This window comes from Balaenoptera acutorostrata, chromosome 4 (assembly GCF_949987535.1).
Source record: "Balaenoptera acutorostrata chromosome 4, mBalAcu1.1, whole genome shotgun sequence".
Taxonomy (NCBI): domain Eukaryota; kingdom Metazoa; phylum Chordata; class Mammalia; order Artiodactyla; family Balaenopteridae; genus Balaenoptera; species Balaenoptera acutorostrata.
This window is the reverse complement of record NC_080067.1, coordinates 128,347,619-128,491,797: the sequence shown is the minus strand read 5'-3', so window position 1 is coordinate 128,491,797 and position 144,179 is coordinate 128,347,619.

The window sequence follows — 144,179 nt, the reverse complement described above, 5'->3', positions numbered from 1 at the left end:
CCATACAATCATCATGTATATTCCATAGTCACTAATCAAAGGGATGAGAGATTTTAGACATAACGTATGAGTCTGACTCTCTAAAATTACAAATAAAAAAAAATTGATGCTGAGAAAGATTAAATGACCTGCCCAAATTCACTGAGCTTAAAGAGCAAAATTATAACTTGAATCCAGAGTCATAATTTTTGTGCTACAGAAAGCTTAAAAATGGAAAAATGCAAGATCAATTTCCTAATCACTACATAATATAATTCTGTAATTTATTTCCTAAATGAAGTGTGAGAGTATTGCCTGTTAAGATATTCTTTAAAAGTTAAATTCTATTCTAGTGATTTCAGAAGAGCAGTTTTATTTATTGGTGACTCTAATGCCATTATTATATATGAATAGATTCCTATCTTCTTAATTCAGCTTTCGTCTCTAATTACCAAAGTAACTATAGCTACCAATGCCAAAAACTGAATTAAAAGTGCAAAACTGAGGCAAATCTTCACGGGCTGAAAACTTATTGGCTAAAACTCAAAAACAAAAGAGGTTTTATACATTTTTCTAAATGTGTCTGATTAACAAAATACTCAATAAATAAAAAGTAATTGGCTCTAATCAATTCTTTATTTCTTTATTTCTTTTTATACATCTTTATTGGAGTATAATTGCTTTAAAAAGTTGTGTTAGTTTCTGCTGTATAACAAAGTGAATCAACTATAGGTATACAAATATCTCCATATCCCCTCCCTCTTGCGTCTCCCTCCCACACTCCCTATCCCATCCCTCTAGGTGGTCACAAAGGACCGAACTGACCTTGCTGTGCTATGCGACTGCTTCCAGCTAGCTATCTATTTTACATTTAGTAGTGTATATATGTACATGCCACTCTCTCACTTCCCTCTCCCTGTGTCCTCAAGTCCATTCTGTATGTCTGTGTCTTTATTCCTGTCCTGCCCCTAGATTCTTCAGAACCATTTTTTTTTTTTAGATTACATATATATGTGTTAGCATATGGTATTTGTTTTTCTCTTTCTGACTTACTTCACTCTGTATGAAAGACTCTAGGTCCATCCACCTCACTACAAATAGCTCAATTTCATTTCTTTTTATGGTTGAGTAATATTCCATTGTATATATGTGCCACATCTTCTTTATCCATTCATCTGTCGATGGACATTTAGTTTGATTCCATGTCCTGGCTATTGTAAATAGTGCTGCAATGAACATTGTGGTACATGACTCTTTTTGAATTATGGTTTTCTCAGAGTATATGCCCAGTAGTGGGATTGTTGGGTCATATGGTAGTTCTATTTTTAGTTTTTTAAGGAACGTCCATACTATTCTCCATAGTGGCTGTATCAATTTACATTCCCACAAAGAGTGCAAGAGGGTTCCCGTTTCTCCGCACCCTCTCCAGCATTTATTGTTTGTAGATTTTTGATGATGGCCATTCTGACCAGTGTGAGGTGATACCTCACTGTGGTTTTGATTTGCATTTCTCTAATGATTAGTGATGTTGAGCATCCTTTTATGTGTTTGTTGGCAAACTGTATATCTTCTTTGGAGAAATGTCTATTTAGGTCTTCTGCCCATTTTTGGATTGGGTTTTATATATATATATGTTGAGCTGCATGAGGTGCTTGTATATTCTGGAGATAAATCCTTTGTCAGTTGCTTCATTTTCAAATATTTTCTCCCATTCTGAGGGTTGTCTTTTCGTCCTGCCTATGGTTTCCTTTGTTGTGCAAAAGTTTTTAAGTTTCATTAGGTCCCATTTGTTTATTTTTGTTTTTATTTCCATTTCTCTAGGAGGTGGGTTAAAAAGGATCTTGCTGTGATTCATGTCATAGAGTGTTCTTCCTATGTTTTCCTCTAAGAGTTTTATAATGTCTGGCCTTACATTTAGGTCTTTAATTCATTTTGAGTTTATTTTTGTGTCAGGTGTTAAGGATTGTTCTAATTTCATTCTTTTACATGTAGCTGTCCAGTTTCCCCAGCACCAATTATTGAAGAGGCTGTCTTTTCTCCATTGTATATCTTGCCTACTTTATCAAAGATAAGGTAACCATATGTTCATGGGTTTATCTCTGGGCTTTCTATCCTGTTCCATTGATCTATATTTCTGTTTTTGTGCCAGTACCATACTGTCTTGATTACTGTAGCTTTGTAGTATAGTCTGAAGTCCAGGAGCCTGATTCCTTTAGCTCCATTTTTCTTTCTCAAGATTGTTTTGGCTATTCGGGGTCATTTGTGCTTCCATAAAAATTGTGAAATTATTGTTCTAGTTCTGTGAAAAATGCCATTGGTAGGTTGTTAGGGATTGCATTGAATCTGTAGATTGCTTTGGGTAGTAGAGTCATTTTCACAATGTTGATTCTTCCAATCCAAGAACATGGCATACCTCTCCATCTGTTTGTATAATCTTTAATTTCTTTCATCAGTGCCTTATAGTTTTCTGCATACAGGTCTTTTGTCTCCTTAGGTAGGTTTATTCCTGGGTATTTTATTCATTTTGCTGCAATAGTAAATGGGAGTGTTTCCTTAATTTCTCTTTCAGATTTTTCATCATTAATGTGTAGGAATGCAAGAGATTTCTGTGCATTAATTTTGTATCCGGCTACTTTACCAAATTCATTGATTAGCTCTAGTAGTTTTCTGGTAGCATCTTTAGGATTCTCTATGTATAGTATCATGTCATCTGCAAACAGTGACAGTTTTACTGCTTTTTTTTCTGATTTGGATTCCTTTTATTTCTTTTTCTTCTCTTATTGCTGTGGCTAATAATTCCAAAACTATGTTGAATAATAGTGGGGAGAGTGGGCAGTCTTGTCTTGATCCTGATCTTAGTGGAATGGTTTCAATTTTTCACCATTGAGAACGACGTGGGCTGTGGGTTTGTCATATATGGTCTTTATTATGTTGGGGTAGGTTCCCTTTATGCCAACTTTCTGGAGAGATTTTATCGTAAATAGGTGTTGAATTTTGTTGAAAGCTTTTTCTGCACTTATTGAGATGACTAAATGGTTTTTATCCTTCAATTTGTTAATATGGTTTATCACATTGATTGATTCGTGTATATTGAAGAATCCTTGCATTCCTAGGATAAACCCCACTTGCTCGTGATCTATGATCCTTTTAATGTGCTGTTGGATTCTGTTTGCTAGTATTTTGTTGAGGATGTTTGCATCTATGTTCAACAGTGATATTGGCCAGTAGTTTTCTTTCTTTGTGACATCTTTGTCTGGTTATGGTATCAGGGTGATGGTGGCCTCATAGAATGAGTTTGGGAGTGTTCATCCCACTGATATATTTTGGAAGAGTTTCAGAAGGATAGGTGTTAGCGCTTCTCTAAATGTTTGATAGAATTCACTGTGAATCCATCTGGTCCTGGGCTTTTGTTTGTTGGAAGATTTTTAATCATTGTTTGAATTTCAGTGCTTCTGATTGGTCTGTTTATATTTGCTATTTCTTCCTGGTTCAGTCTCGGATGGTTGTGCTTTTCTAAGAATTTGTCCATTTCTTCCAGGTTGTCCATTTTATTGGCATATAGTTGCGTGTAGTAATCTCTCATGATCCTTTGTATTTCTGCAGTGTCAGTTGTTACTTCTTTTTCATTTCTAATTCTGTTGATTTGAGTCTTCTCCCTTTTTTTCTTGATGAGTCTGGCTAATGGTTTATCAATTTTGTTTGTCTTCTCAAAGAACCAGCTTTTGGTTTTATGCATCTTTGCTACTGTTTCCTTCATTTCTTTTTCATTTATTTCTGATCTGATCTTTAGATTTCTTTCCTTTAGGTTACTTTGGGGTTTTTTTTTATCTTCTTTGTCTAATTGCTTTTGGTGTAAGTTTAGGTTGTTTATCTGAAATTTTTCTTTTTTCTTGAGGTAGGATTGTATTGCTATTAATTTCCCTCTTAGAACTGTTTTTGCTGCATCCCATAGGTTTCGGGTGGTCATGTTTTCATTGTCACTTGTTTCTAAGTATTTTTTAATTTCCTCTTTGATTTCTTCAGTGATCTCTTGGTTATTAAGTAGTGTATTGTTTAGCCGCCATGTGTTTGTATTTTTTACAGTTTTTTTTTTTTCCTGTAATTGATATCTATTCTTATAGTGTTGTGGTCAGAAATGATACTTGATATAATTTCAATTTTCTTAAATTTACCAAGACTTGATTTGTGACCCAAGATATGATTTATTCTGGAGAATGTTCCATGAGCACTTGAGAAGACAGTGTATTCTGTTGTTTTTGGATGGAATGTCCTATAAATATCAATTAAGTCCACCTTGTTTAATATATCATTTAAAGCTTGTGTTTCCTTTTTTATTTTCATTTTGGATGATCTGTCCATTGGTAAAAGTGGGGTGTTAAAGTCCCCTGCTATGATTGTGTTACTGTCAATTTCCCCTTTTATGGCTGTTAGCATTTGTCTTATGTATTGAGGTGCTCCTATGTTGGGTGCATAAATATTTACAATTGTTATATCTTCTTCTTGGATTGATCCCTTGATCATTATGTAGTGTCCTTCTTTATCTCTTGTAATAGTCTTTATTTTACAGTCTATTTTGTCTGATATGAGAATTGCTTATCCAGCTTTCTTTTGGTTTCCATTTGCATGGAATATCTTTTTTCATCCCCTCACTTTCAGTCTGTATGTGTCCCTAGATCTGAAGTGGGTCTCTTGTAGACAGCATGTATATGGGTCTTGTTTTTGTATCCATTCAGCCAGTCTATGTCTTTTGGTTGGAGTATTTAATCTATTTACATTTAAGGTAATTATTGATATGTATGCTCCTATTACCATTTTCTTATTTGTTTTTAGTTTGTTATTGTAGGTCTTTTCCTTCTCTTGTGTTTCCTGTCTAGAGAAGTTCCTTTAGCATTTGTTTTAAAGCTCGTTTGGTGGTGTTGATTTCTCTTAGCTTTTGCTTGTCTGTAAGGGTTTTAATTTCTCCATCAAATCTGAATGAGATCCTTGCTGGGTAGAGTAATCTTTGTCGTAGGTTTTTCTCTTTTATCTCTTTTAATATGTCTTGCCACTCCCTTCTGGCTTGCAGAGTTTCTGCGGAAAGTTCAGTTGTTAACGTTATGGGGATTCCCCTGTATGTTATTTGTTGTTTTTCCCTTGCTGCTTTTAATACTTTTTCTTTGTATTTAATTTTTGATAATTTGATTAATATGTGTCTTGGCATGTTTCTCCTTGGATTTATCCTGTACAGGATTCTCAATCCTCTGGACTTGATTGACTATTTCCTTTCCCATAGTAGAAAAGTTTTCAACTATAATCTCTTCAAATATTTTCTCAGTCTCTTTCTTTTTCTCTTCTTCTTCTAGGACCCCTATAATTTGAATGTTGGTGCATTTAATGTTGTCCCAGAAGTCTCTGAGACTGTCCTCAATTCTTTTCATTCTTTTTACTTTATTCTGCTCCACGGTAGTTATTCCCACTATTTTATCTTCCAGGTCACTTATCCGTTCTTCTGCCTCAGTTATTCTGCTATTGATTCCTTCTAGAGAATTTTAAATTTCATTTATTGTGTTGTTCATCATTGTTTGTTTGCTCTTTAGTTCTTCTAGGTCCTTGTTAAATGTTTCCTATATTTTCTCCATTCTATTTCCAAGATTTTGGATCATCTTTACTATCATTATTCTGAATTCTTTTTCAGGTAGACTTCCTATTTCCTCTTCATTTGTTTGGTCAGGTGGGTTTTTACCTTGCTCCTTCATCTGCTGCATATTTCTCTCTCTTCTCATTTTGCTTAACTTACTGTGTTTGGGGTCTCCTTTTCACAGGTTGCAAGTTCGTAGTTCCCCTTGTTTTTGGTGTCTGCCCCCAGTTGGTAAGGTTGGATCAGTGGGTTGTATAGGCTTCCTGGTGGAGGGGACTGGTGCCCGTGTTCTGATGGATGAGGCTGGATCTTGTCTTTGTGGTGGTGAGGACCATGTCCGGTGGTGTGTTTTGGGGCATCTAGGAACTTATTATGATTTTAGGCAGCCTCTCTGCTAATGGGTGGGGTTGTGTTCCTGCCTTTCTAGTTGTTCGGCATGGGGTGTCCAGCACTGGAACTTGCTGGTCGTTGAGTGGAGCCGGGTCTTAGCGTTGAGATGGAGATCTCTGGGAGAGCTCTTGCAGATTGATATCAAAAGGGGCCAGGAGGTCTCTGATGGACCAATGTCCTGAACTCGGCTCTCCCACCTCAGAGTCTCAGGCCTGACACCCAGCCAGAGCACCAAGACCCTGTCAGCCACACGGCTCAGAAGAAAAGGAAGAAAAGAAGAAAAAAAGAAAGAATGGAAAATAAAATAAAATAAAGTTATTAAAATACAAATTTTAAAATATTATTAAAATAAAAATATAAAAAAGTAATTAAAAATAAAAAAAAGAAGAGAGCAACCAAACCAATAAACCAATCCACCAATGATAACAAGCACTAAAAACTATACTAAAAAAAATGGACAGACTGAACCCTAGGACAAATGGGAAAAGCAAAGCTGTACAGACAAAATCACCCAAAGACGCATATACATACATACTCACAAAAAGAGAAAAAGGAAAAAATATATATATATATATATTAAAAAAAAAGGAAGAGAGCAGCCAAATCAATAAACAAATCTACCAATGATCATAAGCTCTAAATACTAAACTAAGGTAAAAATAAAACTAGAAACAAATTAGACGCAGAAAGCAAACCCCAAGTCTACATTTGTTCCCAAAGTCCACTGCCTCAGTTTTGGGATGATTCGTTGTCTATTCAGGTATTCCACAGATGCAGTGTACATCAAGTTGATTGTGGAGATTTAATCCTCTGCTCCTGAGGTTGCTGGGAGAAATTTCCCTTTCTCTTCTTTGTTTGCACAGCTCCTGGGTTTCAGCTTTGGACTTGGCCCCGCCTCTGCATGTATGTTACCCTCTGGCATATGTTCTTCACCCAGACAGGACGGGGTTAATGGAGCGGCTGATTCGGGGCCTCTGGCTCACTCAGGCTTGGGGAGGGAGGGGTACGGTAGTTATAAGGCTGCTGCAGCAGAGGCCGGTGTGACATTGCAACAGCTTGAGACATGCCGTGTGTTCTTCCAGGGAAGTTGTCCCTGGATCATGGGACCCTGGCAATGGCACGCTGCACAGGCTCCCGGGAGGGGAGGTCTAGATAGTGACCTGTGCTTGCACACAGGTTTCTTGGTGGCTGCAGGAGCAGCCTTAGCATTTCATGCCAGACTCTGGTGCCTGTGCTGATAGCCACAGCTGACGCCCATCTCTGAAGCTAGTTTAGGCGGTTCTCTGAATCCCCTCTCCTCACGCACCCCGAAGCAATAGTCTCTTGCCTCTTAGGAAGGCCCAGACTTTTTCTTGGACTCCCTCCTGGCTAGCTGTGGTGCACTAGCCCCCTTCAGGCTGTGTTCACGCAGCCAACCCCAGTCCTATCCCTGGGATCTGACCTCCGAAGCCCAAGCCTCAGCTCCCAGCCCCCACCCACTCCGGCAGGTGAGCAGACAAACCTCTCAGGCTGGTGAGTGCTGGTCGGCACCAATCCTCTGTGTGGGAATCTCTCTGCTTTGCCCTCTGCACCCCTGTTGCTGCACTCTCTTCCATGGCTCCAAAGCTTCCCCACCCCCCGCCCAGCCCCCATCTCTGCCAGTGAAGGGGCTTCCTAGTGTGTGGGAACTTTTCCCCCTTCACAGCTCCCTCTCAGACATGCAGGTCCCATCCATATTCTTTTGTCTCTGTTTTTTTCTTTTTTCTTTTGCCCTACCCAGGTACGTGGGGAGTTTCTTGCCTTTTTGTAAGTCTGAGGTCTTCTGCCAGCTTTCAGTAGGTGTTCTGTAGGAGTTGTTCCACATGTAGATGTATTTTTGATGTATTTGTGGGGAGGAAGGTGATCTCCATGTCTTACTCCTCTGCCATCTTGAAGGTCCTCCTCTCTAATCAATTCTTTAAGCATAAGGCAAAGAGAGAAAATAGGAGTTAGATTCAGATTTAATACAGTTAGGTAGTTCAGAAAGCATTATATTAACAGTCCTTTATAATAGACTTTTTTCTGGTAACATATAGAATTACTTTCTTTATTATAGGTGCTTACTAGATTTCAATTGTAAAGGAAAATTAAATTTGGATAGTCTATAATTAAAATGACTATGCTCTTACCATGATGGCTATAACATAATGAATAAAAACAGCATGGGGTAAAAAATAATTATAGTATAATATAAAGTATGTGCCGTATCTAAAGGTAGAGAACATACTCATATTCACTTTTGTTGGTTTGAAAATTTGGGAGCTTCCTTGGTGAAAGGAGAGAAAATGGTCTGAAGAAAGTGGCAGACCACTCCAGATTGGTAAATGTCAGGTTTAATAAACAAGGAAACTTACATATAATGCTTGATTTGGGTGACCTGCAAGACGAGTAGATCTTTGCACCAACTCGCCAGAATATTAAACGTTTATATAAAGGCCATATCTGAGTTCAGTCATGTATACAGTACAGATGGTCTCAACAATACCTTGTTATCTCAAGGCTGTATCCTTGAAAATGGCTCCCCTGTGTGAAAGGTGGACGAATGTACATTTCAAGGACGGGGAGAGGTGAGCGGCCTCTGATTGCCTGAGTTCAGCTCCAGGGTCAGCCCAGCGGTATTGTCTTCTTGATTACCTCCTCCAACAACGTTCATTAACAACTTGGTAAATATCCAACAGCTAACACACGCTGAGTTAAGTCCTTTATACACATCATCCAATTTATTTCTCAAAGAAATTTTATGAGACCTGTTTTTATTCCCATGTCATAGATGAGAAACCTGAGGACAAAGAGCCCTAGCAGCTGGACAAGATCACAGAGTCATGAGCTGTGGTTTGGACCCAGACATCCCTGACCACAAAAACTGGTATGTCAATCAGTTTACAACATCTCCTTGACATATAATGCACTCACAAGCCACTTACTAAAGGCTCTTAAGAAAACAAAGAAGTTTTTAAAAAGGAAAAGGGAGAAAATTTTGAAGAACCTCCCCACAGATTACAATTTTTATATACTTAGTTGACCTAAATGAGAAAACCATCAATTAAATTAACAAAAATTCTAGATGGATAACTTAATATTAAAAAGGTTCACAATGTTAGTCTGTTGATCTCTGATAGTTATCAAGTTTTGAAACATTAATTATGACACAGACAATATATATCTTTATGTAAAATTTGTAATTTTAGAAACTATTATTTTATTGGTTGGCAACAATTCAAAATAATGTACAAATAAATAATAGTACCCGATGTGCTGTTAAATAAATATTAATGATGGTACATCTTTATATATAGAGCGATGACATTTAATACTTTTATTTTGTGCATGCTGGATTTATTTATTACTTATAAGTATCTTAGCATGTATTTAATTGCCCCTAAGTCATAATGTTTATATTTTTTTTAGTGTATGACATAATAAATTGTACACATAATAAAAGGAAAATAACTGGCTCCCTCGTTACCAAAAACAAGGCGTTCTTATGAACAACTTAAAAGCACAAAAATGCTTAGAAGAGTTTCTTAAAATACTCTGGTGGAAGGAGGATGAAAGAAGCACTTATTTATACTCTGTGGGTCTGAGTGTTTGTAGGAAATTCTCTTCTTGCAACATTTTGAGTAATTTTCTGAAGTGTTCGTGAGCCAAATTACTGATCTTCACGAAGATGAGTAATTATCCAAACAGAATGCTTCCTTGTGAATACTGCAAACACAATTAAAGAGGCACTAACATAAATTATGCTCCAGTGTACCACCATGTTCCTTTTCTTTTCAGTTGGTAAAGAAATTTTGAACACGGTCACAGAATGTATTACTGGTACTATTTTAGTTCTAACATCTTAGAAAAGCAGTTGCATTCAAGATAAATTTGGCCTGATAATCAAGTAGCAGAAGCCATGTTGCTACATAGTAGCACCTTAAGGCTTCAGTCACGCTGAGATGACCACTGCGTTTGGGAAAGCCGTCAGGGTTTGTGTTGGTTTGATTTACCCGTCTAATGTGGATCGCAATTATGCCCACGGGATGGGAAATGTGACGAACTTTGTGTTCTGACAGCACCTGGTGCACTGTTGGATTTTCACTACGTGTTGAATAATAATCTACAGAAATCAATTTAATAATAGCAAAATAGGGCTTTATGCAGTGAAATTATTATTATTATTATTTTTATCTCTAGGAATTACTGGAAAAAATTCTAGCTTAGCAAATAATGGGCTATACTTAGGGTCATTCTGTCCTACAGGAGAATGCCACGTGTCTCCAGAGGTCATTTTCTGCCTGTAATAGACAAGAACAAAGCAGTGAACTCTGAAACGAATGAAGTGCAAATAGAAGAGGGAAAAAGCATGGTCCACACGCCATTCTGCTTTGCTATGTTCTCTGAAAAGGCTGGCATGGATGTTCAGGAAGCAGATGCGGCCCTTTAGGCAATCTGTGTGCCATGAGCTGGCCTCTTATAACTTGCAGCCAATGAGAGTACGTAAAGAGCCCTCCCCAGGATCATAAGACTCTATAGCTCCAGGGCCTTTCAGCAGAACTGATCCAAGCCCTTAAGCTTAAAACTGCAGTCCAGAGATATTAAGTGGCGTGCTCAGAGTCATGCATATATTAAGTTGGGCCTTTTTCACTATGCTACCCTCTCCCAAACCTAACGAACAAACGTATATTTCTGTCACCGGCATAAAAAGAAAGCTCTGTGCTTAAAATGATATTTTACACACCACTCTTTTATCTCTGTCCGTATTTATATTTAGTTAGATAGACGATAGGTCAAACAAATACTGTTACACCACAGTTAAGTGTGGAAATTAATGTAATGGTATTATTGGTCACTGGATCCCATTCCATTATTTGTTAGAAAATCTGGTATTTTGCTGTGACTTCCATGCACTTGTTTTTTTCCCCTTTGCTATTTTGAACACTTGTTTGAAGCAGTTTCTATCCTGCGTTCTTCCCAGTGGGGTTTTGATTGCCCATCCAAGGCTTAGAATTGATTTGGTTCTCCAGACCCATTACTCTGATATATGAAATGTCAGAACGATAGTAGCATTGGATGCATTAACAATTGCATTTCAATACATCTATCTTTGGGTAATGGATTCAGAGCAGAGTACTTTGAGCTATACTATAATAGTATGATGGCCAATGGGTCTTTGTTTTGTTTTGTTTTTTCAAGAAAACCATGATGTAAATGAAATAATATGATTTTAAAACCTTCATGGTCATACACATTGAAAGCCTTTCCTTGTGTGTTATTTTCTATGTATGGTAAAGTCCTCTACAACTTGTGCTGATTGGTATATTATAGGTAACACTTTAGAACAATCTATTGAACATGATATTATAGTTTGGGATCACATACAAGTATGACTTTTTAGGATTGCATGGAGAAGAGGGTTTATCTACTTGGAAATAAAAATGCATTGTGGTTTACCACTCATTTGCCTTATACAACTTGCTGGACCTTTTCTTATGGCATTTTGAAATAAACATAATTAGAATAATTAGTGATGCATATATTATTGCCTCTATACTGTATCCATATGGAGTTATGCATATGCCCTCACTTTACTAATACCTGCAGGTTTATTAAACTTAAAAAAAACATTATTTTACCTTTATTTTGCATTTTTTTCTTGAACTTAGAGAAAATGCATTGACAGAGTTTATATAAATATTCTTACTTCTACCTTGAAATGTGTTTAAGTCTGATAAAAAGCAGTTAGTTTTTGGCTAAATAGAATTACAAAATACAAAAAAATTAAACTAGAAATACAAGGCAATATTATAATGACAGGCAAAATTACTAAATATCATACAACTAAATATAGTGCATTTTAAATTCATAATTTGGTTTTATTCAGAAAAGCAAAAACTAAGTGCCACGTTTATGTCAACATCTAGATGGACTACAGCATGATAAGGGCCTTTGCTTTCTGCCCAAATGGTGGTTTCTTGCTGATAGTCAGGGAAACCTATTTCTGTATTCCTGTTCCTGTCTCTCTCACCTGGACATGGGAGAAGTATTGTTAAGTTGATATCTTCCACTCTTGTCTCTCCTTTGGTGATTCAGTATGGTAACCTAGAAGAAAAGAAGAAATTATTTGTGGTCCATGAAAGATGAATAAATCACTTTTCCTTCCCTGAGAACCCAATGCCCTATATAACTTCTCTAGTCTAAAAACATGCAAAAATTGAGTCCAGGTACATAAAGTTGTTTACTGCAGTGTCAGACTTCAAATGAAGAAAAGAACATGTGGGAATTAGAGATTTAAGTTTGCAGCTCTAACAAGAAGTTTCCTTTACCATAAAGTGGTAAAGCTTTTAGAGCTGGGCTTTTAAAAAGATTGCTTCACCAACTAGGCTTTCCAAAGCTCTCTTTTCAAGTCTCTCAGTATAATCTCCCTGTCAACTGGAGTACCTCAGACTTCCTCCAGATGCTAAAAAGAACTCCTCTTTGTTCAATATGTGCTGCTATTCCTAGAGAGAGATGGTGGCTGAAGTCTTAGGAAGAGGAAGCACCGTAGTAGACATTCAACTCAAGTTTATTCTTCCCACTAGGATATCTGGAGATGATTTTCTCACTAGTTGACCTAAGAAGCAAACTTTTTTATTGAGAAAACTTGTATTTTTTCATAGATAATTACATATTCTTGAAGGAAGAAAAGACATATGTCTTGTTTTTGTTTGTTTGTTTTATTTTGTTTTGTTTTGTTTAAGCAGGGTGTCTTAAAGGCAACAAAGGACACAGTAATGGCATTGTTTTACTAAGGAACTTCAGATTTCTGTCTTGGCCAGGGATATTTTACAGGAGTTGACAAAAATTCATATGCTAATTTTTGTTTCTGAATTTTAAAAAAATTTTAAATTTCACCTAACCTTGATTAGAAGACTTGTGAATTATTTCTACTATATGAAATAGTTTTTGCATATTTTTAACCCTTTTAATATGGCAGTCAAGTAAGTTATCCAGCATCATGTGATACAATTACAAAATATTAGCAGAAGATACGCGCTTATCTATGGAGCACATGTATTTATTAAGGTCCATGTGGCGAGTGCTTTGGGGTTCCCAGGCTAAGATGGATTGGTCAATTCAAACCAAACTGAATTTGGATCAGTTTGGATCCAAATTTTGTTTGGATCCAAATTTTGTTGGATCATAACTGATCCAACAACATTAATATAACAAAGTCCAATAGATTTAAAAGTACTCATTCACAACACAGAGTTTAATGAAATAATCAAGGTAAGATATCAGGACATAGAGTGTCTTCCATCTAATTATAAGCTGTCACCTCTTCTCTTTGTTACCTTCCTTAAATCACATAACAGCCTCTTACAAAGTTTATAAAACTTGTAAAACTTGTGAAATTTTTTAGTTTCCTGAAATTTTCTTAATACTTAAATGAAGGATTTTTTTTGGGGGGGGCACAAATATGGTTAAACATAATGTGGGTTTTTTTGTACAAATAGTTTTGATTTAATATATTTGATACTGATACTAATAAGCTCACCTATTAAATACAAATTTTAGTGCTCTTTTAATGATAAGCAACCAGTTTTTACAGAGCTTAGGGATTTGAATGGCAAAATTTCTAAGGACCATTCCAAAATTACATTTGTCTTATGATCTCATTTCCAGCAAACAACAGTCTCTGGATATTAATTGTCTATCATAAGAATGCTCATTTCCTTGTTTCAAATTAATTTAAAAGTCGTGCTCACTTCTTATGGAAGGCTATATAAAAATACAAGTTATTCTTGCTATTTTATGATAGTTTTTATTATAGAAGTTGATATTTTAAAACTTTGATTTTTTTTTTTCTGTCCCTTTTAGCTACTGCAAAAGGGACTAGGCAGACACCAGAGGGAGCCCAAGTTACCTAACCCTTTTCTCAGAAGCTAAAGTACATCATTTGTTATCCTATTTAGAAGCAGTAGATTTAATATTCAGAGTCAACCCAACACAACTAAGAGTAAAAGAAAACACAAATAGCTTAACTTATTGAGGTTTATATATAAAAAATAAACTGCAACATAGCTATTCACCATTTAACACTAAGAGTTTTTTTTTTTTATTTTTAATTACTTTGTTTCTAGAATGCAAAAAAGCATGAGCAATTTTTAAACAACTTGGAATCTAGAGCAAGAGAATGAAGCATGAGGTCGGGGTAATGTAGAATCCCTTAGGATTCGAAGTTCACTGTGGTTGGGATGCCTGGTCTGTCTCCCAGTCCAGTTGTAAGACCATTCAAGTGTGTAGTATATACAGTGTAGCATTTTGCTTTATTATTTTGTAGGTGATGAAACTGCTCTCTAAGCTTCTTTTCCACTTCTGCCTCCTCACTCTTCAGACTTTATTTTTTCCCTAAAAAGAGTGCATGTAAAAAAAACAATACCTAGCACTAAGGCAATTCACTTTTTATTGAGGCCTTCAGCAATAACAAAATAGAGATTGCAACATTTCACCGTACTCATAATTTAGTGGTACAGAGGCTCTTTGAAACAAGCACACCAGGCGAAAGACAGGGAGAGCGTGTGTTTGGGTTGATGTTCGCTGGCTACGGTTCAGATATCTGGAGCTTCAGCCTCTGAACAACAAAAAGTATTTCTAAATTCCCTCTTATAGTTTCCCAAAAGTGGTTATTGAATTCATGTGTTTAAAATAATTCTAATGCCACATCATATGAAAATAATATTCTATTTGTCATGAATGTTTAATCCTCTCTGGTTTTGTTGTTTTTTTTATCTTTTTTGCTTTGCTTTTTTGGTATATTCTGTCAGAACAAATGGACAGTGTGTTTCATAGTGGTGGAGAAAAAAGAAAAGAAAAAAATTCCCCCTGGCTTACTTACAATTAATCCAGATATGAGAGTCTCAGAATCTTTTTTGGAAAACATTATTCTAAATTCCTAAGTTTTAATTACTGTTGTTAAATCCTCATTTAAAAATTATTTTGCAAGTGATTTTTAAACTTAATAGATTATTTGAATAGACCTTTCAAAATCAATATTATAATACTTATAATTCATGTATCTGATTCTTCTCATTAATCCATTTTCCATTCTGGTCTTTCTGTCCCTGATAAAATTTATCTTAATTACTGAAAGCCTCCTTTTACTGCCACCATTTTCCCCTTGTAATGTGGTGAGTTTCTTTCTAACTTTCGTCCTTAGCATCACTAGTCTTCCCTTCCTTCTCCTAAAATAACCTTCTGTAAGAAAAGGAATATATATCAGATATTGCACTGAATAGCACATTAAATCCGTGTGTTTACAATCTAGGGGATATTTTCATTTCTCTAACGGCCACATTTTAAAACTGATTAGGGCATTATCAAATAGGAAGAGGAGATTTTTATAGGTGAAGATGTTACTTCTTGACCCTACATAACATTTTATTGTGGACAAATATTTGTCCATCTGGAAGGAGCAATACTTTATTAACAAAATTTGTGCACTCACCCTCAATATGACTAGTATATAAGAATAATCTGTATGCTCCTCTCAGAATTAGTCATTTGGGAAATATTTACATGGGTATTTTCCAAAAAAATCAGCCTGGCCCTTTTTTTTTTTTGCGAACAAAATATGACAATATACAAATATTTTGAAGTTTTATTAGGCTCCTGACAAGTGGGATGGCATTTGTAAAAAAAAAAAAGAGATCATCATATATCCTGGCACCTCTCACTCTTAACCACGCCATCTCGATCCCATTTCTTAGATCCTCTTATTCTCAGTTTCCTTGTTTGTAAAGCTCTAAAAATGTTATCTATCTCATTAAAATGCTGTGAGAATGTAATGGGTAATCCATATGAAATACTTAGTATACTATATTTATGAGTAGTCCCTGAATAAATATGAGATACCTTTAAACTTTTTTCCAAATTAATACTGTAATTATATTGGAGGTAAGTTTTCACCTTCATAAGTTTTTCCTTTAGCATATGGTATTGAACTTTTACCAAGATAGGTGATAGATAGATAGATAGATAGATTGATAATAGATGGATAGATAGTTACCAGGTAGATAGATAGAGGTATTATATTGAAATCAGCAATATACAAAAGAAGATATTGCAATCAGTCAGAAATGTGTTTTACATGCCTCTTCCCCCCAAAGGATCTCTTGCATATTTTTGTTTTTCCTTGGTAGTCAGGGAATAGGGAACAGATGTCTTTGTAGGTTAGTAGAGATGTTAAACCCGTTTATACTCAGCGACATACATTTAGTGCTAACTTCAATCCTGCGTTTCTATTTAGTGTCTGTAACTACAGTCCACTTATCCTATCCCACCCTGCCCCATCTTGCCTCCTCACGTGGCTCTGCCTCACATACAACAGTCTTCCCTGCACTCTGGAGTTTCTCTCTGTGTTATACTGAAGACTTTTTTTTAAAAGCAGAAACAAAAACCAGAAGTGCCTCAGAAGTGCTTCGCTCTGTACTCCACTCCCTTTGAGTAGGAAAGAAAAGCCCTCATGTGGGACTTCAGACCCAGAAGCAACAGTGAAGTACTTGCTCCAAGTCCTGCTTTGAGCTTACACAGGTACCACACGGCCAGTGTGGCATCTGAACGTTCCTTCTCAGCTCAGAGCACTTTTCCCCAGAATATCCAGTCTAAATTCATAAGCATTTTTCTGATAACTTGTTTGGGATTTAAAACTGCATCCATAAAAATATTCAGCGGAATGCTCAAAAACTTATGTCACAGAACTGATAAAGAGGATTACTCGTTTCTGTTGGCAGCGTACATCTTAGTTTAATTTAAGTACATGATGAATAAATATGTCCCTTGAGTATCCAGAGTGTTGAATATATAACCTAAATGAAAAACATTGTCATCTTTTTAAATATTAGCTGGAAAAAAATCCTAAGCACATAGTGGGTAGGCAATAAATACAGAAAAGTCACTGAAATTAGTTGTAATACATTGAAAAATCATACTTATTCACCATAACTTGGATACAAGAAAGCGGTAACAAAAATATATCTTTAATTTTTAAAATCTTTTTAGCTTCCTCTTGCATTAATCATTGTACATACTTAGGAAAAGTTTCAAAGATTCTGAGTTGCTTACATCAAGCTAGCAGTTAGTGTCTCCATAATTTGAACATGATTTTTATAATACTCTATTTTTAAAATTCTGAGGAAAAATTATTTGTACATTCCAACTGTTTTTCAGAAGGTATGACAAACTCTGAGTGAAGAGGCATTTCTCTGTCTTCGTGACATTCAGATGGTGCGTTTGTTACATACTGATTTAGAGACAGGGCATTCAATTATAGTGAAGGGAGCTGTATATCCAATTCCCTCTGCATGGGCTGTGCTTGGGAGTTTCCTCTGCTCCTGTTCTCTGGATCATTCAGACAGAACAGGTGGTTTCCATGGGCAGCAAAACATTAGGGGAAGCAAGATCGTTTAGTGACTGCTGATTGTATGAGCCATAGCAGTCCTTGAGGACCTGAGTTTCTGTGTTTCCTTTCAGAATGAAAATTCTAGAACTATTTATACCTGAACTGGACAGGGCCTGCTTTCCAAAAGATGCTTTTTTTTTAATTTATTTTTTCTACCTTGGAAAAGTTTAGCCAGCTTCTGCTGTGTTAGTGAAAAAAAACAACTCATTTGGAAACTTGTCATTAGCACTGAATTAACTGATACATTAACACTGTGAAGTAATGATATAGAAACTAAATGGAGTTTTTCTTTCTCTTTAAGTTCTTCTGTGGGTTTTATTATGTTTTCCAATATACCTACATGGAATTGTTTGTCAAAAAATAGCTAATTTATTTCTCCATGTAAAAGTTTACATTTCTTTTCAATTGTTTTGACTGATGAACACTCCAAAAGTCAGTACTCAGTAAAATCTTGTTTATCCGAAGGAATGGAGCGCAGCCAGAACATAGATAATCCAAAGTGATGAATAATATAAAAATTTTTATTTCCAATTAAATTTAGCTTTGCATTTACAATTTGAAGAAATAACCTAACATACTTTAACTTTATTTATACATTATACAATGAAGCAATTTTTAATAACTTTTAAATTTTCTAAACATTATGAAATTTTATACCACATTTAATATTTTAGACACATATGAATACACATACACACATTTACTTGCATCTTCCTGAACATTTTCTAACAACATGACAGTCTTCTTCAATCACTTTTTGTCTCTCCTACCCCAGTAATAAAGCCTCACACAATAATATTTTTAAGATACTCTCTATGCCTCACTATGCAGCAACTCTAGTAGAAAATAATACATACGTATAGAAACAAAACTAAAAGAGGATGATGAAGGTATAGCAAATACAGCCTGGATCAACCATTAGTATTTGGTTTATATATTACATATATATTATTACTATATATTATATAATGTATTATATATTATATATGTTATATAATATTCTATATAGGATATATATTAGTAGTACTTTGATTATATAGTTGTTTAGTGGCTTTGATGGAAATTTGAAACCATATCAAATATTCACCTCCTGGTGCTCTCAGCCATAGACATATTTATAATTATTAGCTAATATTAAATTCCCAAATCTTCCAATACTAGTGATTGAATCTAATATGTTTCCCATTGAAGTGATTCTCACTTTGAAATGATGGGCCCGAACATAAATATGTGACATCTCTGGGGTTTCTTTTGAGGTTTTTCATCCTACAACCCAGTGATTGAAACTGATGATGAGTGGGCATTTGACATATCTGAAAAATGCATATCTGAAAAAAATACATATGTCACCAGAACATCAAAAAGCATGATAAAATACGTAAAGAATTAAAGAGTTTAATTAACAAAATTTGAGTTTACCTCATTATCTTTATAAATTAAATTCTGTACCAATGGAGCAATCTAAGCTTTAAATCTAAAATGGAGTTTATATATTTCTTGATATAATTTCTCTATCTTTTCATGATTATAGCCTGCATACTGAGAGCTTTAACTTGCTTGGTTTACAAACACACATGGAGATAATTATACATGTTTCTTAAATGTCTCCTTCTCATGGAAATAAGAAAAATTTAGTTTATTTTTAAGCTGCACAGATTTTAGAAGGAAAAAATTGTGGAGCAGATTTAAATGTATGAGGTCGTAATCCTTTATGATATGTTTGGATTAAGGGATAAATTAATAGCAAAACTAAGAATATAAAAATTAAACTTTATCAAAAACACATGGCAAATCCTAGGACAAAAATGAAGAGAATTTGCTGAAAAGAGAAAAGAGCATGTGGACGGTAAAAACAATGTAAAAATGAAAACATTTTATTAAGAACTAAGTATGTGGTATGAGTTATGACTGCCATCTAAGAAACAGACTATATTTGAAAAGCAACAGCATATAAGTAAACACAGGGCAAAAATTTTAAATGACTCAGACTATTATAAGAACAGTTGAGATTCATTAAAATATAAAAATTGAAAATGCAAAAGAAAGTGCATAAGATAATGAAAATTTTAATGGCAGAAATGAAAACATTTACAATAAAAGTCAACCAAGATGAAGGATTATGCAAAAGTATATTTCTCCCCTGTGTGAGAAAGTCTCTGTGTGAGGTTCAGATGGAAAACAGGATTACAAATTTAAAGACTGTTAGGTTTTGTGACGTTAAAGTCTACTTTCTAAAAATGTGTACCCAGATCTTATGGGAAAATGACATATACTGAATTATATTTGTCAAGGATGCAGTATTACACTGGGTACCAAATCTTATTTACTGTGACGGGTGTCTCTGTAGACCCTGGAGTCGTCCTCTGGTCATTAACTTTGTGTAGATCTCAGAGGTCCCATGCCTGTGGGATCTCTAGGACATATTACACTTTCATTCAGGTCATCACAGAGCTCAGAAATGTCATTAAAAATTAATCAGTGGTGAAACCAAGCACTTAATCATTTATTTGGAAAATGATTTCACACTGGGTAACACGGTGTAACCTCCTTTTCTATTCTAGCCTTTGGTCAAGAGCTTGGAGATCCTTCAATGCATCAAAGGGAGATGCTAAGGCAGGTGCTCTCCTGAAAATGTTCTCTGCCTGACACTCAAGCAGGTCCTTATTCACCTTGTAAAAGAATGGAGGATGAGAATTGGCCTGGGTGACTTAGAGGGTTCACCTTTCCATCATTGTTTTGGCATGAAGAATTTATGCGTTAAGACCCCATTTTGAAAAAAACTAGAAGTGAAGGGATTTCAGAAATTTGTCAATTCCCTGTTCATAAAGGCTTAGTAGCAATAGGAATTGATTACTCCCTCAGTCATTCGCTTTTTATTTATAAGAAACATTTTAGCACTTTATTCCAGAATGTCTTTTATAACCATAGTGAGTGCACTGCATATCTATGATTGTCAAATAAGTGCCCAAAGACTTTTGAATCTTAATTTTGTCAGAATGAACATCGACTATTCATATATGTAAAACAGGGTGCTATCAAGAGAGAGATTAAACACAGTGCCCTTTTATAAGAGTGTTTAAAATGCCAGCTTCTCCTTAAAGTGCCTGAAGCTGGCTAGATTTAGGAAACAAGGAATTGAAATGATACTAATTTATAGAGAAAAAGGTTTTTTTAAACTTAATTTTATGGCAGTTTTGTGCTTTATGTGGATTACTCACTCAATTGTCATAACAAATCTTTAAAGCAAGTGCTGTTTTAATTCCCATTTTACATATGAGGAATCTAAGTCTTACAAATATTAAATGCTTTGCTTGGAGTCACACAGATATTAAATTGTGGAAGCAAGATTCTATGGACGATATTCTTCACTACAATTCCATTGTGTATAATAGTAAAATTAATAGATGATTTTCAGGACAGGTGAATGTCCATATTGTACCCTCAGGCCAAGAATAAGATCCAACAGCTTCATGTTAAATGAACATCAATTATTGAAGTGACTTAATCCCCATTGATAAGAAACTTTATTTGAACAATCTAAAAAAGTTGAAGTTACACTTACGCAATCTATAGCTTTTCTTTTTCTCTTATATACCAAGGACGTTAAACTTTTTATGATAATGTGAACTGTTTTCAAGTCAAATCAAACTTTTACAAGTCAAGAATTTAAAATTCACAAAGAACAACATGCACATTGTATTAAAGAAATGATCATGGGGTTGAATTGTATACCACCTAAAAAATGTAATAGTTGCAGATAAAGTATTACAAACATGAAGGCACAGATTTGAGGACACCATTGGCTTTATCCCTACTGTCTTCCCACCTCATCTCCAACTCTTAAATCTCTGCACCTTCAGTTGCAGGCTGTGAACTTGGGTACCTGAACCCTAGAATCTCCCCAAAGCTCCAAAAATCTCTTGTTTGTAAAGGATAAATTCAAGTGTTGCAACTATCTGCCTAAAGAGATGCCAGGATTATAAATTGGGGGACTGGGATTGACATATACACCCTACTATGTATAAAATAAATAACTAATAAGAACCTACTGTATAGCACAGGGGACTCTACTCAATACTCTGTAATGGCCTATATGGGAAAAGAATCTAAAGAAAAAGAGTGGATATATGTATGTATACAGTAAGTCCCCTACATACGAACATTCAAGTTGCGAACGTTCAAAGATGAGAACATGCACTGCCATGTCCAATCACATAAGTTAGTTCTTGTGTCTGGCATACATTGTCACGTGCGTGCATCCTCTACAAGTGGTTGTGCTTTTGTGTACTCTACTGTACAGTACTGTATAGAGTACATTAGTACAATATCTTTATTTCAAGCCCAGGATGTCTGGAAACAAGCGTAAAAGTGGCGGTGTGTAGCTGGTACTACTGTACTTTACAAGGTACTGTACTGTAAGATTAAAAATGTTTTCTTTATTTTTTGTGTTTGTTTTTTATGTATTATTTGTGTGAAAACTATTATCAGCCTGTTACAGTATCGTACTATATAGCCGATTGTGTTAGTTGGGTACCTAGGCTAACTTTGTTGGACTTACAGACAAATTGGACTTACTCTTGGAATGGAACTCGTTCGTATGTAGGGGACTTACTGTACAACTGATTCACTTTGCTGTACACCTGAAACTAACACAACTATGTAAATCAACTATACTCCAATAAAAATTTAAAAAAAAAGAGATGCTGGGATTGAACGTGCTCTTAGCCACAGCTACACATAACATCAAGTTTTGGATTTTCCTACAGTTCATATTGTCTTCAGGGTCCAGAGGAGTGTGACCTCAGATTTTGCTCCTTCGGGACCATACTTTAAGACTCAAATGAGACTGCTTGTGACTAGCATGGATGAGCCCATTATCCCTGGCTGCACCAGGCTCCACCAGGATGCCCTGTAAGGTAAGAGAATAAATTCCTCATGGCCCGCCTCTTACTCAGTTGGGTCACATCAGGATGCCATAGCCTATCATTTAGAAAGCTCTTCCCTTGAGCATTTTCTGGAGTCCCATTGTTAGTCTGACTTCTCTTAATGAAAAAATAAAATACAATAAAAATACTGGCTAATTAATATCTGACTTGGACATAAAACAGGATAAAATTTAGTTTGTAATATATTAGCAGTTGTTTTGACTAACACATATGTGTGCTTAGTTGGGACTTACTATTATTATCAAGTATCACTATTTAATTTATGAAAACTATAGAAAAAATTTTTGTACTCCAGTTGAAAACTATGCACTGGCTATACTTCTGAGTTATTTGATTCTAGTCTTTTACTATCTTTGAGCTATTTTTATAACTGTAATTTGTAGGTTGCTGATTAACATGCAAATTCCAGCCTATGTAGTAAAAGTTCAATTGACTTTTCTCTCCCACCCTGTGGAAAAACCCAACTTTGCCTCCATGTACATATTTATTTGAATATTTCTAATCTATAAATATGTCTAATTTTGTATTCTCTTTTGAACCAAACATAACATTTGCCTGGCCTTTCATTAAATAATTAAATAAAATTCTTAACAATTGTTCATTTTTCCAAATTTTTTCCTGAAATTATTTTGCCTTTTTCTGAAATTATCTTTTAACAAAACTGACTGAAGGCCTCCTTTACTACTGTCTTGTAACCCAAATAAAAAGGGTAAATTTAAATGAGATAATGTGTGTGAAAATGCTTTGCCAACTCTGAAGCCCTTTAAAAACATAACATAGAGTTATTACAATAACAAATTAAAGAGATATAAGAAATATATTATTGGAGAAAAATCTAGTATTTTCACTAGAAAGGAAATGAAAGTTTGTTGTTTTTTTTTTTTCTGTCAGAATAAATTCAGATACACTGAAAAAAATAGGAAATGGTGATCAGAGTTGAGAAAACAGGGCATTCAGAGAGTGATGAATTGTTTAAAGAAAATCAGTCTGGATCACAGTAAGACAACCACAACTGACAAACCTGATAGTATTTGGCTTGATAAAATAATACAGTTGTCAGAGAAGATTGGGGACATAATTTTCCTACAGTACAAATCGTTCCCTAAATGACCAGATAGAAAACTAGATCTACAAGGTCAACTGTTTTGGAGAGACGTGGAAGACAGCTACTTGGATAAAGAACTGTCTTGAAGAATGAAGACAAATGATAACAAGAGAAGAAAAACCTCAGAATGGATAGAAGTGACAAGTGTGATGTATCAAAGACCCATGTTAGTTCCAATTGTAGAAAGTTAGACACCAGTGATGTGAAAGGCAGAATACTCAGCAAGGTAAACAGTGTTCATTTGAAAAAATCTTTGAGTCTAAAGTCAGGAATTTATTACAGGATTAGGGTCACCAACCTTTAAAGTTTTGGCAAGACTATGTTGGACAACATCACTGTAGTGAGTTAAATGTTATTCATTGTAATAAGACTAGGACAATTAAGCCACTGACGAGGAAGGGAAAGATAATTTCAAATTCTTCAAGGTTATAACATATTAAAAATAAAAGGAAAAATTGCTGTGTGTGTGTGTGTGTGTATGTGTGTGTGTCGAGTGCTTCTTTGAGCACGCATGCTCACGAACACATGCAAGGAAATAATCTTTATTCCTTTTCTAGTGTCCTTTACCTTTTCACCTAAACCAGAAAAGCTGAAAGCGTGTCATCATCTCAAATCTCAAGAAAAAGTTGCCTATTCATTTTAGCATATCAGACATATGAATAAAAACTAGTGCTGAAATCTTCATGAATGAGGCAATGAACAGCCAAATTGAAATTGCTGTGCAACCTCAGTGTCTGGGGTTTGAAGAGAGAATTTCTGAGTATGAAAATGGCTTTAGTTAGCTGATTAGCATGCTACTTCAGGCAGTTTGATAATTCAACAGTTGTAGAGATATGCTAAAATGAATAAAGAAAAATCTCTATTCTTCTATTCCGTAAGGAGGAGGAGGTCGTGAGGGAAAAAACTGTAGGGAGGATATTACACAATCCTTTCAAATTAACTTACATTATTTTGCTTTTCCAAGTCTAAGTTTAATATATGAATATTATGAAAATGTAGTGGCGCATAGATGAAAAGACTTTTAAAGAACGGATATTTGATATTTAACTGGCCATATATGTAATGTCAGTTTCATGAGTTTTTGTTGTTGTTGTTTGTTTTCTTTAAAATTAAAGAAAAGAAAATATTTATCGAGTGACAGCATTGTATTAATCACTTCTCTATGCATTTATTTTTTACATAAACTATCTCAGTATTTAGAAAATGCTATTGGTGACCCGGATGTAAAATATATACTTTATTTCATGCACATAGAGAAGAATGGAACCTATGATTTTTATATGTAATAATATAAATATGTCCCACTTTTAACCTTTTTTTCTAGCACAAAGCACAATGTGCAGTATCAATAAATGAGTAGAAATTTAAATGATTAAGATTTTAAAACTAAGACTGTATGACAATATTACAGTTTTATCACCTGATAACTGGATGGAAATGATGTATATTGTGTGTTCGTTTACCTCTTTTTTTCTAACCAGACCAGCACTTCCTATGAGAACTTCCTGCAGTGATAGAAATGTTCTGTAATTGGTGCTATCCAATACTGTAGCCACTAGCCACATGTAGTTATTAAGTACTTGAAATGTAGCCAGTGCAGCTGAGTAACTGACTTTTGCATTTCATTTACTTTTAAAAATTTTAAATTTAAATAACCACATGTAACTAGTGGCTACCATATTGGACAATGCATATCTAGACAATTGTATTTTTCCCCAAGTTAAGGATATATATTATTTGTGTTTTGATAAAGCTATCCACGTGGAGATAAGCACCCATGGATACTTTTATGACATCCAGGAAGTGGTCAGATCCTTAATATCTGGGTTCTGAAAAACAATTCTACTCCCTATATACAAATTGTCACACTTGTCTCATGTTAATTTCTTTAAAATGACAAAGCATCTATAAATGTTTATTAGTTTCTTTGACGAGATCTGTACAAATGGAAACAAAAATAGCTGACTTGAGCTTAAGTGAATGTAGAAAATATCAGAAAGGAAAGATCAAGTCACTAAAATTGCTGATATCACACTGTTTGCAAAGCTTGTTGTATGTTTTCCTACCACAGCTTAGTCCAACTTAAATTCATTGAGTATATTCTAATGGATATAATCGTGCTTGGTTCTAGGTAGAGATGCAAATATTAATGGGAGATACTTCCTTTCTAGTGTGTGTGTCCTGTGAAATGTACTTTAATCTTTCTTCTTGTTTTATTTCTAACTCATTTTTGTTGGTATTTTCAATAACCCTTCAGATTCTGGTGATGAAATATGCAATATGTGTTACTCAAAAAAAAACTTAGAACTTCTCTCAAGATATTTACAAGGCACAGATGGGTCATGTAAATACATAACAATAACTTAAGTTCGTAGAGTATTTTTGGATTTAGAAAAAACGTTTACATATTTGGCTTGTTTTGAGAATCATAACTTAGTGAGTCAGGTAAAGCCTTCACCAGTAAGAAAACTGAGACTCCAAGTAATTAACTGATGATTGACTAAGCAAGGACTTGAACTCCCTTGTCAAAATACAGTAACACCAAAAATAGTTAACCCAGAAGTAATAGCACTGTCTCTACACTAGAGGGCCTAAATATGAATGATGTTGAATTATTACACAGTGATCTAGAAGACACTTGAAAATATTGAGATAAACAATGCCACATGAAAATAAACTCTAAATATTAATAGTTCAGATGGAAAATACATTTTTAAAGTCAGTGAAGATTATCTTTATGGGCTGACCTTGGAGGTTCTACACGTTTGCAAGTCCCCATGGACTTGCTTTAACATGTTGTCTCTAAATACAACATATAAATCACCATACATGTGCTTTCAGGTTGACTTGTTAAATGATTTCAAGATGGTGTATCTTGTTCATAGTAAATCACATGAATATATGCAATAAAAGTATTTGAGTAAATAAAATTAAAAGTCTAGGGGCCCTAAGTCTCCTATTTACGGGTTCAAGGAAAACTCCAAATGTGTTAAGGAAATCATTACCAGGATCAGAAGTCAGAGAGATGGTAACTTTCTCTAAATCTGAGCTCTTGTTTCACTAGCAAAAATCATAAGGAATTTGCATAGAGAAGCACTTCTCAAAGCCTATTTTGTAATACAATAATGCCTAGGCTGTTAATTAGTTTTTGCATTAAAACAAAAAATAAGTTCATTAGAATAACCAAGGGGTTGTACCAATTTGAATGGTATTATTTACTTCAGGATATCTCTGATCCGTTAAAATACTAATGCAATCGATGGAGAGGGATTTCGAAGAAAACCACAGGATATGTGTTAATACGGAAAAAGCAGATATTACTCAGAAAAACTATTGCAATAGAGGAAAAGAGACCTCAGCATTGAAATGGGATCCAATACCAATACAGCATGGTCAAGTGGGAATTTATAGTCAAGAATCAGGGTATGGGCCAGTGGATGGAAAACTTACTAAGAGGAAACTTCAAGGGTAAGGAGGGATTCTGGCTATATTGACTTAATAGGAATCTTGCTGAAGACAGGCCAGACTAATCAGATATCAAGGGTGAAGTGTGAGAAATCTGATCAGATATTGAGATTCTTGTTAAATTGACTTAGCAGGATTCTTGCTAGAACTGGAATCTATAAGGAAGGACATTGAAGCCCAAGGTGGAGTGTAATCTAAAAAAGATCTCTGAAGAGCCTGACCAAAATTTAGCCAAGGAGAAAATCTTGTCAAGGATAACTTCTGTTTTCTGAACCTTTTAGATGCCAAAGATGTTGTCATTGTTGTTTTCTATTAAACCTCTCGTAGAATCTGCTGTCACTTGGAACATACTTTGAGAAATGATTGATGTAGCATCATTTCGGTCTATATTTCTTAGATTTGGGCTCTCTAGTTTTAGCACAAGGGCAATAATTGGATGGCTTAGTGGCTTTTGCTGTTAGTGTCATGATGCAGTAGGAAAGAAAAAGGACAACAATTAAGAGAATTGAGTTATAGATCTAACTATGATATTATCTACTATCATTACCCTGTGCAAACAATTTAAACACCTTAATCATCAGTATATTCATCTGTAAAATTCAGGATGGAAGTTGTTAATAGAAAATTTATTTCCTCCAGGTCCTCGTATTTGACTTTCTTTGCTCACTTTTAAAATTTTTATTTGACTCAGGCATTTCCCTGATGTGATTTTGAAAGCTATTTCTATTAACTTTCCTTACTTCTTATTCTTTATCTGTCTAGTCTTTCATTCAATGGTCTACACTTTACCAGGATAGAATAAAAGTAACTGAATCCTTTGAATTCTTCTTATATCACTGCTTCCATCTTTTTCAAAATTGTATTCTAGCCAACAATCTGATCTTTAATTTCCAAGTGCTGTTCTAAAGGGTTAAAGAATATCTCACAGCTAAGAGGCCTAAATTGCTTCTCATGAAATTAACTGAAAACTCAGTCAGTCATTCCAGAACAATCCTAGGAGCTAAGTCTCTGAGTGTAAAAAGTTTACCACAGAACAGGTATCCAAAATTTTAAAAATATCTGTCATTAACATATTTTGTATTTCATTACAGTTTTCACACCATGTAACGTATGAAGGAGATATAACTATATTTACATAGTTGAAATATAAAACAGGAAGGTAAAGGCTGAATATACCATTTGTTAAGAATTGCTCAATTTTAGGCAACGTGCTAGTGACAATGTACTGAAAAGTCTTGACATCTCGCCCTCAAAACAATCTTACAGGTCATATCTGTATCTTGCTTTTACTGATGAGAAAACAAAAGTTCAGATCTTATTCAAGAACACTATCTAGTAACTTGGAGAAACAGGATTCAAACAAGGTCTTCCCAGTGTCCACACACTTTAAATGCAGAATTTTATACCGCAATGAAAAAGAAGAACAAGCAGAGATAAATTTGAAAACAGGAGTGGTGGTGGGGGGACTGAGAGAGAGAGAGAGAGAGAAGATTTTAATGAATTTTACTAATCAGAAAAATAAAGTCAGGTCTGTAACTGACTAACACACATATGTGGGTGGGTCCCTCCAGGAATGAAATCAGAAATACATTTCTATTCCAGTGATTTCTTTGTGGAATAGGCCATCTCAGAAGGGAGGTAAATGACAACCCTAGGTTGGAGAATCTGAGGCCCAGTCCCCAGATTAAATCCTGACCTTCTATATCACTTCAAAATAAAAGCAGGAGATTAATGTGTGTTCTCATGTCATGGTTATACAAATTATATTTCTCTAAGTCAAGATAATAAAAAGCCCTGAATTATAAAATATACAGGGCAATACCCATCCTTCCTTGATTATTCCCTTGCCAAACAAACGAACAAAAGGATGGTAATATGATTAGGAAAATGCTACAATTCTAGACTCTTAAAGGTCTTTAAAAAATAACAAGTGTAATACCCTCAATAATTATATTCTATTCCTTTCTTCTTATCTCTATTGTATTAGGATAAAGATAGGAAGATAGAAAATGCATATATTTTCTTGGAAGGCTTTTCATTCTAGAACATAAGTGAAACCTAACTTTGTTGTAAACTGCAAATTTATAGGGGAAACATCCTACGTCTTCATCTATTATTAAACATATAGTGTCCTTGTGATAAATTTAAATGTCTCTAAAGGCTTCAGTAAAGGAAAATCCTTTGTGCCAAAAGATGCTAACTCACATATTTTGTTGTTTGTAAAAGTTTAAGCAGTTGGGTTTTTTGTTTGCTTCTTCAAAATAATAAAACATAAGTAATCTTATAGATTATGAAAAAGGCAAACTTCTATAAATGGATGCAAATCCTACTTTGAAATTCCAATCAGAGATTCCTTGAAACTGAGAAAATAAGACCTATACTGTGAGAGACGATTCTGTTATGTTTCAACATTTCATTTTTCTAGAGAGGATAAAAACTTCCTGTCCCAAGCTGGTTGAAATTTAGAACAAATTAGGAGAATTGATCTAGGTAAAAATATTAAGACAATTAGTGAAATGGTGCCTGGAGGTCCAAGTTAGTATAAAGCTACAGAATTTTCTAACATTTATTAGCAGTGTTTATGTCATTGATTCATGTGATGGGAATAATATCTCTTGCTAATATATGAGCTGACCAAATGTCTTTTTCATGGAATAAATAACAAAAAATCTATCTGTGTAGTTTTACCTAAAGCATTAAAACAGAAACTTTTTCTTGTCTTTTATGACATCTGTTAAATTTCACTTGCCATTCATTATATTGTGCACTACAGAAGAATAGTGTAGTAGGAAAAAATGAAAAAAAGGAGGGGTGTGTAACAATAAATCTTTACCAGGATATTATCCTAGTTATTTTATTTTTTAAAAACTCAGTGTAAGTTTTTGGTCTCACAAAATCGATTTTGTCACGTCAGTGATATGCTATGAATCTTAATTGCCATTTTGACTAATAATTAATGCTTTTGTCTTGGAGGAGTTATAAAAAGACTTGAGGCAATTCCTGCAGAGAGGAAATAAATTGAATTTTCGAAGCGTGATAATTTTTTAAAGTTGAGAGAAACTGAGGCTTTACATGTAAATGTGTAGGGAAATTTTTCATCATCTTTATAGTCTTTGTGGCCTTTTCGAATTTAACATAATAAGTGAATAAATGTCACTTGAAAGCAAATTGGATTCTCTTTCACAGTCAGTGTAACCTTCAATTCTTTCGCTATAAGATATTGTTTATCACTTTGCCATGCGAAGCCATTTATAATTTGTAAAGGAAAAAGGAAATGACTTTAACTAACCTGCTTGTAATTCCAATAACAGATACATGATCATACTTTCACCTTAACTTACTAAAGATTCAAAGTGCAAACTTATTTTTTAAAGAAAAGTTTTAAGGAGTATTATATTATCTGAATGTTTTAGGCAATTTTTTCAATATATTCATAATAAGAACAAGAGAGAGAATTGTCACAGTCAAGGACCAGAATGAGAGATAAAATTAGAACCTGATATTAGAACCTGATACAAATTAGAACCTGATACAAAATTAGAACCTGATACAAATCCAAATATACTCAAGTTTTAAGGTAAAAAAGAATTTGGAATATTGAATCATTTTTTTCTCAACTTGTTGGAAAAGTCAGCTTGAAACCTTACTGTAGCTGATATTGTGAGATCCTAAAATTATTAGTAATGAGTGTGTGGTCTCTAGCTACATTTTTTTTTTAAAGCCCTTTAGATTTTTAAAAATACAAGATAGATAGAACTATAATACAAGTAGTCAGTTTTTCAATATTAAATTATGGAAAACAAACATCTACCTCCACCACAACTATTAGAGAGAGTACCTTCTTTGCTACTTTTGTATTGCACAATTTTGGAATGTACATCACAGATAAGTTGAGGATGATCACTCAAGTAATTTAAACACAATAAGCTATACTGCTGATCAATAAGACATATGCACTTAGAAATTTACAATATTTGGTTGAAGTACATACTGTATATGAATTAATTATTTTAAAGGAATAGGAACATGGTTACTATTGAAAACACTATTGGCTAAATCAGTGGAAATGGCAAAGACTTCATTAAACAAGTAGTATTCAATCCTTGATGGATGTTAAGAAAGATAACTTGAACGAAGAAAAGTAAGAACCTGTTTTGGGGAGCTCAGAATTTATAAGAATACAAATAATGGATGTAAGAATTTTAAAATGTTTCTTATTTATCTGTCTAGATCTTCTTTGCTTCTTTTAAACTTGAGAAGCTAATTAGGCATTACTATATTTGGGTTTCAAAATAAATACATTTCTTGGGCCTTATCTTTTTGTCCCTTTGCTTCTTTCCCTGCCTTTTGTCTGACTACCATTTTCTAGTAAAATAGTTATTTCTCGTCTAAGCTTCTGGAAGAGGGAAATTCGATCTGTGGTCCTTGGTGATAATTGATTTTGGACAGTAATCATTAAATCTTAAAACACTTGTGAAGTGAAAAAAATGTTCTGGAAAACAAAATTGTATTAAAAGCAGAAATGATGAATTAATAAGGTGATTGGTTCATTTTCAGAAGAAAATTATCTTGTAGAAATAATAATAAATCAAAAATGCATGTTGTAATCATTAGATTCACCATTAAAAATTTAACTATCTATATAACTAGCTAGTTTGTAAAAAAAGTGAAAAAAATACTTTATTAGTGCAAAAGAATGAAGGAAGAATAATAAGAAAAATACAACAGAGACGAGTTCAAAAAATAGAAAAGAAGACATAAATGTCAAATAGGTCAGTAATTAATTATCTACATTTGAAATACTCAGAATAAAGGTCCAAGATGATCAGACTTGATTAAAAATAAATATACCTATATGCTTATAAGAGCTGCATATCAAGTGAAGGACATAGAAAGATTTAAATAACAGGGTGGAAAAGATATATTATACTCTAATCCAAAAAAAGTATCTGTATGTAAACAGGACACTATAAAGACCAAATGGGGCTTATTTCAGTTACAAACAACAACAACATAAAAACAGTTTAACATTTAAAGATCAACCCTCTCTCATTAACACAATGGTAGAAAAAATTATAACATCTCAATAGTTACAGAAAATCTATGACAAAATTCAACACACATTTATGATACAAATTCCCAGTAAACTGGGGATAGAAGGAACCTCCCTTAATTTGTTAAGGAGTACACTCACAGACACACTCACACACACACACACACTCACACACAGAACTAGAAAAAATAATATATAATTAATGAAAAGTTATGGCAAGTATTCGTTGGAAATTAGGAATATGACAAAAAGTACTTGCTATCACCACTTCTGTTCAAGAATTTACTAGTATTCACCCTATAAAACATTAACAATAAATAAAAAGCAAATAATTAGAAAGAATAAATTAGCACAGCAATTATTGTATATCAAAAAATTTTGTTCATAGAAAATTCAGATTTTACAAACAAAAATTTAGAATTAATAAGAGTTTACCAAGATCAACAGGTACCAGGAAATTTACACAAATTAAATGAATTAATTGTATTTCCATCTGCTGGCAGCAAAAACACTATATAATTTTAAAAAGTGATTTTCACTTACTGTGTCATCAAAAACCATCAGATGTCCAGAGGTGGCCAAAAGGGCAGGGTAAGAAGACCCTGAACTCACCTCCTCTCAGGGACACACCAAAATTACAACTCCTTACAGAGAAGCTGTCTATGAGAAGGACCTGAAAACTAGCAGAAAAGATTTTCCACAACTAAAGACATATGAAGAAACCACAATGAGATGGGTAAGAGGGGCAATAATGTGGTATAGTCAGGACCTCCACCCCCAATAGGTTTATTAGCAACCCATAAACAGAAGGAGTATCACAATTGTAAAGGTCCTCCCTAAGGAGTGAGAGGTCCAAGCCTCACATTGCTCTCCCCAGCCCAGGTCCTGCACTGGGAATGTGAGCCCCCAGAATGTCTGTCGTTGAAAACCAGTATGGCTTACATTCAGGAGACCTGGAGGGCTACAGCCAACAGAAAATCCACTGTTAAAGGGCGTACACAAAACCTCACGTATTCCAAGTCCCAGCACAGAGGCAGTAGTTTGAGAGGAACCTGGGTCAGACCCACTTGCTGATCTTGGAGAGTCTCCTGGAGAGGCAGGAGGTAACTAAGGATATTCCTGGAGACAGAGACACTGGTGGCAGCCATTTTGGGGAGCTCATTTTACCACTATAATACTGGTACTGATGTGAAGTTTTGGAATCTTCCTTCTAGCCTGTTAGCACTGGGAGCCTGGCCCCATCAACCAGCAAGTTGGCAACATCATCAAAAAGACAAGAGATAACAAATGGGACATGGATGTGGAGAAAAGGGAAACCTCGTGCACTGTTGGTGGGAATGTAAATTGGTACAACCACTATGGAAAAAAGTATGGAGGTTCTCAAAAATTTTTAAATTGAACTGTCACATGATCCAGTAATTTTACTTCTCGCTATTTACCCTAAGAAAACACAAACACTAATTTGGAAAGATATATGAACACTAATGTTCATTGGAACATTATTTCCAATAGCCAAGATATGGAATCAAACTAAGTGTCCATTGCTAGATGAATGGATAAAGACGTGATATATATACATGACGGAATATTACTCAGCTTTAAAAAAAGAGAAATCTATCCATTTGTAACACCATGGATGGATCTAGAAGGTATTATGCTAAGTGAAATGAGACAGAAAAAAACAAATATTTGAGCTCACTAATGTGTGGAATCTAAAAAACAAAGCAAACAAACGAAACCAAAGGAAAATAGATGAAAAGGCACAAAGAACAAATGGGTGGTTGCCAAATGGGAATGGGAATGGTTGCGTAAAATAGGTGAAAGGTGTTAAGAGGTATAAAGCTCCAGATATAAAAAAAATAAGCCATGATGATATATTATATCTCATAAGGAATATGATCAATAATATTGTGGTAACTTTTAATGGGGAAAGATGGTTACTAGACTTACTGTGGTCATCATTTCACAATGTATGCAAATGCCAAATCACTATGTAGTATACTTGTAACTAACATAATATTGTACATCAACTCTATTTCTATAAAGAAACAAAATAAAAACAAAAAAACCCAAATGTCCAGGAATAATGAAAGATGTGTAGGACATATACAATAAATACAACAAAATACCATTTGAGTAAAGTCAAAATAATAAAATGGAGGCAGAGAGAGAGATGAATAGAGGAAGCACAGAGGATTTTTACCGCAGTGAAACTACTCTGTGTGATACTATAATATGGATATATATCACATTTGCCCATATCCATAGAATATACAACATCATGAGTGAATCATAAGATAAAGGATGAACTTTGTGATTATGATGTGTGAATGCAGGTTCATCAGTTTTAACAAATGGACTGTCTGATGGGGATATTGATGATGGGGGAGACTATGCATGTGTGGGAGCAAGAGGAATATGTCTCAATTTTACTGTGAACCTAAAAGTGCTCTAAAAAATCTCTAAATTAAAAAATGAATAAATAAATAATAAAAGAGGGATTAGAAAGCTCAATAATGTAAACATGTTCTTTTTCCATACATTGATAGATTCAGTGATAGCTCGATTAATATTCCAGACAGTTTTGTATTGTATGTGTGTATGTGTGTATCCATAAGCAAGTTGAATCTAAATGTACATGGGTCTGTTAGGGCCAAGGAAAGACAAGACAATCTTGAAGAAGAAATAAACAGAGAAATTACTTATTATAATATTCTAGTTATTGAAACAGCATGGTAGATGCTATGGTTTAATGGACTAAGTGAACGAGAGTAGAACACAGGAGCAGAGCCCTAAGCGCCATCTGACACTGACAGTGGTGACATTGTCGTGTAGTGGGTCAGGTGTGCTGTCTCAGTAAATGGGAAAATGATATCTTGGATATTTACACAGAAAATAAAATTTTTCTGAGCTCTACTTCCCACTATACTATTTCCTTTTTCCTAAAAATACTTGCTGGATTTTAGATCCAAACGTAAACAAAATTTTTGAGAATGTAGAAAAAATCTTGTATGGGAATATTTTTTCTGACATTCAATAGGCAGAGGACATTTAAATAAGACACAAAAAGTGCTAAATTTGAAAGAAACAGGGAAAGTGCTTGCATTAAAATTAAGAATTTTTATTTCTCAAAAGTCAACTTTAAAAGAGTGAAAATGAAAGCCACTTTGTGAGAGAAAGTATTTGCAGTAAATATATACAATAAAGGGTGCATATCCAAAATGTATAAAGAACTCTGACAATTCAATGAGAAAAAAATGCTTTAAGAGTATAAATTAGTATTCCCTTTTAGAAAATTGTTTGCCGTCACCTACTAAAGCTACATAAAAATGTGTAAATTTTCTGATCCAGCAGTTTCAATCCTAGATATACACCAGAAATGCACACATGTTCACCAAAAAAGACATGTAAAATAATGTTATTGCCTAACAACCCTATATTGGAGAGAACCAAAAATTCTCCTCAATTGTCAAATGGATAAACTGTGGTGTAGTCATAAAATGAAATATCATAAAGCAGTGAGAATGCATGAACTTTTGCCACGTGGAACCGAATGAGTTTCCTCAACATAACGTTGAGTGAAAGAAGCTTAACATAAAAAGTATACAGTGAATGACTGTGATCGTATAAAGTTTGAAAATATGCAAAATTCCTGTCTAGTATTAGTCAGGATCATTATGGTGCTGTGTCAGGGGGTAGTGGCTGGAAGGGGACATGGAAGGGGTTATTGTAATGCTGGAACTGTTGTGCTGTTTAATGTGACAGATTGTTACACAGGTGTTGGATTAGTCTTCTCTTTCTGTGTAATCAGTTCCCACAAACTTACTGGTTTAGAACAAGATAGATTTGTTATCACAGTATCTGTGGGTCAGGAGTCCAGGCATGGCTTATCAGGGTGAACAGGTCTCACAAGGCTACAGACTAAGTGCTGGAGAGGATGTGCTCCTTTCTGGAGCTCGGGGTCCCCTTCACAGGTAATGTAGATGTTGGTGACATTCAGTTCCTTGGAGAAAGAGCACTGAGTCTGTCTTCTTGTTGCTGTTATCTGGGGCTGCCTCTTAGCTCCTAGAGGCTGCCCACAGATCCCCCATAGGCCCTGTCACAAGGGGATTATTTGACTTTTAAAGCAGTAGGAAAATCTCTCTGACTTCAAGTCTCTCCCTTCAGGGGAGGTCTGGACCCTCTTTAAAGGGTCACTTGTTTAGGTAATCCTACCCAGATAATCTTTTGGATGAACTCAAAGTCAACTTATTTTGGTTTTAGTAATATCAGTTCTGCCACATTATGGTGACTTAATCAAAGGAGTGGATCCCATCAAATTCACAAGCCTTGCTCACACTCACACAAGACCTGTTCACTAGAGGGGGGGATCTTCGGAGCCAACTTACATTCTGTCTGCCATGGGTGTGTTCACTGAAAATTCATTAAGCTGTATGTTTATGATATATGCATGATATATATCTTTCTATATGTTTTACCTTAAGAAAGCAAAAATAAGATAAAATGGGAAATAAGCTAGTCCTGCAAGGCAGAAGATGAAGATAAAGAATATAACAGATGCCATAAGATAACTGTGATTATATATTCATAAGAGATACTACATAGTAGAGATACTACATAGTAGAGATACTAGAATGTAGGGAATATGGGGAAACGGATGATTAGGAAAGAAGTAGTTCTAAGGTGACAAAATTTTGAGGCAATATTTTATTACAGTCAGAATTATATTGTTTGCTTCCTTTTATAATAGAGAAGCAGCCTCAGAGTTTAAGAGGTAAAAAAAGGTACATGATTGCATATACATATACTTAAATGAGCTATGCATACTTAGATCAAATATTAACCTCTGAGTACTCTCAAAGAAACCAAAAGGGTAGGAAGATTCAAAAAGGAGAATTGAGTGGAAACACTTCTCCAGAGAAGCCAGTTAAATTGGGGTTTCAAAAAAAGACATTTAATTTGTCTGAAATAATTCATTGGTAATCTTTGCAATGACAGATTCAATGAAATGTTGAAAAACTAAACTGATTTAAAAGAACTTTTATAGGTAATGTTTGGAAAGGCAAATGAAGATTTAGACAGTAGTTCATAATTCTACTATTTTAAAACGCAAAAGTTAAAAAAAAAAAGGGAAAAAACCTCCAACAACTGAAAAGTGATAGCTTAAACTATGGTACACCTGTAGAATGAAATATTATATGGTAAATTTTAGAAATATTATTTTTGCAGTCATATATTATCATTGAAACAGAGATAGTGGAAATCCAAAGATTTAAGAATTTTAATCATGAAGAAATTGCATAAAACATAAGGGAAATATTTTTATTTTGTATTTTTATTATTTTAAAAATGTTTTAAAATCATCAGTGAGTGTCATTTAAGGGAGAAATAAATAACTGTATAAAACATAAAACGTCAGGCATCAGAGGATAAATTATACAATCCTTAGAAATCGAGAGAAGAGTAACAACAAAAAGCAAATCAGAGAACAGGCTGAACACAAATTGTCAATACCCAACAAGGGCATTTCTCAGGTCTTCAGAAAAGAAAAGGGGAAGAATAGGTCTCCCACTCCATCATTTAGTTATTGAGAATATGCCTGTTAACATTTGGAAATAGTTAGATGTCGAATAAGAAAAATTCCTTCAATTTCTAGCTATTTTTAAATTTGAAAGTGCTTCCTTCACAAACATCTGAACTCTGTCTCTCAACAGCCCTAAAAATGCACAAAGTGAAGCAGCCTTTTGAACACCTCATGTTTTTAGATGACATTTTCCAAATTACACAAATTAAGGAAAAAAAAAAACTTTAACATGGCTTTAAGCCATTTTATACTGCACATGTTTCCTGCCTTGTAACAATTTAGACCATATTTCTATTTCTTGAAAGTGATCTTGTCTTTAATATTTTAATGGAAGAATGGACAATTGTTGCCCTAATTTTCAACTTTGATCTTTCTTGCTTATATTAGGGTCACATTCCCACACATTCTGTTATCTCAGTAACCTGCACATATGATTCACAAAGGGATTTCTCACAATGTGTAAAGGATGGCTTAACAATTCCTTTGAAGAAAATTGCAGTCACGGATTATTTTTCAATTTTCCTGAGCTTTATTTTATTCTCCTTCCTCTTGCTATGAAGTATTGAGGATGAACTGAATCTGCATATGAAAAATATGTCAGATGCAGAATTTTGTTTAAATTAGTAGTGATATCTTGGACTGAGGGAGAAGTGTGGTACTCAGTGTATGGATAAAAGTGATTAATTATCTAGCTAATCAAGGAATATATTAAAGAATGCATGGGCTTAAATCTGCCTGGGGGATTGCTGTAGCTTTGGATACTTTTGCACACATAAGTATTAAAAATAAGGAACTTTTATCAAATGCCTATCATTTAATAGGCATCAGGAAATAGAAATCTGAATAAAGACCCATCAGGAAATAGAATTCAGACTCAGACTAAAACAGCTTAAGTCAGCATAATCATCAATATTTTCTCAATTTGCTAAAAATAATAATGATTTTAATTGAGCCAATTATTTATGCAGGAAGAAACAGTTCGAAGAGAAAACTAGGTTTTCTTCATTTTGTAGCTCAAATCAACTCAGGAATTAAGTAGGAATTGACCAAAAACCGAAAGCATGCTTCTTTTCTCAAATCAGAATCACTTGATTGATTAAGGACATGCAACATGTTATAAAATCTTTCATCTCTATGTCACTATCCCAAGCACCATCAAGACTAATCAAGACTAAAAGTTGTTATAATGTGATGGATATTAAGTGACTCATGAGAACTTGCTAGTGGTCTGATTTCAAGTCCTGGAAGGCAGACTGCCATATCTCAAACCTGTGCTCAGGACAGTTATTAATTTAATGCATCAGACTTTACTAGATAGTTCTTTGGAGTGAACTGTCTGCCCTCAATAAGGTAAATCCTACAAAAATTAATATTAGGAATTTATGCCCCTGCACATCTTCTTGCATGAATAAACACATTATTCTATGATTTGCCTTCATTTGAATAGTATATTTAAAAAGTGTTTTTTGTTTAAAAAACCAATCAAATAACATGGAGTCGATGCATTATTAAAAGCAATAGATGAATGTTTCCATTAACATTTTTTTCCATGCTAGGGTTATAAAATAGCCTAGTGGGAAGTTTGCCACCATTTATTCTTCAGCTAAAAGTATCAGGGCAGGCTAAGCATCTTGACATATCCATTTAACCCCTGCTTTGTATCTAAAAGCTGAACATTTATCAACCTCCACAGCCTTGGCTCTTTGAATTGCTTAGAATGAGCATCTGTATTCAAACATATGTTGTGGGTAACTACTAAGATATTTTAGTCAGTTTGGCTTAGTAGCTGTTCTGTAAAAGTGAGATGAGTAATTTAATAAGCAGCTCTCCTTGACTCTAATACTCTTCCCTCAGTGTATGCCAACCTCAACCAGAAATGCAACCTAAAAAGAGTTCACTGCTTGTGAGACTTGAAAACGGAATAATGATTTATGCAGAGGACCATCTTCCAGGCGCTGACAAGTGCTCACTGCCCCACGCAAGTCATCGCTGCCACTCTAAAGAGAACAGATGGCTTTGCACACACCACTAACAAAGAAGGAATTCTGCACAGATAGCATGAAACTTTACCACTTCTATGAACACATCTTGTTATAACAAAGTAATAAAAAGAACTTGCCAAAATGCAACAAATATGAACTTTGGTCTCGCTCCTTGGAAAACGGAACTGAGGTTAAAAAATCTTTTAAGAAATGGGTGAGGGTAAACTACATCATTTGTTATTTCCTGTATTAAAACAAATAGATATTCTCACAATATGAAACCAAAGCAAATGCCTTGATGTATTTGAAAATTCAGACCGTGAAGCTATCAATACAAGAAAAAATTCTGGGTTAAATAATACTATGTCCAATATTTGTTCATAGAACTATATCAAATGCTTCAGAATTTTAAATTCAGTTCAAAATGAATGCTAGTTATGTATTTTAGAAAATATTTTTTAAAGAGAACACAATAGACAACATCCTGGTTAGTAGTATTTTTTTGATGTTTCATGTAAAGATTCCATGTAATGATTATTCAAGGCATGTATTCCCCAACAGTCCCGCAAAAGACGGTACTTTTGTTATGATGTATCAATCAATTTCCATTATATTATTACCATACAGCATATTCAGTATTTTGGGTTTATAATACATTCCAAAATTTATAGGTGGACATTTTTATTCCAAAAGCATATTCATTCACCATTGAATCCTAGAAAAATGAGTACAGATAACATAATCGTGGACCTATTTGACAAAGCATCTTAAACCTCCTTTGGAAAAACAGCAACAAAAAATTTGCAAAAAAAAATAGAAAATTTTCGATTGCAATGTTTCCTTTTTACATGGTTCAAAAGAAGATTGGACATTATAGTCATGGTTAAAACTGTGGCATTTTGCTTAGTTTGCAGTCTTGGCTGCCATATCTTCTGGACCGGCTACACAGCATGCAGTACATGCAACATCAACATCAGCATCCTCTAGGAATTTTATAGAAATACATACTTTCAGGGTCAACCTGTACCTACAAAATCAGAATCTGCATTTTAGCAAGATATCCAGGTGATTTACATGTGCATTATACTTTTGGAAACACTGCTCTAGCCCTATGGTTCTCAAACTTGACTCTACACTAGAAAAATCTGAGGAGCTTTGAAAAATTAGCCATAACTGGGAAGCATGCCCGGACCAATTACATCAATCTGTCAAATAAGTGTGAACAATACAGTTCAGGGCCCTGATCCTTTTGAGAATACATTCTAGTATTTTTCCCTCTAGGTGCACATAAGTCCATATGCAGAGCATAGCCAAAAAATATAATCACTGAACAACACCAATAAATGTAGTTAATGCTAATGTTTCAAAAGCCAAATGGCTTTGTTGAAAATATGAGGCATTGTTTGATTTGGGTCATGATCTCTTTTTATTGAACAAAGCACTCTCAAAATCTCTCTATTATCTGAGTTCATAACAATAAAAAGAAACCCAATTTCAGATTTCTGAGGCACACATTGATCTGCATGGCATTGTTTCTCCAGTCCGTATCTTTATCAATATATGAAAACATGCTTTTTCTTCTCTTTTTGCCATTGCTCAGCTGTAGGTCACTATAGGGTAAACACAGAGAAGGCTTCATGAAACTGGATAAGAAAGCCAACCAGAAACCTAGAACAAAACAAAGATAAAACCTAATAAACAGCAAGGGAACTGAAGAGGAGTCCTGAAATATATTTGACAAAATCTGAAATAACTTGATCTTTAACTCAAGGTACATTGTACAGATTCATAGCAGTCTGACCTGGGGTGCTTAATAAAATGAAAATGCCATCTGCTATGAAAACATGTCTTCTATTTGAAATCCAACGACAATTGTTCATGTAGAATTAGGTAAATTATAGATCAATTTTGTGGTATTCTGGGATGTTGGTGCAGGTAACATTTAAAATATGGGAGTAGCCACATATGAATCCATATATATGTGTAAATATATATATGCACATATATGTGTGTGTGTGTATATATATATATATATATATATATATATATATATATATGTATATGAATATATATAACAACAAAGCAGGGGCAACATTTTACCTGTAACTTGGAACAGAAATTATGTAATGGAAGCAATTGTCTATACATTAGCCCTTAATCTTTTCTCACTTCAGTCACTGGCATTTATAACCTAAAAGCCATTTTAGACAGTTGTTTATGCTAGTTGGAACTCTTTCTATGAAAAACAAACAAACAAACTGATTTTAAGCATCTCCTGTGCTGCTGAAATCTTCCAGATCACGGCTTATTTTCAATGCTGACAACTTCAAGAGTCCTGACGTCACCTCTTCAAGGTAGTAATGGAGCGCCTCGTCACCTGGAGCCTTCGCTGACCTGCTCTTCGTTTTAGACTACACCACTAGGCCACGAATGCCATTTCTCCTTTCCTGGGTCCTAGGCAATATGTGGTGGTTTAATTTCTGGTTGTAAATATAACCCTACCTGGTATGAATGTTCCCTCTTTGTAGATAAACTGAGGAAGTATAGTCACATCGGAGTGGGCTAGGTCAGACAAGTTGCTGACAAGGCTCTCCTAGACCCTGCTACAGCACAAGTTGGGTAGGAGCTGACAAAGCTTTCCAACCCCAGAATTTACTTATTCCCTTGTCAGGAAATGTTGATTTAGCACAGGGCCAGACTTTCTCATGTATCGTTAAATCGGTTTGAGTCACAAGATGGAAAGATGATGGACACTGAACTCTCAGCGCCAGGTTTGGATGATGTATTTGTGACAGAAAAGGCCCTTGGTGTTTAGCATCAAGTAACTTTTAAGTGGTTAGACGAAAGTATAGTGATCAAGTTCAAAGGCCTAGAAAGTGCCTGTGATTTACTGCTTCTCCCACATTAAAAAGAGAAGACTAGTTGACTTTGGATTATTCTAAAATCTGATATTGTAAATGATAGTATTTGTCAAAACAATGAATGTCTGTGTGACTAATGCTGAATTGCTAACTCAACGGAAATACGATGATGGTTGTGGTCTTTGTCTATACAGTTAAATTTATTACGTTAGAGAAAATTTGTGGCAAGATGCCAAACTCCTCAAAGCCATCTCTTTCTAGGTCACCCTACATCTAGATCCTAGCATTGTTTCTGGAGCAAAATGGGCACTCACTGAATATTTATTGAATAATCTTTTCCCAGGTGTTACTATTATGGATTCTATATCAGCTTTGGACAGTTCCTTCGAATAAAATTATAATGTTTATTATCTCCCAGACTTTAAGAGAGCATAGGGAATGAAAATCTTTGGACTTCTGTAAGAGCTGCAGAGTTCAGTTGTACTGACTGTGTCAATATCATACTTGATCTCATAAACGATGCTAGTTCTCAGTTTACCCACCAAAAGGAGAACAAGGTGCCTGAGTTCACAAACAACATTTAATCTGCTGCCAGCCTGGCAGGCTGTCCTTGACAACTTGGATTTTAATATTCAGTGTTCTTTCAGACAAATGCAAGCCTTTTATATGGGTAACCATAGATAAATCCCAACACTTTCACAAAGGACTGGCCCACAAAGAAAAGAAAGGACAAACTGGTGGTAAATTGTGGAAGCTAAAACCAAACAGAAGAAACTAGTAAAATGAGAAGACAAAACAAGAGAGCATACAGTACTTAGAAACATTTTTTGGTCATTTACTCTACTGTTAAAAGTGTAGTTGCAAAGAATACATATTATTTTAACTCATAATATTTGTTATTCTGCATACACATTGTTACAAAATATAGCTCTTGGCCAAAACGTTTAAGATCTGTCAGAATCAATTTTTTTCAATCCCAGTTATGTCTGTGGTGAATAAAATAGGGTAACAGTAGCCCAAGAAAAAATCATATTTTTCCTTGAAAGTTCATTGCACATTCTTTGAAGAAGTGGTACTATTAGAATCTTGGGTGAAATCTAAGTCCTTACACCAATCTGAAAAGAGCAATAAATAATATGTTACACTTGGCTTCATACTTGCGAACTCAAGATTCTTGGTTTAATATTGTGATTAACAGAATACAAATGTTCTAGCTTTCAGGGCAATCGCTTTGAAAAATCTGGATGTCTCAATTCCTAAATGCCACGTGGGCTGTGTGTGTGTGCATGTGTGTGTGTGTGTGTGTGTGTGTAAAACAAACACTTTGTAATTGCACTCTGATGTGTGTGAGTAGTTTCTTAGCATACCCCTAGCGATCCAGTTAATGAATTGTGCGCCGTACTAAATTGTAAGATGCCCCTTTGCTATGTTGATTGTTACTTCAGTGCTCCAAGAAGAATATCTGCTATGTGCTGTTAGTCTAGAGAGAGTCACCCTGTCACACACACAGTGGAATGAAGAGGCAAGCTTTCATGTCATTTTCTGCTAAGGGTTTTATTGCCTCTTACTTGAGATCCTTTCTGAGGAATTTGATGAGTAGAAGAAATGTCAGAAGAAGATGAGTTAAGGTCTGTTACAATGCCCCCTTCTTTATCATATCTCAGATGTGAAAGCCATCAGTGTGATAATGTATTTTCTCTAAAGGTCACTTTTACTAGAAAATAAATAAGGGTTTTGATGATAGGTTAATCAGTGTACATGTTTTTGGAAAACAATTACTTAACATCATCATCAGTTATGCTTCTGAACACCATACTTTCACAGTTTCCTTGAACTCAATTCTATATTCTTTCATATCACAACATGACATTATTTTTACAGGTGTTTTTTGCTTGTTCATATATTTATTTGAGATTTCATATATTTCTGAGATGATTATAAATTTTTCATTACTACTACCACTTCTAAGAATATTTTCTACTTTATCTTTGGTGAGTTCTAGCAATGGAAATCATTTGACATCTCTGTGTAGGAATGTCTGTTGTTAAGTAAGCACCTTTCCCAACCTCTTCTACGCTTTTCCCTGGGGACCCAGGGTAATCCCTTTAGGAAGGTTCTAGGTTAGATTTTACTGATGAAAAGCATTGAAAATCCATTGTTCTTCAGTGGGTTCTGCAAACTGGCACATGGAAATGTGCACACTTTAGATGTGAGGTTTTGCTGTCTTCAGATGAGCAGATTATTCATTTTAGTTCTACAGAAAGTTGAGATAATAAGCCAGAGTGCTTTTCAGATCTTGGGACCCCCAGCTTTTCTAAAATATTATGTAGATTAAAGATTTCCTGCATTATATTCCCTCCTGTTAAATATAGCCAAAGTATGCTTTCTTCACTGACCTACACGGTTTTAATATTACATGTGATATTGAGATCTATTATCTAATATTCCTTAACATTAATATGAATATGTTTGCCACCTGCTTTTCCAATTTACCACCCAAGTTTCTAAGGCTGGCTGTGGTATCTTTACAAATGGGGAAATCATCACATGCTGGTAATACAGTGCTTAAATTCAATCCTTCCAGCCTGAGTTTTAACTGAGGAGCCAATATCTGTATGAGACTACAAAATGAGTAAATAAACATGTAAAGCTTTAAAAAAAATGTCTAAAAAAACTTATTTCATGACTCTTGAACACCCCTCTCTCATTCAAGTAATATTTTAAAAATCAGAGGGTTAAGTGTTTTGAGGAGAATTTTTGCAGTTAGTTTGCTGTTAGTTCATTTGCCATTAGTACTGTTCCATCTTTCCTCAAAGAGAAGTGAGTGCTACTCCTTTTTTCAGCTCAAGGTTAAAGGGCAGAGGGCTTTTCCAGAACTCTAGCTGTTCTACCTGTATGGGGGTCACTCTGGCCCATGGGCTTCTGCAGGGCAGAACCAAGAGAGTACTAAAACCCTAGGACTGACCTGATACTCCAGAATACTGGAGCAAAGGATATGTGTTTCCCATGATTCAGATGTGTGCCGTGTTGGGAAGAACATTCTGGTGAGCAACTGCTTTGTGTCATGTCCAAGAAAGCTGTCCAGATGGGTGAGGAAATCTCAGCTAAAGGAAGCTGCAGTTAACTACCAGATGCCTAGAGCAAAGGAACTGTTGCAAGCAAGCGACCACCTTTATTAAAGATGTGGAGATGTCTCCATCCAAAATGACATACCCGTATAAAAATCTGGCATGAGATAGTTTATTTCTGTTAAACAAAGTTTGTTTGTTGTTGTTGTTTTTAATTAGGGAGTTGTGTCATATTAGTATTTCTCAACAATAGGTACACATTAGAATCACCAGAAAAGCTTAAAACAAAACAAAACAAGACAAAACAACAAACAAACACCAAAACAACAAAACAATGAAGTCAAGGCCCCAGCTCCATGAAAACAAAAAACAAAAGACAACAACAAAAAAATGAGAAACCTTCAGGACAGAGAATCCAAAGCAGGAAACTTTTAAAAAACTTTTGCCAGATCCAGAGAAAGTGAAGTCAATGACAGGTGAACTAGCCAGTTCGTTTCTGTGAAGGAGGAAGCAGAGAGGAAGATCAATGCAAAGAAGCTGAATGTAAAATGATGTCAAATTTGCCTACGTCACTCAGCAGTCTCCTGCCATCAATCGAGTTCCAGTCTCAAAGGGAGAAAGATTTTATACTAAATCTAGTTCAGAGTACTGATTATTATCTTGGAGTGAACATTCCATTTCCTGAACTAAGATGTGCTAAGGCAATGAGAAGCCACATGTTTACCTATTATGAAAGAACAGAAAAGCCATGGAATCTATAGGAATTTCCATGCAGGAGCAAGTCAGATTATACCCACTGAATACTGCTGAAAGAAATGATGGGAGACAAGGTTGAGTTAGTCACTATTCATGTCTCATGGAGGTACAACTTTGTTACATATTGTATATCCATGATGACAAATAGCAGCATATTGACAAAAGATTGGACAAGTAAAAAAAAAATCCAGTCAATTATCATAATTCTCTGTTGCATCTTGATTTAATCCATTTGATTTTTTTTCATAAGATGAGAAGTTAATCAGTTATATTTAAGGGGAGCTACTCCCTCAAAGCATGTTGGACAATTTCTCTCAATGTCATCCTGTAAGGAGCAGCTCCCTGGACAGCGGTCTTATAAAATGAAACCTCATTTTTTAAATAGAGAAAAATAAACTGGTAGCTTTGGAATCAGACAGACACCTCTGAGTAATGATTGATTCAATAATTAATGTCTTAGAGTTTCACTTTCCTGAACTTAAACTAATATGGAGAGGGGAGAGAGACAGACAGAGAGAGAGAGACAGAGAGAGAATACCAATATCTATCTCGTAGGGCATTATTAGTGTTAAATTAGATAACGTCTGTAAAATTCTCAAAATCAAGATAAATTTTAAGTTCTGTCTTTATCCTACCTCCACATAGAAGCCGACTGACAATGAAGTTTTGTCCTATTTGAATTGAACAGTTCACCTTCTGGTGCAAATTAACATTTAGATAGGAATAGACCCCCATCCACTCCTAATGCAAGGAAAATAAAACACTTTAAATAACTGGATGTTGAATTCACCAGATGAGAATTGGGCTACAGATCATTTCATATTTTGTAAAAAGAATGGCAATATTAAAAATGAAGTTATCTTCAAAACTAAATTGAACATAAATTAATAATTTTAAAGTGTCAAAAAATTTAATTCCTGATCTTAAAGTCATGATTCCCCATATCCAGGTCACATTGATATACCTACTAGGTTTAATATAAATAGCAATTCTTTCCACTGTCCCCTAATTACTGAGGATGCATCCCTCTTCTTTTCTTTTTCCCTAAACAAATAGAGCTGGAAATTATTTTTTATTGAGTAATAATTAATATACAGTATTATGTTAGCTTCAGATACACAGCATAGCGATTTGATAGCTTCAAACATTATGAAATGATCACTGCAATAAGACCAATTTTCACCCATCACCATACAGATTTGTTGAAATATTATTGACTATATTCACTATGTGTACGTTATATCCCCACAACTTATTTATTTTATGCCTGGAAGGATGAAATAGGTGAAGGAGATTAAGAAGTATAAACATCCTACTTTTCCCCTGCCAATTATCAGCAAGAGAAGCCTGTAGATGTCAAAAGCCTTAAAAGGCTGCATTTAAAATATAATGTATACTTACAAACCCCAAACCCCTTTCTTGAAACTTTGATGGGAAAAAAAATCCTGCTTAGAACTCAGCTGAATGACTTACACCTCCTTAGAAAGCTATTGATTAACTCACACAATATAGTATTCTTTTAATCTTGAAGGTTCCACTGAGATCACCATTTCTCTTTGCCTGGCTGAGCAGAATTTTGAGAGTGGGTGGGTGTGAACATTGAATTTTGAAACTGGCAGCTGAGGTCAGCTTTTAATTTTTCTTACTTTGATCTTTTATTATTAGAATATAATCCATAGCCTCAAGGGGTTGGGTTTGATTAAGGGGGTTTGCAGAGACAAGGTACATCTTCTAAAGTACATAGCACTGGCTTATTTTACCAGTGAGTTGGGGATTCCTCCACTATGAATGTACAACAGGTTCATAAGAGTGCATTTGGTTTTCAGTTTCCTCAATTTAGTAGAAATAGGTTATTCATTTAGTCATTATAGGGTATATATTTGGTTATTATTTATTGGGGGTGCAAACATAAAGCAAAGTGAGAGCCCCAGGAGAGGTATACAACTAAAATACCATGGAAGTTCCCCAGCTGGCGATCTCAGTGCTATTGGCACACAGGATGAGTTTAGAATCAGAAAACATGGAAGAAGTTCTTGCTTATTTAGCTCTTCATTTATTTAGGCTTTCAAAGAATACCTTCTAGGTGTTTACTGTTTAACAGAAACAGAGGGAAGACTTGAGGCCACCTTGAGGAATAAAGGAAAGCTCCTTCCATGGCAGGCTCAGAATAGTGGCCTCTTGGTTCTGTTTCTTAATCTGTAAACTGGGGATAATCATCAGAGTTCTCATTTCTTAGGTTTATTGAGAGGATTCAATCAGATTATTCCTATTGTTAGAGAAATGCAAATCAAAACTACAATGAGGCATCACCTCACACCGGTTAGAATGGGCATCATCAGAAAATCTACAAACAACAAATGCTGGAGAGGGTGTGGAGAAAAGGGAACCCTCTTGCACTGTTGGTGGGAATGTAAATTGATACAGCCACTATGGAGAACAGTATGGAGGTTCCTTAAAAAACTAAAAATAGAACTACCATATGACCCAGCAATCCCACTACTGGGCATATACCCAGAGAAAACCATAATTCAAAAAGACACATGCACCCCAATGTTCATTGCAGCGCTATTTAGAATAGCCAGGTCATGGAAGCAACCTAAATGCCCATCGACAGACAATGGATAAAGAAGATGTGATACGTATATACAATGGAATATTACTCAGCCATAACAAGGAACAAAATCAGGTCATTCGTAGAGATGTGGATGGATCTAGAAACTGTCATACAGAGTGAAGTAAGTCAGAAAGAGAAAAACAAATATTGTATATTAACACATATATGTGGAATCTAGAAAAATGGTACTGATGAACCGGTTTGCAATTGCAGAAATAGAGACACAGATGCAGAGAACAAACGTATGGACAGCAAGCGGGGAAAGCGGGGGGGTGGGGAGGTGGAGGGATGAATTGGGATATTGGAATTGACATATATACACTAATATGTATAAAATAGATAACTAATAAAGAAAATCAGATGATTCCTGTAAAATGCTCTATGTACTGCCAAGCATTCTAAATATTAGGTGTCTATTCTGTTAATGTTGCAGGAGACCTGAAACTGCTTTCCGAATGATCAGTGTGTGAGAGGCTTGCCAAGTCTCACCCTCCACATATCAAGCTCTATATACTTTATGTGGGCATTAATATCTGAAAATAATATCTGGTCCATTAGACTTAACATTTTCATAATTTGGCACTAAGATAAAATCTTGGCGCAAGGGCGAAGCAGCTTGTATCCAATCAGAGTCATCATTATGAACATCAGTGAGCATTGATTACATGAGGCTATGGATATAGACAGTGAGAAAGCTGAGCCAAATCTGTGTTGAATTCAGCTTCCTTTTAAAAATAAATCACAATGAGGATTTGTTGCTTGTAATGCATGTCTTTCTTTTAAAATGAACTGCAAAAGTGGGAGGGAAAATCCATTTATTCAGTGTTTCACCATCAATGGGAAATGTATGTAACGAATCACTTTTACACACACACACACCCTCATACTCACATACCACTTGTTTCCAGATTACATAGAGTTTCAAACAGAAAACTCTATTTGTCAGATAGATGAGCTGCTATAACAAACAGTCCCAAATATCAATGCATTAACATCATTTAGGTTTATTTTTCAGCCCAATATGGATGTTCTCAGTCATACAACTCTCTTGGGCCACTCTCCTCCAAGGGGTAAATTAGGGAAGAAAATCCCTTTCATTTTCTTGGTTTTATGGCCACTAAGACACTTGCCATCCTGCCATTGAAAATAAAGGGATAAAGTGGAAGCATAAGTTTTAGGGCCAGGAGTGAAAGTGTACTACAGCACTTCTGCCCATATTCCACTGTCTGTAACTCGCCACTTGGTCCCACCTAGTTGATAGAGGACTGATGAAATGGAGTCCTTCCATGTACTCAGGAGAAAATGAAAATGGTCCAATCAAGTTATAGCATTGTCTTTATCATGGAAGCCCACTGCAGTGACTATATAGGGAATTTTAGAAAAGTACACCCTCTTTATCATTATAAGGAACTGAGATGTTCTCTAAATGAACAACTCACATTTGCTTACTATGTACTTATAAAAGTAAGGGAAGTGATAACTAGAATTTGTGATTATGAGATTCCTTTGCCAGATGTTAATCTTGGACTTTAACAAGAAGTGGGCAGTTTGGATTACTAAAGATAAATTGTTACATTTCCCTTTATTCACTATTTTTGGTGGAGTCCACAAGATAACGATATCCTCTAAATCACTTTCCACCTACACTTAATCTTAAAAGCAAGACTTGTATACCAGAACTCAGGTGTTTTCACATAACTAATATAATCTCATTTGTTTTTACTGAAATTGAAAAAATACAACTGCATAGAAAACCTCCTTCCTTTCCTTTTCAGTCATAACAAATTTGAATGAACATAACATTCAAACTGTTCAGTGTTGATTCTTCTCCTGACATGGTGAATAAAACACATTTCATTGTGATCTGAATAAAATTTCATGGGGTGAAGCTTATTATACAATAAACACACACACTTAAATTTTGTTGAGTCTTTTTTAAGTTGTTATAGATTCCTATACCTGAGATAGTCCATAAAACGGCAGTATGACAAATCACTTATAATTTCACATTTATCTTAAAGTTGATAACTGATGAACTGCTGGACATGTGAGGAAGGGTTATATATATTTACCGTAAAAGATGATTTTAAGTTTGTGTTAGATAATCTCTCTCATCTCAACATCAAAATTAAAACAAGACACTATGTAGCATCAGGTTATCTGTCTCAGACTCTACTTCACATGTAATATAATAATATCTATACTTTTCAAAAGACTGTTTTCATGATAGATAATTATTTGGCCGATGATGTTTGAATATTTAATCAGGTATGTGTCATGTGTAATAGACATACATCTGAAAGCATTGTGATAGCAATGTGATGGCAAATTCATTTCTGCCAAGGACTGTTTAATGAAATACTCTTTCCTTTGGATTGTCGGCTTTGTGCTAAGCACAGAAAAATTCTCCTTTTCACCAGCTAGTATGTCTGTTAATCTAGTCAAGAAATTAGAAACTTACTTTATGTTAGAACTGAAGTATGCATAATAAAGGATTGACGTATAAATAATGGTCAGTCCCTAATCATTACCATAAATTTATTTTAATAATATATCCTCCAAGAAGCTAGGAGTCACTTTATATATTGGTAGCTGTATCAGTGCAATATTTTTCTCTTTGTTTTTATGTAATTTCAAACTTAGTAAAACACTGCAGGGACAGTGCAAAGCTTTAGTCCCCGAAATCCTTTGCTGAGATAGAAGTTCACCAACTGTCCCAATAATCTAATCTTCCATCATTCCTTGCATTGATCACCATGTTTCTTTAGTCTTCCTCCTTCTGAAATAATTCCTCAGGGCTTTTGATCTTCCTGGTCTTAAATTTTTGATGAATAGAGGCCAGTCTTTTTGAAAAATGTTCCTCAGTTTGAGTTTGTCTGATGTTTCCTCATGATCAGATTACGGTATGTATTTTTGGCAAGAATATCACAGAAGGGATGCTGTGTCCTCACTGCACGTCAGTCTATCACTTTCCTGGGGATACTGACTTTGATCACTTAGTTAAGGGTGTGTGCTAGCTTTATCTAGTGTAACATTTCCCCCTCTATAATTAATACAAATTCTGCTGGGAAGTACTTTGAGGCTATGCAAATATTCCATCACTCCTCTAACTTTTACATACTAGTTGTAGTGTTCACTTATGTTTAACAAATGGAGATTTACTATTTCAATCACTCCTCTACACTTATTACATTCGATTTTGAGGAAGAACTTTCCTCTCTCTCCATTTATAATTAACTTGTCTATTTACTTTGGTGTAGACTCATGGATTCCTATTTTATTCAAAAGGATGTAATTTATTGCTATCAATTTGTTTATTACTATCAATATGTTGATAGATAACCTTTGAGGGTGAGTAGGATGGGGAGTTGCTCACAAATGGTGAATTCAGGGGCAGTTCAATACAGATTATACCGAATTTTAGGAAGACAATATCTCCCTGAATGAATAACACCTGAAAAATCATTTTTGAAAAGTCTTTAACAGTATTGTACTTCCTATTTTACACTACTAAATAATTTATTTTGATAATCCCAGGGTTATCTTATTCTAACCATTCGAAAACACTCAAGAATGAGATCCCAAAGATCAAAATTTCTGAATTTTTTAAGGCAAAACTGCCATATACTTCTACAGTGTGGAATATGTCAGTAAAATGTGTTAAAATACACCTGATAATCTGTGGAGGCTCATTAAAAGAGTAATATTCATAAACCTGTCCCCATGACCAGATAATAAGTCCCCCTATACTCTGCTCATACCACTGCATATCGCATAGAATTTCACATGTAAGTATAATCATTTACAAAACTTTAGCCAGTTTATAAAACTTGAAACAGTTTTCCATAAACATATGACACAATATGGCTTACAATCACCATACTGCAAGAATGTTACTTTTTGACTTAGCCAAATTCTCCATAAATGAAGCACTCTGTAGAACCAATCTGAATTTCCACTTTAATGAATTGAGATAATTGTCAATAAATGACTACACTACAATGAATTGCTGAGGATCCACAAAATGATGTATAAAATGTAGTTATGCCGAAGTAACTAAAATTAATCATTAAATGTGCATTTAAGCTCTTTATTTTGCAGTCTTATTCATTTTGGCTGTTGAATTTACTAAATCTCTTTGAAGAGATTTTCATGCATACTCTTAAATACTTTCAAACTAAAATTTAATACTTGGCATCTTTGAATCACAGAGATCTCAGAGGATATTTTAGGTAAAAAATGAACTGTCTATTAAGAAAACTGGAAAACTAAAGTTTATTTCTAAATCATATAGCATTGTACTTAAAAGTGGACGCCAAGTTGTTATATTGTTAGTATATTTTATAATCAAAACTAGGGGTGAGTTAGAAATGTTTATTTCACTATGGTTCATTTTATTATAATAATTAAACAGATTAGAAATATTTGTTTTAAAGAACTTTTCTTTTTGGATAGATTCTTTAGAAGAGAAAGGAAAATTTATGTTGCAAATGTGGCCATGGACATTCCATCAATTGCTTACCATAAAGAGCATCTCACAATAAAAGCAACTAGCATCTTAGGAGAAGTAAAGACAATTTTGAAAAGGTTGTAGAATTTGGGAGCAAAAATAGCACGCAGTGATAACCCTGACCTTGTACCAGAAGAAGGTTAGTATCAGAACAATTTCATTTTTATCTCTATCCTCAAAATTAGTTTTGAAAATAACTCAGTGGGTATTAAAGTGTGAAATTTAAGGTGGTGACTTACATAAAGATTCAGAAATGTAAATTGGGTTGTTTTTAATATCACATGTAGAGATATCAGTTATACACTCTTTGATTGGAGAACATTCTTCATTGATTATAATCGCAGAAGGAAACCTTCCAAGAGCTTAATCTGAAGGAATATCTTCTACTCAAATTTATATCAAGATAATTTCTATCTGTATTTTAGGAAATGGAATCTTTATAAACTTACTGTGTTATCATGTTATTGTGTTACGATATGTGAATTACACAAAATATTTGTTAATATTCATTGTTGATGGAAACAGAGGAAAGTTGATTACACACACACAATGCACACATACACAGTATACTAGTGTTTTAATTTTCTATATATTTTCATTATATAAAATGTTTTGTAAATATTCAACATGTACATTTTTATTATTTTTTTGTATTATTCCTTTTTTGTTTTCTGATACTAAGATTAAATTACTTAAAATGTGTTCTATTATTAAGTTTAACTTATATTGTGGTGAAGAAATTGGTTGATATTTTACATCATAATCTTCTTTTAGGCATACTTGGTTCAGTCAGTGGGGAATCCCGTCCTTCCATGCTAAAAATCTGTGTATGTTGTTAATAGCTTACTAAACATTTTACTGTTAAATCTGCACAAATATTAAAACTGCCATTGTATGGAACTCCAGGAATATTGAAATTTACCCAGTGTTCCTCTCTAGTCTGAGCTATTTTTAAATTATATCTAAAATAAATGCATTACCTCCTACAATGTTTCCCATAATCAGTGCTTAATATTTCAGTCCAACCTGTATTTGCTGCCTATTTTTTCAACAATTACCACACTTACTACTTCCAATTTGCCCTTTCTTTCCAATATATCTTTTCTGGAGTGATTGTAATTCAACTAATCCTCAAACCTCTAGTACTTTACCTTGAATTTTAATTGCTTGAATGTTTTATTTGCTTAAAAATAATTGATGTTTGTAAGAATTCTCAACAAAACAAATCCCCCAGCTTGTCCAAAGGGAAATTCTCACAGATATTACTTTTAAAAACGTGTCTTGTCTAATGTGTATAATAATTTACACACACAAACAATGACCATTATAATTATGTGCCCAGGATATAACCAGCATTCTACAAATATTTGTCAAGTAGACAAATATAGATTTGGCTCCATTTTTTAAAACTTTCATTTTTAATTGCTAACACACTAGGTACTTTGACATTGATAGATATACATGTATCTATAATGTGTATTGATGTGTATTGATACGGTATTTTTATCTCCACTCTTAGATGGAGAAATTGTATTTGGAGGGCCAGATAAAGACTTAGTCATACAGCTGGCAAAATTAGCTGGACTCATAACCTATGGACTTCCATCACATTGGTTCCTTTCATAATATTCATCTTCTCATACAGAAGCTCAATATTTAGAAAAGAAAACCTGAGTAAAATAGGAATTAATTTCTTATCCCTTGGATGTTTAATGCTACAGAAGTATACTCATGGATATAGGCCCTGAGAAAGAACTTTATACATTCAAGCTTAAATAAAAAAGAAGTCCATATGTTAAAAACAAACCCCTGTTTTCTGAGAAAAGGATGCATTATATATGCTAAGAAGCTTAGAACTCAATTTTTAAAATGAATCATAGAAGTAAATCTTAGGGAAGTTACCTATGTTATTTTCAAGCGTGCCCTTGAAACAATGTATTTAGGAAGTATGCTTTGTTTTTAGCTTTAATCACATCCAGTTGATTCCCATCTGATACGGATTTTGAGTTCCTTTTTACCTTTACGCTACAATAAATCAGTGATGTGAGGAGAACTTGATCATAGGAGGAAAATATTTTCACAGCTGCCTGCCTTTCAGTAATTAATGCTTTCTTCTCAGGATACAAAATACTGGGCTCACACATGTGCATGTTTATAAAATATTTCTTAGGTGAATAATAAATATAATTTTCCTAACATGCAACATCCCAGATTGGTATACTTTATATTAATTCACATGCTGTGGAAAGCAAAGAATGCATCTCCCAAAACAACTACACATCTTCCCTGACTTACAATGAGGTTATGTCCTAATAAAAACCATTATAAGTTGAAAAGATCCTAAGTCGAAAATGCATTTAATACACCTAATCTACCAAACATCCAACCTTGGCCTAGCCTGCCTTAAATGGGCTCAGAACACTTACATTAGCCTACAGGTAGGCCAAATCATCTAATCCTCTAACACAAAGCTTATTTTATAATAAAGTGTTGAATATCTCAGGTAATGTATTGAGTACTGTACTGAAGGTAAAAAAAAAAAATAGAACAGTTATATGGGTACAAGATGGTTGTACACGTATATATAGGTTGTTTACCCTTGAGATCCTGTGACTGACTGGGAGCTATGGCTCCCTGACCCCACCCAGCATCAAGAGAGAGTATCTTACTACAGATTGGTAGCCTGGGAAAAGATCAAAATTCAAAATTCGAAATATAGTTTCTACTGAATGTGTATAGCTTTCACATATGGCAAAGTTGAAAAATCAGTAAGTCCAACTATCTTAAGTTGGCAACCTATTGCTTACTGTAGAATAATATATTTATATCAAGAATGAAAAATAAATGGTAAAAATAAAATACATGCATTGAGAGAAAAGTCATTTGATGTAAGGAAGATTTAGTGATTTTTCTCCCATTTGAGTGTTAAAGAATAATATCAATTTAGGGAAATAATAGCTATACTCTTTATATCATATTTTACCTTGAAATAGCAAGATGTAAAGTCTTTGGCACTCAAGTGTTTGCTCAAAGGATGAATGAATGGTCACTCACTACAAAAAGCATTCTAGGAATATAGCTTCTACACCTGATTATTATTGTCTGTCAGTTGCTGGAGAATTTCAGATTTTTTTTTTCCAACTCTAGCTCTAATTTCTTATGCTTAAACTTCCACTGCCTAAAGAATTCCTGAGCTTTCAGGTTCAGCTCTTCTCTACCTCTTGTCTCAGGGTCTCTGACTATGAAACTCACTGGGTTACAGGTCAGCAGGCTTGGTTGCACCCTCAGTGTAGTGAATCAGCTCTGAGATCTGGAGGTCAGCATGCTTACCCTCCATCTCCCATGTCCCAGAGAGATTCTGGATCTCCTTAAGTCAACCCAACATCTGAGTTGCTCTTTTTTCTTGTGTTCCAATTTGCGTGTTAATTTCTAGGGATAGAGCAAGTGAAATGGTAGAAACATAGTTTTGCTAAAATTAAATGCGTAACATACCATTAAATGATAATCTTTAATGGAGGTCATCTGTATTACATTTAATTAGCAATCGATTTAGAAAAAAGGAAATAATCGATAAAATCTTTTGACAACTTTTCTTAGTCCCTTTCCCTCATGTTAATGAGGAAACACAGTAAAATTCAAAAGTTCAAAAAAGATATATTATAACAACACTTCCTCCCACCTCAATGAAGGGTAATTTGAAGTTCCCACCTCAGATCCTAACCACTCAGTTTTTCCACACTACCAAACCAAATCCTATCATCCTTTCGTGTTTTTTTTTTTTTTTTTTTTTTTTTTTTAGAGATATTTTATGTGCATGCAAGGGAGCTAGCTAGCTAGCTAGATATTTGTATTTTTGTATAAAATGATTACCATACAGAGTAGTATCCATTTTAACATTTTCTTCTAGCAATATTTTTGGAGACGATTTCTTCCAATTTTCTCTTCATTTCCCTGTCTTTTCTGGGGCTGTATGCAGTCTATGTGTAAATCCATTCTATATACTTTGTCTTGACTTTTCTTGAGGTGTTCATGTGTCACTTCAAAATTTGTGCATATACTTGAACTAAACACACCACAATGGGGTTTTACTGATTTAAAAGATATTTGTTATTCTAAGAAATGCACTATTTGAGAAGATAAAATATCTGCCCACAATGCATTTTGCCCACAATGCACTTTGCAATCCCACCAGCAGTAAATGGCAGCTACTCTTATTCCTCATCTTGCTGACATAATGTCATCCAACAGTAGCATCTTTGCCCATCTGATAGGGGGAAAATCATACCTCAGTGATTTTTTTTTCCATTTATTTGTTATCAGAAGGCCTAACGTCTTTTCTTATGCTTAAAAGCTACTTGTATTTGCTTTTCCATGAACTCTTTATTTACCTTTTTGCTTATTTTTTCTATTGTGCCTTTTATTTTCTTTGAAATAGATTTTTATAATTATATAGTTGTCTCAGTTATGTGCTGAAAATATTTTCCCTTGTTAAACAAAATGTCTTTCTAATGGTGGTTTGTTTTCTTTTCTAGAGGATTTTAAAAAATTTTTGCGGGGTCAAAATTTGCATGTAAGCAAATATGTCTTTTTCAGTTTCATATAATTTGGTCATAGTTAGGAAGGTCTCATCCACTAAATGTTGGTAAAGCAATCTTCACATGGTTTCTTCTGTCACTTTCATGAATCTAGTTTCTATCTTTAAAGTTGTTTTCCATTTGGAGTGAATACGGATTCAAGTTTATTTTTTTCACCAGATAACTGTCATTGATTTATCAAATCTACTTCCTGACTTCTACAGTATACTAAAATTTTATAACATTTAGGTGCATTTCTGGACATTCCATTTGTTTTACATTTACCTGTCTGCCTTCTCACTATCATATTTTTTCTAATATTTTTTATTATGGAAATATTTATCTATTCATTTTTTATTAATGATTTGATGTCATTATAAATGGATGTTATCTATTTAATATCTATAATTATATTATGATATATATTATATATAAGTGGTATATATTACTCTATATAATATATATTCTTCACAAAATATCAAAAGATTTTGCATTCCTGAGGATGGAAAAATTATTCCTTGTCATTTTTTATTATTATTTTAATATGTTTCTGATTTATGTTAGCTAATAGTTGATGTTTTTGCTTGTACATTAATCAGTTAGATGAGTTTATTGTTTTTCTTTTTTTGCATCATCTTTGAAGAATTAGGGCATTATGATATGCAAGCTTTAAAAAAAATCTTTCTTTTTATTTTCCGGAACAATTTTAATATGTGTAGAAACTTCTGTTCCTTAAAATTTAAATTCCCCAGTATACTATCTGGACTTTGGAGTTTTTGAGGGTTTTTGGACAAATTTCTCTCTTTTTTTCAATGAGCTGTTTGCTCGTTTAGTGCTTTTATATGCACTATGAGTATTTACAGTATGTATGTTCATACTAAATTGTCTACTTCATTCAGGACCTCAAATTTATCTTTGTAGTTTTGAGCAAAGTTGACCTCAAATTCATTTTTATAGTTTTGAGCAAAGTTATTCCTAAGTTTCTTTAAACACCCAATATACCAATGGTTATTTTCCCATTATAATTGTGTTATGTATGTTGTATATTCTTCCTTGTTTCTGATTACTACAACTGCTTATTTTATTTTATTTTTTCCCCATTTTACTGAGGCATACAGCACTGTATAAGTTTTATTTTTTTTCTTCTCATTTTATTGCGCTATAGTTGACATACCACACTGTACTGAGGTATAGCATGATGATATGACTTAACATGCATCATGAAATGATTACCACAGTAAGTTTAGTGAATATACATCATCTCATGTAGATACAAAAAAACAGAAAAAAAAATTTCTTGTCCTTATAATAAGAACTCTTGTGATTTATTTTAATATTTTATTCAGAGAATTGGCTTTAGGATTCAATAACCAAGTGTTATCCTATTTTGCTGCTAATCGATTAATTTTTGTTAATTTTTATTCCATCTTCTTTCCTTATTGTGTGCTCTTTCCCTAACTTTTTGAGTTATATGCTGAAAATGTTAATTTTTATTTTTAATTTAATATGGAAATTTAGAATTATCAGTTAGGCTTATGATAATAACTTTAGTTGTATCCCAGGTGAAATTGCAGTTTGAATTCCTTTTGACCCAAGAGTTGTTTGAAGAAGAGTTTTGTTGATGTTGTCGTCTTGTTTTTTCATTTTCATGTGCAGTGTTTTTTTTTTTCAATTTCTGATTTATTATCCATATCTAGTTTTATTCTATTGAGACTATAGACTATTTTTTGTACTATTTCTTCTTTTTGGAATTTATTGAAGCTTTTTTTGTGGGGAAATAGATAATTATTGTTCGAATGTTCCATGTGCAGGATAATCATTATTTAAATGCTCCATGTACAAAAGAATGTCAAATCTCTGCTTTCCAAAAATATAGTACAATATATTGGAATTAGATTTATGTGGTGTTAAGTGTCTGTATATTCTCCCTTATCTCACTTGGTTTGACTTAAAATGATAGGAGTATATTAACGTGTTTCTTCTTATGCTCTATCTCCAACTATTTTTCTTTGTTGTTCCATGTGGTGGTTGTTATGGATGCAGATGCTATGATATTTTGATGCTTAACTTAGGCATTTGTATGATACTTTGATATAAATTTTAAGTGTTTGAGTAAAACTTTATTTTTAAAAACTGTGTTGTTTTTCAGTCATTCGGAAGAGTTCCCAGAACCACCCCCATCATCTCCACCAAATGTAGAAGGTATTGTTCTTTTCATTTTTTGGTAATAAGCTGGATGCATCGTGATATATCATTGTGAATTCAGTTTTCATTTCCTTGACCAGTAAGAAGATTAACACACCATTTGACATCATAAGTTGAATGGTCATTTGGTTTTCCTATTTGTGAATTTTTTTCATACATTATTTTTCTGTTTATATGCTGGCTTGGGTTTAATTTTGTAATCAAGTTACACATGTTTTTTATAGTAGAAATAGTAATCTTTTATTTGATATCCAAGTTTCAAACATTCTTTCTATTTATTTTTGTATCCTAACTTTTATCCAAACCTTTTTCTTTTGTCTTACAAAAGTTTTAAATTTTATATAGGCGAATACGATTTCTTTTTCTTTTATAGCTTCTAGGTTTCCTGTGTTGATTGAAAAAGTGAAACCCTACATGACATGTAGGATTTCCTAATTTGTCTCTAAGAAATTGGATCTCTATTTCCATGATAAACCAAAAAATTTAACACTAAACTAACCATTTTATGTTTGCCCCTTTAAGAGTACTTGGTCTATTTATGGACTTTTGTTACTGTTGTTGTTGTTGTTCCATATAAATTTTAAAATTATCAAGTACTATGATGAACCATACGTGACCTCTATTAAATTTGATTTTTATAATTCTTAAGAATGTGCTATATCTTGTTATTGACTTAGGTTCCCTTTTTAATTTTTTTTTTTATTGGAGTAAAATTGCTTTACAATTTTGTGTTAGTTTCTGCTGTACAATGAAGTGAATCAGCTATATGTATACCTATATCCACTCCTTCTTGGGCCTCCCTCTTATCCCTCCCCACCCCACCCATCTAGGTCATCACAGAGCACCAAGCTGAGCTCCCTGTGCTATGCAGCAGGTTCCCACTAGCTATCTATTTTACACATGGTAGTGTATTTATGGCAAACCTAATCTCCCAATTTGTCCCACCCTCCCCTTCCCCATCTGTGTCCACATGTCAGTTCTCTACATCAATGTCTCTATTCCTGCCCTACAAATAATATGTATGTACTTTGTATATTTTGTTTCTATTCTAAATTGTCTCTTAAAACTGTTAAAGTATAACCTTGAACATGGTCTTTTAAAAAAATAATGTTTCTAATGTTGTTTGAGAAGAATATGAACACAAATTGTTGGGTATAATATTCTACATATATTCATTAATGAATTTCTAATTGTTTTCTAATTGTGTTGGTCTTATTACACAAACCTTTATTAGTTTCTTTTTTGATCTGTTTAATCAGAAAAAAACTGTTAAAATTTTTTCCATTTTCAAATTTATGTCAAATTTTCATTTTTGTATTTTGGAGTTATGTGATCCTTTGCATTAGAAATTTTGTATTCATTAATCACCATTAATTGAATATACTCATTATTTTTTATACTGCTCTATACTTATAATATCTTTTCCCAGGAAAGTTAATTGTTTTGTGATATTAATTAAGTCAAAGTATATTTCCTTTTATTATTTTTCTGGTATGCATTTTCTATCCTTTGTGTTTCAATATTTACTTCCTAATAATGTAGGGACTTCTTTATACATAGCATATAGCTGGATTTTGTATCTTTATGCAGCCTCATTATATTAATCTTTTAGTTACATATTAATCTATGAAATATATTGTGCATTCTGATCTATATTGATTACTTCTAACATCTAATTAGATGTTTTCTCTTTGTCCAACTTTTTCAGTCTCATTTTTGCCCACTTTCTCTTTTCATACTTTCCTTTGCAATGACTGAGTTTTATCATCTCCAACATTTCCTTCCCCCTTCCCTTTTCTGCTGGATTGCTGGTTCCCTGCTTATTTTTAAGATATTATTAGCAGTTATAAAATTACTTTACATAATTACATCTCAAGCAATACAAGGACCTTGTCGCTCTCTTCCAATGTAGGTACTTAATTTTGCCAGGATTCTTATTGGGTATGTTATTTCATTTGCCTTCACAGTAAGGTTCAGAACAAGCTGGTGGGAAGATCACAGTTTGTTGGGAGGCACAGCAATTTGTTATAATTGGTTTAGCAGGCAGCTGCATTTTCAGGATCTCTTCCCCAACTTATTTGCACAACTGCCAGGGCTGGCAAAAGCTCCAGTTCTCCAGCAGATGAGGTAGAGAGGAATCAACTATCCCTAATTCCCTCATTCCTCTAAGATACATACACTTATGCCTATATTACAGATCTTTGCAGGTCATGACCTCTCCATAATCTGCTGCTTTAAATTCACCCTCCCCTAGATTTCTTCCATAATTCTCTCCCCCTGCTTTTTCAGAAATACCTAAATATTTCTTTATTTCTGATGGTAAAAGAAGAGATAAAGCATATATAAGGGGGTTGGGGATGGCAGCAAGATTTTAGATCAAAATCTATCCAGAAACTTTTCTATTTTCACGGATATCTTTAAATAATTTGCATTAGATTTGTATGTTATAGACATTATAATTTATTTATTAAGAGCACTGCTCAAGTCGAACTAGCTTAAATGCTACCTCCACTATTTACTTTCTGTTTGACCTTGGCAATTCCTTCCTATCTCTAAGTCTAGTTCCTTCTGTAAAATGGAATTAAGCATCAGCCTTATAGGACTGTTGTGCAGTAAGATATTCAGAACACTGAGCAGGAAGTGTGACACCAAGGACAGTTCAAGAACTTATAGATACTGTCATTCTTCAATTTTTCTGGTTGCAACTTAATTGATGCATTTTAAAAATTGCATACTAACTATTGCTTCTCTACTATTGAATTTATTATTTGTTTTACTTTCTTGAGATAAGTGCCTACATTATATCCTTTAAAAATTTTTTTAATGATGAAATACTTTAAGGATAAGAGTTTTCCTTTTGACGCAGATTCGGTTACACCTCTAATTTTTGATTGGTAATATTTTCACTTTCGCTATTTTTTTAAAATAGATTTTTAGAGCACTTTTAGATTCATAGCAAAATTGAACAGAAGGTACAGATTTCCCATATAACCCCTGCCTCTACGTACACATAGTCTCTCTCGGTATCATCTCGCATCAGGACACATCATTACTACACACAATCCATAGTTTACATTAGAGTTCACTCTTTGTGTTGTACAGTCTATTCTTTTCAGTTATCTGTAATTGTGATTTTTGCACCATGTTACAGGAAGATTAGCTAGCATTATATATGTACATAAAAATTATTAATGTTTACCAATTCCACTTTAAAGTTGTACTCACAAATGTAGTTACGAATTTAGGTCTCAGATTCATAGTAGCTTTATTTATTATGATACAGGCTGGAACACCAACTAAATCTCCAGTCATTCTGGATTGGTTTGAAAAAGATCACTTAAAATATCAATTAAAATAGTAGTGACATATTACTCATTAATTTGAAATTGCATTGTAATATATTCAAACCTTTATTAGTGTTGTAATATTTTTCATATTAATTTTTATGCAAAACAGAATATTTGTATATTTGAGTACATATATGCACATGTGTGTGTGCTTATAATATTGAAATGGAGCTAACTGAAAGCTGGGAATGGAGAATGCAGAGCTAGCCATTTCATTTTCCGCAAGCATTCTAAAGTTGCCCTCTGGCACCTCTGAAGGATTATTGAACTATGTGGAAGTGGAAAATCACTATTTTACTAAGTATTTGCAAAAAAAATGATAAATATTCAAGATATATTGTCCCAATTTAAAACAGTAGGTAGAAATAAGAAAAAAAAACTGTATTTAAAAGATACAGCAATAATTGTTTTTAAGGGATTATACATTATTATATTCACAGTTTTTAGAAATTTTTGTAAGTGAATATGCCCAACTGATAGAGTCCTCTCTTCAACCCAAACTGTGGAGGAATATTGATTTGAACTCTGAGTTCTGTATACCTTTTGTGAAAGACCATAGGCTGTAATAAAGTCCTGGCAATACTCCTGCATATACATGCTTACATATGTTGTTAATATTTGGCTCAAGATACAGAAAATCCTAGAATATAATATATACCTTTTTGAAGCAAAAATTGTGTGGGAAGTATTTCTACATTAAGAAGAACATTTTTAGCTAAACTTATTCTGTAAGTCATAATGTACATAATAACACGCATAACATATAAGCACAGTGTATAACACATCATAATGGAAATATTGTATAAGAGTAAAATTTACATGGGTGTCTGCAACTAATGGAAATTTATCTATAGCTTTCTTTTGGAAAAATAAACTGTTGCTGTTTTTTCAATGTAAACACCTAACTTGCTAACTGTCAAGTAGAGTCCATAAGAAAACCTTTGTTCTTTTTCTGGCAAAAAGAATCGATTATGAGGAATTACAATATTAATGGACACAGACTTCTTGAAGTTATGTCTTATGAGAAAATTGGAAAGCATAAAAATGACAAATAACTGTCTTGTATTGACTATTCCTTCTGCCATAAATTGAACTTAATTTGACTCTTTCTGGTATACTAATCAAATGCTATTTGTTGCTACACGGCAGTTTGATATAAAAGGCATGTGAGACATTACAAAAAGTTTCAGTTCATTTTTCCCATTATTTATTGTGTGCTTAGCACCATATCTGACACACATTTAAGCAACTAAATAAGTGAATAAATGTGTTGAATGAATGAATGAACAAAAGAAAAATATTTAATATGTCCATAATATATACTACGATCATTTGCTACAGCATTACTTCTCAAATCCCTTGGAATATATACAAAAGGCTTATTAATTTATCTTCTCTATCTCTTTCTTTCTCTCATATACACGTGCGTGCAAACCCACTCACCTCCATACACAATCTTATACAATCCTCAATAGAACAAATATTGCTTTGATTGCAGAACTTTGAGAACAATTGCCACATCCAAATGCCTCCCTCCCTCAGACTGAAGCATTTCTTGGAGACCCTGGGGGAGCTAACTGGGAGGACTGGTGTTATTTTAATTTCCAAATCTCTAAACTCTCCTAGAGTTCATTGCCTTTATCACTCATTTGACTCTTCAAATATATACAGCTTCATGCTGGTATGCATTGTTTTATTTCTATGAGCCGTATATCCTTCCCTAAAAGGGAAAATAAACCTAATCGCAAGGGATGTACCACCATTTTTCACTCAGTACATAATTTGATTGTTCAGAAGTCTTGCAAATGAAACAAAAGCTATTATACTTCCTAAATCAATGGCAGGACCAAGTCAGCCCAAATCTCATATATAGAATTATGTAATTCTCATCATATCTCCTATAGCTATGTACCTTTTCCTGACATATGTGTGGCACTTCAAGTTCTTCCAGAACTCTCTGGTCTGTGTGAAAAGGTGTCTTGAACTATTTAGCACAGTGCAGAGATGTCTCCAGATCAGGTCTAAACTTTTACCTTCTGCTCTGAAATCCAGAAACATTGCAATTGGAATTTTTTTTAATAACTCCTTTGAATGACAAAATATGGTTGCAACGATCATGATACTATTTAGGTTTCTTTGTGCTGTTGTTACTTTTTTCAGTTGTAATTAATGTGTGCGTCTTTCATCCATTTTATTTCAGCAATATTACTGTGTACTGCCAAGACCATACTGAAGTGTTAAGTGATACACCATACATGTGCCAATTTATCTTTCTAAAATATTAAAATATGAATTCTGAAACACATCGGCCCCAAAGATTTCAAGTAAGGGACTGAAAATCTGTAATTTTTATTGAGTGCATACCTTTTGCCATGCTTTCTCAAAACAGTATATATGCAAGCAATTGATAAAAAAATAAAGCAAATAAAAATCTGCAATAAATTGAACTGAAATAATACCTGCATGGCAGCTTTGAACTTCCTCTATAGAAACTAGAAAAGAATTTTTCAGATTCAATAGTTTAATAAGAATTCTAACAATAAAAGCATTCTTCTAAATAATTCAGATTATCTAAGGTATGTTTCCATAGAGCAGAGAAAATATACAGGGAGAAAAATAATCCATATAATATCTTCTACATCTTGTATGGGTTCTCATATTGGTAATTCATTTTGAGGGTTGACACAGTTTGTTAATATTTAGTGTACCTATCTCAGTGCTTTGCACATTGACTTGAAAGTACATGTTTGAGAAGTAAATTTAAACGACACTTTAAATTAAAACCAAATTAGAAAACATTTTAAAAGTTACACACAACAAAAATAATTTTATAAAGCCTATTAAATAGAGAATATTTAAAAGATTCTTTTTTCCATGGCTAAAATATAAATGTTTAGATCCATATAGCTCAATCCAATGACATTTAAATCCATTGCATTTTTAGTTTACCAGGTTTTTTGTCAGTATATCCAAACCTTCAATATTTATTGTCTCAGTATTTATACCCTTTTCATTCTTTGCAATGTACATGCCATCCTTGAGAAAGGGGGGTGGGGGGGAGAGAGAGAGAGAGAGAGAGAACTATCACTCTCTTAATGAATATGGTCTTTACATTTCATATAAAATTGAATTATATGATTGACTCAACAAAGTCAATGAAAAGACTTTGGTGTGAATACAGAGGCAATTTGTATCTGATTCTTCCTGTTTCTCCTCCTTTAAACCATACAGAATAATTTGAAGAAATGGAAAACCAAAGCCTTATAAACTGAGCTGCATTTTCAGCGAAACTAGAAAGCAGAGATTATCCTCATAATAAACATTACGTGTAAGTCATGACACAGCAGCTCAGAGTAGCAGAGCCCTGTGAAAAGACAGAAGTAGTGACCAAAGCAGAAAGGAAGAAGAAGAGGGTCAGGAACCTTCACAGTGACATATTTCAGAAAGAGCCAGCAAAAACATATTCCCAGAAGGAAAGTGCCTCACCCAAAGGGGGAACTGCTGTGAATAGGGTCAAGATCAACCAGAGTAAGAATATTGGTAAAGGTAGAGAGAAAAGGCTCATAAAGTACTCAGGTACCCTGAAGGAGGAAAATCCCAGAATATACTAGCCAATTTATCCATCCTTAAAGATAGGCATGGTCCATGCTTTGGAGTCAGTAGCCAGTGAGGTCGTGGGTAACTCAGGGCTAGACTTAGAAGCCATCCTTAACCAAATGAGGTGTGGAGAGAGAGAGGAAGTGGGACTGCACAGAGTTATCTTAATTTATTGAAACTGTAGAACAGAGTAGCAACAGAGAGGGAAACATTAATTTGCAAATCTTGAAGTCTATCTAGTCCCTTCTCACTCCATTTTTCCAACATCCTACAAATAAGAGGACAAGTAAAATCCAAGCAATTGAAACATGAATTTTTGAAAAGGAATTGTCACATCATCCATATAAAGGTACTACAAAAAGTTTGAGGGTGTAGAACAGCCAAATATTCCCACAAGTGAAACAACAATAACAGCAAAATCAAAAACAGGAAGGAAGGTAGAGGATTTGGCCTTAGGTAGAGGTGAATTCGAAAATACTGAAGTAGAACTTGGTAGAGATATGGAACTTTCACTTGAAGAGTAGGCATTTGAATGAACAAGAGCAAATAAAATGGGATTGCTGGGTGATAGGAAAGGCCCACTTGAGTTTTATGACTGTTAACTGGAAATGAGATCTGTAAGCCTGGTTTGCGCTAAAGTACATTTTTCTCAAGTCCAGTGATTGAGTCAAACAATTGCATAATATTTCCTGTAAAAGAAATCATGTTTTAACTATAAAATGAAACAAAGTCTAAATTTTTAGACCATTTGATAATTATCATTTGTAGTTAGATAAAGAACAGCAAAATAAAAACTATTATTTTCAAGACAATTTTTGTTAAGCCTTCAAAACTTAAAGACCCCATCTTCCTGAAAAACAAATAGTAATTAGAACAAATTATATTTTTAGTATAAACCATAGCATGAGACAACATAAAACAGAACAAAAATAAATTAAAATTATAGTAGACTAAAAGAAAATTTATTACTGTGATAAAAATACAAAGAAACTTCTCTTTGTAATAAAATAATAACAATCCTTTAAGAAATGTTTCATTGCTATAAATATAAAATATTAAGATAATATTACCAAAAAGAACAATGTCTCACTGTTTCTTCTAACTAGTGAAAAATCTGAAGTTGTTCTTTACTGATCAGCATAAAGAATTGCTTGAATGGAAAATAATTTCTTTTATGCTTTAAATTGTTGAGGAAGAGAAGATATGTAATAAATGTAAACTCATGTCTAGTATCATACATTTGATAACATGTTCTCTGCCTTATAATTGCTCTCTGTCTATGAAGATTTCTTCTGTATCAAATACTAAATACATTTTTTGTACATCGCCTATTTTGGAAATCAATAACACTTTTTTGCAAAATATATCTCACATTCTACTGGCAGTGCTATCTAGCCCTAGAAGATACGGGAGGTGGGAAAAGTGATGATTAAGCCCTAGAAATTAGGGCTTTCGGGAAAAAGCAACAACAGATACATTTGCCAATAGGTAGGGTAAAGAGACTTACAAGAAAACACTATGTCCAGAGTTGCGACTAGCTTTCCAGATGATCTAAGATAATTCAAGGCAGATGTATTGGCGGGACAACATGTTGCCTGTGGGTGTGAACCCGGGAATTGAGTGCATTCTGGTTATGTCTTGTGAGAACCTCAGACTCACTGTAGGAGAATGACTTCTACAAGCTAATGCCAAGAATTTGAAGATTACTTCCTGTCCTTCTCTAACTCTCCAAGGCATTACAATAAAGTAAGCTTTCTAACACTTTGAAATTGAAACTGAACCCATTTATTGAATGTATAGGCATAAAGAACATGTTGTAAATTGCTCCTTCTCTCAGGCTGCACTTTGGCACTCTGTCCCAGGGTAAGAGGCTCTCTCCTAGTTGTATGCGGCTTATAGGTAATGTGACCAATTTTCCCTGTTTGTCAGTACACTATTGTTTAAATCTGTTTTCCCAGCATAATTATTAATAGCATCCATTTAAACTCTAAGAGTGGTTTGTTTTGGATAATAAATTGTGGTGAAACTGACCTCCATGCAGAGGCTGTTAGGGGCCTGCTGTGTACCTTAGCTTTTTTCCTGCCTGGGGATGGGAAGAGGAACAGAGGGTCTCATTGTATCATTCTAAGACAATACTTCACAACTGACAGCAAATTTGCTTCTCAAAGGACATTTGGCAGTTTCTGGAGATTTTTTTTTTTAATTGTCAAAAATTGGGAATGAGGGGGAAACTGCTGTTACTTGCATCAGGTGGGAAAAGACAAGGAACATATCTAAAAATCCTACAGTGCTCCGAACAGCCCCCTCAGCAAGGAATTATCTGCCCTAAACTGTCAATTGTGCTGAGGTTAAGAAAGCTGTTTCAATGGAACGGATGTTACACTAACTACGGCAACCCCTCTCTGCCACAAGGACTCAGACATCTCCTTAAGGATGCTTCTCTGCTAGTGTCTGTCCCTTAGAGCAAAGCCAGCTTTCACTGGTTCTTTTCTCCCAAGCATGCCCTCCAGGACTGGATACATAAATTGGCAGGGCCGATGGAGTGAAAATGCAGGGCTCATTGTTCAAAAATCAGTACGAATTTCAAGATAGCAATAGCAGAGTATAAACCAAGCTCAGAATCCCATCTGACTGCCTCAGTTGCACACCCATAAATTGGGCCCTGATGCCCCAACAGCAGTAGAAGATTAAATTGCAATGAGTTAATTTTATGAAGACCCGATCCGATGGTTGAATACCTAATTTTCTTTGATTCCGTGGTAGTGTTTTTTAGAGAGACAACGTTGTAAATTTAAAGCATTCTGCTCATTGGGTCAACTTGACCAGTTATATACTCTTTTTTGATTTAAAAAAGGGCTGAAACATTTTGAAAACTAAAAGCATTACTGTGAGCTTTCCTTCTACTTTTAAGGAGAGGAAAACTCATAAAAAGTATTTAGCCTAAAAAATAACCTAATAAACAAACAGATGCTTGCTTCATTATTTTATCTGGTCCATCAAGGTTAGAGCATCTCCAACAGACCATTAAGGACACCCTTTGGCATCATTTACAATAGTGCTCTACTGAGGTGTTTTTAGAATACTGAGAGTTAGAAATAACTAATGTATTCATTCTCCCTCACATCCCAAAACATATTTATATTAGCTAATCGCTTCAACACTTTTTACTGTCTGTAACATTAAGGCTTAAGATGTTGGATTATGGCACCATTAGCTTTTTTTTTTTAATCTTCACAGTATTTCCAACCAGAGCACGCTTGCCATCACTATCATCTATTTCAAAATTTTAAGGATGTATCTCTCAAATGTATTGTTTTATCTACTTTTGTTCCTTCTCCCACTTACCCACCCAACCTTACCTAATCATAAACAGTGGACTCTTTAAACTTTCTTTATGTTTGGCTTACAGCAATATTTCAGAATTTTTCAACCTTACCACTAAATCATAATTTGGTCACAGAGTCATATAATCATTTGTTTTCTCAGCACAGATCCATAGAGATTTGAGATGGAGATACAGTTTTGATTTAAAAATTATTTAGATATCTGATCCCAGTGAAAATAAGGTTTTTGAGAGGAGACAAGTTTTCATATTCCATTCAGCAACTTTTCTTTCTGAAAAGGTAGGAAGCGTATTCATTTTTCATTCCTTTAAACAGGGTTTCTCAACCTCTCGGGTTGAGTAATTATGGGAAGACTGTTCTGTGCACTGAAGGATGTTGATCAGCATCCCTGACTGCTATTCATTAAATGACAGTAACACCTTTCCAGTTGTGAAAACTGAAAAAAGTTTCCAGACAGGGCAAAATGTCCCCTGGAAGAAAAAAAATCAGCCCTGGTGGAAAACTACTGCTTTAAAACAAATTTAAAACAAATATAACAGATTTTCACATTGAATATCCCTTTATATTTCCCAAAGGAACTCTGTGAGTTTTCATGCAATGATCTAGAAAGCTACCAGACAAAGCAAAGTAGACAAACCAAATAGAGATTCTATTTTATTGATATAATAACAAACCTCCCTGATACAATGAATGTGTTGATTTTTTTATGTTAAATTTAAAAAGAAAATGATGTGGCCTTGAGTTGTGCCTTGGCATATTAAACTCAAATATTACTTCCATGGTCATTGTACTAATATCACGAATTGTACTGAGGTCAAAGTGTGCTCTTCTTATTCACCAAAACAGGAGAACAAAGGCAGCATTTTCTTTGGAGTCAAATATTCGTTCACTTCTCAAACATATTAACATCATCATGTCATTTTAGGCTGTATCTACTTAACAATACAAACATCTGAACCAAGAAAAAAATCAAAGAGCTGCGTAAAAGATGAACCATAACTATTTTCACTGACTGTTTTTTACTCTTTACTTGCACAGATTCCCTGGATCTTTTATGATTATGATTGTCCTTACCTTCAAAAGGTGAAGCAGTTACACTGCTGTACTTAAGTTGTAAATAAAGGATGAATTAACTGCTCATTTGGATGGATTCCATTCAATTGTTAAACTTAGAAAATGTGGTTAGACATAGTTCAGTGATGGTTGAATTACATACATCTACAAAGAGAGTTATGTTTTTATTTTCTTTAAAAAATCTTTATAATTAGGCTTTATTTAAAATCTCCCTATTTTCTGTCATTCCAGGTAAATTCATTTAAAAACTGAATTCCAAAAACTCAAAAACACATATATCCACATGGGAAAATGTGGGTTAGAACAGGACAGATGATTATGGGTTTAACGATATTTCTATACATTGTCCATTAATGGAAACTAAGAAAATGATTAAGAAAGAATAGTTGCTTCAACAAGAGACTAGTAAGCTTAACTTACTGAACTAGTAAAATTAAATTATAGAAGACTTAAGGTTAGGTTTTTTATTTGAGATTTTTCTTGTTTCTTGAGGTAGGATTGTATTCCTATAAAATTCCTTCTTAGAACTGCTTTGGCTGCATCCCATAGGTTTTGGGTTGTTGTGTTTACATTGTCATTTGTTTCTAGGCAAGTTTTGGTTTCCTCTTTGATTTCTTCAGTGATCTCTTGGTTATTTAATAGCATATTGTTTAGCCTCCATGTGCTTCAGACTATACTACAAAGCTACAGTAATCAGGAGAGTATGGTACTGGCACAAAAACAGAAATATAGATAAATGGACCAAAATAGAAAGCCCAGAGTTAAATCCATGCACATATGGTCACCTTATTTTTGACAAAGGAGGCAAGAATATACAATGGAGAAAAGACAGCCTCTTCAATAAGCAGTGCTGGGAAAACTGGACAGCTACATGCAAAAGAATGAAATTAGAACACTTCCTAACACCATACACAAAAATAAACTCAAAATGTATTAAAGACCTAAATGTAAGGCCAGGCACTATAAAAATCTTAGAGGAAAACATAGACAGAACACTCTATGACATAAATCACAGCAAGATCCTTTTTGACCCACCTCCTACAGAAATGGAAATAAAAACAAAAATAAACAAATGGAACCTAATAAACTTAAAAGCTTTTGCACAACAAAGGAAACCATAAACAAGACGAAAAGACAACTCTCAGAATGGGAGAAAATATTTGCAAACAAAGCAACTGACAAAGGGTTAATCTCCAAAATATACAAGCAGCTCATGCAGCTCAATATCAAAAAAACAAACAACCCATTCCAAAAATGGGCAGAGGACCTAAATAGACATTTCTCCAAAGAAAATATACAGATTGCCAACAAACACATGAAAGGATGCTCAACATCATTAATCATTTGAGAAATTCAAATCAAAACCACAGTGAGGTATCACCTCCCACTGGTCAGAATGGCCATCATCAAAAAGTCTACAAACAATAAATGCTGGAGAGGGTGTGGAGAAAAGGGAACCCTCTTGCACTGTTGGTGGGAATGTAAATTGATACAGCCACTATGGAGAACAGTATGGAAGTTCCTTAAAAAGCTAAAAATAGAACTACCGTATGACCCAGCAATCCCACTACTGGACATGTACCATGAGAAAACCATAATTCAAAAAGAGTCATGTACCACAGTGTTCATTGCAGCACTGTTTACAATAGCCAGGGCATGGAAGCAACCTAAATGTCCATCAACAGATGAATGGATAAAGAAGATGTGGCACATATATACAATGAAATATTACTCAACCATAAAAAGGAATGAAATTGAGTTATTTGTAATAAGGTGGATGGTCCTAGAGTCTGTCATACAGAGTGAAGTAAGTCAGAAAGAGAAAAACATGCCGTATGCTAATGCATATATATGGAATCTGAAAAAAAAATGGCTCTGAAGAACCTAGGGGCAGGACAGGAATAAAGATGCAGATGTAGAGAATGGACTTGAGGACACAGGGGGGTGGGGAGAGGGGAAGATGGGACGACGTGAGAGAGTAGCTTTGACATATATACGCTACCAAATATAAAATCGATAGCAAGTGGGAAGCAGCCGCATAGCACAGGGAGATCAGCTCGGTGCTTTGTGACCACCTAGAGGGGTGGGATAGGGAGGGTGGGAGGGAGGCTCAAGAGGAAGGGGGTGTGGGGATATATGTATATGTATAACTGATTCACTTTGTTATACAGCAGAAACTAACACAAAAATGTAAAGCAATTATACTCCAATAAAGATGTTAAAAAAAAAAGATTATTGAAGACAAAGTTTACTTTTAAAAAATCAATTACTTTAAAAATGATTGTAGGGCTTCCCTGGTGGCGCAGTGGTTGAGAATCTGCCTGCTAATGCAGGGGACACGGGTTCGAGCCCTGGTCTGGGAAGATCCCACATGCCACGGAGCAGCTGGGCCCGTGAGCCACAATTGCTGAGCCTGCGCGTCTGGAGCCTGTGCCCCGTGACGGGAGGGGCCGCGATGGAGAAAGGCCCGCGCACCGCGATGAAGAGTGGCCCCCGCTTGCCGCAACTGGAGAAAGCCCTCGCACGAACCGAAGACCCAATACAGACAAAAATAAATTAATTAATTAATTAAAAAGAAAATCCTTAAAAAAAAAAAAAATGATTGTACTTATATTCTTAGGCTGATTGCTTTATTGGTTTTCCCCATAAATTAAAAAAAAGTAAAAAAAAAAAAAAAAAAAAAAAAGTAAAAAAAAAAAAATAAGTGAGACATGTTTAAACTATCAAAGAAAATATTGTTGCTCTATCTTGACTTTTATTGCATGATTATTTATTTGCATCATACTGCAGTTAAAATTTGAGGGGAGGTAGCAATAGTTTACTAAGCATGAACTTTGTTTTTAAATGATGTTTATATTTCAGGGAGGGTCTGGAGTAAGATTTAGTAAAAGTGTTGGTTTTCTGGTATTACTGAAAGAAGATCATGAATTTCTTTTGAAAAAGAGACTTGCTTAAAGTCTTATAATCATATAGCAACTAGAAATGCCTTCCCTTTTTAATCTGAAATGAAAAAGGATTAGAGTATGCAAATATGAAAAACCTCTAGCATGTAGATTTCTGAGTCAATCTTGATATTATTGTTTTACCACTTAAAAGTGAATTATTTCAGAAAAATATTGCAATCAAGACATAAAATATAATAAATATGCAGAATGCCAGCAAAACATCATATAAACTGTATTTTTCCTTGTTAAATTCTTCTGTGAGCCATGAATTATGCAAAACAACCAAGAGATCCTACTAAAAAGGTGATATATCTTCAGGATCCTAAGACATGAAAGACCATTTGAGTTTTGCTCTCAAGGTTATTACAGAGTTATCAGAAATCCTCAGAGTTTGAAAGTTTTAAATGGGAGTAGGATAGTGAGGATATATTGCAAATTATATGCTGGTAGTAGAATAATCCTACAGAAAATAACAATTTTTGATGAAGTAATCAAAATCATTTACTTAGTAGGTCACTCATTGGTTCAAAACCACAATTTACAAAGTAATAACCTGACTACAGCAGTGATGTCACTGGTTAGAGCATGTACTTTGAAGACATTTTCATTAATATGTACAACATATCACCCAATAAGAGTTTATATTTACTTGTTTGACAGAATTCATTGTATTTCCTAGATGTCTCACTTAATGCTTTAAAGTCAAATTATTGGATTTATTAGTAATATACCTACCACTCAAGCATGAATAGAAGAATCTGATTAATTGTGAGAAATCACAGAAGAGTAGATTCAGATGGTCTGTTATGGGCAAGATTGTGGATTTAACACTTAAAACTGGTGCCCTGTTGGTACGCGACCCAAACTCTTGGAGCAGATGTGGAAAAGCTGGGTATCAGCTAGTTGCTTTCTTCACATAATCCTCACCAATTTATTAGTTTTTTTCCTTAATAACCAATTATTTTGGCAAAACTAAGGCTGATGAATTTCAGTCAGATATGTCTACAGAATCAAGAGAGTAGATAATCTGGTTAGCTAATGAAAGGAATGACAAAACATTTTTGGCACATTTAAAGAAGATAATTTTTACCCCACAGGATGTCTAATTTCAATAATCTATTACGCGCTGCTGTTAAACACACAAACACAAAGCAGTTTCAATTTGTATAAATGCATAGTAGTAACCGTAGCACTTACAAAATATAGGATTAGAAAGAAACAAAGCACAATGTTACATGTGATCATGCTGTTTGAAACACTTGGAAACACTTGACTTAATTGAATCAGTTTGGAAATATAGTCCATTGGTATCTGCAAGGTATTGATTCCAGGACCCCAGAGGGTCCCAAAGCTGATGCTCAAGTCTCTTAAATAAAATGGTGTAGTATTTGCATATAACCTATGTACATTCTCCCACATACTTTAAATCATCTCTAGATTACTTATGATACCTAACATGATGTAAAAGCTATGTAAATAATTGCAGGTGTGCAGCAAATTCAAGTTTTGTTTTTTGGAACTTTCTGGAATTTCTTTTCTGGGATATTTTAGGTCTGAGGTTGGTTGAATCTATGAATATGGATCCCACGGATACAGAGGACCAACTGCACATACATTCTGGAGGGTTCACATCACCCCCCAACAGTCCCCCGAAACCACGATGCTCTATGTTACCATTATTGTCCTGCGATTACCATATTCCTTGTCACAGCCCAAGTTTTCACTGAAAATAGTTAAAGGCGTAGCAAAGGAAGGTTGTTACTCCACCAGCTTTCAGCAATCCTGGAGCTTTTAAACCAAGAGTCTGCATAGTTGTTTACGGCAGGGACTTTGGAGCCATAACTAGCTGTGACCTCACATGAGCAGCTCAGCTTATCTGAGCCCCCTAGTTGTCTTCTCGTTACAATAGGGATAAGAAGATAGCATGATAGGTAGGGCTGTCATGATACCTGCTGCTCCGGTGCTTTCAGCTGTTCTGTTTTATATCACATGGGGCTGTACTCCTGCAGGCTACACTTACAGTCTCCAAGTTAACGACAGTATTCGCCAGTGGGAGACAAAGATGGGGGCTTTTGGGGCTGGAGGAAAGGAGAAGCCAGAGTATATCCCTAGCCTCTCTGTATTAGTTTGCTCGAGCTGCCATAACAAAATACCACAAGAGTGTCTGTCTTAAACAACAGAATTTTGTTTTCTCACAGTTCTGCATGTTAGAAGTCGAAGATCTAGGTGTCAACAGGTTAATTTTCTCTGAGGTCTTTCTCCGCAGCTTGCACTTGACTGCCTTCCTACTGTTTTCTCATATGACCTTCCCTCTGTGTGCATGCATCTTTGGTGTCTATTTTGTGTGTCCAAACTTCCTCTTCTTATAAGGACACCAGTCAGATTGCATTAGGGCCCATGCATATAGCCTCATAATCACCCTTTTCAAGGCCCTGTCTTCAAACGCAGTCACATTGGGGTATACTGGGGATCAGGACTCTGACATATGAATTTTGGTAGGGGACACAGTTCAGCCTGTAACACTCTCTCTGATGAGATGATGGCTTCATCTTCCCCTGGAATGTGTCTGCAGTTCCCCAGGGACAGGATCTCTAGCTACTACTGGATAGATCCTCTGTTCCTCCAGCTTTTGCTGTGGGTCACTTGGGCAAGCCCTGTTCCTCTCTTTTTTGTCTCCATTGGGAAATGGGAACAGGTTTCTTTTATTGCTAACTGGGATGCAGTAAGCATCCCTTTTTTTTTTTTTTTTTTTTGGTGGGGGGGAAATGTTTTATTTATTTATTTTTATTTATTTATTTATTTATTTATTTATTTATTTATTTATTTATTTTTAAATTTTCATACCCCAGAGATTAGAAGGACGTAATCTCTAAATACATTTCTTTTTCTTTTCTTTTTTTTTTTTTTTTTTAAATCTTATAGCTACTTTATTTATTTATTTATTTATTTATTTTTGGCTGTGTTGGGTCTTCGGTTCGTGCGAGGGCTTTCTCTAGTTGCGGCAAGTGGGGGCCACTCTTCATCGCGGTGCGGGGACCGCTCTTCTTCGCGGTGCACGGGTCTCTCACTATCGCGGCCCCTCCCATTGCGGGGCACAGGCTCCAGACGCGCAGGCTCAGTAGTTGTGGCTCACGGGCCCAGCTGCTCCGTGGCATGTGGGATCCTCCCAGACCAGGGCTCGAACCCGCGTCCCCCACATTAGCAGGCAGACTCCCAACCACCGCGCCACCAGGGAAGCCCCTATTTATTTTTTATTTGATTTTATTTGATTTTATTTTTTTAACATCTTTATTGGAGTATAATTGCTTTACAATGGTGTGTTAGTTTCTGCTTTATAACAAAGTGAATCAGCTATACATATACATATATCCCCACATCTCCTCCCTCTTGCCTCTCCCTCCCACCCTCCCTATCCCACCCCTGTAGGTGGTCACAGAGCTCTGAGCTGATCTCCCTGTGCTATGCAGCTGCTTCCCACTAGCTATCTGCCTTCTTTTGTTCAGTGGCTGAACTCTTCATCTGTAACAGGTTCCCTGGATTAAATTATCTTTGTTTTAAGTACAAGGTTGAATCTCTCCCCTTGTAAAAGAAAGAATAAATACAGATACAGAAAAAGTAAATGAAACAATGCTTGAAAAGTCAGGAGAACAGAGATCATTGTGTAGTAAGCACCCTACATGTGTTTAAATAAGTGAACAATATTTCTTTATTCTGTGAATGTTCTCTGAACAGCTTCTTTGCCTCACAGGAAATTACTTTATAAACAGTTTCAAAGTTGCTCTACTCAAGCTCTTTGCTTTTACTCTTTCAATAAATTGTTGTTCCTGAAAAGGGAAGGTTTGGAGTAGAACTTAGGAGTTTTGATAAATATGTAAAATTTTATTTTATTTTTCAAAGTGCAAGGAAAGAATGAACAGAACAGAACAGGTTTTTCTGGACTAAGTTATAGTCTTAGTTCTCAACCCATGATCCCAAACATGAATTCAGAAGCAAAGCAGCATCAAACCACCAAAACACACTATGGCAAATATACCTTAATATTTCTATCCCTATTGAGTAAGTACACTCATTCTCTCCCAGCATAACAAACAAATCAACAAACAAGCAAACAAAGAACACACACACACAAAATCAGCCCTTATATTTTTGCTTCTATGATTCTGGACTTTAACCTGCCGTCACCAAAAGTATCTTTTGCTTTATTGTCAAGCTTTTTGGGGAAGTGGTCTATTTTCGCTCTTCCTTTTCTCTTATCAATTAGGCCAATTCCATGAATTCAGGTTTCTTCCCTTGATATTTTATTCTAACTATGCTTGCCAAAGTTTCCAATGAGTTAAGGATTATCCCCACGAATATTTTGTCAATATTACCTGCTTTGACCTCTCTATAACCTTTATTTAGGGTTCTCAGCCACTTAACTAGTGCTTTTTCTTATATTTTTTCCCCCACAGATTTGGTCTCATCTTCTCAGTTTTTTTTGGAGCCTTCTTTTTATTAGATTGAAAAGCTGCTTTTCTAGAAAATCTTATTTCCTGGTTTGCTCATTACAGCTTGATATGTAAGACCTTACCTACAACCATGGCATTATTTACCTCTTCTGCATAAAGACTCACAGATACCTGTGTCTGAAGCTGATCTTTCCTTGAGGCACCACTTGTTGTACATATAATTAACGGTATGTGAAATATTTCCCAATGAAAGACCTTCAGGCAGGTTATATATTTAAAGATGTGGAGGTGAACCCATAACTTTCTTGCCAAACCTGTCCCCATAGCTATGAATAGTTCCACAATCCAAAAAAAAAATTTCTAAACCTAAAATCATCAATACTCTCTCCATCTAACTATAGATACATAATTATAGCCCTTAAATAGATAAACTCTTTTCTCTCCATTAACATTGCTATAAACTTTCCTCCTATTCTCATTACTTTTTATTTAGTGATTTGCAAACTCCCCTCTCATCTCCCTGCCCCTTGAATTGCCCACCTTCTGCCTGGAGCCGCTACTCCAACCCCAAACCATATTTCATGCAGTGGCAGAGTCTTCTTCCACAAATGCAAATATTGTTAGTTTTTCTCTGCTTAAAATAATGCCCATAGCTCCCTAATGACTACAGGATGAAATGCATAATGCTCATTATGACTTGGTTTCTTCTCACAATTCCAAGCTTATTTCATCATTTCATGTTTCATATTTTGCTCTCTAGCCATACAAACAGAGCTAGCTTGGAAAATAAGTATAACCATAAGCTTTCCATTCAATGACTTAACTCCTGCTTTTCTCTCTGTCTGGTGTCCCCTATGGCTTTTTCTTTGCCCTGTTAACTCCAGTCAGGGTTTTTGTTTGTTTGTTCATGTGTTTTTAAAAATTAAGTTTGTATCCATCCACCGTTAGGAGGCCTCTTTTGATTACCCAATCAGTATAAACTTTAAAGATGAAAAGAAGATAGAAGGGCATCATCTACTACAGTTGATTGCTATACTCAATCCTTATAGCAAGCTATGTCTTGCCTCCTGTGTTACAGAGTCTGGGAAGCTAAATCTCCTTTCCCAGCCTCCCTTGTGACTGAGGTTATGGACATTTTGAGATTCTGTCAATCAGACACAATCTCAAAAAAATCTGAGTTTGAAGCCCATTTATGAAAACAGAGAATATTACCACTTTGTACTACATGAGCCATCTTTTGCAGTGAATGATCCAGCAGAGGGAATGTGGATCTAGAATGAGATATGGAAGCAGTGAGTTCCTGATCCATGGGCAGAAGTGGTAATGGTGTATTTCTGGAAAAAAACAGCTGCAGCAATGGCTTATTGATTCCCCAACTTCCTGACTGTGGTACAGAGAAGCAGGTTTCTGGAAGTCTTAACTGGATCTTAGAACATGCTGCTCTGGGGTTACCAGTGACTATGTAAGCACCATTCTGTATCTTAAACCCCGTTCTGCTTAAAATAGCTGAACATCTTCACAACAGTTCTATCAGGTAAATAACAATTGTTTCCATTATGTAGATGAAGAAACTGAGGTACAGAAAGTAAATTTTCTAAGGTTACACAGAAATTAATCAGTTAATCCAAGAAATGAAGGCAGGCATTCCCTCCCAAATTTTGCCTGAATCTCTACCAAATCTCTCCTATGTTGTCAAATTTGTCATAGTCGTCAGTCTGGCCAGCACTGGGACTTGATTTCTTTAGAACATTTTGGACCCATTCATTTATATTAAATGAGTTCACCTTAGAAAGTTCATTTCTTAACAAAAAAGAGGTGTAATTCCCACAGAGATGGAAATGTTCATCTAGGTCTAACTAGCACCACTTTTTTATCCTGTAGGAGACCTATTAGGGAAACCACATTATAATTAAAATGTATTTGGCCAGCCTGAAATAGTAATGAAAAAAATTAAAGGAATAAAATGTTTAATGGCTTCCATATCCCTAAAGGGTGTGGTCTTGAATACTGTAGTGGATTCTTGGCAGTTATTTGCCTTTAGCTCCTTGCATAACTCTTAATGATATAATTAAATTTAGTAGCAGAACTAGAATAATCAAAACAATTTGGCTAAGGTCCCCACTCTCATAGATTGCTTTTTGATTAAAACTGTATACATTTGATCCTATGATTCCCTTGTATCTTATTTTTTTTCCATTGGCCGACCTTTCTTCCAAGTAGCCCCTTTCTTCCTTAGATCTGATGCTTATATTCAGTAAATTGTCACTTATATCTTCAGGCTCCGGGACCATTGTTTCTTTGTGAATTCATTTATCGCTCAAAAGATAATGTTGTTTACCTTACCTAAAATTTTTTAAGGAAACCTCAGTGTTAACTCTCTTATCCCAACACAAGCAGTGCACTGCCCTTAATTCTAATCATCCCTTACACATCTTTCCGGTTAGAGTGAAAGCCCCAGGGGAGTAGAGACTGTGCCACATTCACCTTTGTAACCTTAGTTTGTAGCACAGCACAGGGCAAGATTGAAAAACACTCAACATATTATTCTGAATGAAATAATATTATATTTGAAGGGACTTTGCCGATTGCAAAATGCATACTGACTTAAGATATTAATATTATGAAGTTTGTTGGTCAAAATATACTTTCAGAATTTAAAGATAATTTAAACGTTGTTTGCCAAAGAGCAAATCATTAGAAAAAGTTTTATGTTCTTTATTTTGTATGCATTTCCATAGTACTAGCTCCCAAGAACTCAATATGGTGAATTATCATTTTGAGCTCTGAGATAAGAGGAAAAAGATAAATGCATATTATTTCAGCACTTCACACTTCAAAATTGCTCCTAAAATGCATTCTGAAAAACGTGAATACTCAATTGCCTTATTTGGCCTATCTAAGGATGAACAAACTAAAGAAAATATAAGATTGATTTGAAATATCTCTACTGGGGTAATAACTTATTTCTACTATTATATCATAAATATGCCATGGCAATCTTATTAACTGATTCAATCTAATTAGTGTCAAAGGCAAGGTGCTTGTCCTGAATGAAAGATTTCATTCAACAGCTATTAGAGCCAAGATATACGTAATGAGATACATTTTTCAGAGGAATGCTTTCATTGTGAGAACTTCTGAAAACATTTTATGGAACTCCTGCTCAGTTTAATCCAACAAATATTTCCTGAGAATCTATCATGTACACAGTGCACTAAGTTCTAGTCAAGCACAAGTGAATTAAAAACAAGCTCATCAAAAGTCTACAGTAGGAAAATTAGATATTCAAAAAGTAAATTCTAATTACATGTGATAAGTGCAATGATAAAATTTTCAAAGGCTTTATGGAAGAAAAGAGCAGGATAGTTAACCCTGCCTTGAGGACTGGAGTTGGGATAGTGACAAGAAATATGGAGGCTCCCTGGTTATGGTGATATCTGAGCTAAATGCTGAAGAATGAATCCAAGAGAATGAGAAGGGAAAAATCTTTTCTTCAGACCAAGGGACTGGCAAAGCTGCAGAGACGTGAAATAAATTGGTGGGTCTGGGAATCAAAAGTAGAACATCAGAACTGGAGAATAAACTGTGATACAGGAACTAGTGGAAGATTACAGCCTTTTTCAGTGACAGAAAGCATCCATGTCCTGGAATCCCTTGTCTGCAAGGATTAAGAGTGGCTGGTGGAAGCTGTCCAAAGTATCACTACAGATACAGTGTTTTGTACAAAGGAGATGTTCTATGCATGCTATTGCCTTACTGTAAGTCATGAAAGCATTTAGTAATAGAGACATAAAGATAACAGTTAAAACACATTTAACTTGCTTTTAATTAGTTATCTAATGTGAACTCACTTCAATTTTTAAATTATATTGAATTTAGTAAAGTATGGCAGACAATACTTGAACCTGAGCACTATAGATAGAATCAGCGGAAATTTCTGCATCTGTCATTTGGCAGGCTTTCACTGGTGGGCTACATTTGCATCCTATTATTTTATAAAATGTGCCCTTCTGAACCTGGTCAAAACTGTAACTGGTCTAGCATCCAGTCTATCAGGCAGCCTGAAGACTAAAGCTAAAAAGTAAGGTTACAAGCTAATATGGTAAAGTTGAAAGATCTTTCTAACACACCTAGTTGAAATAAATCTCACACAAAATATTGCAATTGCCTCCTTAATTTGCTTTCTACTTTTGTACACTTCTCCACAGAAGATTTTTTTTCCAAACTGCAGCCAAAGTATTCTCTTTAAAATATTAGTTTTATCTTCTATTGTACCCTCATTTTAGAACCCTTTCATGGGTTAAGACTGCATTTAAGATTAAAAATTAAATCTTAAACATGGCCTATCAGGTCCTGCATGTTCTGTTTCCTTTAAGAATCTGTAGCCTCACATTTTGCCCCCAGGAACCCCTTGCTCCCTAAAAGTCAGTCCCATTGTCCTGTTTTTGTTTGTTGCATCACTAACCCATTGTATGAGAAGTTCTCTCTGTCCAAGATGTTTTTTCTAACTCTCCCCAAATTCCACTCTTCTTTCATGAAGTTCATTTGTAATCAACTTTCAGATCTCAACTAAATGGTCACCTACCCAGAGAAACCTCCACCAACCTCTTTACTGGTCCAACCATATTTAAAATATGCCTCAAGGCAACATTTAACTCCCCTTACAAGCACTTACCGTAGTTGTATTTTTACACTTTATTATTATTATTGTTATTGTTACCATTTGAAAAATGTGTAATTATCTTTTTAGATATTATGCTCCATGAGGACAGGGGCCATAACTCTTTTTGTTCACTATTGCATCTCCATGGCAATGCCTAATATATAACAACTATAATCAAAACTTAAACTCAGGCTTTCAGCTAAGTGCATGGCAATGCCTAATATATAACAGCTGTAATCAAAAGTTAAACTCAGGCTTTCAGCTAAGTGATGAAAGTACAAAATTTGTTGTATCTCAAAAGATTTGCTGGCCCATATGGAGTTTTAAAACTGATGACTGGTAAGTGGTTCTCTTACTCATGTCTGTGATGTAAAATGTTTGAGGGGGATGGATACTGAATGAATAAATTTGAGCCATATTTTTAGGAAGTATTTTGAGTCATGGAGTCATTGCAACTTTTCAAGCAGGATTAAGTGGAGGACTATCCTCTATATTAAAAAATAGAGGAAAATATAAAGTTAATTTTATGATTACACCTGGTGAGTACTACCAATTTAATATACCTGTTGCATAGTACTTAAGGCACATTCGCTGAATGAATGAGCTGCATTTTCATCTTACCTTTTACTAATAAGCTGTATGACCTCAGGAAATGTTTGATAAAATTGGCCTCAAGTGTAAAAGTAAGAAATTCCGCTGGAGCTCATACTCCATTTCCAGTCCTGAGTAACTACTATCCTTCAGTGACCATAATTGCTTGGAAATCACTTTCTAGAAAGTTTAGAATACTTAAATGCTCCCAAATAGTAACTATTTTTGCATTTTTAATATAGAGATACTAAATGAATAGATAGATACCTCACAATTGCGGAGCTGAACATTTAGCTGAATAGACAAAAAAAGAGACAATTGCAATATATTTTATAAATGTAATGATAGAGTATGGAATCTAAGGATATCATATGAGACATATTTAGCTTCATTAAAAGAGAGATGAAGGCTCTTTGTATGCATAAGCTTAAAACAAGAATTATACTCAGGATATCAAAAACTTCAGTCAGCCTAAATTTGAAAACAAATAAATATCTTAGTCTATTTAAAACTAAGAAGGTCCTGATTTAGCAACGAGTTTTATAAAGTAGATATGTTTGTTTGGTTTCATGAATTGCTTTGTTTGTGTGGACAATTGTAGCTTAATAACATGTTTCTCCTAACATCTTTGAATGCTTGACCAATTTAATCTTCAAGAATATGGATTCAATGTACAAAGGAAGAGCATAGTGTGAAATGCATAATTAGTTGTACATGGTAGTGTTTTATGAGTACATAGGGAATGATATAAACTTCTTATCTTGCATTTGCTTCTGAGAAAATACAAACATTTGGTATCTTTCTTGTTGCTTCCAGTCACATAATTTGAATAGGTTTATTTTAGGGTCATTCTTATCACATTTTAATTAATCTTATAGGTGTATAAGATTGACATTATAAAATGTTAACTATGAGAATAGAGGTAAAGTCTTAAGCAGTTTTATATCAGTAAATTTTATTAAAAAATATTTGTGACAAAAAACTCCAACAAGATTAAACTTTGAAAAATGCAATATAGTCGCTATCTTGGGAAAATAATATGAGAACAGATTTTCAGTGGGAGGGAACAACCTGCAATATTATAGTGCCAGAAGATACCTAATAGTCACAGATAGTGAATTAGACTTTAAGCATAATGTGAAAGTTAAAAAAAAAAAAATAAAGCCTTAAACCCTCATGTTTTGAATTTTCTATTCACATTTATTTTGAAGCATGTAAAATTTGAAGTTCAACTCCATGAATTTGTTTAGAGCCAAGAAAGGTAAGTCACAAATATCTTATTTTAAAAACTAGTCATTCATATAGGTCTTTGACTCAAATGAAGATACCCCTTCAAATTGAGAAAAAAAGGACACACAAAGTTCAAATTAACTGTTTTATTTTAACATGGCTTGAAATATTTTTATTTGAAACAGAACTGCATTTTTAACAGTAGTAAAATTAAGGACATTCAATTAGCATCAAAAATGTTTAGAAGATTTCAGAACATTTACTCTCAAGCACTTTAGACATAAGAGTAGCTTTGTGAATAATATATACCATATTTGACATACTTTCGGGTACAAATTTAAATTTTGATTAACTATGTAGAGCACTATTCTTATTAAAATTTCAGAATGACGGTAACAAATCAAAATTTTAAGAAGTTTGGCAACTGAGAATCAAAAGGAAATACCTAAGAGTTTTTTTTGTAACAGACTCAGTTGGCACTGGGTAGAGTAGGAAAAATTAAGCCTAAGTATTTAAAACAGTATGTAAAAGAGATCAAAATGGCAGATAGTATCGGTAAGATAAAAGGTTGGCCAAAACGAATGCTTCTCTACCCAACATATTTTTTCTTCAGAGAGTCCCTCTATATATTGAGAAGAAAAATATTTCTATAATATACCATACATTACACAGTACACTTCCAGATCTCTCTTCAACATGTTTTACAAGAGTCTATGTAATTCTTTGGACATTGATCAAAGTGTAAATACAAGATGGTTGCCAGCTAATAAACGGGCATATATTTAGTCTCCACTAGAGCTTACAATTCCTTTAATGAAAACATCTGGTAGGGTTTAAAATTAGTAAATAATAACACGAGCGCTCATTGTGGGTGAGAAAGTCTTGGGTTTCTGTCAGTTTGCTATATAACCTGCCAGCATCCAAAAAGTGCAGCAGGAATATACCACCAATTCAATTTCTATATGGGTTAAACTAACTCCATTGGACATTCTTTGGATGAGAAGAGATGTTCCTGATGAGGAAAATAATACTATAATTAATATGCACTACTACTATGCTGGAATTGTCAAATCTTTCAAAATATGTCTGATTTGACTACCACAACTGGGTCTCAGATAATATCACAAAGCTATACACTTTCTTTTATTTGGCCTGCCCAGTCATTTCCTTTGTCAGTTAATAAAAAATGCTTTACAGGTATTAAAAATGTCTTAAAGAGCTACACTTTCCTTGCAAGAAGATAAGATTCATGAGACTTTATTACTGCTGTGGTAACCCACCTTCATGAATGCCCCCCAGGATTCCCACCTTATGGTGTTCAGACCCTGATAAGGTCCTTTCCAAAACGGCATCAAGCTGACCGGTATAACTAATAGAATACTGGCTGAAATTACAGAATGTGGCTTCAAGGCTAGATCATAAAATACATGTGACATCTATTGGATCACTCTCTTCGAAAGAATCCAGTTTCTATGCTATAAATCGTCTCCAACACCCCTAAGGATAGGTCCACGTAGTGAAAATCTGAGGACTCCTGCCGACAGCCAGATCAGTTTGCCAGTTTGGGGAGTAAGCTCAGTGTGAAAACAGTTCCTCCAGCCATTGCCAAGCCTTCAGATGACTGCAGGCGCAGCCGTAATCTTAACAGCAAGTGCGTGAAAAACTCAGATAGAGAACCATTCAGCTAAGCCTCTCCATGATTCCTTATCCACAGAAACTAAGCGAGTTAATGTTTATTATTTTATGACGGTAAGTTTTTGGATAACTTATTGTACAGCTAGATAACTAATACAATGGCTAATCATATTGGCAATTGAGAACTAAAAATTTTTTCCAAACTGTATGTATCTGTATATTGTATTCTCCATGGTCGCATTTCCACTGTTCTCCAGATATTTAAGAAAAAAAGTTTAATTCACAGATGTTTAAATAAAAAAAAGAGCACTTCTCACTCCACACAATGGATAATTTCCTCAAGAGAAAAAACTAGGGAAAGTCAGTACTGTTTTTTCCAAATCCCTGATATTCATTCCCTCAGAAATATTTTTGAGAGTTTATCATGTGCAGACAGAGGAAATAACATATGCAATCCCTTCCCTCGTGCAGATTACATTCCAGAGGGGAGAAATAGAAAATAAACAATGAAGAAGTCAGACTATGGTAAGTGTTATGGAGAATAATACATCTTCTGGAAGGAGGAGAAAGCTTGGGAGAGACACGACTGATTTGTTTTAGTAAAATCCCAAGGCTGACAGCAGCAATAGGTACAGTTCAGGCAGCTTGCACTGCTGACACAACTACAATGGATGATGAAGGATAGAACCATGGTGTCTAGAAATTCAGCATGGTACCAGAGTTTTTCATATCGACATTTTCAGTTGAAAATGTCGGCAAGTGTAACCACCTGTTGGATTCAGTCATGTGACTATCCTCTAGCTAATAAGATGCCAAGTCTAGAATTGTGAAGATTCTGTGCTTTTACTCTACTTGAAAACGAACAAGTTAGTCTGCCATAGAAAGTCAAGACCAAGCTGCCATGATGAGTTCATTCTGTTGAGTGTTGAAACAGTAGCTCCTGTGTTGAATGCATACCTTCCAAGGCTAATAAAAGACATATGCCTCCTTGGTCAGAGATGAAGACTTTTATCACTCTTGTACTGGTTCCCTATACATCAATTCCCACAAGGCAACACAGTGGGAACTAGAAGTTACCTGCACATGCAGTGGGGTACATTACAGGAGAGAAAGCTCAAAATTAAGAAACTCTGATCTTATGTCGTGCTGCTCATGACCTGTCTATCCTTTCCTCCAGACAGCAACAAGAATGTTATCTTTACTCTGAAATGTAAGCAAATATCTCTGTGGGTGAAAGGGAAGCCCTCTCTATGTTTATTACACTGGGATATACACAGATCCCCTCCAAAAAAGGAAAAAAAAAAAAAACCTTAAATATCCTGAAATGTCTCCGTACACAAAAATTGGCTGCAAATGCTTTTGCTCAAGGATTCCAGCTGTGCAGGAATGCAAAAAATCCATAGAAAAATGTCTCTCAACACAAGGAAGGCTAGAAAAGAGAATATGAGCCTTTTTCAGATTTGGTAGTGAGTTTCAGTCTCTTCTTCAAAAGGTAGAAGATTCTGCAAACATATAAGATGGGCAAGAGAAATGCTAAATGACTGAGAAATGCTAAATGACTTCAATGTTGGCAAATTCATAGGCCTAACAATGTGGACAGATAATTTATTTCTTCTCAGGTCTTCATTCTTCCATCTTTGGTTGATTTCAACTTTCAGCTGTTAAAAATATAGTAAGAGTAGTCCCAGGAATCATATAAAAAATTAACATCAACGAAGACCACAGCAGCAACCACAATAATAAAAATGCGTTTTAAAACAGAAGAGCCACTATGTTTTCCTGTGTCTCTATTTTGTGGATGAGGAACCCTGTATTAGAAGTCTTTCATCAGAATTTGCTTTTGGCTCTACTGTCTAGAATTGGATCACATGCCTTTTTCTGAAACTGTCACTCGTTTAAAGAGTATGAATTGACCAGAATTGGCTTAGTCAACTTAGGTGGATATGGAAATGACCACCAGAGGGTGCAGCGGGAATGGCAACTGACCTGGATTTGGAAGATGAGACACTGGTCCTGAAATAACCAGGTTAAGTAGGAACTAAATAGTTGGTGGGAATGAAAGAAAGTTTTCTGGGTAGAAAACACAGCATAGGCAAAAGGTGGGGCAGGTAGAGAGCTTTTCCAAGAACAGAAGGGAGTTCAATTTAAATGGAACTTTGATTTCAAGAATATAGTTACCAGTAATAAGATCAAAGAGGGAAATAAGAAATTTAATCATGAAGAGTCAAGTATTAAGAATGTTTACATTTTCCTTAAGGCTATGTTTGTATAAATTTTACGCAACAATTCCAGTAAAATTGATACCATAATTCCATGCAACACATATCCTGCACTAACATTAATTTGAGGATTTGGAACTACTTTCATAAAATTGATTCATACTTATTTCTTGAAGTCAGACTTCTGTCTCCTTAACTGAGAATAAGTTTTTATTATTACATACTATCTTACAAGAGAATAAAATTCAAGATGAGACCAATGTTTACAGGTAATGAGGGAATGGTACATATTAATCACAATAAAGCAGAAATGTTGGAAGTGATAATAACTTAGTAGTTCTTCAATAAATGGTAGCCTGATGGTTTTATCACCTCTATAGGATATTGCATATTTCTTCCTCTTTCAAATACCTCTAAGACTCTTAAAAATAAATTTTGTTTTTTATTTGCCAAGCAATTATTTTGAGTTTCTGATCTTTTTTTTAACCCCATTTGTAGTCCCATTGCATGGGTACAACAGGCAGGACAGCCCAGAAGAATTTTAAGAATAAAAAGTTGTGACCCTGGTTATAGATTCAAGATGGTTTTAGTAGATGACTCAAAAATTGAGGCTTTGATATTTATTCTCGTAAGTAATAAACATATGAAATATTTGGTCCAGATTATGACATTTTGTTCTTCCTTCATTTTTATCCCGTTACAATGCAGTAAGACATTATGTTCCATGAGAGAACCGATCTCAATGATAATATCAAAGTGGGAAACATTTTTCAGAAGAAATTCTCTGAATCAAAATAAGTGAATAATATCTTATAATACATACAGCTAAATTAAAAGTTACTTTTATTATAATCTGACACACAATAGGAAGTGGAAAAATTATTTTAGAATACCACACACACACATACACAGGCATTCTTTACATTCTAAAGTAAGACACACTTGTAATTGAACACACTAGTCAATGAGAATGTTTTATGATATGGTGTTTCTTGAAAGGAGTTGTTACCTTATCTGATTATAAGAGATATTGGCTGTTTCATGTTTCCCCTTTACTGGGGGTCATAAGGGCATAAATATCATATGAAGCAGGAATAAATGGAGAAACATAAGAAACTTTCACAGGATAGTCAAAAAGCTTAAACTATGACATGATAGGTGTATATCTTAGAAACAGGCAGTTACCGTTGGGAACCAAAACACCTTACTGTGGTTAGAAGGAAAAACAGATTTCCTTTTGCAAGTTGTTTGCCCTTCTGTGTTTAGGGGGAATGTCACAAAACTGCAGAGAGTGGACGTTGAGAGAGAAAAACATTTTTTTTTTTTCCAAAAGAAAGTCAGTTCTATGGATTTTGGAGAATTTTTTATCTTGAAAAAGTCTGCTTAGTGGGCACTTTAGTATTAGGTGATTTGATTAGCTCCCGAGGAGGAGACAGATCACTTTAATTTCTTAGGCTTAAGGAAGTAACATTAAACATGTGCCATCCTGATTTTTTACCCTCAGTTGGCCTGTCCTGCTCACCTTTTAGTATTATGGAAGTTAAGTATTCATAACAGAAACTCCAAGTAAGAATAAAAATTATGGTTTTGAATTGGATCATTCAGAACCCAAGTGTAGGAAAATTAGAAAGTGCAGTGTATAGGAGACACAGGAACTGAAAATATGCTGCTATCACAGTGTCACTGCCTCTTCCTGTTTCATTTGGCATCAGTAATGAGTGTTGGGGACTACTGAAGAGAGAGAGCAGAGACAGAGCCCAGGAAATTGTTCTAAGTCATTAAAATGAAACGAAGTTAAACCAGAAAGAATCAAGAACATTTTACTAACATAATTCACCAAAATTGAAGGGTTTTTTTCTCCCATTCAAAATGAGCATCAGACATGAAAAATGACAACTAGATTATTATGTATATTTTTGGAAGTATAAATAAGCAGTTCTGTTATTTTATTTTATGGCTTTTATTCCTTTGATGACTTCATAATATTACTATCACCACTTCCACAATTTTTTCTCCTATAGTACCTTTACCTCTGAAACTAAACTTTTGAAGTGGAGAGTGGCAGATGGGTGGGAAGGCAAAACTAGATAAGGAGGAATGGAGCGTATTCATGGCTGGTAAGGGAAATAATTCATTTTTCTTTCCTGTCCATATCCAACTCTCACTCTCAATTTCTCATAGAAAGATGCTTAAAATAGCATTTATACTTAAGTGTTTATAGCATATCAACTTCTCGTGTCCCAGAAGAAAGTACATAAAGATTGTTTAGCAAAGTCCAGCTTGTTCCAATATATGCAAAGTGGAATAATTCATAGATGCATAGAACCACTGAGAAAAAGACGTCATGAGAATTTTGAACGCCTTGTGTATTTCATTATCTCCAATTTCCCTCCCTTGAAACGTTCCTTTCAATTACCCATTCCTTTATTCTTAGCACATATGTTCTCAATTTGCACTGTATCAGTTTGCATTTATTTGTAGATTGCTGTTGGTAAGACATTTCTTAATGTTGTGTGAATGTACATTTATTTTTCTGTCTCCACAACTGGATTGAAATTCCGTGTAGGACAAGCACTTAATTGACTCTCTCTGCCCCTAAGCAAGGACAAGTGCTCAATAAAAGTTTATTGAAAGAGAAAACTTCAAAACCACTCTTTGCCACCAAATACAGAAACCATCAAAGAAAAGATTGACTGATTGGACCTTATAAACATTTTAACTTCTGGGCATTAAATACTGATGAATAGGCAGAATTGAAAAGTAAGTAAAAATTGGGGAAACATAGGCAACATTTATGACATACAAAGCTTTAATCTTTAATAAAGTAGTTAATTAAATCAATAGCAAAATTGATTACTCAAATATATAAATGGAAAGGGGTTGTGATCATGCAATTTGCAATGGAAATGATAGATTGATGGATAGATGCGCACATACATACATATGTACATGGATAGATGCATAGACTGTGATAAATACACTGACACCATTACTAGTCTCAGAAAATATGATTTAAACTAATGTAAAACATGTGTTTACTTCTTAAATTGGCATAGAATCTCGGGATAATAATGCTGAATATCGGTATGTTTGTGGAGGAACCAGGAACTCTTTTAGACCTGTAGAAGGGGTGCCAAATGCTATATACATTCTGGAGGGAGTTTTCACCATCTGAATCATATATTTAAATATCCATTCAAGTGTTGGCCCATAATTCCACATAATTCTACATAAATTCTATGGAGAACTTATCATAAGAAAACAGAGTGTATTTAATAATATAAACTTGGAGATAATTACATTTATTATCTTAAAAGGGTAGAGTTTTCAGAAAATTAGTGATAAGCCTAAAAAGAGACAGTATTTATCAGCAGATTGCTGGCTGGCACATTGTGTAAACACTGCATATGATAGTCTTGGATTCCATTTAAAAAGTGAAATATATATTCTATCAAAATGACTAATTTTCATACTTTAAATATTTATTCCAATAAATACTTCACAATATTTATTTTACCAGTAACTTAGACCTTGCTAACTTTACACCTTAGACCTGGTATGCTAACAAACAGTTATTATCCAAAGGCAATCTAAATGAGATAGTCAATAATTAATCCTCTAATAAAATTAGAGTGTATAAAATTGTTCATATTTGTGGCTATTTCTACTTTTTTTTTCCAGAAATCTATGTTCAGAATTATTTTAGTCTCAACTAATTTCAGAAATTAGGTGATATCAAATGCAATATACATGTTTTTTTCTTGAGAGAATAAGTGATGATAATGTTTTGAGTAACTGAATTCCAAATTACACATTATTCCATATTAGCTGGGAGTATCACGGTCGGCCTTTGATATAAAACTGGTGCTTTATGGGTCTTCAGCACAACAGAGAGAAGCAGTTTTTCTAGATGGTAAGTAATCAGTCAGCAACTGCCCTAGGAATATAGGAGTAGAATAAACAGGTCCCTTTTGGGATAATCGCCCTTAGTGGATTAGAGAAAATGGTGCTAACTGCATGTTGTGTTTATTGTTGCTTTTCCTGGTCTAGCATATTTTCAGAATATTTTCATGTCATAAACACCTGTTTGCTTTGCTTGTGCTTGTAATACCAACAGAAAGAAGCTGGACAGAGGTACGCAGTTTGTTAGTTATATTTTTCCAAATGCAAAGATAGTGTAATAAAAATAGTAATCATTTTAAAGTAGCATAAAATATAACACTTTAAAAAATTAAAGTGCCTCACAAAGCAGAATAACTGTGGCCAATTCAAGTGGGTGGCTCCAGGGTATATTGGAGAACGTCTCCAGAAAAGATGAACGGAGCATACATTGTAAGAAAAATATTATGGCTGATCGTAATACTTAACTTACATATTTATGAAAAAGATGAATGTGAAAGCAAATCTAAAGCCTGATTTGTTTATGTGCAGTGGCTCTTATCCCTAACCCTAACCCTGGCTCTTGGTTATGATTTTTCCATCTATAATTTTGAGTAGATTTATGGCTATATAGTTTTTATGTTTTCAATTTTTGTTCTCCTTGGGGCAAGCTGCTCGTGTTTTCAACTGCAGTTGAAGTATCTCTTTTTTTTTTTAATTTAATTTAATTAATTTATTTTTTATACAGCAGGTTCTTATTAGTTATCTACTTTATACATATTAATGTGCATATGTCAATCCCAATCTTAATTGAAGTATCTCTTGAAGGTAAGTACGAACAATTGAATAGTTGTGAATTTACTGGAGGTAAAAGAAAGGTTCTCCGACCAGTTGTAGTTGTCTACAATGGTTCATACCAAGACTCCAAAGGCTCAGCCTGAGGGGCTAACTTTACAGCCCAGGATAAATTGCAGCACTCCTGAAATCTCTGAGCTTCTGTGATAGGATTCACAGAAGTTAAAAAAGGGGGGATAGGATTTAGCTGCACAACATTCTGGAAAAAGCAAAACTATAGAGGCAGTACAAAGATCAGATGCGGACAAGTGTCCTGGGGATGGGGTAGGAGAGAGAAGGAAGGGATGAATAGATAGAGCAGAGAGGATTTTTAGGGCATTGAAACTTTGGTATGATACTGTAATGGTGGATACGTGTCATTATACGTTTGTCAAAACCCATAAAACGTACAACACAAAGAATATACATTTGTCAAAACCCATTGAATATACACTACAACATATAATGTGAACTATGGTCTTTACTTAACAGTGTGTCAATATTGCTTCTCCCATTGTAATAAATGTACCACACTAATGGAAGGGTGTTGACAGTGTCTGTACAAGTTCATCCCTTGTACTATTCACATCCACTTGTGTCTCACAATAAATTTTCTCTGTGCTGACAATGCTTCTTCATGATGGTGGTAAGGAGTAATTTCTGAAGAAAAAAAAAAGGAACGTAGTGGAATAATCTATATTAGCCACTGCTGCAATTGATACTGAGACTACAAATAATAGTCATCATATTCCTCCTCTACCATTTGGTCAGGTCTAGGTTGCTCCCCCTTACGGGATAACCTAGACCTTCATCATAAGAGACTTAGACTCTGGCTACCATGTTCTTTTCAAACTACGGTTATTTATGATTATTACCCAACATAGATGTGCCCAAACTATCAACTCGGGTACAGCCATACTCTTTCCTGTTCCTATTGTGTAGCAATTACCCACACTACCATGAAAATCAGAGTCAATTACCCCTGTAAGGATGGTGCTTGCTGGTTTACTATCAAGTGGAGGCCAAAAGTCCAAACAGCAACAGTAGAGTTAGTGAAACCCTAAAAAAGGTTCAGTTAACCTAAGATGGGCTTGTCCAGGAGATTCTGCTTGGTCAGTCTCTGAAGTTGGAAGTTAGGTTCAGGTGTTATTTTAATAAGTTCATGCTGGAATCCAACCTAAAGAGACAATGCCTAACATACTATAAGGGCAAAGGAGGCGAGCCAAAACATGCAAGCACATTAAAGATCTCCACTCCCATCAAATATTCTTATATTTTACAAGCAAATAGGCCAAAGTAAGTCTCAAGTCCCATCCCAGCCTCAACTGTGCAGAGTAATAAATTCACCCACAATGGGTGTAGGAGGAAATGCATATTTGCTGGGCAAAATTAATCCAAATTATCTCAGAGCCTTCTAGGGTTGTTAGATGATTAAATTAATTAATGTTTTAATCACTTAGGACAGCTCCTGGCCTCAAACACATACCATGTAAAAATTTGCTAAATAAAAATACAGAAATAATCAAGCAAGTAATCACTTGAGAAATCAAATAATTTATCCAGTAATATATATTCCTAGTATTCAAATGAAGAGTGAATCTACCGCTGTAACTCTTTCTTCAAACCATCAGAAATAACTAACCAGATGATAACTTGATAGAACTAGAAAAGAAAAACCGTATCTGCATGTGAAATGAATATTACACCCTGGTAAGAAGGAACTCTTTCAAGAGCATTGAATGCTTAAATTTATTTTCCTTAAATAAAAATTCTTAAGGCTACAATATTCTTCAAGTTCAGTTCAGCTTCCCTAACAGAAATAAGTTCATTATAGAAAAATATTATTGAGCCAAAATGTTCTAATGCAGCAAGGTGAATATCCCAATTAAAAAAGCAATTGTTTATATGAGAGAGTGTTCACACGGAATCCAGATTAGAGGTCTGTACTGCTATTACTAACACTGAGAGATACTATAGCAAAAGCATCATTTGTATTTTAAGATAATATTTAGAGTTTATCTTTGGAATTCAAGTTAGTATTTGAAAACAATATGAAATAGAATTAAGGTATTTCTCCAAATCTTGTACTCTTCCTGAGATGACAACCTTTAATTATAAAATGTATCCTTTAAATACTAATGTATATGATAGAATGTTTTTTTCTTTTTAATCATTTCTATAGAACACGTTACTCCATCCGTGTACAGCTATGTTTCATATTTATAAACAAAACAGCTATCTGCCTGAGACAAGGGTCATAGTAATTTTCTAATGTGCAATCACCCACAGGCTGGTTGCTACACGTGACAAAAGCAATGAGACTAACAGAAACCTAGACTGGAAAGATCTCATTTTTATCTAGGTTTGAAATTAAACTAGAACTATTAAAGTAATCTGCATCTAAGCCCTTTTGACTATCTACTGTTTCTCCCCACATTATCCAACCCTCTCACTGAAAACCACACTCTGGAATGACATTTCGAACATACAAAACAGCAGAAATACAACCAACAGAAAGTTAGTGGTGGGCTTTGTACCCAGTAGGTGCTGCCCTTGAACAATGTGAATAGGAAACATCTTCCAAAAGCAAAGTAACAGATTGGCACTTTGATTTTTATGGATCACGAGGTCAGAAAATAGGTCTAGAATTTAGCCTAAGATTTTAGCAACTGAGATTTCCATGATATATTAGTACATTTTATCCTATTGCAACAAATCTCATGGTAACCCACATGTTATTTAAAATACTTTCCACAGATTTGTTAGACAAATGTATTATTCTTCTTTAAAAAAGAAGACACAGGTATAGAGAACAAACTAGTGGTCACCAGTGGGGAGGGGGGAGGGGCAATATAGGGGTAGGGGAGTAAGAGGTACAGACTACTAGATATAAAATAAGCTATCCTTGTTATACAAGGATATATTGTATAACACTGGGAAATAGCAAATATTTTATAATAACTATAAAAGGAGTATAATCTTTAAATATTGTGAATCACTATATAGTAAATCTGTAACATATAATATCATACAGCAACTATACTTCAATAAAAAAAAATTAGGTTTTGATGCTCCATTTTGCTCTGTTTTCTCATGTGCACCATGGTAAAACAGAAAGGTCTTAACTGAATACCTAATTCTTCTATAATTTTAACTGAGAAAAATATGCAAGGTGATGACCTCTGTTTTTTTTAAATATTACTTTCTAAATAAGGAAAACAAGAAAATTACTTTAACTGGAAAATATATGGATTCAGTCACATTCATGTATGACTATTTTCTCTCAACCTCAGAGTCATTGAAAGGATATTTGTGTTTCTCTTGGACATTATTATATCTATAAATATATTACTAGACATTATGTCATTTCAGTACTCCAGCATTGTTATGATGCTGAATTCCTCTTTTTGCTCCATTTTAAAATCTGCTACAAGATTGAAAAGAAGCATGAGGTGTTGTGATACCATTGTGCATGAAATGAAGTCATGTAAACCAATTTCAAAAAATAAGTTGATCAGATAAAATACTATCTGCTGAATAACTGCTTTAAATTAGTAACCAATGGCTTTTGGCAAAGCAGAAGAAAAATTTATGGAGACTAGAAATTTTACTATCATGCACACACATAAACATGCTCATATATAAAACATGTGTCATGTGTTTTATATATATATGCACATATATTTGGATATATATGCATTTAAGATTGATATATATGCATTAAATGTATGACACAGTCTGTATAATATTATGAATGGCATAGTATGTATCTACAACCGTGAGTAGAGGACACAAATTAAAAGCTTTCTATTATGGGCTGAATTGTGTCCCACTTTCAAAAACATGTTAAAGTCCATACCACTAGTACCTCAAAATGTGACTTTATTTGACAATAGGTTCTTTACAGAGGTGATTAAGTTAAAATGATGTATTTTGTGTGTGTCCAGTCCAGTATGTCTGGTACCCTTATAAAAAAGAGAAATTTGGACATGGGGACAGACACACGCAAATGGAAGACAAAATGAAGCAACGCAGGGAGAAGATGACCATGTGACTAGAGTGATGTATCTATGAGACAAAAAAGAGCAAGGGTTGCCTCTAGAACTATAAGACAATGTCTGTTGTTTTAAGCCATTCCTCTTTTGGTGTTTTGGTAAGGCAGTCCTGGAAAACTAATATACCTTTCTGGGCATTAAAAAAACAAAACAAACAACTGTACTAATGCAAATGCTTATATGGATCAAATTTAGCCCTTGCGACTTTATTTTGCATCCTTAAGCAAGATGCATTTTTGTGGTACACACAAATGAAGTTGCTACTTAACATCATAGATGTCACCTTTAAGATTTAGAATTATCGCAATACCCTGGAAACATGGGTTGAAACCAACAACTATCATCTTAATGGGGATACATGAAGTGTGAAAATGCACAAACTCCAATTGATGTTAAAAAATTGTGGAGTGTTTGCTAGTCACAAGTATGAGGCAACAAGGACGTACATTGCTAAAAAAAATTGACTCAATTTTAGAAGACTACATTAAAAATATTTCAATAACAAGAACTATTATTATTCCAGGCTGCATGGAAATCACATCTAATTAGAAATGTCACAATTTAACAGGGATTATGCAGACTCCAGTTATCAGGCTGTGTGGTGTAATAGCAAGAAGCCCTGACTTAACTGACCTACATTTTAACCTAAACCTGGCTGCAAACTATACAAAATTTAAAACAATTCACGCGTCCTCTTGAGCTCAGTATCATATATCAAATAAGGAGTTTATGTGATGTGCTTGTTCCCTAGGATCATTTGGAGCTACAGGATGCATCTATTTATTCATTCATGTAACAGGTGTTTATTGAATACCTACTATGTGCCAAGATCTTTCTGAAAATGAAAAATAAAAATGTAATGCCATGAGTTCCCTGATGGTAATTTGATACGATATTATATCAAAATTCCAGCACTGAGAATGGTCCCTTCTATTTCTAACATTTAGTATGATTTCCAATACTATATTAATAAATAATATTGGTCCATAAATTTGAATGATACACTAATCACTCTGAAAAAACTGTGAGGAAGGATACCAAACCAATAGAGGTTTTCATTTCACTTTTACAGTCTAATAGAGTAGCATAATTACTCTACCTAAAGGTGTTGGGTGTGTGTGTGTGGTATGCTTCCCTTAAAGCTATATTTAGTTGTTCAGTCAAATTTTTGTGCATAGATAATTAAGAAGTGAGTGGGAAGTGAATTGGAGAACTAATGTATCAACTATTTTAGAATGAAGATATTATGAACGGGGGATTTGGGAATGGAGTATACCAGAAGGACAGGCAAGCAGAGTGCCCAGTCTATTAGTTTTGTGCTGAAAGTAGGCTCTCTTTCTTCTGTCTCCTTGCTGCTCTGAGACTGTAATGCATTCTCCCTCCAGAAATGTCAGACTCAAAAGTTTAAGGATGTGATAGAGAGACTGTGGAGAAGAAAATCCAGGTAATAACATATCTGCTACATCCTAATTTTAGGCTTACCTGAAATATGGGTTCAACATAACTCCAAAGACTAACTCAGAATATGTGATTCAAAATCTTCAAAACAATTGTTTGTCACACTGAATTTTGAAATTATTTGATATCACCGTGTCATATTTTTAACCAATATTGCTGAGTTTTATTGTTGGTTCTATGCCTGAATGCCTGGGAGACCATTTCTTATACTCTCATCAGCTGAGTAATCCATTTACAAATGGGTACAATATTCAAAATAGACTCAAAGGGCCATGTTAAATTTAATACATTTTTGCGTGGTACACTAAGATTTTTGCTTCCTGCCTCATTTAAGAAAAAAATAATCTCAGTCCAGGACTATCTTAATGATATAATGGAATTATTCAAGAAAATTTAAGTGCCAGCTCTGTCCCAGTTATTTTTCAGAACTAAATAGATATCTGAATTTGGGCCGGACATTTTAATCCAAGAATGTCCAATATTCTTTGATGAGTTATAATTCAAAGAGACAAGCAGTTGTTTACAAACAGTGTGGTGTAGCTGATCTGAGTTGCAATATGTTCTTCCTTGGTTTCTTGAGAAAAGCCAGAATATACACAACATTTTAAAAAAGAGGTTACTACACTTTATAGTTTGGTGGGAAAGCAGTGAAATGCACAGGATAGTGGCTGACCCACGGCCATAGCAAACTAGGTGGATCTGTAAGTGAAATGAACCTATCACAGTGATGCAGCGGAGAGTTATGCAGACAATAATTATATTACAGACTGAAAGACTGCAATTACGGGAATTAATAATAGTATTGGGCTTCATAGTTGGATTAGAATTTTCTTCCCCTTTTTGCATATTTCCCTGGAAAATCTGCTTAAATAAAGGAGGGATATTCCACATTTTTCCAATTGCATTTAAACAAAGGGAAAAGAAGAGTGATTATCACCAAGATAGTGACATAGGAGTCTCCTGAATTTCCCTCCTCCGGTGAAGGCACAAAATACAGAGCTATATGTGGAGCAATTCCCTCTGAGAAAAATCCAGAAACTGTATTTGACTGACTCCTCCACATTGAACAACTGAGAAAATACTCACATGGAAGCAAGTAAGAATGGCAGAGACACACTCTCCCTATAACGCCCACCCCAGGCACACTGTCTTACGATGAAGTGGGAAACCCCAACACCCAGCTCCTCCCTGAGAAGCAAAGGATTTGGACCACACATATAGCACCCCAATTTCAAAGGCTGCCACCCAGATGGGTCCCCACATCATCTAGCTCTGATAGCCAATGGGTCTTGCATTCATGTGTCCCACAGGACTATAGAAAAGAAAGAAACAGTTGTTGAGCACATCAACACTCCCTACGTTATTCACCCCAGGCTCAGTGCAGAGGCAGCAACAAAAATACCCATCTCCCAGTTTTTCCCTGGAAGGGTTTTACTATGTACTTACCGGCTAATGCCGAGAATCCAGCTTCTAATTAGCCTGCGTCTAGGTGCTGATTGGGATCATCCCTGGAGCCCAAAAGAGCCAAAAGTCATTACCCCACATCCTCCCTCTATCTTGCTCCAACAGTAAAACCAAATGTCCAGCTTCACCCTAGAAGGAACTTGTCCATACCTCTAATGCCTCAACATTTACAGCTGTCACCTGCATGATGGTCACCCAAACTACCCATCTCTGATAGGCAACGGGGCTTGCATTCACAAGTCACACAGAATAATAGCAAACAAAGAAGGAGTTTTTAAATAGGTGCAGGAACAATCCCTGCAGCTACACACCTGAGCTCAGTATAGAGGGCACAGGCAAAAATGCCCACTGCCCAGTTTCTCTCTGGAAAGAAGTTGACTGCATACTTTCCCAGCTGCTGCCAGAAGTCCCAGTTGCTAATCAGCCTGAATGGGAAACTTAAATGGGACCTTCCAGGGAGCTGGAAGAAGCTGATGGGCCTGTTCTTTGCTGTCTCCCCCCTGATTTTCCTGACAGTAAAACCAAGTCTCCAGCTTCTTTCCGGAAGGAGCTTGTCCACGTATGTAGTATCCCAGAGGATATTAGCTCTCCACCAGAGGGACTAGCTCTCTAGTCACCTCGCCCTTGATACTGATGGGCGTGGTAACCACTAGTCCCCAAGTATCACACAAAATAAAGAGCTGATTATATTAGGTCCCACACACGTTTCCAGCAACAATTCCCCCTGGCTCAGCACAGACTGAGTAAGCAAACACCCAGTTCCATTTTCTCCCTGATAGGGCCTAGACTGGATATCTAACGTCCTGACTTTCCCAGCTGCTGCCTAAGGTTGGCCTTCCAGTTAACCTGCATTAGGGAGCTGTAGGAGCAGGCATTTTGTAGTCCGCTGGATCCTAAACAGGTGTATGAGCATTGCCCATGCTTTCGGGACACTGATGTGTCTTGGCACACCCTGAACTAAGAACAAAGATGGTGGCTTGGACAACCACAGAGGTTTGAGTGGCAACCAGGAGCTCAGGCCAACTGATTAATAAGATTTGTCTCCTGCACAAGGCCACTCTGTCAATACTACAAGAGGTGGCTTTTTTTGTGTTTTTGTTTTTTTTAACGACCACACCATATGACATATGTGGGATCTTATTTCCCCTACCAGGGATCGAACCCATGCACCCTGCATTGGAAGCGCAGAGTCCTAACCGCTGGACCACCAGGGAAGTCCAAGAGGTGATTGTTTTATCTAATGCACAGAAACCAACACAGAGAGTCAAGGAGAATAAACCAGGGGATATGTTCCAAACAAAAGAATAAGATAACTATCTAGAAACCTACCCTAATGAAATGGAGATAAGTGATTTACTCAATAAAGAGTTCAAAATAAAGGTCATAAAGATGGCCACTGAGGCCAGGAGAGCAATGCGTGAACAACTGAGAATTTTAACAAAAAGACAGAAAATACAAAAAAGCATCAGACAAAAAAATCATAGAGCTGAAGAATACAAGAACTGAACTGAAAAAGTCAGTGAGGAGTTCAACAGCAGACTAGAGTAAGCAGAAGAAAGGATCAGTTAATTCAAATACAAGGCAGTGGAAACCATGTTATCCTATTGTTAATATGACAGAGGAGTAGGAGTTCCGTTTGTTTTTTTTTTTTTTCTTCTTTTTTTCTTCTATCGGCAACCAAAATATGTTGATCAAATAAATCAATTTTAAACAGGTCTAATAACTGTTATCTATATCTTGCTCCTTTATCATCTTCCCATTAGCACACTTAGACTTCTCTATCATTTTAAAGGAATATGCAAAACTTTTTCAAGCAATAGCATGTGTACCCAAGCAATTCCCTCTGATTGGAATATCCTTTTCTCAATGTGTTTCTAATGGTCTTTATGAACTAGTACAAATTCTTTTTAATGGGCCATAGAAGACTATTTATTTTCTTTCTTCCAACATCCACCAGAAGACGTTCTCTTACTCCTCTCTATGTATGTTGCATCCTCTAGTCATTCTGTACATTATTAGGTGTTTCTAGAATTCTCTTTACTTCCCACCTCCATGCTTTCATATATGATGTTCCAGCTGCTTGGAATGCCCTACATGCCACCTCCCACCCTGCCCCCAACACTTTAACATGGGCACATGTGTATGTGTGTGTGTGTGCGTGCGCACACACACACACACACACTAATTTAAGCTAGATTTTCCCAAAGGCAGACCCTGAGAAAAAGATTTGAGTGTGAGTAGCTTATTTGTGTTCCCAAGAGGTAACCCAATGCCTGTGATATAGTAGATGCTGTATCCCATGCATTTATGAACTGAAGAATGATAGCCTATGATAAAAAATAATAAATTATTAATATTTGCTTAGTCTGCTTACATTACTAATGTGTTTTCATATTTACCAGCTGGACTCAATTTTCACCTTTTTACTAAAAAAAAATACTTATAAATGACAAGCAAAAAAAGTAGACTTAACATTTTGGAAATTTCTAGCTCTGCAGTTCTTTTCAAGAAACCTAGAGTTGCTTGGCAAGCTTGTAAAAGAAAAACCTATTTAACATTAGTCTTTGCACTCTGCAAGATTGGTGTTGCAAAACCAGCTGGCTCCCATCTCTACATAGTCCCAAGTCATCTAATACAGGAAATTAACTGCATAAAATTCTGCAGTGTCTGTTCTCAACTTCCATTTAAACCATTGATACTGTATCTTCTAACCCAGTAGTTGAGTTGTGATTTTCTCAAAAATTCACTCTCTGGCATTCTCACTCTCCATCTTGACTCCTACTCATTGTGTGTATAGCTAAACCCCAAGTGATAGAATGTAATGGCTGAAAGGGACTTGGGAGACTATACAGTTCAAATTTCTTGTTTCACTACTGAAACTGAGAGAGGATTAGTTTGCTCAAAGTCACTCAGCAGAGGAGGGGTGATATTAAAAATATTTAACAACTTGTACAGCTGGGTATCAACCAATCAAAGTGAGACATGAATCAATCAGAATAGGCACTGGTCTCTGAGCACAGCCAAGCTAGTGCATGGAGAATAAATACAGATCCTTCAGCAGAAACCGTACCACATCTCAGTAGCTCACGATGCTGTAGATTATGCACCAGCAAAGCTAGTCCTCTTCCTACCCCTCTTGTAGATACTTGCATAATAAACTAAAACTGGTGTCTTTAACATGGGGCATTCCCTATTTTATGCTTTTCTTCTTTTTTAAAAATTTATTTTAATGAATTATAGTTGATTTACAGTGTTCTGTTAATTTCTGCTGTACAGCAAAGTGATTGAGTTATATATATGTATAAATTCAGTTATATATATGTGTAAATATATATATGTATATATAAACACACACATTCTTTTCTATATTTACACATTCTTTTCTGTATTCTTTTTCATTATGTTTTATCACAGGATATTGAATAGCGTTCCCTCTGCTATACATTAGGGCCTTGTTGTTTATCCATTCTATATGTAGTAGTTTGCATCTGCTAGTCCCAAACTCCCACTCCATCCCTCCCCCACCCCTCTTCCCCCTTGACAACCAGAAATCTGTTCTCTATGTCTATGAGTCTATTTCTTTTTCATAGATAAGTTCATTTGTGTCATATTTTAGATTCCACATATAAGTGATATCATATGGTATTTCTCTTTCTCTTTCTGACTTACTTCACTTAGTATGATAATCTCTAGGTCCATCAATGTTGCTGCAAATGACATTATTTCATTCTTTTTTTATGACTGAGTAGTATCCCATTGTATATATGTACCACATCTTCTTTATTCATTCATCTGTTGATGAATATTTAGGCTGTTTCCATGTCTTGGCTATTATGAATAGTGCTTCTATGAACGTAGGGGTGCATTTTACTTTTCTTCTTAGTGAGAGAATAATCTAATGGTAAGAACCACCTGAACAGAAGTTTGTGTGTACAAGTTGAAAATGGTATAGTGAGGAGTGTGGAAAGATACCTCTTTTTCAGTGCTTGTATCTTTCTGGCTCATTTCCAAACTGCAAAGAACATTCCTAACAGAATCTAATAAGTCTTTAAAGAAGAAATAAAAGCAAAAGAAAAAAAAAAAAAAGAAGAAAAGAATGAAACAATGGTGTCTAAGTCAAAGAAAAGTAAGTTACTAACATTTTGTGCTCTTAACCAAATAAAGAAACCAATGGCATTTTTGGTTTTATCTTGTCTGTTTTCCACTTGTATATTCTTGTTGATGTGCTGTGCCCATTGATAGAGACTGCCATTTTCTAAATGTTTTTTCAATAAAAGGAAAGAAGATGAAAAAAAAAAAGGTATAATCAAACTGAGTACATAATGACATGGAAGTGCAAATCAAAAAAGATGTATGAAATAATGAATAGCAGTAAAAATGGTTGCCTTCTATCAATAATGGGAATTAAATACTATTTCTGAAATTCTTTGAAATAATAACAAAATAAAAAAATAAAACTATGTTTTATTTGTTTGAAATACCTCTGAAAATTTCTGAGAAATGAACCTCACTGTGATCTTAAACTTGGTATAGATTAATTTCTTTAAACATCTTCCAACAGTTTAAAAAGTGTTTTAAAAAATAAAGTAAAAAAATAAATAAATAAATAAAGTAGATACATCACAGCCTATTTTTGCATTAATGCTATAGAGTTTTAACTTGAAACTTAATGTGTAATTCTTTATTTTAATGCACCAATATTATCTTTAGAGGAGATCATTTTTGGAGCTCTCAGTGGAACATTAATTTTCATAGAGTTCTATATTATCATTTGTTAGCAGGAAATTCAGCCCAATGTGGCTTAGAAATAGTGATTACTTTCTGACTGGAAATAAGGTTTGTTGTATTTAGAAATGATTCCTTCCCAATAGCGATTCTTTATCTTAGCAACGCTAATGTCAGACTCTAAATGCTGGTGCCTTGTTTTCTCTAAGAAAGTTATACAGAAATTTTAAACTTTGATATTGAGTTTGATTGAGTTCTCATTTTTCACTTTAGCTAATATAGTTCCATGTATTGATTCTATTAAAATTAATAAAAGTAATTATTTTTTAAGCTTGTGTAAAAATTTCTACACATACACACACATATCATGTATATGCATTTTTTGGCATATAAAAATGAAATGATTAGCTAGGAGGCCAGTAAAATATTTAAGACATCATAACAAGAGAAGCCTTGAATTGGTAGACATCCTTTTTGTTTGTAATCAATATCTCTATTTAGATGATAGGCTTTTTGAGGTCAGAGAGCTCTGAAATTGTTTTCTGTCACTTGGTTTCTCCTGCACCTAGCACAGTGGCTTGAATATTGACAGATTTTCAACAATAGTATCATGATTGAAATTACTGAGGTTGTTTAGCAAACAGGACTCTTATGTGAAAATTAGAGATGGCACGTGCTAAATGTTCACACAGTGATGTGATTTATAGTAGTCTATTATTATTAATAATAATGTGATGCATTCTGTATTATAGAAATCTTCTTACTATTCCAACATATGTAAAAAGCCTGAGACTACTCCACAGAGAAATTCTAAATACATTGTGTGATAGAGAATTATATTTGAAATAGATCAATTTTTTTCATGGAATAGTGGATATAGTGTATGAATTTTGTGCAAAATGTATCTTAGTATTTTCAGAAGAATGGAGTGTATCATTGAAATATTTTTAGCATATTTATTTTGCATTACTATGCATATTAAAGTGTAACGATGTAGAACAATAATCAATAGTATGGTGGCATCCATATTTTTAATTCATGCCAGGATGCCTGGAAATGTTTTTTATTTAATATTGCACAGAAGTTAATAATGGATGATATGCATAAGTATGCTCATCTGGGAATTATATTTAGCTTGTATTTGAATTTCAACATAATCAAGAAGCTTAGCTTTGCAAAACACATGACTTCTCTTAGAATGTTGTGTAGAAAAATGTCTCACTCTTCTCATACACCGTCTTATAGGGGCTGGAACATAAGACAAACATGAAAGTATCCAGGAAAAACTGCTTAGCATGGTGATCTTCCCTTTTCTTATTTGCCCATATCAATTTTTTTATCACAAAGTTTAAATTTTTTATGTCCCAGTCATTTCTTGTGTTTTTAATCAGTAAAATAAAGAACAATAATCAAAAGTAGAAACATGAAAATGAATTTGGGATTAAGAAAAAGTCCTTTAATGAATTACACATAAGCATGGCTGCAAGAATGGGTCCGTCTGGGAACTCTCAAAGGTCTATCAGCTTTTGGGGATGATTAGCACGTTGTCTGCACCTTTAAAATATTGAACAGCACTGACAATTTAATGTTTAAACTCAAAAACATCCTTCAGAGTTAGTGCGAGAAAAGTAAAAGATAAATGGAAAACTTGATAAAGCATGACTATAAACTATGTAAGACGAATTTATGTAAATGAGCTTAATTTTTAAGAGAAATGATGTCACACACACACACACACACACACACACACACACACACACACACAAGGCTCTGGTAAAAAACAAAAAACTAGAATCGATAGCTCATAGACAAATAGATGACTACTGATTAATTGAGTAAACTCCCTGAAGTTTTCACTTTTGACATTTAACTTTTGAAAACTGTATGTTAAAACTAATCCTTTCTCTTCATTTTTTTAGAATATGTATATACACACACACACAGAGAAATACATATATATATATAGGTAAATACACACAGGTATATACACAGTGTGTACATTTTTATCCAAGATATCCCACTTAGATACTAAGATATCTTAGCCTTCAGCTGTGCCTTAAATTTCATCCTTGAGCCAATGGCTGAGCGTGGAAGACTGAGCTTTATAATAGGGGACCTGACAGAACTTTAATTACCTTGGTGTTATTTGAGTGCTACTATAGTTAATTCTCTCATATAACGATAAAAGCCATGACGATCTGCAGCTAACAAGTTTTTATTAACTCCTTCTAAATTTTGATATTTCATTACAGATTTTGACACCTTATTTTGCCTGACCCTCTTTCTGTAATCAATCTTGATTTATTTCCATACACTGAGAAGAAATATATTCTATTTAATTTATATACTTCCTCTTCCCGTCTTTCCCCATAGAAACATTGCATTTTTAGTTAACTCAGTGCATTCTGTTTTTACTCAGTGAGTGAGGTCTTCAGATAGGATCCTCAAATCAATCCAATCAGTTGTGTTTATGTCACATTATTACAACTTGGAAGCTTGTGAGATAACCAGCTATCTCTGACATTTCCCCATAATAGTATCATTTCTAACATTTTTAATAGTGAATCCTTAAACTAATCAAAGTACTAACTAAATACCAAAAGTTGACTAGAATTCTATTAAAAATCTCTCTCAAAGTAGTTTTAAACTTATAAATTTCAAGTACATGCTATGTTTGTACCACAATTTGAATCATAGATTGTACCCTAATTGATAAGGACAGAGCCATGTCATATTTTAATAATCATGGACCCAGCACAAATTCGATTTGTTAAAAGTAGGAGCAAGAGTCCATGTGAATTTATGCAAAGATTTAGAAGGCAGGGTTTGATGGGGACCACAAGTAATTATTTTTGTTTAGTTATAGAAGTTACACATATAAAAATGTTCACATATATGCATATATACATGTTCCTACCTTACTTGCTATTCATATATTGTTAACTCATTATCCCCTGCAACTCTAACCTATGATTTCATCATTTAACCTTTTTTCCTTTTACTTCCCGGTTAGTGTCTGCATTTCCAAGCCTTAATGCAATGTTTAAAGCCTATGATCTGACCCTTCCTCCCTTTCTGGTTCATTTCCAAATGTCTGTCCCAGCCAAACTCCTCCAAAAGTCATGTTTGAATTTCTTTCCTTCACTAACTGGGTTTAATTTACTTGGTGAGGAAAAGCATAAAGTAACACATTTATAAAAATCCAACAGTGCAAAACTCAAAGGCCACTTATTCCAAGACACCTTCTTTACCTCATTAAACAAAGTGGAATTTTCCTGCTCTGTTATTCATTTCACTGAGATGGCCTAGTAAATCTGCACTGCAGGAATATGAATCATGCCTTCATCAGGTAGCAGCTGTGGAAACCTGAACGGGTTTCTTTACTCACTTTGTCTCAGCTTCTTCCTCATAAATTTGGACGGTGACCATATTGCAGGTTTATAACCCCTTACCCAATTCTGAAATCCAAAACTCTTTAAAAAATAACAGTTTAAAGGAACAAAACAAGTTAAAAAAAAGGATAACTCAGATGGGTGCAAATTCAAGGTGGTCTAAGTTCTTTCAGAAGCGAAAGCTGACCTGAACTCACCTTATAATCTTTATCATACTTAGTGAGAATATGCATGTTTTACTGCAGAAGTCCTAGTGTATTTTATTGCAGGTTGCTTTTCCAGATCCTCCTGGACATGTGAAAACATCCTTTTTTGTATCCTCAATAGTGACATGTAAACAAAATCTTTAGAAACCAATGAACTGCAGCCCTTAACAATTAGGTGGTGACAGTCCCAGCCCAGCCTAATTGTGTATATCCAGCATAGGCCTTCCACCCACTCCTGCCCTGAATTTTGCAGAACTTGTATATTAAATTTAAAATGAATGCCTCTATTAGGTAGTTACTCTCTTGGCAAATGTGCCTTAATAACAATCTTGAGGAAAAGCAAAATCTAATAGAGCCATAAGGGAATTTAACCTGAGGTTCTCTATTTAAGGACCAATACAGCATATGGGAAGTGATGTTCTCCATCAAAAAGGCTTTTCAAGTAGGGGGGAAAAAAGGGAGTAGGAATAAGAACATTAGGACAAATATTAAGAAGTTCCAAGTTGAGGTTAGTTTTGAAAATCATCCTTTTCTCAAATTTAGAGCATGAATTTCACTACAATTCTGACTAAACCCTTCTCTTTTAAGCTCTCCTTAATATTCTTTCATCTCATATTAAAAGCTTCTCTGTTTTTTCTTGTACAAGCTGGACGGCATTTATATTGAGCTCATCCAAGTTACCACACATCAGTGAACACATAAGTGGGGCATAGGGGAACTCTACTGAAATGGGTCACAATTATCCAAGAATATACACATAGCATATGGCATTTTAAAAGCTTGGGGACTGTGGGGTAGTTGTACATTAAGACTCTTCATCCAAAGAGTTGAGGGCTTAGTTCCATAATTAGGGAAGTCCTAAATGCAGAGGCAGATGGAGTGGAAAAAAATAGAAAATCAGAGCCCATGTTCCCCTTAAGCACCCACAATTGAAAGCACCCAGCATCAGAGGTAAGCTCCCATATCCTTACAAAAGAAAAACATATATAACAGGTATATTCATCTGCTCAGGCTGCCATAAAAAAATACTACACACTGGGTGGCCTAAACAACACAAAGTTACTTTCTTATGGTTCTGGAGGGTGGAAGTTTAAGATCAAGATGGCTTCAGGGTTAGTTTCTGGTGGGAGTTCTTCGCCTGGTTTGTAGACAGACACCTTCTCATTGAATGCTCACATGACTTATTCTCTGTGTGCACAGAAAGAGAGGGATTTCTGTTGTCTCTTCCTTTTCTTATGACACCAGTCTTATTGGATTAAGGTCCCTTCCTCATGACCTCACTTAACTACTATTACCTCCAAGTCACATTGAGGGTTAGAGCGCCAACATATCAATTTAGAGGGGAAAAATTCAGCCCACAGCATCAGGAAAAGATCCTTTGAAGGACATTGGTGATTTCTTACAGATATCCATTTTCTTTATCTTTCATAAAGAACTTTATTTCATTCAGAAATTCCCCCTTTGTTCATCATGCACATATGCTCCAACAAAAGCTGATCCCATTCTAAATTTCAGGATTTGACCAGATTGACTTTGGATAGAATAGAAATACAATTTATTATCCAAACTGTGACAGTTTTAAGATTGAAAGGGGGCGCTATCTAATTATGACAGAATAACAGCTAACAACACTTTGGGGAAAACTGAGATGTAAGGTCATCGTTTGTCATGCTTGGTTCAGGAACTGACCTATGGTCCAATTTGTGATGGGGTGTTTGTAAAGGTATTTGCTGGGGGTTTTAGGAAAATCCTTTCTCATTATCCACCTTTGCGCAGTGTCTTCTGTCATGTAAAACTTTTAGCAGGTGCTATTATTTTGTTATCAAGGAAAGGAATGTCCTTGGGGTACTCACCAAAAAACAGGAGGATCGATATCAACCCATAGGGTGTTATAGCCCGCAACTGGATACTGTGGCACAGGGATACCCCCCTTGACTTAGAGCCATTGCAGCCACTGCCCTTTTAGTTAAGACCACTGAGAAAGTCATTATGGGGTCCCCTTTAACCATTTTTATACCTCATGCAGTAGAAGCTCTCCTGAATTCCCATCACACTCAACATTTCTCAGCCAGTAGCCTAACCTCATACAAATTTCTTTTGTTAACTGCTCCTCTTATAACTCTTTTTTAAAAAATTTTTTTAAATTTATTTTTTCATTTATTTTTATTTTTGGCTGCATTGGGTCTTCGTTGGTGCGTGCAGGCTTTTCTTTAGTTGCAGCGAGTGGGGGCCACTCCTCATTGTAGTGCATGGGTTTCTCATTGCCGTGGCTTCTCCCATTGCAGAGCATGGGCTGCAGGTGCACGGGTCTCAGCAGTTGTGGCACACAGGCTCAGTAGTTGTGGCCTGCAGGCTCTAGAGCACAGGCTCAGTAGTTGTGGCCTGCGGGCTCTAGAGCACAGGCTCAGTAGTTGTGGTGCACGGGCTTAGTTCCTCCATGGCATGTGGGATCTTCCCGGACCAGGGCTTGAACATGTGTCCCCTGCATTGGCAGGTGGATTCTTAACCACTGTGCCACCAGGGAAGCCCTCCCATAACTCTTTTACATTCTACTTTTCTCCCCTACTTTCTCCCCTCCATCACCCACAAAGTCCCTTGCTTAATATCTGACTCCTTGTGATGATCTACAGAAAATTCCATTGGGTAAGGTGATGTCTCGTGGTTCACTGATGGCTCATATTTAAAAGGTGATGGTGGTAAATATGGTGCAGGGTATGCTATTATGACTCCCTTTTGATGTTGTCGAGGTCATACCTTCACCTATAGTGACTTCAGCCCAAGAGCTGAATTATACACTTTTACAGGGGTTTGTACTTTAGCCAAGTACAAAACTGCCAATTTGATACTGATAGTAGATATGCTTTCAGAGCAGCTCATGATTTTGGAATGTTAGGGAAGCAACATGGCTTCCTTACTTCCGGCTGAAATAAAATTTAAAATGGTCCCTCTATTCAGGAATTATTGGAGGCACCCTGTTGCTTTAGCTACATTAAGACTCTGAGGCATTCTAAACTTGACTCTGGATGCTAAGGGAAATCATCTTGATGATATTTTTGCAAGGAATACTGCCCTTAAAAGAACCAACAGCAGTCAAACCTTTGTCATAGTCAAAAGGGACATTTCCCCAAACAATAACTTAGGAAAACTGGCTAGAGAACTCCAACAATTGGCTTCAGAAAAGGAAAATTGAGATTGGAAATTCATCAGTTATTGGTTTGATGAAAAAAAATGAGCTCTGGTTTGGACAAAATAGCATTTAGTGTCCTAATCAATGTGTCCGGAGACTCTAAAATTCCGACTCCTTACCACTGTACGTGCATTAAACCATTGGTCTACTGACAAAATGATTGCTTTCATTAATCAATATTGGTGGGGAAACATTAACAGGGCCACAAAAAGTGCCTACCTCACTTGTCCCACTTGTCCGAATACAACCCAGGAAGTCTGTTTGTAATGCTCCTGGACATTTTAAACTGCCTAATGGACCTTTCAAGTTCAGGCAATTGGATTTCACATAACTTCTTCTGTCTAATGGATATAAATATATTTTAGTCATGGTCTGTATGTTTTCACACTGGACAAAAACCTTCCCTGGAAGACAAGCTATTGCCTCTTCTGTGACAAAAGTCCTTTAGGAAAAGCTTATCCCTGCCTGGGGAAGTCCTCGTGAACATCACAGTGATCGAGGAACCCACTTTACTGGCCAGGTGCTTTAAGTTTGTGCCATTTGGCTAGTTTTATAACACTTTCACTGTACTTACCACCCTCAATTCTCTGGTTTAGTCAAATGCACTAAGGACATTTTTAAGACTCAGTTGGTAAAATTTGTAGAAGCCTTCCAAATACCTAGGCCAAAAGCAGTGTCATTGATCCTAAATCTCAGAACCATCCCTTTTGGAATTCATAAACTCACTCTTCGAGATAGTTGCTGGATGCCCAGTGCACTTGGCTCCTGCTTTTTTTGATCCACAACTAATAAAGGGAGAAGTGCTCCAATATTGCAAAGGCCTAATTGCTTCTATTAAAAATAAATGTGCTGGGCTTCCCTGGTGGCGCAGTGGTTGAGAATCTGCCTGCCAATGCAGGGAACACGGGTTCGAACCCTGGCCTGGGAAGATCCCACATGCCGCAGAGCAACTAAGCCCGTGTGCGACAACTACTGAGTCTGCGTGTCTGGAGCCTGTGCTCTGCAACAAGAGAGGCCGTGACAGTGAGAGGCCCACGCACCACGATGAAGAGTGGCCCCCACTTGCCGCAACTAGAGAAAGCCCTCGCACAGAAACAAAGACCCAACACAGCCAAAAATAAATTAAAAAAAAAAAAAAGTGTTAGTTTAAAAAAATAAATAAATAGATAACTGTGCTTTGGTGGAGCAATCTTTTCACCATGAGCTCTTGGGAGACAAAGATCTTAAGCATCACACCTTGTAATCTGGATATTTCGTCTACTGGAAAAAACACCTCCAGAAAGACTCTCTGAAACTTCACTGAAAAGGCCCCATTCAAGTACTGCTAACCAACCCTTGTTCTGCCAAGTTCCAAGGAATAAACTCTTGGATTCATGCGACACACCTAAGGAAAGTGTGGAACCCTGACTGGACCTACATAACATCTGGTAACCTGAAAATAAAGATTTTCCGCAATTAAAGCAGATGACATCTGATGAGACAGCTTTCTTAAGATATACAGACCAGGCCTGTTGGAAGTTTGTCATTAAACATTTGATGATGACATAATGCTTCAGATGATCTCCAGTGTCTATGATCTTGATAACATATGGACTTCAGTCAAAAAGTGTCTGAGACCTCTTCTTCCTACCCATCCTTGTTACTGGAATGTGACCTTAACAGGTTTCCAATTTGTGCATTTTCCCTCCAACATGGGACATTACACCCAACAAAGTTCCTTCCTGGCATTGAGGGTCAAAAAGACACTGAAACTAGAAAACCTGACTCTTGATCAGAGGTAGTTTCAGAGAAAGATCTTGATCAACTGGAGGAAATATAAAATCAATAAACAGAAACCTCAATTAAATAGATTTGGAAGACCAGAGGGGGAGGTCCTATGCCCTGTCACAACAGCAGAAACCAGCAGGAAGAAGAAAGACCCCTCTTATTTCCTGTCAAATACTCAGCCAATGAAAAGCCTTGGACTCTTTGTTTACTGTAGCCCTCCCATGTTGTTTTTTTTTTTTGCCATTCTGTAAAAACGTTTTCCTTCCTTTGCTGTGTGGGAACTTGCCCATGGCTCACCATCGTTGTTGACTCTGAACTGCAATTCTCAACTCATCCTGAATAAACCCATCTTTGCTGAAGAAATATCTGGCAACCCATTTATTTCAGGTCAACAATAGGAAGTACAAGATCATTTTAGAAAATATGCCTAACATTGTAATTGGTAACTCTTACAAAGACAATTAACTGTGGCTGCTCTCTAAGATTTAATTCACAAAAGACAACACAAGCATAGTTGGAAGCATAGTGTTTTAGACTACTGACTATAGCACAAGCAAATGATAACATTTTGAATTCAACTTATAGTAATATTCTTTACTCTCTTCTAAGTAATTCTGAGTGGGAACAGACTAAAAGTTTAAAAAAAAAAATTCAGAGAATTTTAAAACCTTTGCCAGACATCAGAGAGACAGATACACCTACCTATCTCTCGGCAACCATTCTCTATTTCTTCCTTTTAACTGATGAGTCTCCCACCAGAGTTTAAACTCAGCACATAGCCAGAGCCTGCATTTCACAATTTTCCTTGCAGTTATGAGCAGTCACATAAATGAATTCAGGCCAATTGGGGGTGGACAGAAATGACATGTTCACTTCCAGGCCTTGGCATTAAAATATCATGTATGAGTATGATACTGTGATTTATAATAAGAAATATGTATTTGGTCTTTGTCCCCTTTCCTGGCACAGAGCTCCTAAAGCCCTTAGAATTTCCTAAGTGATGAGAGAAATAAAAGTGTCTCTTGTTATGTTAATGAGATGACTTTTGAGCCCACCCAGGGATGGGGGCTGGTTGCCAGGAGAACCAACCAAGGGATCAGAGAGTTGGAACTTTTAGCCCCATCCTCCTGAACCTCTAGTGAAAAGAGAGAGGCTGGAGGTTGAATCAATGACCAGTGGGCAATGATTTAATCAGTCGTGCCTTTGTAATGGAGTCTCCATAAAAACCCAAAAGGATGAGGTTTGGAGAGCTTTGGGGTTGGTGAGCAGCTGGAGGTACTGGGGGAGTGGCTTGCTTAAAGACATCCTTCCTTTTGCCCTATGCATCTCTTCCACGTGGCTCTTCTGAGTTATACCCTTTTATAATAAACCAATAATGTAGTAAGTGAAATGTTTCTCTCAGTTCTGTGAGCCGCTCTAGCAAATTAATCAAACCCATGGAGGGGGTTGTAGAAATCTGCAGTCTATAGCCAGCTGGTCAGAAGCACAGGTGACATCCTGGATTTGTGATTGTTTCTGAGGGGGTGGGGACAGTCCTGTGGGATCTGATGCTATGGCCAGGTAGACAGTAGGAGGCGGATTGAGTTGAATTGTGAGACACTCAGCTGGTGTCTGAGAATTGCTTGATTATGTAGGGGAAAAAAACCCTCACATTGAAAATGGGCACAGAATATTAATTAGGTAGCCTTGCTGTGGGCTGGCATGAGAATGTGACCGGATTCATTCTCAGTGATGCAGAAGGGGATAATGACCTATGTGATGAAGAAGCAATAAGCTGAACCCTTGTTTGAATTTGTGGAGCGATGCTGAAATACCAACCCATTTTTATCAGCAACTAGATTTTATTTATTTTTTTGACACCAGGTTAGCCTTCAGTCTAACTTATATACTCAGTAATATTCATTGCCATTTTAGTGCAAGTATACAAATGTTTGCATATAGTAAACTAATCACGCCTTTACACTTATGCTTTAATTTTGTGTCCAACAGAAGATGAAATGCAGTCTTTTCTAAAATATTAATCCCAAAAATGAAGCCCAAGGAGACACACATTTACACACACGAACATGCACACACACACACACATGAAAAGAATACAACAAATAAACCTTAACTATTTTCTTTTGCATAGGAAAATCTTCACTAAATATATCTGATAATAATTTTCTCCTCTGAGTCTACCTGTAAGACAACTTTAATTTCCACAATCATGAGGCACAGGGCATTAACAGAGATCTCCTTTACCACGGGGTTTATGAAGATCTGATTTACACATTTATTTCCAGGATAGGCTTTCTGAAATCCAAATTGTAATGAAGTTTTGGAAAACATTTAACCTTCCTGAGGCATCTGAAAATAATTGCTCGTGAGAATGATAAGCTTGGACCCTCCGGAAGTACTGTATCAACGCTCATATTCATTCTTTCCATTTTCATGTTCACATGAAATTTGTAGGGAACAAAATTTTCAATTTCTGGTGGGCAAAAGTGATGTAAGCATGCTGAAACTTGATTGAGCGAGCTGCACTTGAAAACTTGAATCTCAATATCTACATTGAGTTAAAAGAAACTTCAGACTGCAAAGGGAAATATTTTCTGTTTCATTAATTTTATAGTGAATGGTAATTTCTCACATATTTCACCCTACTGAGTATATTTGTTCATTAGCACAAAAATGATAATTCATATAATGCTCATCTAGGTGAGTACTCAAGTTTTATGTGCAGTCAGGGTGCATTTAAAAAATTTATTTAACATTTTAAAAATGAGTTTCAACCATATCATTGATTTCTTCTGTCACTTGGAAGCCATACAAAGACCAAGGATACGCTAGGTAACCTAATTTAACAAGAACAAGTAAATATTCTAGTTGGAAGAAATATATTCACATATGATTTTATACACAAACACATATGCATGCATATACATGTATATGAATGTAACTATATATGGATATGTGTTTATATATACGTATATATTACCTATGCAATTGATAATATACAATAGGTATCTGTCTATACATATACCTATTTGTATATTATCAAATGCATGGGCCATGCAACAACATTCATGGCAGAAAAAAAATGTTATTAATCCTAAACTTCTAAGCTTCTTCAAAATGTCAACTATTGTGACAGGCTACTAGTGTTTCTGATATAAAATAAATAATCTTCAACTTCAAAGAGTTTTTTTTTTTATTTTAGAAGGCATTTAATTTTAATTCAGAACATTAAAAATGTTTATAACTCAGTGTAATAACAGCTATCATACTGGGCATTACAAAATTTCCAGTAAGAGACACTTAACCAGGTCTCATGTGGGAGAAAGTGGAAGGGGTAAGATTTTTAAAGCGGATAATTTTGAGATTGTCTTGAATTGCAAAGAGGAGATAGAGAAATACACACCTCAGCTATTGCAACATATTAAGGAAATGTCTGTGCAGAAGACAGAGCAAAGAGGGGGTTGCATGTAGATTGACATGTGTGGAGAATACTGTGTAAATGAGGTCATGGCCATTTTGGGGACCAGATGTTCCTATTCGACCCCCAGGATCTCTCAGTTTCCATCCTCACAACATGTTTTGATCATACAAATAGCCATCATAAGTAAGAGGATTATTTTGTATTTTTTAAAAAAAGTGAACCAAAAACTACTTTGATGGGGGACAGGGGTGGGGAGAATGGGATAAAGTTTTTAACAGGAAGCGTTATTCTCCTCAAAAATATTTTACTTGTTCAATGTATCATAATTATGATAGTGTCAGTATAAAGAGATAAATATGTCTTTTACTTTGAAGAGGATATGCCAGACTCAAAGAATGTTTGTTAGTAAAATTATGCATTTAAAAATTTCCTGTGATTTTTATTTTATTTGCTTCTTTACATCCTAGTGTGTAAAACATAGAGACATGACTCCTAAATGTTTACGTAAATGTTTATGTAAATGTAAATGTTTATGCTGGGAGTATTTGAAATTCACTGAAGTCCACTGCAAATTATAAATACAATTTCCACTTTAAATTGCAAAGTATTTTTCTTAAGTAATGATTTTCCACAAGTCTGTTTTCCTATTCATAAATTTTGCTTTCAATTGCATTCCAGGGAATTGCCCCTTTACCCTAAAAATTTGTTTTATATTTATAGATTGAATGTCATATGGCAGAGTAATATAAAAAAAAAGCAGTTTTCAATTTAATTGCTCATATTTGTAAATATTATTTGTTGTGCAATTCAGCCCTCATGTAGCAAATTGCCTTTTAATGGTCTACCTTATAAACAGGTGTAGTGTGCAGAGTTACAGGGATTTTTAATAGCTTTGCCTGTGGCATCTTTTTGCAAAGAATGAATTGCGCTGCTGCCTAATTTTTTTTAAAAAGTTAGATATTGCAGGTACCTAGATTTTCTATACGACTAAAGTAATTAAAAATAAGAGTCATAAGAGTAACTTATTATTACCTCCGTTAAAGCAAAAACAACCAATGCTATGCCTAAAAATAAAATGATTTTGAGCAGAATATCAAGGTCACATGCAGGGTGTAATCTTTGGGTAAGTTAAGTGCCCAGGTTGCTTGGCTACACCTAGGCACATTCTACCACTTTTCTTTTACCCTTTTTGAATTTTACTTCATGATCAATGCTTGAACATCAGTTGATTACTTTGGACAATAAGGAGAGGCAGTAACATAGTAACATAGTTGTCCTAAAAGTCTCAGTGCAGGTTTAAGCTTTAATAACTTTAGAAGTATAAACACCATAACCTGAAAAAAGAAAAGTTGATATTTAAGTTTCTTGAATATTCATTTTCTTTAGTAAATTTTAATAACAAAATTCTATTTTTATTATCATTATTTGTTTGTAGGCCTAAGATTTGAAGATAGTGACACTGACTAAAATATACAAAATATTATAAAACACTTCTATTTCAAAATCCAAAACTTTCTGTTCTTATCTTTCACGACCTATAGACCTAGATTTGGATATTAATTCTGCTACTATTTGTAGAAATTTGGAGAAAATACCATTTATCTCAGATGAAAAAAATAAACTAGTAATACTACCTTGCAGGGTTCCTGTGAAAATTCATAAAAATATATATGCAATTTCTACAATAGGACCTGCAACTTGGTCAATGCTACTTAACTCTGGGCATTATAATTACTTTTGCAAATTATGCATTTGGTTTTCTTTTATTTAAAACACGATACAAGAATAAGACCAACTAAGAAGATAGTAACATGTAAGTGGAGCCCACAATGAAAGATATTATTCAATTAATATGACATTTCTAATTATCGACCACGCTAAGTTTTTTTAAGCACAGCCCACCTTTTGATAAGCAAAATACTACTGAGGCAATCAATTTATCTTCCACTCTACTCCTTATCACAACTGAATATGGTACAGAAAGGTGATTAAAATTCCTGTTTGAGGATCAGGCAAAATTAAATTGCATTCTTTGATCTAACAATAACTGTGTGTCTATGGGCAAATTTCTTAATCCACAATCACCAAATCTCAATTTCTTCATTTGTAGTATATGGGCAGTTCAAAGCTAACCCAAAACATTTATGCAATCCAGACCTTTGTAATTTGGAAGAAATTGTCTCAATCAGCCTAATCCATATTCAATGTGAAGTCCAAGGCCCTTCCCAGGGTTTTCACATATTCCCAGACTCTGAAGTGACTCCTATCTTCTGTTCCAAAAAAATCTGTCTTTTGCCACAAGAACATTAACACTCAGAAAGCGTGGGCTTTTTCTGTTCTGTTGGCTGTCGTATTGCCAGTGTCCCAAACTCTGTAAATCAATAATACAATTTTTGTTGCATGATATAATTAACACACGTACTCTTCTTATTAAAACTTTCTGCTGTTCAAAATAAAAATAATCATTACAGAGTTTTTCAACTTTTAACAGTATAACTGGCAAAGGACGTCTTCTCCTGTCCTTCTATCACCAGAAAGTCAGCAGCTCAGAGATTTATTTTCTCACGGTTATGGTTTGTCCTCCCACCTCTTAGAAGGCAAGAGAATGTGTAGTCCTTTTTAGAATTAAAAAAACACATTGTCTTCCTTTAGATTTGTTGTTTAAAAAAAGTGTGTGATATGCGGGGAGACTGTATATAAAATGTTAAACACATTGCTTGGGTGCATAGTAAGTTCTCAATAAAAATAATTTCCCATGAAACGGAGTTCCATACACACATCAGTCTCTTTTGTCATGTAGAGATAGAAGAATCTGCGTGATATTGGAGTTCATGAAATTGGTGCTCATTTTATAGATGAGGGAACTGAGGATTGGGGAGATTAATTAATTTGCCCATGGACACACAGCTTGTAAGGTATAGATAGAACCAAGACTGAAAATCAAGATGAACTATTCTGTCAATGACCAATGGCTATAAAAGTTGGTAAATGCTCACTCAATCTGATACTAATCATAACAGAGACCAGAAACCATTTACCCAATGCCAGTGAACCACGATTAGAGAAGCATGGATTGTTCAAGAATTTCTTAGAGTTTTTTTTTTTGCTTTTGGGGGGGACAGTGGATATTGGATTACTCTTTACAAAATGTGTTGAAAATACTGATGTCGAAATTTTACTATCTCCCAGCCTTAAACATGTAGAAAGTTTCTCAACCTTTATTCTCCCTGTTTTGTTCCTTCAAAGTCAAAGCCAAATGCAGTTATTGATGTGAAGAAACATAATTGAACAGAGGAAGACTGGATTTAGCTTAAAAGAAATTGAGATACCATCTCCTCACATCCTTTTGGAACAGGTTTCTTTTGGGTTGGGTAATTATTTGTTGCCAGGGTGCTGTTCGGCAGATTGTAGGATGTTTAGTGATACCCTGTGGCCTCCACCCACTAGATGTCGGTAGCACCTCCTCATTTGTGCAACAGAAAATGTCTCCAAAAATGTTGGCAAATGTCTTTTGGGAAAGAAAATGGTGAACAAATGCTTTTAGATTATGAATCAAGACATAATCCTAGACTGACATTCATAATTAGGTGTGTGTCAGAATAATCAGAAAAAACTTGTTCAAACATCCCTAGCTGGGCTCCACATTGGGAGATTCTGATCGCACAGGTCTGCTGTGGGTCAGGCAGTTACTTTTATACTAAATCCCCAGGTGATTTGAGCACACATGAAAGATGTAGAAACACTACCATGGAGAACAGGGAACATGCAGCTCTGCTATTACAGGGACAGAAAAAATAGACTCTCTGTAGTAAAAACATCACAAGAAGTCTGGCTTGGTTGTTCCATATTATCAAGGACACCTGAGTTTGGGAGATATTTGAGTCACCAAAGGAGTCTGGGGACTATTGATGTACACATTAATGAGGATGGAGAGAAAATTTAAGCTAACTCATCTATTCTCAGAGAGCCCATTTCAGGCTGGACCCAGTATTGTGACATAGAATCCCTGTCTAGGAATGAGGTTACAATGGGTCAGCCAAGGATTCACATTTACAGCTTTATTCCCCTTCAGCTAGCTCACAGGCAGAATGGCAAAGTGGTCAAGAGCTTGAGACTTAACTACATTTGATTTCAGGCTGTACCATTTCCCTAGCTGAATTAACTTACGTAAGTTACTTGATCCCTTTCTAAACCTGTTTTCTCATTTATTTATAAAATGAGGAGAATTATAGTTATCTGTGGTTGACAGAATAATGTTCCACCAAATATGTTGACGTCAATTCACAGAGCCTCTGAATATGTTACTTAAATGGTAAAAGAGACTTTGCAGATGTGATTAAGAGTCTTGAGATGGGAGATTATACTGGATTATTTGGGTAGGTCCAATGCAATCGTAAGCATTCTTATAAGAGGGAGATTTGACTACAGAAGAGGAAAAGGTGATGTGACAATGGAGTCAGATATTAGGGTGATGTGGCTAGAAGCCAAGGAACGCCAGTGCCCTCTAGAAGTTGGGAGATACAAGGAAAGGATTCTCTCCTGGAGCCTCCAGAAGGAGCTGACCTTGCTGAAATCTTGATTTTAACCTCATATGACTCACTTAAAGTTTCTCACCTCTAGTACTACAAGAGAATAAATTTGTGTGGTTTTAGGCCATTAAGATCATGGTAATTTGTTAGAGCAGCAACAGGAAACTAATACATTATCTCTCAGGGTTTCTCTGAAAATTGAGTTAATACACGTAAAGCATTTAGAAGATTCTGTCACACAAAGAGTCAATGTGTTCGCTCTTATTATCTATTATATACTGTATGTCTCTAAATCACAACTTTGTTTTAAATAAGCTATTATTATTAACATATTCCATAACGGTTTCTCAATAAACATGTCAATGATTTCATGGAGGAACAGATACTGTTCTACAAGTTGCAGTACCCCTAGAGTTTCTAAGATTGGAAAAACTTTGATCCAAATTGTATTATGCACGCTTTTCATCTGAATAGAGATAGTTTCCCTCTGAGATAGTAGGATGCCATTGTTAAGAGTTGTAGGGCTGCACATGACCAAAAGTCTAAATTTATTGATGGAACCCATAACTTATATTCTTGGGTTCCTAATTCCAAACTATAAGACTAAGTTCTATGTGTAGATTCTTATTATTTTTCTTAAAAATATAGCTGGTTAGAAATTATATTGAGAACTATTTCTTTCTTAAAATTTATACCATGTTTTGTCTTTCAAAAGCAAAGATAACCATGTAAACAAATCACACACATTATAAGTAGAAAACAAGATAGCTACCTACCCTCCTGTCTATACAACGAAGACTACTTGATTTGTGATCTTTGAAATTCTAGACCTTTCTAGGTCCATAAAATAGTTCCGCTAACATCTTTATAATATGCTCAATTAAAAAAAAACTTTTGCGTATAGCATTTTATTTGCATCATATCTATGAGTTAGGTAAGGAATGTACTTACTATTAATCCCATTTTATACATAAAAACATTGAGGCAAAGGGGATTTAATGATATGCTTCATGCTACCTCCTTACACAATAGTAGAGGAAAAGGCTATACGTTCGATCTTCTGACTGCTAATTTAGCATTTTAAACATTTTTGGTATAATTGGTTAGATTTTTCAGGGTCAAGAGGAATAGGCACATTAGTATAACTTATTTGGATTTAGTGCAAGGAAGCAGAGACGGAATGTAGAAGAAGATGCATGGCTCTAGTGGTACCATCAACACAGTTCCCAGTCTCAAAGTACAGAACGAGAAGAGACTTCCCAAATCTCCAGGGAAGCTCTTTAGCACTGTGTTCACTGACAGACCACACCATCTCGCCTTACCTATGTTCTTTACACAAAGAATCTCCAGCGACTTTTTTCTGGTGCTCTTTATTATGAGCTCCATATTCTCCCAGCAACAACCTGAGAGAACACTGATATGATGGTGCTTAGGCCATAGCTTGTCACCTCTGGCTTGTGCCTGTCCTCAGGACAATCAATTGTGGCTTTGGCAGTCGAGAAGCTTATTTTCAAGATTCTAGTTCTATTAGACCTCTAATGAAGGCCACTATCCAAGGGTGACATCATATGTGTCTACTGTGCCCATTACATAGCAGGCACCAAGGGTGAAAGCACACTTACTTCACTCTGCTCAGATCTTTACTGCTTTACACTGTGCCATTGATTTACAGTACATAAATATTCTCATACTTAGATCAAGAGAAAATGAGAAAGATTTTATTCTGTTGTAGAACATGCATTATTGTCATTTAAGATGTGATTAAGCAGTGTATTTTTAAAACTTTTTATACAAGATAAAATGAACTTTAAAAATAAGGTGAAAATACTCTTAGTATTCCATAAGGATGTCAGATTTAATGCATAACCTTTCTGACTTTTTAATAACTGTGTCATGTCTACTGCCGGTAATTATCAAATAAAGTGAAGAACTTAACCTTCTTAGTATAATTATGGAAACAAAGTGACACCTGTGTCAGCAGATCTATTATTTGATAGCTCACACCCTCAAATTCTTTAAAGCAACCATCAAAGGGAAATTTGATGTTTCTTTTTTTGTTGGTTCTTACTTTTTGGTTTAATCATAACAGTATACATCAGAAGGATTTTGCATTTTTTAAGAGAAATATTAAATATGCATTGAAAGGGTTTTCTTCATTTATAAAGGATTACTCAATACACTGTCATGACAATTTCACAGAATGAAAGACATCACTTTAACTAATCAAACATAATCACCCACATCAAGTGCCCACAGTTCAGAATCGCCCCCCTTTAACTTACCACTTCTCACTCTTTCTTCTCTCCTTCCCTGGTGGTAGTCCTTTAAAAACATAATCCAGAAACCTGGGTTCTGGATGCTAATGTGTGCTCTGGGAAATTCTGCCACCAATTATTCTTTTCATCTCTTATATTTTGAATCCCTCATTCCACTGCCTTCCTACTCTAAACTGAAGAACAAAATTACCCTTTGGATCTCTGTTTCTCAAGGAACACAACGACAACACCATTTGTAGGAGTCAGAGTTAAGTCTTCAGCCATGGGGTAAACACTGGACCATTATGAATATCACTTATCTGGACTCATTCTTACATTTAATATAATATTTGTTTCATTTTAAACTTTACCTGAAAAAAGAAAAGAGCAAATATACTTGATTATTTTTTTCTGGTTTAGATGATCCTTAGCATGCCTGCCATATTTTCTGAGCTTTTGAGTTTTCTATCATAAAATGAATTATCTTTCACCTAATGCATATTTAGTTTTTATAAAATCAGCCATGATCAAACGAAACTTTGCTATTGAGTTATACATGCAGAAAATTTTGAAGCTTCATTTCTTCCGTGGATGCGTCAGAGGCAGTGCTGCGCAGTGGTTAAGAGCTTGGATTCTGGGGAAAGATGGCTGTGTTTACATTCTTCCTTGGATGATGTACTAGCTGCATGACCCCAAGCAAGTTGCTTAAGATTTCAGAGGTCACATTTGTATCTCAGAGATAATGTCTACAGTTTAATTCAGCAAATATTACACTTTAAAACAGAAGCACAATATAATACTAATGGAGTATCAGTTTAAGTAAGGTTGGCTTAAGGAATGTTGCTTAAGTGAGAGCTGTAGGTCTATGAAGTTTGGGTGTAAAACAACAAGTTTGCATTTCCTGTGAGACTTCTCAATGTTTTAAGAGTCCAAATTAACATGAAATATTTTGAATTATAAATGTCGTAAATTATATACAGAAATCAGCATTTGTTCTTCAGTTCCATACCAGTCTATAAAATTAACATTTGGCATCCGTTTCATATTAGATACATTTTTACATTCAGGCATTTTTCAAGGGACTAGAAGTACTTATCTTCTTAAATTATCCCACTAACATTTTTTCAACTAAAAGTGGTTTCCAAACATTTAATGAGTTTTTTGACAATAAGCACCTGAAACATAAATCAAACAAATATTCTTTAGACTTTATGGTATTCAGTATTGTTGCAAAAGATATTAGTACCTTGAGGTGTACTCTGTCTTTTCTTTTTACTAATGAATTCTTGGGGGGCTCCCATGTTTGCCTGAATGCGCATGTAAGTTAACCGAGAACCTGCAGTATTAAAGATAAGTTTAAATGTTTTTTTTTGGTTTTATTTTATTTTTAACACTAACATAATGCATTTCTGTAAGAAAAGAGAGTTAACAGTTTCCATCACTCCAAGTAATGAGTCAATAGCTACACAAGTTTTGCTATAAGTAGTTCTTGAAATTATAGATTTCTTGAATTGGAGGAAATTTTGCTAATTAACAACTCTGACTCCTTAGTTCTATAGATTGAAATATTAAAGCTTAAAGAATTAGAGAGAATTTCCGAGAATCAGAATCTATCGTAGACTCAGTCTGTGATCTGAATATATCATCATTTTCTGTCTCTCTCTCTCTCCCCACCCGTCCTCTTTTTTTTAACGAATTTTGCTCCAATATTTTTACATGTTCTTCCACCTTAAATAATTTATTTCCTCTAGAGAATAATACTTACTTTCTGCTGTTTGAGTACATTTCAAGTTATCAATTGTGTAAATGGATTTAAGAAAACTCCATTCTCATCAAAAGTTACTTAATGAATGCAGTCTTACAAGTCCCTTTAACGCTAGCAGTCTAAAACTGACGTCAACCAGATTTACTGTTACTCAGAAAGAAAGGGAGGAAAGTCTTCTAAAATTTAAAGTGCTGTTCTTGTAGATTTTAAAAATGCTGTCTCTGCTGCCAAGAAGTTTTATATTTCAGATGATTTACCTTTGAGAACATTGAGGATCAATAAGAGGGTTGAAGGAGAAGAAAATGAGTAAAATAGGAAAGAAAAAAAAACCTGAATGAAACATTATAGAAAAACAAAAAGATGTGTGGTATGAGAAGAAAATAAGCCATGGACTGATAAAAGAGAGAGGCTTTAAATACCAAAGGTGAGAGACCTGTTCTTTTGAATTAGAAAAAAAATAGACAAACATGACTTGAGAGAACAATTCACATATTTTCTTCGTCATAAAAAAAAACAAGTCATGACATTTTCAGGCAGGTTATGAAGCAAACACATGTCCCAAATGATAATATAAGCATATTTGTAGTCCTGATAGCGGAACCAGTAAAGAAATAAACAGTTGTTTCCAGGGAATGTTAGGCTGTTCCCTGCACTCCAGCATTGCATCTTTTCTAGCCACATTCCTAACAACTTTCTCAGAAGGACCATTTCAAAAGTAGCTATTTTTTAAAAAATCAAGTCCCAAAGGTGGGCATATCTTCATCTTTCATAATGTGTACATTCTAATATCTTCCTCAGAAACCTTTCCAGACCAGTAGTACTTGATGTTCTGCTTCTGGGATTTAATTTCCCTACCCCTACTTTATATTATATTAGCCTCTATTGAATCAAAGCTAATAATATAATGGTTCAATGTGTAATTTTACAAGTTGGAACAATGTTGAGGTTCAGTTGTCTGCTCAGTCATGTTGGAAATATTTTAAAATATGATAACTGTCAGTGTCTTGTGAGTGTAGGAAATGAGCACTCATAAACTGCTGGCGGATAAATCAGTACGCTTTTCTGAAGGACACTTTTTATTTATTATATGTTAATTTCATTAAAATACATCAAATTTGTGTGTAGACAGCTAAGTAAGCTCAGGCTTTGGACCTATATAATGGTGCTATAAATGGACAGATTGACAGAAAACATTAAAATGAGAATATAAAAAGATATTCTTATTGGACTTCAAAATAATAGACATGTCCAGAGTTTAGGGACAGGACCAAAATGTAGAACTATGAGTAGAGCTAGAACTGCACACCTGCTTGAGTTTGAATTTGAAAGCAGGCACTGGCAGTCAGGAATGGGATGTAAAAGAGATTACCGTGGGAGTAGACAAAAAGAAGTTTAGGTTCAGGAAATGTTATGAAGAGAACAACTTGCAACAACCGCGTCTCTTGTTTTCCTACAGGCATCTTTAATTAGGTTCATTTCACAGATTAAGTGTAACACATGTTAAAGTGAAAGCAGTAAAACTGCCTCTCTTTTTTCTTTTTCTGGGAAATGAGGGTGGGGACACTATTTACATTAGCTAAAAACTCCCCAACTTTTATTTTAGTCGACATTTAAATTTGGAGTGACATGTTGAGAGAGTTTTTGTTATTTTTTAAAGAAAAGTAAAATAGATGAAATACAGAATCAAATATTATCTTACCAAGTTCAGCACTTATGTCCCTAATGTTTATATTATCACCTCTGGTAATTGTCTGCCCCCAAAAAATTAAAAATAAAAATACATGTTTTTAACTAGATTCTACTAATTCATAACAGACAGCATAAAAACTCTAAGACATGAATAGTGATAGGTTAGAGACAATGTCTAAATAGAACACTAGATCAGTGATTTCAGAGATTCACTAAATGGTGTGCCGGTGTATCTACCATGCCCATTAATCTGCCACAGAATTATTATTTACTAACTTGTATAATGGGGATGAAAACACATTAAGCTTAACTCTTAAGGAATCTTTATGGCTCCAGTTTATGAAATACCATCCACATTTGATTCAAACTAAAGCACTTAAGAAATGCAATCCTTATTGAAAAGAATACCCCTTGAAGACAGCATGTTGTTTTATCGAGAAGTTAGAGTTCACTAATGATAAAATGAAGGACATGTTTGTTACAAAAAGTAAAACTCTTTTAAAGGTGAATATGTTATAGGGAGGAATAGGTAAAGAGGTATTTTCCTATCATTACAGGTAACATTTTAAGGAACCTAATGTTCTGGCTGAATGATGGCCAAGCTGTATTTGAATTGCAGAGAAGATGTGTTTAGACTAAATAGTCTAAAATACCACACATTGTATTTTTCTCTTATGATTTTATATGATATTTCAAGTTAGTTCATCAGCATAATCACTTTCATTTCTCCAAACTGTTGCTACATAATTTATGAAAAAAGTGAAACAAATTAAAAGGTGGTTTGGATAATGTATTTCAAATTTAACCCACTGAAATAGTGACATTAATATTTTTAAACTGTCTTTAATGGCAGTTATGTATGCATACAATTTAAAGAGAAAACTAATTCCACGAGATTTCTTATGAAAAAGAGCGGTTTCTGCTACCCACTCCCTATTTTTCTCTCTTGTAAAGTTTTCTTTCAGTTAGCTCACTATGTTTTAATTTACCTCTTTAAGGCTAAATTATGTGATTATATTTTGACTTTTTAGAGTTAAACATTACTGATTTCCAAACATAGAAGATGAAGAATTAACTGTCTTTGTTTCCCTTCTCATCACCTACTTAAATGCTCTCATCGTCCCAATTCAGCTACATGGTCATTTTGATTAGATCAATGTTTACTCTATGAAAATAATACAAATGTGATGCATACCTAACTATGAGGTAAACTGTGATTACTTTTAATTTTTACTAATTTTTTTCTTCTTAGTCCTATAATTCCTAGTTGCTTTTTTTGTTGCTGGTGTTGGTTTATTTGCTGAGTTTTCAATGTACACTTTCTACTATACTCATTCATGTCTAAATCTCTTCTAAAAACATGGAGGTCCATCAGGTATTCCATCAGTTTCATCTTTCCAAAGATGTCTCCTAGAATTGGGGCCACCTGGTCTGGACTGGTTGCCCTCTTTGTTAGTTGCAGTTGTCATCTTGAGATTTCTATCAACAATTTCCTCGGGATTCCCACCAGATCTCTACTTTATGTATCCTATTGTATGTATCCTTCCCTCTTTAGCTCCTTTGTTTTAGTGGAAAACATTTGCCAGAACCATCTAAAAAATGGCAAATGGAAGAAAAATGTCTCAGAATATTAAATAAAAATTATTTATTGTTTCCTGACTCTTGACTGAGTGTTTAGTTTTGAATAATATTCAAGGTTGAAAATAATTTTGATTAACATTTGAAGGTATTGCCCCATTGCTTTTGGCTTCCAATGTAAACATTGGGAAATCTGAAGTCATTGTGTTTCCTTACTTTTATATGACTAATATTTTTTCCCTCAAATTTTATTGAATTTTTTCATTGTCCACAATGCTCTGGAATTTCATGTGACTTGATGTGGTAATACTTCTAAACATTGTGCTAGGCAAGTCAAATTATGTTCTTGTATAATATATGGGGACATTTTGTTTTGTTTTATGTGTCATATTATGCTGTTTTCTCTATTCTCTTTTTCAGATATTAGGTTTCCTGAAACAGACCTCTGATTATCATATCATCTCTCTTTATTTTTCTTATTTTTGTCATTTTGCTCTCTTTCAAGGAGGTTTCTACAATTTTATATTCCAATATACTTATTGCATTTATTAATTTTGCCATCCTTGCCTTAATTTCCTATAGCTGAATTACCAGAGTGTCTTTTTATCTTTTATATTACTTTTGTTTCATGGTTGCAATATAATATCTTTTAACTCCCTAATATTATTAGTGCTAGTTTCTTTAAGCTTTTCTACTCTTTACATAATTTTTACTTCATTCAAATTGGTTTTCCCTTGATTTATTCTCTTCCTATTAGAGGTTTCCCTCAGATGTCTGGTAATCCTTTATTGTCTGCTTGTATTTAAAGTGGAGACTGAAAAGCTAACTTTAAACTTTGGGCTCTTGGCTGTAACTTGTCTCCTGTGATGTGGTTGTCCTATTTATTTGGGGAAACTTAGCTATTAAGCTTTTTGTGTCTCTTGGGCTCATTAGATATCCCTATGGAGAATCTGGCAATTTCCTATCTGTAGAGAAAAGATATGTTTCCTAGCAATTGGGGAATCGTGTAGAACTCTGGATAGCTCAGAAAATAAAATACTTAATTAGATACTTCATCGTGCTGTGTCAGTAAGAGTCTAATTAGGAGACAGAAATCACATAGTAATTTGAACAGAGAATGTGATATACAAAGAATTAACTGTAAAGGGTAAAGAAAATTCTAAAGAATATCCTCTGGCAGAGAGAGAACCCCAAAGAAAGGAACATCCGTGGAAGGGAGGCCCCATTGTCAAGGCTGAAGTTCAGATCTCATTGGAGAAGATGTGCTTGCAACCCTACAGGATAATGGTGTCTTTGATTTGGTCTAGGCCAAAGCTAGTTCACAGTTGCTGGGCAAACAGAAAACACACCTCTGGGATGTAGATGCTGAGGCTGGTGGGCAAGGGAACTACAGTCAGGACTGGTGTGTTAGTTTACATCTCTTCTGGGTACAGATGAGCAAGAAACTGAGGCCTGGAGAGTCAAAGAGGAAACACCCCTCTAAGGTACAGAAGGGTGAAGTAGTGAAAATGACCTCTGGGCACCACTACAATGAACTCAGCTGGAATCCACCTGAGGGGACACTGCTGAAACTTACTGGAAAGCTATTCACAGTGGTGCTGCTGAAACTTGATTAACCATGAGCATCACTGGGTGTCTGCCTGATGAGAGCCACTGACAATTGTATTGTAAAAGAAAAAATGAAGCAAATGGAAGCATATCAGGACCAAAAAATAAGTCCTTTCTCCTCCAGCGTCCCTGCAATGTCCTCCTGCTGATAAGTCTAAAATTGTGCCTGCGGCAAAGGATAAATATTAATAGAGTTCAGCTCCATTATCACAGATCATGAGGTATGGATTCAGCACTGAAGGCAATTAATTATAAACTGGCACACACTTTCAGTTTTCATACTTTTAACTTCTATTTACCTTCTTGCTAATTTTCTTAGTCCAGAGACCTTCTGTTTCCTTACTCTCCAGAAAATAAAACTACAGTCATTTGCTAGGTTAGGAAGGAGTATCTACTGGAGTGTCTGTCTCATTGAGTGGGAGATAGTTCTGGCTGCGTCTTTAACAGATTTCCTACATATTTCATTATTTTAGAACTCCTCAAACCACCAAGCTTTTAGCTCTGTTGATCTTAATACCTCGGCCGCTTGAGGGTTTGCAACATAAATTTATTTGGTTCATATTTTCCCATACTTTTGGCTTATGATTCAATTTTCTTAGATTTGCCAAATCATATGCTCAAGTCCAGTTTCACAGTTTTCAGGTCACAATACAGAATGAAGTGGGAATCCTTGTCCGAAAATCATTACAAATGTCAAGATAGTGACAGCATCCCATTAAACTGACTGCAGGACACATCTATGTGTGGGGACTTTTGTGATTGCACTGGTTGTCCGCTCACAAAGCCGGCCTTGCATTTACTAAGCTTCCCTCTGTTTTCTAAGTTCAAATCCTCTTGGGTTTTATTTTTTTTTCCCTTTCAAATGTTTCATGTCCTTGTAACATTATGCCTTAAAAAATGTAGATCCCTACATACTCTTTTTTCTTGGGATCCCAAAGAATTTGAGAACAGTTATATTTGTCTACTCTGCCATCTTTACCTGAAACTTTGGTGTTTACATGTCTAATGTAATGAAGGGTTTGCTGCTTCTCACTTCAACTGAAACTCTCAAGTTCTGATATCATATATAGAGGCATGAAAATATAAATTTTAAATTTTGTATTAAAATTTTATTTAATAAATTAAGGGATAAATCCCTTAATTAATTTATCTTCCTATATAGGTGTCTGATAAATCACAATAAAAAGAATGGAAGAGAAATATGAAGCTCTATTTTTCCTCAATTTCACCACAATTTTTCTTCCTCCTTACCACCTCCCTTCTTCCTTCTTCTCCTTTCTTCCTTCCTACATTCTCTCCTTCCTTCCTACATTCTTTTTTCTTTCTTCCCTTTCTTTGCTTCGTTCTTAGATATTGACCACAGAGGAAAACTCTCAATAGTAAGGAAGTACATGCTCTAGAAAATGGAATTCAATAAATCTGTGTACTTAAACTCATATGTGCAATAAATAACACTTTATTTTATTTCTAAAACTCAACTTCCATTTTGAGAGTCACCTATTTTCTAGGCTGATGGAAAATGTAATCTTAGTAATTACGGAAGTTTTTCTCCTTTCTTAGGTGTTTTCCAACTCCCCTTCCTAAGTATTTTAATTTAGATTGAACTCACTGTCTTAACGTATAAATTGCAAAACTGCAGTGTTTCAAGACAATGTAAACTTTTGCTTATGAAAAGTTCAAAATGAATGTTTTTCATTGGTAGGCAGGTCGACTCCAAGTGGTGATTAAAGACTTGAGTTCCTACTGTATTTTCGGATCCACCATCTTTAAACCCTGGCTCCCAAGGTCATGATGGAAGGGGTGGGGGACATGGATGGGAGTCTGTGGGAAGTTTATTGCTGTGCATCCCTTCCCATCTCATTGTATTGGTCAGAACTTAACCATATTATTCCTCTTAACTGCAAGAGAATGAAGAGAAAATGTGTTTTATGGTTAGCAAGCAATCTACCACACCAGGATTTTATAAAAGTTCTTTGATTTTATTTGATATCAAACGTATTGCCTACAACTGTTCAATTTTAAATAATATATGATGAATCTGTAGTATTTCTTGATTCAAGTTTATGAAGTGTTATTATCTAGAAATAAGGAAATCTTATTACTTTTTTTCTCAAATGTACAGTTCACATCAAAAAAAATTGTTACATTATCAATAGAACTTTGACTCTGAGTACACATACAATGTTATGATAAAGTCAATTTTATATTAAACACTATCTCTCAATACTGTGACACATACTTTAAGGGAAATCACTGGGTTGAATGAGAAAAATAAACTGCAAATCTTGTTCCATTGCTTCTTAGCCACTTCGTTACCAAACCCATTAGTTTTCCCACAAAGAGAAAATTGATGTTGAGTATCCAGTTGCTACAGGTCTGATGAATTGATTTATTTCCATGAGCATTCATCAATGCTCATGTGGCATAAAGCTTTGAGTGGCTAATATTACTGGCAAACTAAAGAGAGAGTAGTATTGTTGAAAGGAGCAGAGGCACTAGTGCCTAGGAACCCATCAAAGAAAAATGAGAATTAATGAGACAGCAAATTGAGAATCCCTGGAAATCACAGCTCCATGATTTTGTATTAAGGCAAGAGTAGTTAGTGTAAGTCACAGCTTCTTTAGTAAAGAAAAGGGAACCTGTTCATTTAGCTATTTCTGACCAATGTGGTTGAATTTCTGCTTCTCATTAAAGAGAGAGCACTGTGATTTCCCTTAATGTTCTAGGTGACTGAATATTTCATCTTTTAAAGAAAAAGAGGTTACTAAAATTGTCCTAAAATCTCACTGAGGATCGGATGTTGTAGAGACAAAATTAGATTGGAAAATCATACTTCTCAAAATCTGCATTGTAAAGTTTTGCAAAAAAAATTATTCATCCACAAAAACAAACCAGCATAAAGGTACAAAATCTAAGTTTGGGTATTAAATTTTAACAAGTTTCTTTTTTTTTTTATTATTATTATTATTTTTTAAATTTATTTTTATTTATTTATTTTTGGCTGTGTTGGGTCTTCGTTTCTGTGTGAGGGCTTTCTCTAGTTGCGGCAAGCGGGGGCCACTCTTCATCGCGGTGCGCGGGCCTCTCACTGTCGCGGCCTCTCTTGCTGCGGAGCACAGGCTCCAGGCGTGCAGGCTCAGTAATTGTGGCTCACGGGCCCAGTTGCTCCGCGGCATGTGGGACCCTCCCAGACCAGGGCTCGAACCCGTGTCCCCTGCATTAGCAGGCAGACTCTCAACCACTGCGCCACCAGGGAAGCCCAACAAGTTTCTTTCACTTAAAATTAAATATTGGAATAATCAAAGGCTGAAAATATATATTGAATACTTTCTCTTCTATAAGTGTACCATTAGAGTAACCCTTGCTTTTTATTGGAAAATATAATTATACAGTGATAATCTAAAGATGTGATCTTTTTTGATGGCTCTAAGACTTGGTCTCAATAGGAATCCATCTTATTGTTTTGTATGTTTATTATGAGGCCACTTGAACCTTAATGGGTCCTTCAAGCAGAAAGAATCATTACATTGTCACACTTTATTGATCATTGTCTGGGGTCTCTGTTTCTTTTTCACTCTCTTCCAATACAAATTACATACATAATTTTGGAAATATGTCTTTAGTCACCTTTCTCATTGCTGATCCAAGAATCCCCAATGACCTCCTCTTGCTTAAAACATTAATATATTCAATGTCATCAGAATTCAATGTTATTCATCAATATATTTAACAGATGTCAGACTTGTCTCCTCATTGATCCACAATCTCAACATATTTATCCCTACAGTCACGGTTTTGCTTATCCATTTCTAGAACCAGAAATTCCCTAATTACTTTTACCTGACAATTTAAATGTATTCCTCCCAAGTTATGGTTACATTTTTACAGGTTTCACAGGGACTTTTAAGGCTTCTTCAGGTCACAACACTCTATTCACCCTATTTGCTTCTGTTGCATTGAATTGTTCTCCAATGATCTTTATGCTTTATTCCTACTCTTAGGTACTTTATTATAATAGTACACTGTTAAATTGCCAACTATTTATAATATTAAAAGTTAGGGCATGGAAAATATTGTGGTATATTAAAAAATGCATGCAAGTTGTTGGAGATAATTTAAATTGATAAGACTTTCTACAGTGCAAATTTTGACAGCTTCTATCCTGAGCTTAATAATATCCATGAACCAATCATCCTGAAAACCCATCCTACTTTTCTGCATATGATAAAACATATGAAAGTCAAAATACTTAAATGAATCTCATTAATTCCTCTTATATAGCAAATACTTTATTTCTTCAATATGTGATGAGATTGTAAAAATTAATGAAGAACAGACCAACAGTGTGATTTTTACAATCGGCAAGTATGTGAACAGATAGTTCATAGAAAAGCAAGTAAAATGACTCAGACTTCTCTTAAAAAAATAGCTTAACCTCAACCTTAATGGAATTATTAAAAACCAAAACTGAAGTAAAACAGCATTTTTTTCAGTTATTAGATTAGCAAATATCATGGCTTTTACTAAAATTCCATAGGTGGGAAAACGTGTGTGAAAGAAGCACACATTGCCGGTGTCATTTGCAAAATGAAAAATTATACAAGACAATAACAACTAAGACTAAAACAGGAACTATGTTGGCTCAAGTTAAAAACTTTTCCATTGAAGAAGTTAATATAGCATATGCTATCTGTATATTTTAAGAGTCAATCCAAAATATTAAGAGGAAACAGTATGTGATGAGTGCCACAAACACACAATCCATAGGGTCACTGAAGATATTCTAGTCTGATTGAATTATGCTTGCTCTTTAGGTGCAATTTTCAATCTAGAATATTTATTGAGTGCCACTTTGTTAGGTGCCACACATTAAAAGCCATTAAAAACTATTATTAAAATAAAAAGAATAGATCATTCATTAAGTGTGGAAACATAAGAATCCCAAATATGTGTATGTGTGTGTTGTTGTGATGTGTCTGTGTGTGCGAGTGAATGTATTAATCAGGATCCTCCAGATAGGATAGGATATTTTCTATTTATTTACTTATTTATATTGAGTATAGTTGATAGACAATGTTTCAGGTGTACAGCAAGGTGATTTGATATATATATTCTTTTTCAGATTCTTTTCCATTATAGGTTATTAGAAGATATTGAATATAGTTCCCTGTGCTATACAGTAGGTCCTTGTTGTTTAAAGCTATTTTTTATATAGTAGTGTGTATCTAGGACAGGATATTTTCTGTGTATAAAAAGCCAGTGATATAATTCAGTCTGAGTCTGAAGGACCAAGATCCAGGAGGAGCCAATTGTGTAAATTCCACTCTGAGGGCAGAGAAGATCAAATGAGATGTCCCACCTCAAGCAGTGAAGCAGGAAGAAAAGGAGCAATCCCTCCTTCCTCAGCCTTTTTTTCTATTCAGGCCCTCAGTGGATTGGATGATGACCACCCATTTTGGGACTGGCCATCTACTTTACTGAGTCCACTGATTCAAATGCAAATCTCATCCTGAGAGATTCTCAGACACAAACCTAGAAATAATGTTTAATCTGGGCATCCTGTCGCCAGTCAAGTTTACACGTAAAATTAACCATCACAATGAGTGAATGTGTGACATAGTGTGTGTGTGTGTGTGTGTGTGTGTGTGTGTGTGTGTACGCCTTTGAGTGGGAAGATTATTTGGAACAATTTCCTCAAACTTTTGGCAAAAGCCTTTTTCCATAGAATTCAGTGAGTGCTGAATTCTTGTTTTTCCTCACTAGAGGAAATATGCTATTATTTCAAATATACATGTAAAGTTTGTTGTACACCAAAATGTGAATTCCTGGGTAAAAATGTAATAAAGGTGGATATCTCCCCAGCTGAGATCAATATTCTGTCAAAAAAAAAAAATAATAACAAACAGCAAAATCTACTAAATGCCTTTGTCATGCTGTTACAACTGTGACTTTGGGCAAATTACATATCTTTTCTCCATTTTATCATATGTATATTTCATAAAGTTTTATTAAGAATTAAACAAAAATTAAGTTAAAGGTTTTAGGTAAAGTGTTCAGAAAAAGGCCCAATAGACAGTAAGCTTTCAACAAATGTTAGCTATTACTATTTCCACAACTATTAGTCTTGATGTTACTATTGTTGTTATCACTAAAATGTAAATAGACCTGAACAAAATAGTTAAGAGCAAGGGCTCTGGAGTCAGTCCAGTTTGATATTTTCATTATAATATTTATTTATTGAAATTTTTTTAAAAAAATTTATATTTTTTTAACATCTTTATTGGAGTATAATTGTTTTACAATGGTGAGTTAGTTTCTGCTTTATAACAAAGTGAATTAGCTATACATATACATATATCCCCATATCTCTTCCCTCTTGCATCTGCCTCCCTCCCACCCTCTTTATTCCACCCCTCTAGGTGGTCACAAAGCACCAAGCTGATCTCCCTGTGCTATGAGGCTGCTTCCCACTAGCTATCGATTTTGCATTTGGTAGTGTATATATGTCCATGCTACTCTCTCACTTTGTCCCAGCTTAACCTTCCCCCTCCCCGTGTCCTCAAGTCCATTCTCTACTAGGTCTGCATCTTTATTCCCGTCCTACCCCTAGTTTCTTCATGACCTTTTTTTTTAGATTCCATTTATATGTGTTAGCATACAGTATTTGTTTTTCTCTTTCTGACTTACTCCACTCTGTATGACAGACTCTAGGTCCATCCACCTCACTACAAATTACTCAGTTTCGTTTCTTTATATGGCTGAGTAATATTCCATTGTATATATATGTGCCACATCTTCTTTATCCATTCATCTGTTAATGGACAGTTAGGTTTCTTCCATGTCCTGGCTATTGTAAATAGAGCTGCAATGAACATTGTGGTACATGACTCTTTTTGAATTATGGTTTTTTCAGGGTATATGCCCAGTAGTGGGATTGTTGGGTCGTATGGCAGTGCTATATTTAGCTTTTTAGGACCATCCATACTGTTCTCCATAGTGGCTGTATCAGTTTACATTCCCGTCCACACCCTCTCCAGCATTTATTGTTTGTAGATTTTCTGATGATGACCATTCTGACTGGTGTGAGGTGATACCTCATTATAGTTTTGATTGGTATTTCTCTAATGATTAATGATGTTGAGCATTCTTTCATGTGTTTGCTGGCAATCTGTATATCTTCTTGGAGAAATGTCTATTTAGATCTTCTGCCCATTTTTGGATTGGGTTGTTTGTTTTTATGATATTGAGCTGCATGAGCTGCTTGTAAATTTTGGAGATTAATCCTTTGTTAGTTGCTTCATTTGCAAATATTTTCACTCATTCTGGGAGTTGTCTTTTCGTCTTGTTTAGAGTTTCCTTTGCTGTGCAAAAGCTTTTAAGTTTCATTAGGTCCCACTTGTTTATTTTTGTTTTTATATCCATTTCTCTAGGAGGTAGGTCAAAAATGATCTTGCTGTGATTTATGTCATAGAGTGTTCTGCCTATGTTTTCCTCTAAGAGTTTGATAGTGTCTGGCCTTACATTTAGGTCTTTAATCCATTTTGAGTTTATTTTTGTGTATGGTGTTAGGGAGTGTTCTAATTTCATTCTTTTACAAGTACCTGTCCAATTTTCCCAGCACCACATATTGAAGAGCCTGTCTTTTCTCCATTGTATATTCTTGCCTCCTTTATCAAAAATAAGGTGACCATATGTCCGTGGGTTTATCTCTGGGCTTTCTATCCTGTTCCATTGACCTATATTTCTCTTTTCGTGCCAGTACCATACTGTCTTGATTACTGTAGCTTTGTAGTATAGTCTGAAGCCTGGGAGCCTGATTCCTCCAGCTCTGTTTTTCTTTCTCAAGATTGCTTTGCCTTTTTGGGGTCTTTTGTGTTTCCATACAGATTGTGAAATTTTTTGTTCTAGTTCTGTGAAAATTGCCATTGGTAGTTTGATAGGGATTGCATTGAATCTGTAGATTGCTTTGGGTAGTTTAGTCATTTTCACAATGCTGATTCTTCGAATCCAAGAACATGGTATATCTCTCCATCTGTTTGTATCATCTTTAATTTCTTTCATCAGTGTCTTATAGTTTTCTGCATACAGGTCTTTTGTCCCCTTAGGTAGGTTTATTCCTAGGTATTTTATTCTTTTTCTTGCAGTGGTAAACGGGAGTGTTTCCTTAATGTCTCTTTCAGATTTTTCATCATTAGTGTGTAGGAATGCAAGAGATTTCTGTGCATTAATTTTGTATCCTGCTACTTTACCAAATTCATTGATTAGCTCTAGTAGTTTTCTGGTAGCATCTTTAGGATTCTCTATGTATAGTATCATGTCATCTGCAAACAGTGACAGCTTTACTTCTTTTCCAATTTGGATTCCCTTTATTTTTTTTTCTTCTGTGATTGTGCAAAAAGATATTAAGATATTAAGATATTAAGATAATAATTTTGTGTATGTAAGTCATTAACATGTGTTTCTAAATTAATGTTTTGAAGTTGGAAACAATTTGGGTTCGCCTGTGTTTCTGATCCAGATTTCAGTCTGATGAGTTCTGAAATTAAGTTTGAATATTTCCTTAAATACACAATTTAATTGATTAATAGATTACTCTTCTAGAGCTTATAATATGAAAAGGCATTAGAAAATGATCACCTTGCTGATGCACAGCAGGGGACTTCAAGCTTGGAGAGAAGCAGATTGATTGTAACAGTGTTGTACACAATACCAATAGAAAATCAGTGGTGGTCTTTGCTGTTGTGTTTATACATTTTAGATACATTTATATTTATGGAATGTAAGAAAGTTTTGCTTAGAAATTCTTGAAAGATCATGGCTTCTACATTTCAATGTGCTTTTTAACTTTGTTTTAAATGAACAGCTAAAATAAATATGTATGCATATGCTTTAACAATCCTCTCTCTTTATGGCATCTAGTAAGTAAGCATGTGTTAATTTGTGTAACCTATTATCCTTAGCAGCTTTTGTTTTTGGTTCCCCCTTTCAGAAGAATTGGCATTAATTATAACAGTAGAAGGAATTTAAAATGTCAGTTCAGGGCTTCCCTGGTGGCGCAGTGGTTGAGAGTCTGCCTGCCAATGCAGGGGACACGGGTTCGAGCCCCGGTCTGGGAAGATCCCACATGCCGTGGAGCAACTAGGCCTGTGAGCCACAGCTACTGAGCCTGCGCGTCTGGAGCCTGTGCTCCGCAACAAGAGAGGCCGCGACAGTGAGAGGCCCGCGCGCCACGATGAAGAGTGGCCCCCGCTTGCCACAACTAGAGAAAGCCCTCGCACAGAAACGAAGACCCAACAGAGCCAAAAAAATAATAATAATTAATTAATTAATTATTTTTTAAAAAATGTCAGTTGAAAGTTTTACAGCTTGAAACAGCTCATCCTTCAATAACTAAGTCAATAAAACTAACAATTTAATTTAAACAGCGCTGCTGGTTTTTAGGCCTTGTGGAGTCATCACAATTAGTAAAGCATAATTAGTATTTTATTGATGTCCACGCACCAGGTTGCTGAGCATCATCAAGAAACTATGATGACTGGTGGTAATTTGATAAACATTCAGAACCGTTGCATTAATTATGTGCCTTCCAATTACATCTGAAGTTAATGAATATATGTGAATATTGTGGAGATGAATTTAAAGGACAGCTCAACCTTAATTATAAGACAGTTTTTTCCCCTAATATTCTAATTATAACTTTCCTAGTTATCAGCTTTTAGATGACACTAGGCTTATCTAAAATGTTAAATTTGAATACTGTTCATACATAGCAATCTGTTTTCTAAAATGGTAGTGATTGATTCAAAAGAGCAGTCAATGTAATTTCTGCACAATGTGATGAAGGAAAAAGCTATAAAGCATCTTTCAGATGGAGCTAAGAAGAGGAAAATATCCATAAATATGATGACTAGAAAAACCTTAAAATTAAATGATTTCACTAACTTTGCCTCTATGTTTGATATAGAACCTTTATAGAAGTTATGCCAAATGTACCTTTATATATTTATTTAGCATATAAATTAAAAGAATTACAATAGGAAAAATGCATATTTTCGTAGGTTTAAAAATTCCTTATCAGTCCAGTTTGTAAATATCTTTTTCTTTATTAATGGGGCTGGAGGAGGAGGAAAGGGTCATCCTTAGTCGGCGCCAGTTAAACTTAATTAGCAGAGTGTATATTTTAATAGCCATTTTAATAACCTATTAGCTAGAAAGTAAATATATACAAATTTTCAGTTTGAATGACAATGGAAATCTGTGGTAATGTCTACAGAATTCAGATTTTGTATCTCTTCAGAGTACTATCTATAGGGCTCCAAAAACATGAATGTTAGTTAAGGCTTTCAGCTCACTGGTCACCATGCAACAGGCAGCTGATACCCTTGCCCTTGAGGGCTTCCTGCTGTTTGCTTCTTCTGCCCAGATCCCTGAGATTGAAGGGCTTCTTTTTTTTTTTTTTTTTTTAATTTTATTTATTTATTTATTTATGGCTGTGTCGGGTCTTCGTTTCTGTGCGAGGGCTTTCTCTAGTTGCGGCAAGTGGGGGCCACTCTTCATCGCGGTGCGCGGGCCTCTCACTATCGCGGCCTCCCTTGTTGCGGAGCACAGGCTCCAGACGCGCAGGCTCAGCAATTGTGGCTCACGGGCCCAGCTGCTCCACGGCACGCGGGATCTTCCCAGACCAGGGCTCGAACCCGTGTCCCCTGCATTGGCAGGCAGATTCTCAACCACTGCGCCACCAGGGAAGCCCTGAAGGGCTTCTTATCAGGCAAATTAATATCATAGTCTTAATAGTCTTGAAAATATGGGAAATATTGTGCCCACAAAGTAGGGAGAAAAAGCTAAAATGAGAAGGAGAAAGAGGGCAAGAGAGAGAAAGAAGGAAAAGCAACATAACACTAAAAACAAAACTCCCAGGGAACTTATTTTTCCAAAAGTAGGAAAAAAAAATATTTTTTTTCTAGTGTACAAATAGAACCAGAGTCTTCAGTGACTAACTAGACTTTATTAATACTCCAAGTTTATTTATGGTGAGATTATGGACCTGGAAATTGGGGGAAATGGATTCTTAACCAGATACTACAAACACCTACTATAAACAGGCCATTGAATTTCTCCAAAATTAGGGGTCTGGTGTAGATAAGCTATGAAGTTCCTTACTAACTACAAAATTCAATGCCTATGAAAATGTAACTAGCACCAAATACCGTGATTTATGTTTAGAATAACCTGTTATTCTTGCACTGATAAATCTTAATTAAGGAATATACTCCAAATGGTCAGTGTTAAAAGAGAAAACAAACAACAAAGGAAACTTTGCTACATTACTGAGTCATGGATTTTGTTGAGTACTGTGAGCAGTTGTATTTTTAAAATTAATAAATTAATTAACTATTTTAATATTTAAATTTATTTATTTATATTTAAATAAGTTCTTAGATTTGTTATTTTTAAAGTAAGCCTTGCTTGCATACTGTATTAGTGTCCTAGGGCTGCCCATAACAAACTACCACAAAAGGGGTGACCTAAAACAAAAGGAATTCATTCTCTCACAATTCATGAGACCAGAGGTCTGAAAGCAAGGTATTGGCAAGGTTGGTTCATATCAGCATTTACTCCACAAGGTTGTTATAAGAATCAAATAGGAATATAGTAATAAAGTGTTTAGAGCTATACCGGAAATACTACACAAGTGTTTGTTAAAATAAAAAGAAAATGAATGAATTTGTTATTCATTAAACAGCTATACACTAAGAGCCTATTACACATCAGGTGGTGTTCTAGTGTGCTGGGCATACAGCAGTTGATAAAAGACTATAGACTGTAAAACCAGCTTCATATCTGTTGATAATATGGACGATATAACTAGATGTACCATGAAGAAATTATCTCAACAGACCTTTAATTGCATCACATTTGGCAATTTGTATCTTCATACAGTTTGATTTCAAAGAGATTTATATAAATGGAAAAGAAGCTTCAAAGTATTTTTATTTCAGTATTTCTATCATTTCGTGATTAATGTGTACAGTATACAAATATACTTATGTGTATATGTATAAAACCTTTAATTACAACAGTAGCACGAAAGTTTGCCTAATCTAAAAGCATTCAGATCAGGTGCATTGGAAGCCTGCAAGGTAAGACAAGGTAATCACAAAGGAGAAGACCCAAATATCAGATCTAAATTTTAACCTAAAATTCCAGGCAAAATTTTAAAGTCTTCATGGTTCCTCCCTTTATTGGAGCTAGATCACTCCAATCACTACCAGCCACTGAGTACTTAACAATTTAGAGTCTGATGTTCACTCTGAGTGAACTTAATATGAGACATTAAGAATATTTGAATATTAAGATTTTCTTATATTTATTGAATAAATGGCTTCATCTGCTTGTGGAAAATTTCTTCAGTTTGGTTGTGGTGATGATAGTGATGATTTGGGTAATGGTAATACAGATGGAAAAGGGAATTTTTGAATTGTTATTTTTATTATTGCTATGATATTATTATTGTTATTATTATTATTATTACCACAGCACATGGCAGCCACAAATTCTATCTAAGCATCAACTAAACCCCAATTATGTCACATTTAAGTCAGCTTCAATACCCCAAAATGTGTAAATTATTCTTATTTTAACCTTTTTAAACTTTGTATTATCAAAAATACCCATCCATTCATCCTAGAGCGTAAGTGGTTTCTTCATTTCCACGTATAATTTTACTATAGTTACTGTTTCTTTAAGGTTCTCTGTTTTAACAGGGTTCTGAAATGGTGCTCTGGTTTTTCAAATGGAAATTCCTTAATATAGCAAATGTTTCTATGTCATGTAAATAATAGGCAGTCCGCTCATCCCTTCATAGAGAATTTTTGCATTTGTTGCAGAGAAAAAGCCCCAGTACAGACAGACTGAAAAAGGTTTAAATGAAAGCATTTACCATAACATCCATAAAAGGCTACATTATTGAGATGTTTTGCTAATAACATATTTGGAAGTAGCTGTTTAAAAGCAATACCTATATTTGTGTAATCCAAAATTATGAATACAATGCAACATCTAGAAAATCCTCTTATTACCCTAATTGTTATTTGTGAGGTACATTAAGTGTTTAAAAGCAGTATT